At 51.1% G+C, this 114,845-nt stretch overlaps 7 protein-coding genes, 1 long non-coding RNA gene and 1 pseudogene across 17 annotated transcripts in view; 6 read left to right on the top strand and 3 right to left on the bottom strand.

Moving 5' to 3' along the window:
* BUD23 (BUD23 rRNA methyltransferase and ribosome maturation factor) overlaps positions 1–1,213 on the bottom strand; it is a 10,887-nt gene extending 9,674 nt beyond the window's left edge. For both annotated transcript variants that reach the window (XM_034988648.1, XM_034988649.1), the window contains exons 1-2: positions 1,121–1,213; positions 997–1,034 (exon numbers count right to left, since the gene is read on the bottom strand). In XM_034988648.1, coding sequence (XP_034844539.1) covers positions 997–1,034; positions 1,121–1,168 — 86 coding nt within the window. In that variant the 5' untranslated portion in view covers positions 1,169–1,213. The remainder of the gene's footprint in view (positions 1–996; positions 1,035–1,120) is intronic.
* A 160-nt stretch (positions 1,214–1,373) lies between these two features.
* On the top strand, positions 1,374–3,990 carry DNAJC30 (DnaJ heat shock protein family (Hsp40) member C30). Its single transcript, XM_034988647.1, has one exon. It carries the CDS (start codon positions 1,376–1,378, stop codon positions 2,051–2,053), a length of 678 nt encoding a protein of 225 aa, XP_034844538.1. The 5' UTR covers positions 1,374–1,375; the 3' UTR covers positions 2,054–3,990.
* Positions 3,991–8,607: 4,617 nt separating this feature from the next.
* VPS37D (VPS37D subunit of ESCRT-I) lies at positions 8,608–12,492 on the bottom strand. Its single transcript, XM_034988154.1, has 4 exons — positions 12,330–12,492; positions 10,804–10,975; positions 10,260–10,342; positions 8,608–9,699 (listed from the first exon to the last, which is right to left on the bottom strand). Exons 1-4 carry the CDS (start codon positions 12,465–12,467, stop codon positions 9,337–9,339), a joined length of 756 nt encoding a protein of 251 aa, XP_034844045.1. The 5' UTR covers positions 12,468–12,492; the 3' UTR covers positions 8,608–9,336.
* Positions 12,493–35,305: 22,813 nt separating this feature from the next.
* MLXIPL (MLX interacting protein like) lies at positions 35,306–56,575 on the top strand. 8 transcript variants are annotated; one of them, XM_034988644.1, is made up of 19 exons: positions 36,163–36,512; positions 40,627–40,733; positions 44,910–44,992; positions 45,161–45,250; positions 45,548–45,592; positions 46,113–46,314; positions 46,441–46,521; positions 49,784–49,953; positions 51,324–51,870; positions 52,134–52,201; positions 52,276–52,426; positions 52,581–52,696; positions 52,788–52,907; positions 53,103–53,230; positions 53,310–53,433; positions 53,996–54,125; positions 54,421–54,525; positions 54,793–54,951; positions 56,405–56,488. In XM_034988644.1, exons 1-18 carry the CDS (start codon positions 36,220–36,222, stop codon positions 54,906–54,908), a joined length of 2,676 nt encoding a protein of 891 aa, XP_034844535.1. In that variant the 5' UTR covers positions 36,163–36,219; the 3' UTR covers positions 54,909–54,951; positions 56,405–56,488. The 8 variants fall into 8 exon arrangements, 7 of the variants coding, with proteins under 7 accessions (XP_034844537.1, XP_034844535.1, XP_034844533.1 ...); XM_034988646.1 differs by lacking the exons at positions 36,163–36,512; positions 54,793–54,951 and adding an exon at positions 35,306–35,744 and having other exon boundaries at positions 56,405–56,575; XM_034988642.1 differs by lacking the exon at positions 54,793–54,951 and having other exon boundaries at positions 52,279–52,426; positions 56,405–56,575.
* A 4,134-nt stretch (positions 56,576–60,709) lies between these two features.
* On the top strand, positions 60,710–68,517 carry TBL2 (transducin beta like 2). Its single transcript, XM_034988639.1, has 7 exons — positions 60,710–60,900; positions 62,335–62,465; positions 62,719–62,903; positions 63,380–63,531; positions 63,871–63,997; positions 64,349–64,501; positions 64,731–68,517. The coding sequence occupies exons 1-7, from the start codon at positions 60,771–60,773 to the stop codon at positions 65,191–65,193; spliced, it is 1,341 nt and encodes a 446-aa protein (XP_034844530.1). The 5' UTR covers positions 60,710–60,770; the 3' UTR covers positions 65,194–68,517.
* Positions 68,518–76,053: 7,536 nt separating this feature from the next.
* Positions 76,054–84,164, bottom strand: LOC117999243 (annotated as a pseudogene).
* On the top strand, positions 84,047–103,372 carry BCL7B (BAF chromatin remodeling complex subunit BCL7B). Its single transcript, XM_034988638.1, has 6 exons — positions 84,047–84,254; positions 87,276–87,351; positions 98,732–98,828; positions 101,028–101,198; positions 101,941–102,020; positions 102,282–103,372. The coding sequence occupies exons 1-6, from the start codon at positions 84,163–84,165 to the stop codon at positions 102,372–102,374; spliced, it is 609 nt and encodes a 202-aa protein (XP_034844529.1). The 5' UTR covers positions 84,047–84,162; the 3' UTR covers positions 102,375–103,372.
* A 7,323-nt stretch (positions 103,373–110,695) lies between these two features.
* Positions 110,696–114,845, top strand: part of BAZ1B (bromodomain adjacent to zinc finger domain 1B) — a 70,883-nt gene continuing 66,733 nt past the window's right edge. For both annotated transcript variants that reach the window (XM_034988637.1, XM_034988636.1), the window contains exon 1: positions 110,696–111,142. In XM_034988637.1, coding sequence (XP_034844528.1) covers positions 111,036–111,142 — 107 coding nt within the window. In that variant the 5' untranslated portion in view covers positions 110,696–111,035. The remainder of the gene's footprint in view (positions 111,143–114,845) is intronic.
* Positions 111,184–114,255, top strand: LOC117999487. Its single transcript, XR_004676276.1, has 2 exons — positions 111,184–112,151; positions 112,589–114,255. It is a non-coding gene; the product is annotated as an uncharacterized LOC117999487 (long non-coding RNA).

Below are 114,845 nucleotides of genomic sequence, written 5' to 3'. Positions count from 1 at the left end.
CCTGCTTCTCCCTCTGACCCTCCCCCCTTCTCATGTGCTCTCTCTCAAATAAATAAATAAAATCTTAAAAAAAAAAAAAAAGAAAGAAATATAACGCAAGCCACGAAAGACTTTCTGAGTACCACGATTAAAATGAAACACATTAACTGTAACAATAGTTTACCCAACCCAATGTACCTGAGAACATATCTTACTTAACCCAATATGCTCTAAATATTTCAACACATCACCAACATAAAAAAAGCTTAATAAAATGTTAACATTTTCTTCATATCAAGTAATTCAAACTATTATTTCAATCGATGACTACAACTAATAAAAACAGGTCTATAGTTATAGTAGGTCTATCCATCCCAGGACCAAGAGAAAGAATCCCACAGAGCTCTGCAGCCGGCGAGAAGTTTATGTTGCTACATAATGACAACTGGACCAGAGATTTCTGCTGACTTTCTGGGTCTTGGACTCTAATTTGAATGGGAAGAAAGAGAACCGTTACCTCTAGACTAGTGTATCAGAAAGGGAAGGCTTGGAAGTCCCTGTTCTGGCCTTCAGCTGTTAAGTGACTTTATAGTTACACAACCACCCTCCGAAACGCAGATCGTACACCAGCAGTTCTCATGAGAACTTAAAAGACCTACAACCTTCTGTGAATACGCTTTCCTTCCCCTCAACAGCACCGACCCCTTACACGGATCAACGGCCCCCTGCCGATTTCACCACATGCTTCAAACAAGTTGTCACCGAAAACTTCGAAAACCACCTGGAGAGTATGATCCACCCCCATTTTAATGCTGGTTTACGGAGGCCCGGAGGGTTCCGAGGTGTACTCACCGCTGACTTTCCCACTGTAAGAACCGGAATCAGTCCTTGTCCCTGCCTTCCCCACCCCCAACCCCCCCCTCCCAAATTCTGCGTGCTTTCCCAGCAATGCCCGCTGTTGGGTCAACCTGCCGGTTCCCGACCCCCGACGCCGGGCAACATGCAGGTTCCCCTTACTTGCGCACGTATTTCCGGGCTTCATTCTTGTCGTAAAACTGCGGGAAAGAAACAAGAAAAGAGCAGTAGAGGAGGTATCAAGATGAGGCAGGGAGAGGGGTGCGCGCGGGGCAAAGCCTCTCACCAGCTCGGGGGGCCCGCCGTGCTCCGGTCTCTTGCCGCGGAGCGCCATCTCCACGCCTCAGCCTCGAGACTGGCACTGGCGTTCCGGAAACCCGGCTTTTATGTCATCGGCCCCACGCCCGCCTCTTAGTACGCATGCTCCGCCCCTCTCCCCGCCTCCTGTTTTACTCGATTGGCTACAGTGCCGACGCGCTGCGAACAACGCACGCCTCCCATTGGCCAGCTCATCTTGCACCGCCCGCATGGTCCATCCAAGATGGCAGCCAAGCGCGATCTGAGGTGGTCGCGGCGGTTGCTGTGGAGGTTGTGGCTGGTCCCGAACGCTCCACAGAACCCGGGATCCGGCCTGGGCCTAGAAGCGAGGACTTATTCCCAGGGCGACGGCCCATACTCGCGCACCGCGCTCTATGAGCTGCTCGGCGTCCCCTGCACGGCCACGCAGGCGCAAATCAAGGCGGCCTACTACCGGCAGAGCTTCCTCTACCACCCAGACCGCAACTCGGGGAGCGCGGAGGCTGCCGAACGCTTCACGCGCATCTCCCAGGCCTACTTGGTGCTGGGCAGTGCCACCTTGCGTCGCAAGTATGACCGCGGCCTGCTCAGCGACGAGGACCTGCGCGGGCCTGGTGTCCGGTCCTCCAAGGAGCCCGCCGGCAATGCGGGCTCGCCCCGCGCCCCGCCACCTGCCTCTCGGGCGCACAGTCGTGGTCAGGCCGCGGCGGGCGCCGACCGCACCATGTTCGACTTCGACGCCTTCTACCGAGCGCACTACGGAGAACAGCTGGAGCGCGAACGGCGCCAGAGGGCCCGGCGAGAGGCCCTGCGCAAGCAGCAGGAGGCCCGGGCCAAGAAGGGCTTCCGCTGGGACGAGACCCGAGACACGTTTGTGTTCCTTCTCTTAACAGTCTTCGTCATCGTGGGCTTTCGTTCTTAATCGGAGAGAGGAGGAAAGGGGACCAGCCCCCAGCCGGCCTTTCCTGTCTTCCTGAACCCTCGCCTTCCATAGTCTACCTCTGCTGGGGTCCGAGGGAACTGCTCTCCCCCTCCTCTTCCCCGCCCGCCCAGCTTAGCCATTCACCTGCACGGCCCTCCCCTACGGTCCAGAAAAGGCTTTTCGATGCCCAAGAAGAAGAGTCCCGAAAGCCCGAGAGTGAAGGGTTTTCTGGAGTCCCTTGGGTGCCAATTCCAGAGGTTGCCTTCCTGATGTTGTCAACTTCTGGAACACTTGCTCTGGCTTGATTGTAAAGCTCTGAGCAAGCGTTGTCTGCTCCTGCCCCACGTTTGTACCGTGGGGCTCCTGTGTAACCTTGAACCGTGCAATGTGACCCGTTGTTGGCTGCCAAAAGAAAAATTCTGGGGTTGTCCGAACCTTGTGTTTCTGTGAGTTCCCCAGCCACAGGTGAGACCCGATGTAGGGTAAGAATGGGATCTTTGGAAACCTTGCCGTTTTGGTATGATCAGCCCTAGGCCCCACTCCCCCTTCTGTCCGTGGCATGTGGGAGTAGGAAAGCAAGGTCATGGAGCATTAGGAATCGAGTGCTCCTGTACCCATACTTATCTAATGTGTGACCTCAGAGAAATTACTCTGTGGCGTGACAGCAGAGGAACAAATCATTTGCTCTCTTGAGGTCTGTCACACTTGATTATCCAGTTCTAATGGGCTCAGTGATTAAAACATGATGTTAGCAGAGTCAGATTTATCCTTGGGACAATGTGCCTGTCTCCTGGTCATTCCTTGGCCAGCCACCCCGTCACTGACTGTGCAGCCCCATCCCCTCCCTGAAATAGAGCAACAAACGGGGGGTTTGAGTCCAGCAAACTGGGAATGTGGCCTGTCCTCTTGTTTAACCCCACAAGTCAAGTCCTTGAAACTTGGCTGCTTGAGTGTGGAGTAGACGGTACTTCTAAGGGAGAGGAGGCATGTGGTGGAAACTTGGGTCTTTATTCAGAGCTGGCTGAGGCTTTTTTCCCTCCGGGTTTCTAAGTCGAGCTAAGCGGTTGGTCATCGCTTGGCTGGAGCTGTGGTAGTCAGGCTCTCGATTATGTGTCCCTGCACACGGAGTCTGTGTGTGGGCCGTGAGATTTCAGCTGCTCACGTATTTATGCACTGGGGCTAAGTGTAAAGCTGTGGGATAGGAAAACCTTTGCCAAGAGTGAGGACAGAAGTGTAGGTTCTAAACCAAGCCAGAGGCACATTGGTAAATTAGTAAGAACTGCTCTTGTGAAATCCTTGTAATTAGGATAAGGCCACAGCTCGTTCAAATTGGTGTCTCGGAAAGGATTTTGATTCTAGCCTTGGAAGTCAGGGGCAAGCTCTTAGGACTTTGCAGTGAGCACACGATTCAGTGGTAAAGATTTGAGCCTGCTTTGGATTCAAACTCGGTAGGCTCAGCTAGCCTTGGTTTGGGGGGAGGGGCACATGTACTTTTAGAAAGAACATTTAATGTTATTATGTTTCGTATTTGGAAAACAAGTCCTTTTTGAAGTACAAACAACACGAAGTGTTGGGCTTAGTAAAATGTGCCAGAAACTAGTGGTTCTCAACCAAGCAGCTGGATGCATAACAGCGTGTCCTTGGGGCGAGGTTCTATCAGAGTTTCTGTCAAAAAGGATTGGTGTTCTTTTGGGGGGTAAAAGCACTAGTGGTCTGTGATAGCTGGGACCTTTCTCATGGGCTCCTTGATATAGACCTCCCCCAAGTTTGTTTTCTGTCAGTAAATATCAAAGCCAAGAACATTCCCTGGGGCCTCCGAACACAGAGGTATATAGAAGGTTCCAGAAGGTTGGGGGAGGGGGCAGACCCTGTGAAACTTCTGGAACATTCCATTCAACTCCAAGCAGGATAGTCAATAAAGTTCATTAATCATCCAACTGTAAACCTCTCCTTAGGCCTTAGAACCAGGCTCACGCTATTACAGTGCCATCCTACCTGCCTCAGGTTTGTTGTTTTTTTTTTTTTAGCCCAGAGCTGAACTCGAAGTTCCCACTCAATACTCTCCCTAAAACGGAGTCTGGGTCCTTTATGGAAGGGGAGATGTGTGGGAGGCTTTTTGAAGGATCCCCAAACTGGTTCCCATCATATTTCCCCCTTCCCACCTATCCCCTATGATTGCCCTAAGTCGTTCCTTTCTCAGTTTCTTATCTGCCCTAAGGAGGAGAGGCTGAACCAGGCCATGAACGTTACCCCTGCCTTCTAGGGGCTGCTTCCCAATTCCTGATAGTGGAGGAAGGCTCAGACATGTTCAATTTTAGTCCCTTTTCTCCTTTTGATCACAAACTAAAACAAAACTCTCTGGAAAGTTGGACCTAGGACAGGAGAAGATAACAGCAGCCCAGCCTGCCTCAGACTGTGTTCATTGGGGTGGGAATGGGATTGCAAGTACAGCATGAGGGTGAATGAGCAGCACACACAAGTCCTGAACGGGGAGACACGGACAAGACAGTAGTCAAAGGTGTACTTGTATAGACAATCCTGATACTGTTTTTGGACTTGATCAGGACTTTATTTCTCCTGAGCCAAACTTTGCCCTTTGTTGCTTTTTGTTTATTGCTGGGTGAAGGGATCCTTTGCAGATCCCAGCGCTGAGGGAGTAGGATTTCTTGCTTCCCTTCTGAGGTTCTGGCATTTTGTTCACTCGGTGCACCTTGCCTTCCATAATGATCCTAGCATGAGCCAAGATGAATATGAATAGCCTACCTTAGACCAATGAGTTGTCCATTTGGTCTTTATATATATAGCGTGCGCGCACGCGCGCACACACACACACACACACACACAGTCCTTAAGGTCACAAGCCTAAGCACCAAGGATGGAGCCCAAGTAAGTTGCCACCATACTCCTTTTTGGAGAAATGGTAGCAGGGTGGGGGTGGCATACCTCAGACCTTCCTAGCAAGGTCACCAGATCCCAGGAAGAGAGGCTAGTAAGTGGTAGTGTTCCTTCAATCCTCTGTCTTGAATTCAGTGCACTAGAAATGTGGGCTCTATCCTGGTCTTTGCCTCCTCTCAATTCCTCAGCCTTGTGACATCACACACTGCCCCCTGCCTATGATCAGGATCATAGGAGGAAGCCTGCCTTGCCTACCTTCAGTACCTTGGTTCTCAGGCCCAGCTTGTGGGCCTGGTGGCCGTAGGGTTTGTGCAAAGCAGTTGACGGTCCCTCTGTTACTTTGTGAGGATGACCCTGAGACCTGAATCTAGGTCCTCGTGGCGAACTTGCATATACTGAGAACGCTCAGTGCCATCATCCCCAAGAAGCAGGTGCAGAGAGCTCCTCTTCACTTGCTGTGAGGTCATGGTGTCACTCCCAATCTCTCTCTTAAGGCTGGGGCCCTCTAACTAGACTTCAAGTGCGTTCGTCATCCCATCCTGCTTTGTGCCCCTTCAGCGTTCACACCCTCAGTTCTGGGAGGGGGCTGCTGGTAGACAAGAGAAGGCCTGTTTCAGGAGGACCAAGAATGGGCTGAGATCTGGTCCCACAGGCCACACAGCCAACTTGCGCACCGTGTCTGGCTGTGGCTAGCCCAGCAGCTTCAAAAGCTTTAGCCAATGTTCAGAACTTGGGAGACTGTATAAAAATCGAGATTTCTGACTTCTCTCAAAAAATGAGAAAACACGGGCACCTGGGTGGCTCAGTCGTTAAGCTATCTCTCTCTGTCAAATAAATAAGATCTTTAAAAAAGAGAGAAAACGTGCTGCCGTTGCGCTCACTCACACACTCGTACTGGCACTTGGGAAAAGCTGTAACATCTACCTTTTAGAGAGGACATGGCTCCCCCGTTTGCTGCGTTCCCACCAACAGCAGGGAAGTGTAAAAGGCCTTGATCTACACACTTGGCCGTTTTGCTCATAATAGAGAAATGTCTCTCTATGCACCGTGTCTACCAAAAAGGGAAAAAAAGGGACCATGCATTTTCCAAAAATGGGAGAGGGTGTATTTCTTTGTGGAAATGGACTGCTTTGCACCTCTGTGACCTTCCTAGCCCCAGCAGGCATTTGAGTTTGCAGACCCCCTAGGCTACATGATACGTTGTTGGAAGAGCTCACACTTTAAGCAGGGAGGCAGAGTGTAAACCTTATTTTCGTTGTGGGACAAGAAAGATCTTTTGAGAAGTCTACAGCAGTGGCAAGGTCCTGGACAAAGCAAGAGGTCCTTTGGTACATACAGTAACCTCAATTCCTGCACTCAATCTTTTGTGGAAAATCCTTGTATATATTGGGAGAAACCAACAGCTAGTCCAACTTGGTCTCTCAAACCATTTGATTCTCTCTAGTCTTGGAAGTCAGGGGCAAAGTTGTTAGCCCTAGCTTTGCAGTGACCACACCACAATTCAGTAGTAAAGATTTGAGCCCACTCTGGTTCAGGCCTGCTTGGTTCAAAAAGCCTTAATTGACCCCCCCCCCCAAAATTATGTTTTATATTTGAGAAATAAGGGAAATAAGCTTAGGAAAATACTCAAGATAGTGATTCCTGAACAAGGATGTGTACATAACAGACTTTCTTAAAGGGCAGGAACTCTTTGTTTTTATCAAGAAGGGATAGAAGTTTTGTTATTTGGACAACTTTTTGGTTTGGTCTGTAAAAGCCCTGGTGGTCTATAATAGGTGGTACCCTTCTCAGGGGCCCCTTGATGTAGACTCCCAAGTTTGTTCTCTCTCACAGAGGATTGCAGTCAGGGACATTCCCTGGGGTTCTGGAACCTGGAAACAGAAAGTTCCAGAAGTTGTCAGGCGGCAGAGAGCCCAGACTGCCTGGAACCTTCCAGAGCCTTTCAGAACTTTCCATGTACCTTCAAGCATGAGGGTTAATGAAGTTTATTAACCATCCAACTCAAAGGCTTTCCCATGGCCCTGAACTGAGCCCATCCTCTCTCAGTATCTGTACCTACCTGCCTCGAGTCTTTTTTACGCCAGAGCTGAACAATAAAGGGCCTTGTTCCCTACCCCTTCTAAAACTGAGTTTGAGCTCTTAAAGGAAGGTGAGTGGTGTGTAAGACCCGTGTAAGGATATCATCTGGTTCCCTTGATAACACTTTTCTCCCCTCCCAGCCCCCACCCTTGGGGTCTGTCATTCCTTTTTCTTCTTCCCTGCCCTGCGGAGGGGATGCTGAACTACTAGGCTATGGCCATTAGCCTCTGCCTTCCAGAGGCTGCTCCCCAACTCACGATAGTGGAGGAGGGTTCAGACATGCCCAATCTCAACTCCTTTTCTCCTTTTGGTTACAAACCCACAACCCTGGAAGCAGGGAGCAGGAATGGAAAGCCAGGACAAGAGGGGCCCAGCCTGCCCTAGGCTGTGCTGAGAATGTGGGAGGTCTTCCAAAGCTGTTCAGTCTTCTCTCATCTTAGGCAGGTACCCTGTGGTTCTGGTGTCCATCAGCCTCTAGCAGCTCAAGCGCTAGCAGCGAGGACAGTGGGAGAACCAAGGCCAGTGTGGGGTAGAGCTGCTCAAGTGGGCACTACCCACACATGCTTTGATTGCACCCCTAGCAGGGTGCAATCTGACTGTCTGGACTTGAAGGGCTCTGGAAAGCTCACATGGGCCAATCCCTCCAACCGCTGCTGAAATCTCTACAGCTCCCATCAAGCAGTCACTCGGGCCCTGCGCACACCTCTTTATGGAGAGACCCCCATCCTTCCTATGGTTTCCATCCAGTGGTCTTGACTCTGACCTCTGGCTCTACATCTCTAGCCCTTGCAGGTTCAGAGGCTAACCATCTCAGGTATCTCTAGACAGATCCCTCAACTATTCATTGTGGGATTTAGTCCCAGTCCCCTTTCTCATCGTGCACATTAGGGACATGCTAAGGAGACCAAAGGTGGTGGTTTGGGGGGGGGGGGTCACCCTTACAGTTTAAAACTTTAGTGAAGAATAGAGCCAACCCAATACTTTTCCTCTTTCTAGATGGTTCTGTTCCTATTAACATGGACCAAGATCACATTCGCGTCTACAGCACTCTGCCTGCCCCCTCCTGTTTGCAGGACCTTCCAGGCCTCCTGGCCAAACTGCACCTCATTAGACTTGACCTAAGCTGACCCAAGGGCCTGTTCCTGCTCTCCCAACTTCTTGTCCCACCCTCATCGGCCAAGCTGGCTACCTAGTATTCACCGTAGTTGAAAACACGACCTTCAGCCTCACAGAAGCCCCTCCATCCCTCGGGGGAGGTGGTCATTTGGCAGGCCAGAGTAGGAGCAGGTACCATCCCGACTGGGCTTACAGGCAACCCAGGAGGAGAAGAAAGTGCATACAGGTGAGGCAGTTGGAGAACAGTGATGGAGCAGAGTGTGCTTCTGGCCACAAGTTAAGAGTTAGGAAAGACTCCCACGGGTTGGTAATCAGAGAAGGCTTCATGGAAGAGGCAGCGGCAGTGTAGGACCTGAAGGACAGCTGGGCTTTTGGATGGGCGGAGAGGAAGGGAGGGCATCTCAAGAGGAGGACGCGCAGGAGCTCAGGTGTGGCGGCTGTAACAGCAGAGTGGCTGGCGGAGGGAGCAGAGACGAGTCGGGGAGCATCATCATCCTCATCATCACATTTATTGACGGCCCCTGGGAGGTGGGGCTGGGGACAGAACATACAAAGACAAGGACCTGCCCTCAAAAAGCTTCCATCCTAAGGAGACGGGGACAGAAAAATACAGAATGGTCTTTCCTGGGGATGGCCCACTTGCATCTGCGCAGGTCAGGAGCCCCTGGCCTACCTTGCCCCAGGGTCCGGAGCGTGAGTGGGGCACAGAGTAGCCCCAGGGCCATGGTGTCCCTGGCCCCGCGGCTGGGGCCTGACCAGCTGGCTCCTAGGCGGTAGGCCCCAGAACTGGGGAAAGGTAGGAGCAGGACCTGATGGAAAGCGCTCCTGTCGGCCTTGGCATTGTACTAGCCCAGTGGCGTGGTAGGGTGCCGTCAGGCCCCCTGGAGCGAGCAGGCCCCTTCCCGGGCCCCCAGGAGGAAAGTTCTTTCATTGGGGAGGCCCCAGCCGGGGAGGAAAAAAAAAAGGCAGAGTTTCCTCAGCGCCAGAGGCACCCTGCCCACCCCACCTCCGGCCCTCTCTCTGGGCATCTTCCAGGTGGCCCTCCTCCCCAGCTCCGCCTCCAGGGCCAGGGCGTGCCTGAGGCCAGGGGGAGGGGCCTGCCCCTCCCCCCACCCGGACAGCGAGGGGGGAGAAGGAGGAGCCACAGATCAAGTTTGTCTGGGCCCCCCCACTGGGGGGCCATACTCTGGATCCTACCGGTGGGGAGGCTCTGGCTGCGAGGGCCGAGGGCTCAGCAGCGGGGCCGGGCCAAGGGGGCACCCGGGGGAGCCCTTCAGAGGGGGCACTGGGCGGGAGTCCAAGGGAGGCAGGCTCCGGGGCACTGCCGGCGGCCCCCGGGTGGCCCCGGTGGGCAGGACGGCTGCGGCGGGGAAGGGTTTGGGGGGCTCTGCCGCAGCAGTGGGGGCCGGCTGGGTAGCCCGCTCCCGGCGCCGCAGCAGCTCCTGCAGCTTCTCCGCCTGGGTCCGCCTCAGGTGGGCCAGGGCGCGGCCGCGCTGGAAGGCCGGCAGGAAGGCCTCCAGGCTCTGCTCCCCCAGCAGCAGCTGCTCCATCTGCTCCTGGGGTGGGGGGGCGGGGACGGTTTGAGAAGAGCCCCTCCCCGCCAAGACCTCTCCCCCTCCCACCCCTGAATCTCTTCCAGGGGTGACCACCCCACGGCTGGGAGATGGGGCCCCGAGTTCTAGCCTGGGCCCCGCCTGGGACTTGCCGAGTGACTGGGGACACATGTCCTCTGCTGGGTGGAAGATGAGGCAGAATCAGAGATGGGGACACGTTTGGAGTAAACTTAGGTGTCTCTCATCAAGGCCCCTCCTCCGCTGCCTCCTTGGACTCACCAAGCACTGAGCTCCCAACCCAGCCCTGAGAAGTTCGTCCCCGCTCCTCTGCCCACCCAGTCTCCACTGTCCTATGCTGAGACATTCACAGGTGGGGAGGAAGAGCCTTGCTGTCCAATGCGGACAGCTGGACACCAGCGTAGCGGGCTCTCCTGGGGCCAGGCACTCAGGGTGGGCTTCCTGGAGGAGGGGCTCTCAACCCTGCAGTGTAAGAATGGGGGGGGACGATGATAGGATGGGTCTCCTTCCCTGCTGTCCCCAGGCCCCGCTGCCCCTCCCCTCACCTCAGCCTCCTGCTCAGCCTCTTCCAGCTCAGCCTGCAGCCAGCCCAGCGCACAGTGGGGGCTCCAGCGATGCATGCTCTCCTCTGAAGGCCACAGAGGGACAGAATAAATAGCTCCTGCCTTCCGGGCCCATCGCCCGGGACAGACAGGCCAGAGCCCCAGGGCCCAATCCTGCATGGACCCCTTGTGTGATTCTCTGCTTCTCTCTGGAGCCTCAGGGTCCCGCCCATGGGGTCAGTTTGTGAACCTCCCCCTGGGGTTCTGCCCCAGTCCTAGCGCAAAAGAGGAAACAGGCTTTGCCCCCTAGAGCACCCAGGGCCACTTTTCTTCCCCTGCTCAGAGCCCCCTTCTGGCCTTTCCAACCCAGTTCTACTCAGGGACTGCTCACTTCCCCAACTCAGTTTTCCAGGAGCAGCACCCCGAAGACTTGCCCAGGGAAGAGGTCTGCCCAAGTCCTGCCCTTCAGAGCCTCGCCCTTCCCAAGGCCAGCCGGCCAGAAGGCCGACTGCGCCCACCGCAGGCAGTTCTCCCAGGTGTCCCTCACCCAGTCGCTGTAGCTTATCCGCACAGCTCTCGGCCACCTCTCGAAGCTCCTGGTACTTGATGGCCAGGGCAGCCCGGCCCATCTCCAGGCGGGGCCGCAGTGCCAGGTTCTCCTTGGCTAGCGCGTAGTTGGAGGCCAGGCATGCCTCGCGCTCCAGCTGCAGACCCTGGAACTGCCAGAACAGACAGAAGAGCCGAGAGGCCCACTCAGGGAATCTGCCCAGGTCCCCCTACTGCCCCACCCCACCCCCAGGGCAACAGGGCCCAAGGGCCAAGCCCTAGGCACCCCCGCCTTCAGGATGGCGGGCTAACAGGTGGAGGGACTGCAAGAGGCCTGGACGGGGCTTTGCCCTGAGCTCCCTCTCTGGGCCTCAGTTTCCTTTTATACAAAGTGAGCGGAAAACATCTACCTTATGGGGTTGTTGTGAGCCCAAGTGAGGAAAACGATGACTGCCTCCACAAATGTTAGTTAATTTTTAATTTTTCAATTAATATGTCTGCTCAGGTCCCTAAGGAGTCCCCCGCCCTCCTCTGTCCCATTTTCCATGCATGGGCAGCTTCCCTCTCATTCCAGGCCTTTGTCTGCTTCCTCTTCAGGTGTGTGTGCCGAAAACACTCCCCCCTGCTCTTACTCTCCAGAGTGATGTCTTCACCCTGTCCCCGCGTGGTACCCCCCTCAAGCCACCCTCTCTTCCTTTCGCACCCCTCCTCCTGCCCTCCAGTGGAATCCCCACACCCCAGGGAATACACACCCCCTTCTCCTCCCTGATCCCCAGCACCTGCTCCCAGCTTTTCCTTCTCTTGCAGAAGGCAGACCCCCTTTCTCTCCCGGCTCCGGAGAATGCTTCTTCCTTCTGTTTGTCGGAGGGCCAAGCCCCCCTCCCTGCCCCTGGAGAACGCACTACCCTCCATCTGTCCCCTATAGGATGCACATGCCCCTCCTGTCTGCCTCCCTCCAACAGACACTTTCCCTTTCTGCCCCCCACAGACAAGCAGCCCGGGCCTATCTCCGGTGAAATATACAACTTTCTCTTATGGTGGCCTACGGAAAACCCGCCTCCAGCTTCCAGTACCCCTCCCCAACGGAAGCCCCAAAGCCCCCTCCGGCACCCCTAGAATGCGGTCGCCCCCCCAGAGGTCCCCCCCAGGTGTCAAACAGGCCCCTAGGTCTCCCCTATGGAAGGCGCCTCCCCTTTCTGGCCCTACAGAACGTGGGTGTGCGAGACAGGGCCCCCCACAACACAGCCACCCCCTCTCTCCGGAACACACCTCCCCGGAGCATCCGCTGGGGACACGCCTCGCGGCCATCCCGGGGGTGCACGGGCGCCTCCCTGGGTCTCCGGCGCCCCACCCGCCCCAGGCCGGCTCCGGGCGCCCCCTCCCCCGGGGGCGGCTCCGCGGGGCCCACTCGGACGTGCCAGGTTCCCGCGGCCCCGCGGCCCGGCCCGCGCGGCCCTTCGGTCGGTCGGCAGGTCCGGCAGGCCGCGGCCCGTCCCCCGCGCCCCCCGCCCGCGCCCCCCGCGCTACCTTCCTGCTGAGCCGCACGATCCGGTCCAGCTTGGGCTCATCCTGAAGCAGGTCCCGGAGCTGCCCGGTGCTGAGGATCCCAAAGCGCCCCGGGCTGCCGGGCTCCGGCCCCGCCCGCGCCGCCCGGGCCCGGTACATGCCGCCCGCCCGCGCCCCCAGCTCGGCTGCTGGCTCGGCCCGCTCGGCCCGCTCCGCCCCGGCTCCGCTCCGCTCAGCTCCGGCTCCGGGATCCGGCTCTGGCTCCCGCCGCGCGCGCGGCGCTCCGCCGCCAGAGGGCGCCCCGCCCGCTCTTAAAGGGGCCGCGGCTCTGGGGCTGGGGGTGGGGCGAGAGGGGGCGGGCCGCACCCCTGGCCGCCCCGGCGGAGCCGCGCCTCCCGCACCCGCGAGCTCGCGGCAAAGCCATCCTCCTGCTGCTGGGCGCGTTCCTGAGGCGGTCTCTCTCCGCACCCCTTCTCCGGCCGTCATTCACCACGCCCCCCCCAGGCGCGGACGCTCCCACCCCAGGCGTTTACAGTTTGCAGGGCTATTTCACCTTCCTCCCTTGGATTTGCACAACAATTTCCCGAGTTTGGCTGGGCGCCAGGAGCTTCTGCCCTGTTGCTAACTCGGGCAAGTCATTTACCTCCCCAAGACTCAGTGTTCTCTTCTGTAAAATGGGGCGATGACGCACCAGCTGAGGTTTCGGGCTGGTGAATGCTGAGTGTTTTACCTGTAGCAAGTGAATACCTAATGTGAGTGATTGTCATATTAGAGATGGGGAAACAGATGCACACAGATGATGTCATCTCCCCAAAGTCACATTACAGGTGAATGAGAGACAGTCTCAGCTCTTCCTGTCCGTGCAGTGTGCACAGAGCACGTGGTGCCTCTCTGTGCCGGGCCCTGGGCTAGGCTCTGTGATGGCATGGTCTCTGCCCTCAGAGAGCTCGGGGATTGAGGCAGAGTCACATCCTCAGCTTCCTTTAGTACGAGAGAGAATGGCGGGTGTCACCACATTGTGTCTTCCTTTGTGATTCCCACGTGTTGCCAGAGGATGTCCTGTACCTTATCTTCAAGAATAGGCTTGGCCAGTGCCTTAGTCAGGAAACAGACACTCAGAGGTTAAGCCACTTGTCTAAAATCAAGCAGTGATGACAGCTTGCTCCACCTCACTGCACTGAGAAAGCACTGAGGTGGGACCAGGACAATCAGAAAGGCTGGCTCATGGGGGTGGGGGTGGGGGTGGGGGGAGACCACAGAAGAGGTGATATTTGAGCTGGGTTTTGAGGGATGAATAGGAGTTCTGAAGCTGTAGAGAAAAATAATGAACCCAGAGAGAAGTTCATCACCAAGGACTCTCCCAATCCAGCCAGAGCACACTGGGCATGGTAGAGATATGTGAGAAGGAGAGACGAAACGGGCTGTCCGTTGGAGAGGTGCCCGATGGAGTCGAGCAGGACAGGCTTATTGACAGACAGTGATGACAATTTTCCTTCCACATTTTTATGATAACTGAAATTTGGTTTTCCCCTTCAAGACTCAGCTGGAAGACCGCCACCTCCAGGAAGCCCTCTCTCCATCCCCAGGCTGGCTTGTGTGCCCCTCTCTTCTGGGCTCCTACAGTCCCTGCTGACCCTCCACCCTGGTCCTGACCATTAACAAGAGCACCTCTGCACTTCCCAATTTCCTGGCTACGATCTCCCTGGTTCTGCTCTGCCTCCTCAGGACCCACCATTTCCACTAAGCTTCCAGAGTTTTCCTCGACACTCCCCGCTACCTGGCCCTCCTTTGGCCCCTTCCTACTCTGGGCTTCAGGACTTCTTCACTCTGGGAAGGCACCGGTTAGATCTGATGGGAGACGCCTGTCTCAGCTTGTCCCCTCTGTCTTGCCACTCCCCCCTTGTTCAGTGGATTGTCTGTTGAATGCCCCACAAAGAACGCATCCTGTAAGCCTTCCCCACACCAGACCCTCACACCCACTCCTGCCCCTCTCAAGAGAGAACTCTGCTGCCCATCCCATGGAGAAGCTTCTGCCAACTTTCTGCCTCACATCTTTGGGTTTTTTCTGAATCTGCCCTGGTGCCCTTCCTTCCCCCCTGTACCCCTCATTCCAGAGCCAACCCAGGTACCTTTGCTATGGGTCTCACCTTCACCTGCCTCCCCCGAGACGCCTTGACCCAATCTAGTAGTTACGTCTCTCTTCCTCTCTCTGGCTCTTTCGCCTTTAATCTCTGCCTTTAGACTGGCACCTTCCTTTCATCACCACCCCCAATATTTTCAAGTAACTTGTGATGGACTGAATACTTGTGCCCCCCCCCCCCATTCATATGTCAAAGCCCTAACCCCCAGTGTGATCGTTATTTAGAGGTGGGCCTTTGGGAGGTGAGTGGTTTTCGATAAGGTCATGAGACTGGGGCCCCATGATGGGATTAGTGTCCTTACAAGAAGGGGAGGAGAGACTGGAGTTCTTTCTCTCTTCATGGTGTGAGGACACAACGAGAGGGTGGCTCTCCACAAGCCAGGAAGAGGGCTCTCACCAGAAGCCCCATCTGCTGGGACTTTGCTCTTGGACTTCCCAGCCTCCAGAATTATGAGAAAGAAGAGTCTCTTGTTTAAGCCACTTGGTCTGTGGTATTTTGTTTCGGCAGCCCGGGCAGACTAAGACATCCCCTGTACCCTGCCCTGCCCATTTCCTCACCCTCCTTATTCCTTGACTCAGTCTGACTTCACCCCCTCTCTCACCACTTCGAGGGCACTGCTCAAAGCCAAGGTCATTGGCCGCTTCCTTACTGCCAGGGCTGCTCTTTTTCATATTCCCCGCCATTGACCACCATCTCTTTCTTGACCACACTGCGGTCAGAGCCCAGACATTTCATTGCCATCAGGTTGGTGAAAATTAAAAAGTCAGATAACATCAAGTATTGGTGAGGATGGGAAGCAACAGGAATGCTTATGCCCTGAAGGCGGGAGAGAGAAGCGATTCTTCGCTCCAGAGAGCGATTTGACAAGCTCGCCATTCAGAGACCCCCCCCCATCACATCACCCAGCTCTTCTCCGCTGTCCACAGCCTAAACCCTAGAAAACTGTGAATATGTTACCTTACAAGGCAAAAGGGACTTTGCAGACGTGATTAAATTAAGGGTCTTGAGATGGGGGTGGGGGGTTGTCCTGGATCATCCGGGTGAGCCAATGTAATCACAAAGGTCCTGATTAAAGGGAGGCAGCAGTGTCAGAATCAAAAGAGTTGTGGCAGTGGAAGTAGAGGGCTAGAGTCAGAGAGAAGCTTGAAGACACTGTTGCTGGTTTTGAAGATGAAGGAAGGAGCCTCAAGATAAAGAACAGAGGCAGCCTCTAGAAGCCAGAAAGGGAAAGGAAATGCATCCTCCCCTTGAGACTCTGGAGGGAGTGTGACCCTGCCAACACCTTGTCTTCAGCCCAGGGAAACCCATCTTGAACTTGTGACATCCAGACCTGCAAGATAACAAATTTGCAGGGTTTTAAGGCACGGATTTGGTCATTTGTTATAGCAGCGATAGGAAACTAATACAAACTCGCAGGAATTTTTGGTCTCTTGGACTAGGAGACAAGAACGGGAGCGTTCATAGTGGCTCTATTGTAATAATAGAAAACTGGAAACAACCCAAATGTCCAACCCCCGGAGAGTGGCAAAGGAACCGAGGAACCTTCATACATACAGTTAGTCCTTTGTACTAAACACCAACGGACATGAGCAAATTATAGCTACACATGGCAATTTGGATGAATCTCACAAACAACACTGAGTGAGAAGAGGCAGCCTCAGCGTAGTGCTGTTTATACAAAGTTTAGAAACATGCAAAACTATACTTCCTATTGCTTGGAGATACGTACAAAGTAAAAGTGGGAACAAGAAATACCAAATTCAGGAGCATGGCTGTCTGGCAAAAGGAGGATGGAGGGGAGGAGCCTGGGTTGCTCAGCCGGTTGAACATCTGCCTTCGGCTCAGGTCATGATCCCAGGGTCCTGGGATCGAGCCCCACCATTGGGCTCCCTGCTCACTGGGGAGTCTGCTTCTCCCTCTGCCCTTCCCCCCACTCATGCCCGTTCATGCCCGCTCACACTCTCTCTCTCTTAAATAAATAAAAAATCTTAAAGAAAAATAAAAAACGAAGGAGGATGGAATCCGGGAGGAGACCAAGGGAAGTTCAATAGCATTGAGTGACAGTTCGATTTCTTAAGCCAGTGGGGGTACATGGTATTATTCTTTATATTTTTAGTAAAGTCTGAAAACTTTCATATAAAATTAGTAATTTTTAGGGTCTATTTTTAGACTTGGAGTCAGACAGACCTGGATCCCTTTCTGAGCTCCGCCACGTCTTGTGTGACCAAGAGTAAATTCCTTAATTCCTTGAGCCTCAATTACATTATCTGTAAATTGGGTAGTTGAAGGATGTGACCTGATATGTGTCTTGCATGATGCCTGACATCTACTCAGTGCTCCAAAAACAACAGCCGTGATGTGTTTCTCTCTCTGGAAATGCTCCCTCGGTTTTAATTTATGGAGTACCTACTATCTGTCAGGGAATTCCAGGGGCTGACCATACTAAGGGGACCCTTCATCTTCATGGTTGTGCTCCCTGGCTCAGTGTTTAAATTCATTATTCTCCAAAAGCCCAATCGCTACCTTCTTTAAAAAAAACAAAACAAAACAGGGGCGCCTGGGTGGCTCAGTCGTTGAGCGTCTGCCTTCGGCTCAGGTCATGATCCCAGGGTCCTGGGATCGAGTCCCACATCGGGCTCCCTGCTCGGCGGGAAGCCTGCTTCTCCCTCTCCCATTCCCCCTGCTTGTGTTCCTGCTCTTGCTCTCTTTCTCTGTCAAATAAACAAATAAAATCTTAAAAAAAAAAACAACAGAACAAAACAAAAAACAGCTCTATTGAGATATAATTCACATGCCATACAATTCAACGATTTAAATTGTATGATTCAGTGATTTGGGGTACATCAGCACAGTCAATTTTAGTACATTTCCATCACCCCAGAAAGAAACTCTGTACCCATTAGCAATCACTCCCCATTCCTGCCCCAGTTGAGATCACAACCCAAGCCAAAATCAAGAGTCAGTCGCTCAACCAACTGGGCCACCCAGGCGCCCCTGGCTTCTTTCATTTAACATAATGTTTTCAAGATTCATTCACATTGAGGGCTCCTGGGTGGCTCAGACAGTTAAGTGTCTGCCTTCGGCTCAGGTCATGATCTCGGGGTACTGGGATCGAGCCCCACTTCTGGCTCCCGGCTCATCACTGGGGGTCTGCTTCTCTCTCTCTAACCCTCGCTTGTGCTCTCTCTCACACTCACTCTCTCTCTCTCTTAAATGAATAAATAAAACCTTTTTTAAAAAATTCATTCACAGTGTAGCATTTATTACTACACGAGTCCTTCTGATTTTTGGGGGGGGTAAAATATACATAACATAAATTTTACCATTTTAATCATGTTTAAGTATACACCTTGTGACACTAAGCATATTCACGTTGCTCAGTGACCATCACAACCATCCATCTCCAGAATTTGTTGATCTTCCCAAACTGAAACTCTATATCCATTAAATACTAACTCCCCATTTCCCCCTCCATCTAGCCCTTGACATCCACCATTCTACCCTCTGTCTCCGTGAATCTGACTCCTCTAGGGACCTTGTATAAGTGGAATCATACAGTATTTGTCCTTTTGTGACTAGTTCATTTCACTGAGCATAATATCTTCAAGATTCATCCATGTTGTAGCATGTGACAGGATTTTCATCCTTCTTAAGACTAAATAATTTTCCGTTGTCTGTGTATACCACGATTTATTTATCCACCCATCGTTGATGAACACTGGGGCTGTTTGCACTTTTTGGCTATTATGAATAATTATGAATAATGCTGCTACGAACATTCACACACAAATTTTTAGGTGACATGTGTTTTTTCTCTTGGTTATATACCAATGAGTGAGTATATGATAACTTCATGTTTAACCTTTTTTTGAGGAAAGGCCAGACCATTTGCCAAAGCAGCCTCACCATCCTACACTTACACCAACAGTGGATGAGGATTCCAATTTCCTCACCAACACTGTATTGTCTATCTTTCTTATTATAGCTATTCTAGTGGATATGAAGTGGGATCTCATGATTTTGATTTGCATTTCTCTGATGACTAATGATGTTGAACATCTTTTCATGTACTGTTGGTCATTTTTTTAAAGTTTATTTAAGTAATCTCTACACCCATCATGGGGCTCGAACTTAAGACCCCGAGATCAAAAGTCACATTTTCCACTGACTAAGCCAGGCTGGTGCCCCACTATTGGTCATTTTTATATCTTCTTTGGAGAAATATCTATTCAAATCCTTTGCCCATTTTTTAATTGGGTATTTGCCTTTTTATTGTTGAGTTGCAAGAGTTCTTTATATATTCTGGAAACTAGTCTTTTATCAGATATACAGTTTGTACTTTTCTCCCATTCTGTACGTTGTCTTTTCCCACTTTTGATGATGTCCTTTAGAGCACAAAAGTTGTTATTTTGATGACATCCAGTGTATCTATTTTTTATTTTGTTGTGTGTGCTTTGGCATCGTATTTAAGAAACCATTTTCTAATTCAAGATCATGAAGATTTACCCTTCTTTAAAAAAAGATTTTATTTATTTATTTGAGTGAGAGAGCACAAGCAGGGCGGAGGGGCATAGGGAGAGGGAGCAGATTCCCAACTGAACAGGGAGCTGGACATGGGGCTTGATCCCAGGACCTTGAGATCATGACCTGAGCTGGAGGCAGATGCTTAACCGAGTGAGCCACCCAGGTGCCCCATGAAGATTTACCTATGTTTTCTTCTAAGAGTTTTATAATTTTAGATCTTCCATTTAGGTAACAATCCATTTTGAGTTAATTTTTGTACATGGTGTGAGGTAGGGATCCAACTCCATGCTTTTGCATGAGGATATCCAGTTGTCCCAGCACACACATACACCCCACTTTCAAAATCCAGATCTCAGGGACACAGAAATAGACTGACCCTAATTCTTTACACATATACACACTCTCATCTTTGATCCATATGTGGCCTGCTTTTATTTCATTTGTGGATTTATTAATGCGAACACCAGTGAATCTACCACCCAACCCCAGAACTAGGACCTCACCGTACCCAAAGGAACCTCACTCCTGAGTTTGGGATTTTTCACTCCCTTGCTTTTTTAAAAAATAACTTTATTGAGGTGTAACATCTGCACAATAAGCTGTATGTATTTTTTTTTTTTTTTTAGATTTTATTTATTTATTTGACAGAGAGAGACACAGCGAGAGAGGGAACACAAGCAGGGGGAGTGGGAGAGGGAGAAGCAGGCTTCCCGTGGAGTAGGAAGCCCGATGCAGGGCTCGATCCCAGGACCCCAGGACCATGACCTGAGCCGAAGACAGACGCCCAATGACTGAGCCACCCTGGCGCCCCAGTAAGCTGTACATATTTAAAGTGTACAATTTGGGGGCACCTGGGTGGTGCAGTTGGTTAAGCGTCCAACTCTTGGTTTCGGCTCAGGTCATGATCTCAGGGTCATGAGACTGAACCCTGAGTCAGGCTCCACGCTCAGCGGGGTGTCTGCTTCGGATTCTCTCTCCCACTCCCTCTGCCCCTCCGGCTTGTGCTCTCTCTCTCAAATAAATATATAAATTTAGAAAAATTTAAAGTGTACCATTTGATGAGTTTGGGTTTGCAAAAACATCATCAAAATCAAGGCAATGAACATATCCAACACCCCCAAAAGTTCATTTATGCTCTTTTGTGATTTCTCCCTCTAGTCTCTCCCCCTTCCCTCAGCCCCATTCCCAGATAACCCCTAATCTACTCTCTGACACTACAGATTAGTCTGTGTTTTCCAGAATCTTATATAAATGGAAGCGTACAGAGTACACAATTTTGTGTGTGTGTGGCTTCTTCCACTCATAATAGTTATTTTTATACTAATAGATTCTGTTGCCTTTATCAACAGTTTTGTTTCTTTTAATTGCAGTTCGGGGTTTCACTGTGTGGACATACCACAATTTGTTTATCTATTCTTCTGCTGATGGACATTTGGGTTGTTTCCAGTTTGAGGCTTTTACAAGTAAAGCTGCTGTGAACATTTGTGTACAAGCCTCTGTATGGACATATTCCTTTATTTCTCTTGGCTGAATACCTAGGAGTGAAATGATGAGGTCAGATGGTAGGTGCATGTGTTTAACATTTTAAGAAAACTCCAGTTTTCCAAACTGTGTTAACGTTCCTTCCCCCCCCCCCCCCCCCCCCACCAGCGCAGGGAATGAGTTCCAGTCACTCCACATCCTTACCAATGCTTTATATGGTCAGTCTTTTTTCTTTTTCTTTCTTTTTTTTTTTTATTTGAGAGAGAGAGAGAATGAGAGAGAGCACATGAGAGAGGGGAGGGTCAGAGGGAGAAGCAGACTCCCTGCTGAGCAGGGAGTCCGATGCGGGACTCAATCCAGGGACTCCAGGATCTTGACCTGAGCCGAAGGCAGTCGCTTAACCAACTGAGCCACCCAGGCGCCCCTGGTCAGTCTTTTTTCATTTTAGCCATTCTAACAAGTATGTGGTTCTTTTGTCTTGCCAAAAAAGGATACTTATGGTGTAGACTCGTGCATCTAAACAATATGCTTTTGGTAGGTGTTTTGAAAGTGAAGGCTCTGACTTCAGCCATCTCGTCTTACTGTGGAGAGGGACACCGTCCTGCATTAGGATCGTGTTCCCACCTGCATGGGGTGAGGCACGCAGGAGGAAGCAGGGCAGGAGGAAGCAGGGCAGGAGGAAGAAACGAGCAGCTGCCTCCGAGCTCCCCACCTGCCTTGTCCTTGGAGGAACAGATTATTACCTGCCATCCTGAAGACAACAGCCTGCTGGTCATCACCCCGTGGGGTATCTCCAGCTCTGCCCAGTCGGTCTCTAGGGCACCCCCTTATTTGGTTTAGGGGGTGGGGTCAGCATCCTGCGGGGAGTTAGGCTCAAACCAGGAAAGACTTTCTGAGCCCCGAATCTTCCATCTATCCCCAAATCTTCTTGGCGCAGTTCTGATGACATTTACAAGCATGCTATTCTGCTTCGGGTCCTGCTCTGTGGCTGCATCCAGAGTTGAAGGAGACCCAAGCCCTTTGGAGAAGCACCCGCAGAAATCACGGTGACAAACTGTCCCTTCAGCTCTGCAAGTCCTCCGTTCACCACCACACCCCCAGTCAGTCACATGTTCAGGCCCAGCTCAGGCAGCCCTGCCACTCCCGGGCTGAGGCACCCACCCCCATGTAGCCCCTGCTTCCCACTTGCTGCAACCTCAGCAAAGCCACGGGGTCTGCCTTTGCTCAACATTCTTCCATGGCTCCCTGTCCTCTCTCAGCTGGTCATTTCTTTGTCTGCATCTATGTTCCTCCATGATTCTCTCCCTCTTTCTTTTCCCTGGTCTCGTACTCGACCCAGAGACCCTTTCCCAGTCAAGCCAGATGCCTGACTATCCCCCAACCTTATGCTGCATTTCCACACCTCCCCTGCTTTTGCCCAAGATGTCCCACCACCTCAAATGCCCTTCCTCCCCATGCCTTGTCCTAAAGCTTTTGAAAAACTGACCCATCCTTCTTGGCCGGGCACATACCTCCTCCTCCAAAGGCAGAATCAGTCCTTCCTTTCCAGCACTCTCTGTCACAGCCCTGATGGCAACCGGATCTGTATCAGAATCATTAAAGTATATCATCCATTCCTCCTTGTTAAACTAGCGGTCCCCTGAGAGCAGGGACAGCGTTTATGTCATCTTTCCAGTCCCTAGTCCCCAGCAAAGGATCTATTACACAGCAGGTGCAAACCCGGTCTCAAACTCCAGCTCGGCCACCTACCACCTATATGAACCTCCCTGTGCCTCTGTTTCCTCATCTGTAAAATGGGGAGAAAACACCCACCCCATCTGGTCCCTGAAGGGAGTCAATGAATTAACCCACATAAAGGGCTTAAGAGGTGTAGGCAGGACCCTGGCAAGTAGTCAATGCTTGGCAAACATTAGCTAGAAGTGGTAATGATTTATCGAGTTGAAATGAGACCCTGCCCTCGCTTTAGAGAATCTTCATATGAAGGGGGAGATACGTTCTGTCGATCTTCAGGAGACTTTCTTAAATGAGGAGACCCCCTCCCCATGCCTCCCCAGCTTCCATCAAGGGAGGGGAGCCAGTCACCAGAAGCCATCAAAGCCGTCTCCTTTCTTTCTTAGCATCAAAGGAACCATGAGTATCTTCCTCCTCCAGGAAGCCTTCCCAGATTGGATTCCTTTGAGGAACTTCTTTCTTCTGCCTTTCTCTGATGTGAAGGCCCGAGACCACCGCCATCCCCTCCACCCTGCTTTCCATCTTACACTTGAGGAAACAGGCACAGGGAGGAGGCTTAAGAGGAAGGAGGTCAGGAGGGAATGGGAACTCTGGAAGGGCAGAGGGTTGTGGAGGGGGAGGGCTCCTAAGGGTGGAGAAGGGCGTGTGTGTGCCTGCATGGGAGAGGGTGGCGGGCTGCTCAGGGAGGGGTAGAGAGCCCAGGGAAGGGAAGGGGTGCTCGTGAGGGCCCTGTGAAATCGCGGAGAGGGAGGGGGCTTGGAGGCCAAATGGGCTCAGGATGGGGCCCGGGATGGAGCTGGCCCCAGGGGAATGAATGGGGTTCAGTGAGTCGGATGGGAGCTCAAACGGAGAGGGAACCCGGGCACCAGACGTTCCCAGAGAGGCTGGGGCTCAGGGAGCTAGCTGGCCGCAGCGCCCCAGCCTCTGCCCCTGCGCACCTGGGCCCGGGCCCCATACCTGTGGCTCTTCCCTTCTCAAACCCAGCCCGCGGTTTGGGAGCCGGGCACCGAGCCCCCGGGGAGAGGGGGGTTAAAGGTGAGCGGGCACGAGCCGGCCCCGACGGGATTGGCAGGCGCCGGGGCCCGCGGCCCGGGCCATGGCTGGCCCACAGGGCGCCAGACGGGTGAGCGGCTGCCACCCACGTGCTAAGGAGAGAAAGAGGCACCGGATCAAGGGGCAAAGGACATCTCGAGCGGGCGGGGGCCGGGCAGTGCCCGCGTCCACACCCGCTGCTAAAAGCCGGGCCCAGGGCGCAGCGCACAGAGCCCTCTGCCGCCGGCGCGGTGAAGACACGGGCGCAGTGAAGACGCGGCCGCTCCCGGGAGCATCCCGCGTGCGCCCCGCGGCCCGGGACCCCCCTCCGTCCCCCCCACCGGGGACCCTGTGGCGCTGCCTGGGACCCTCCCCGCCCGCGGATCGCGCGGAATCCAGGTGAGGGGCGTGGAGGGCAGCAGGTGGGTGCAAGTGCCCGGCCCAAGGGGAGTCAGATCCTCCCCTAGGCTGGACCTCTGTCTCTGCACTTGTCAAACGCAGAGGGACACTTGGCGGGCTCTGCGGGGCTGACAGGGTTAATGCTCTCGTGGGTACCTGTCCTGGCTCAGCTGCGAGGAGAAGGAGGCTAGCTCATTCCCCAGAGAGGGCTCAGGATTGAGAATCCAGGAGTTCATCTCTTCCAGGAGCAGAGGGTGAGGTGCACACAGGTTCCCACCGCCTCGTGGGGTCCCGTGGGCTGGGCAAGGATTGAATGGTGGCTGGGGACTCTCCATGGAGCTGAGAGTGGGCTGAGGGAGGCAGGAGGGAGGGCCTTCCTCCCGGTTGCACCCTCTGCCCTGGACAGGTGTGGCTGCCAGCAGAGAAGGTGGCTCCATGTGGGCCCTGGGATCAGGAGTAAGCACTCAGAGCTCCCCCCGGCTGGGCAGGGAGAAGCCAGATGTTACCGTCTGGCAGGGAAGCTGTGTGGATTCATGGCCACCAGACGTCTGGCCAGCAGGTAGGGGCTAGAGAAGAGGCAAAGGGCGCTCCCACTGGTCTGGCCCAGGAAGGCCAGGCCTTCCTTCTACCTCCCAGCCCCCCTACCCCCACCTCAGTGTCTCCTGAGGTCACCCTGGTGGGCAAAGAAGCTGTGGTCAGGCCTGCCCTGGGTTTAGGAGCTTTGAGTTCTTGTCTGTGTCTGGCTGTGTGATCTCGGGCACATTATTTCCTTTCTCTGGGCCCGGCTCTCCCTCTGTGACATGGGGAAACTCGTTTCTGGGCCACTTGGAGTGGAGATGGGGACAGGATTCATTGGGACACCAGGATGCTTTGCAGCACAGGGCAGCCCACTCCAAGCAAGGTCCCTGTGGTCCGTCGTCGAAAGGGGGATGATACCCCAGGGTCAGCTGAATCAGGCATTGGGTGGGGCCAAGAATCTGGCCCAGGCCTCCATCTTGTCCAGGTGTGTCTCCTTCTGTTCTCTGCATCTGGCCTGCCCATCTCCTGCCCAGACACTCCCCCCCACCCAAGATCCAGGGGGAGGAGATCTGGGGCCTGGGGATCTCAGGCCCAGGAACCTGAGCAGTGGGCTCATGCTCGCCCCAGGGAGGCTCAGCGCCTCAGCCTCAGGGCAGGGGCAGCTCCTGGAGGAGGGGGGAGATTCCCACTAAGGAGCTCTGTACTGTGGCAACCAGTATTTCCTCTCTCTTGAGAGGGAGGATCCTTCTGGCTGCACCACTATTCCCCACTAAGGACATGATCTACCCCAGGCCAAGGCTCAGTTTGGAATCACGCTCAGGGCTCAGACTGGGGGATCAGGACTCGACCTGGGCCCCGGTGAGGGGGCCAGGGTCGGGGACCCACCTGGGGTCTTGGAATGCTGTAAACGAAATCCCCGGGCCTGTGTGTACATGGCACCAGGGGAGACAACCCTGGTAAACTGAGATGGAGGGCACAACGAACTGTGACAAACCGCAGAGTAGAATGGAGGCGGGAGAGGCCGTGCTTTCGAGGCTCCCACTGACCATACCTGCCCAAAAGCCCACTTCTTCCCTTTGGGCAGAAGCCCTGCCTGGGGCCTCCCCCTGAGGCTGCCCTTGGCCCTGCTGCTGGCTCTGTGGGGGGCAAAGGCAGGTGGGAGAGGCCCTCATCAGCCCAATTCTCACTCCCTGATCGGTGCTGACGAAGGGGTTGGGGCTCCGATGTGAGGCAGGGGAGGAAGGAAAGAGAGGCTCCCTGAGGCCCAGGGTAGCTGGCAAGGGGGGAGGAGGGACTGGAATTCGCTGGGCACCTACTGTGTGCCGGCCACTGTGATTTTCTGTCACTGTTTCCTTCTTCCTGATAACCTGAGAGAGGAGGGATATTGTCTCCACTTTATAGATGAGGAAACAGAGGAAACAGAGACTCAGAGAAGTCAAGGCACTGGCTCAAGGTCACACAGCCTGGAAATGACAGGGCTGCGATTCAGAACAAGGCACCCTGATTCCAAAGCTCCGATTTCTGCTCTCACTGCTGCCTCTGAGGTGTCCCCTGTCGCCTTCCGGGCCTCACTCTGCTCATCTGTCACTGGGGGCTAAATGGGCTTGTCGGGGCTGTGGGCAGCAGCTGTGGGCAAGCGTGCGCCCTGCATCCGGGAGCACCACACAGAGGGGGTGCACTCATGGACGCCCGCGGGTGTCCACAGGGTCCGTGCCCGCCTCCCCCTCATCCACCTCCCCGCTGGACTTTCCTGCTCCTGAGCTTTGAGCTTCGGGAGCAAGACTGCTCACACTTGCCTCTCCTCTTTGAGGGGGGCTGAGCTGACCTTGTGTAGGGGGCCCCCGACGGGGCAGGGCCCAGCAGTGGTAGCTCTGTAGGTGACGCGTCCCTCTGACAGGCCCTGAGACATGGGGCAGGCTGGCCCGCATGGGAGTGGGTCTGTGATAGTCAGCTAGGTCTTGCCCAGAATCCCCAGGCCCCCCTAATGCTGGGTAGCCCCGGGAGTCATACCAGCCCTTGGCCCACACAGCCCCATCAGCCATGTGACTCTGGATGAGAGATCTGCCTCCCTGGGACCCCTTTCTGTGTCAGCCCAGGGACCTGAAGCCCTGATGGGCCTGGCGTGATTCCCACAGCTACCCACAGCTGGTTTGAGAGGCCTTTTTCCATCCCCAAGTCCCCTGGGGGAGGTGGTCCCCACATCCCCTGTCCCACAGCCCCTGGTTCCTTCTCTAACACCGTGCTTGGAAGTGTTGACTAGGCAGGAAGGAAAAAAAAGAAAGGGCAGGGGTGGCAGAGGAAGGAGGGAAGGAGAAAGGAAATCCACACTCACGTGCCTACCACTGGCTCTCACACATTTCAGCTGATTCTGCCAACAACCCCGTAAGGTAAATTCAACACCATATCCCCACACCCATGTTTAAAGGTGAGAAAGCAGTGCTCAAAGCCCACCGTACCGATCTTCCCGTGCATAGGAGTCACACTCAGAGAGGAGCCCAAGGTCACACACAGGGGCAGGTCTGAGCAGCACGGTCCACACCCTGTCCCCACGCCTCGGTGCCACGGAGCTCTGGATGGCAGGGGCATCGTCTGACTCAGATGCTCCCCAAGCAGGCAGTGGTCTGGGGGGGCCGGGGGGCCTTGACGATCATTCCACACCCTCCAAGGCACTCCCCAGTCTACTGTCCCAGGGCCGACTCTGAACAACCAGGCACAGACCCACCTTGGCACATTGAGGTGGCCAGAAATGCCACCAGGTACAAAGGAGACTGTACCGGAAGGCACGCCTGCTCTCCAGCCCTCTGTAGTCTCATCTGTAGAATGGGTAGACTAACACAGTGATACCTGTTCTACTTCAGGGTTTCTCTTGTGAGGCTCCAACAGTGCAGTGTGGAGGGGCCGGAGCTGGGAGGCAGGACACCTGGCTTGGTCACTGATGTGACATGCCAGGCAGCCTGATGTGAGCCACTGCTCTAAACCGAGCCCCTCCAAATAACATGAGCCTGTCGCCCTTGCTGACTTCCACAGCTTAGTCCAGTTCTGACGCCAAACTTCCAAGTAGCGGGTGTGAATCCCGAGCAGTGTATGTTCCGTCCTTCTTAGCTTCCGGCACCCAGCTCCGAAAACCCTCGGAAATTCCAGAGCCCTGAGTTTCTTTTGTATGCTAATGAGATGATTGGTGGCTGACAGCCCCTGATAGTCGGGGTGGAAGTTGGTCACCAGGGAGATCAGGGTGGGATTTAGAAGGTCAGAACCTTCTGCCCCACCCTCCATCTCTCTCCCGAGGGGAATGGGGCTGGAGATTGAATTTGATCACCAATAACCAATGACTTAATCATGCCTACCTAATGAAACCTCCAGAAAAACTCCTAAGTGAAGGAGTTCGGACAGCTTCTGAAGCTCCATGCACCCCCACCCCACCCTCCATACCTTGCCCTGTGCCTCCCTTCCATTTGGCTTTCCCGGGTTCTATCCTTTAGGATAAAATGGCAAACGTAACAAAGTGCTTTCTTTTTCTTTTTCTTTTTTTTTTAAAGACTTTATTTATTTGACAGAGAGAAACATAGCGAGAGAGGGAACACAAGCAGGGGGAGTGGGAGAGGGAGAAGCAGGCTTCCCGTTGAGCAGGGAGCCCGATGCGGGGCTCGATCCCAGGACCCTGGGATCATGACCTGAGCCGAAGGCAGACGCTCAACGACTGAGCCACCCAGGCGCCCCAACAAAGTGCTTTCTTGAGTTCTGTGAGCCTCTCTAGCAAATTGGAGTGCCTGAAAAAGGGGTGCTGGGATCCCCTAATTTATAGGCGGTCGGTCAGAAGTACACGTAATAACCTGGACTTGTGGTTGGTGTCTGAAATGGAGCCAGTTTTGTGGGACTGAGCCCTTAACTTGTGAGATTGGATGCTAACTGCCAGTAGATAGTGTCAGAATGGAATTGAATCATAGTATTCTATGGGGGTAAAAATGGTGGCCAGTGACTTTTTTTTTTAAAAGATTTTATTTATTTATTTGACACAGAAATCGAGAGCACAAGCAGGGGAAGCTGCAGGCAGAGGGAGAAGCAGACTCCCCGCTGAGCAGGGAGCCCGATGCAGGGCTCGATCCCAGGACCCTGAGATCATGACCTGAGCCGAAGGCAGTCGCTTAACCAACTGAGCCACCCAGGCGCCCTGGCCAGTGACATTTTTGTAGGTTGACAAGACTCTTGGCATGACAGCCCTTCTTGGCAAAACCTCATCTCCTGGCTGCCCCCCATCCCTCCACTGCTGTGTACCAGATTCTCCACCCTGGCTGTTCACAACATACCTAGGGGGCTAGACTGCTTCTGCCCGTGTTACGGGGGTGGGGGGCAGCTGAAGCCCAGAGAGGGTGAATGGTTTGCCTGAGATGACCCACAGGTACCTGATGAGCCCGCCTCGTGCCCTAAAGAGAAAATGTCCCCCATGTCGTCTTTGGGCTCCATAGATGAGAAAGAGGGTTCAGAGTTGCTGGGGCGGGAGGCTGTACCTTCCCCTTTTCCCTAGTGCTTAGTCAGCCAGTCAGGAACCCTTTTTCTTTTGTTTAGACAGCTTTGATCTGTGGACTTTGGGGTCTTCAAGAAGAAAGGAGAGGGTTCCCATGCCATCATCTACTATGCTCTCTCTTATTTTCTTTACTTTTTCGGAGAATTCTTTTTTCTCGTTTCCAAAAGTAATACACAGGGCTTATGCAACTTTAACATTTATGGAAATTTACAAGCAATGTCTGTTTCCCGCCTCCCATAAAGACCACCAATGTCATAGTTTGGTGCTTATATGCCCCGACTTTTCTTCTCTTTCCATATGTGAGTGCTCACTATTACTAGTTGTCAGCATTGCTTCCTAGCTACCTTTTACTATTTCTACAATTACCATGATAACAATAGCTAGCATTTACCATCTGTCCATCTGTCCATCCTTCCTTCCACCCATACATCTACCTAACCTTCCATCTCTTCATCTGTTTCCCACCCAAGGGCCCCCTCAGCTGCCCATCCAGCACCCATATTAACTGCCTGCTGGTATCACGCCCTCAGTTAAACCAGGGGTGCAGGAGTGGGGGGATGCTCAGACACTTGTACCCTGATTCCTGCCTCCAAGCAACTCAGCATGGGAGACCGAGGCATGCCCACCAGAGACTCAGAGAAGGGCAGAAATAGTGCCCGGCGCTGTGGAAGTTCAGTGGAGGGAGGGCTGACTTGCAGCATGACTTCGTGGTCATTTTCTCATTTCCCTGAGAGCAGGGCAGGGCAAGAACTTTCGTCTCCCTTTTATGGCATGACCGGCTAAGGTTCTCACAGATGGCCGGCTGGGAGGGAGGAGGGGGTGGGCAAGGCAGAGATTTGAACCCAGGGCTGACATCATGTCGGGCAGCCTCCCATGAGCTCCTGCCCCAGGCTGGACTGAGTTGGGGAGTGGGGCAGGGAGGGCCCAGGAGAGGAAGAGAGAAGCAACTAGAAAAAGACCAGCAGACAGGGTGGGAGCTAGGATCCAGAGCCTGTCCCAGAGTGTCTGTGACTGAGGAAGGACAGGAAGAGGAGGGGACCAGCTGGAAGGTCAGCCTGGGCTTCCCCAGATGGTTCTAGAAGAACCAGGCCAGGTCCCTGGGATCTGGGGGAACGTACAGTGAGGCTAGTTTTAGTTTCAGCGCCAGCCCACTTTAGTCCCTCTCAGTCTTCTTCCCTCTTCTTCTGCACCCCCTCTTCCCCCATCATCCAGCTTTCCAAGGCCAGGGCCTTGGCCCATCCATCTGGGCTTCCAAAGCCTGCCCAAAGTTTAGCCACAAAACCACCAGTCTCTGCGTGGCCCAACACACTTAGATGCTTCTCTCCTCTTGTCCCTTGAGGAGACTAAGAACAGGGATTATGATTACTTGTTATTTATTTATTTATTTATTTAAATGTTTTATTTATTTATTCATGAGAGTCAGAGAGAGAGAGAGAGAGAGAGGCAGAGGCAGAGGGAAGCAGGCTCCCCACCTAGCAGGGAGCCCGATGCGGGACTCGATCTAGGACCCTGGGATCATGACCTGAGCCGAAGGCAGACTCTTAACGACTGAGCCACCCAGGCGCCCCTGATTATTTGTTATTTATGAGGGAACAGGCTCAGAGACATTAAGTCACTTCCTTGAGGTCACAGAGCAAGTAATTTAAGGCTCTAATTCCTGACCCTATCCTTTTTGACTAGTACAGTTGAGTAGTGGACTGGAAAGGGAAGGTATTTCCATAGGGCCCTGGGGTGCAGCCAGTGGAGGGGCTGGGGGGTGGCGTGGGTGATGTGCAGGGAGAGCTGGGAAGGAAGAAATCAGTGATGTGACCAGTGCGGGTGTCTGTCTGGAAACTTCCCCTTCTCCAGCACTTTGGCTATTTCCAGGCAGTCTTAAAACCCCATCCCAGGGGCACCTGGGTGGCTCAGTCGTTAGGCGTCTGCCTTCGGCTCAGGTCATGGTGCCAGGGTCCTGGGATTGAGCCCTGTATCGGGCTCCCTGCTCAGCAGGAGGCCTGCTTTGCTTCTCCCTCTCCCACTCCCCCTGCTCGTGTTCCCTCTCTCGCTGTGTCTCTCTTTCAAATAAATAAATAAATAAAATCTTAAAAAAAAAGCAAAAACAAAAACCCATCCCAGGCCAGGAAAAGGCCAAAATGATGTGGGTGGGGCAACCCATCTTTTCCCTACTCTGTTGGTAAACAGTTAAGGTGGGGATTATATTTTTGGATGACCATTTGGTAAAATCTGTTACACCAAAAACGTTTCTACTCCTCTTTCTCATTCTTGTCCATCCCTCCATCCCCTACTTCTTCAACTCACTCAGTGATCCCCCGCCACCCCCGCCATCCTCTTCTAGACCTGATGCACCACCTCTCTCCTCCCCTCACCTAGATGCCCAATTCACCCCCGGCTGGGGCAGGCTTCAGGTAACAGCATCGGAGGTGACTCAGGAGGCGAAGTGGCTGATAGTGTGTGTGTGTGTGTGTGTGTATGCATGCAAACTTGGTTTCTCTTTTCAAAACCTTTTAAATCTAACATACCTAAAAAAAAGTGCACACATCAAGGGCGCCTGGGTCGCTCAGTTGGTTAAGTGTCTGCTTTTGGTTCAGGTCATGATCCTGGGGTCCTGGGATTGAGTCCCGCGTTGGGCTCCCAGCTCAGCGGGAAGTCGGCTTCTCCCTCTCCCTCTGCCCCTCCCCTGCTCATGCTCTCTCTTTCTCCCTCACTCTCTCTCTCAAATAAGTAAATAAAATCTTTTTAAAAAATAAAAATAACAAGTGCACACAGCATAAGTATCCAGATTGATGAATATTCACCAAAAATGCACCCATGTATCCGGGACACAGATACAGAAAGACAATGTTAGCAGCACCCCAGGAAGCCCCTTCTTGATCCCTCCTGTCACCTCTAAGCTAAACACTCCCCTGACTGATAAACCACAGATTAGCTTGTTTTGGAGCTTTATATAAATGAAGCTTTACAGGGATACCTGGGTGGTTCAGTCGGTTAAGAGTCTGCCTTCGGCTCGGGTCATGATCCCAGGGTCCTGGGATCGAGTTCTGCATCAGGCTCCTTGGTCAGCAGGGAGTCTGCTTCTCCCTCTGCCTGCTGCTCCCCCTGTTTGTGTGCTCTCTCTCTCTGACAAATAAATAAAATACAAATCTTTTAAAAATAAAAAAAAAAAAATGAAGCCTTACAGTGCATACACTTCCATGTCAGGTTTCTTTGGTCAACTTATGATCAGTGAGATGCATCCATATGCTTGCATTCGGTTGTAGGGGGTTCATTCCCACTGCTGCGTTAATATTCCGTAGCGTGGCTGTCCCACCATGCATGTCACCATTCGCCGGTGACAGACATTGGGGTTGTTTCCAGTACTGAGCTGATAAGAATAATGCTGTATGAATAGTTGTGTGCATGTCCTTTGGTACACATATACACCTGCTGGGTTATAAGGAATGCAGATGTTCGGCTCTAGCAGGTACTGACAAATAGTTTTCCAAAGTGATTGTGCCAAGTTACTCTGGCGACGGCCTGGATGAGATTCTGTTGACACCACGTTCTCCCGCATGATCGCTAGTCCTTCTAATTTGAGAACGTAGGTTCTTGTGGGCAGGCTGGCATCGGATTGACTGTGTGTGAATCTCAGCTCTCTTACCTTGTGACCTTTGGCAAAGCCTGTTCCTTGTCTACAAGATGAGTTGAAATGAGTTGAAACAGCTCACGGAGCTGTTATGAAGATTCCATGGACGGGTTGGGTTAGGCCCCACCAACATTAGCCATTTAGAGTCAGTTCTCAAAACAGCACTCTGAATCACCCACAGAGCCTCAGTCTCCCCTTCTGTAAAATGGCCATGACCATCCTAACACATCCACATCCACACACAATTGACAGCTCAACCAGGAATTGGAATGATGTCTAAAAGTGCCTAATTTTACTGAGATATAATACAGTTATTACACAGCTCACCCTTTTTCGGTGGCTTTTAGTATAGTCACAGAATTATGCAAATATCACCACTATCTCATTCGAGAACATTTTCAACACCCCAAAAAGAAACTCCATATCCATTGGCAATCATTCCCCCATTCTCAGCCCCTGGCAGCTGCTAAGCTACTTTCCATCTCTTTGGGTATTACAAGTGCCAAATCTTTGCTTTTCTGTATTTTTGAACTCTTGCAAAAATGAAATACCTAGCACTGCAACAGGCACATAATATACACTTAGTAAATGTCATCTGTGTGTGTGTGTGTGTGTGCGGATGGATGGACGGATGGATGGACGGATAGACAGAGCACACATAGTAGACAGATATAATATAAATTCATCCATTCGACAAAAACCCATTTGCACATTTGCACTTGGAGGAAAATGGTCTATAGAGAGAAATAAACTATGATTCTCCCGTTCAGGCCATTCGCCATCTAGTGGGACAGGGAGGAATGTGCACCCCTCCCTGAGAAGGCAGAGCCAGATGCAATTAAAAGTTGTGTTGGAATAGGGTTGTGGGAACTCCAGGAAGATGCTGGATGTGGAGGCGGCACTTCTAGTTTGGGCGAATTTTCCCGATGAGGAGGGGCAGCCCAGGGGAGGGATCCCGAGAACTAAGGCTGGGACACAGGGCAGGTGTGATGTCAAGCAGGATTGCTGGCCAGCCAGGGCTTCCCACACCAATCCGGACCTGGTCCTGGGGTCTCTGTGGGTTGTGAACAAGACTTGGCTGTAGAGAGAGGCTGTGAACGCTGGATAGCAGGTGACGGAGGCCAGAGAGGAAAGGGAGCACGAGGGTGAGCGAGGGCAGCTCACATAAGCCTGCACTGTCATCTGGGCAAGGGCACCCTGAACAGGCTGTGCCCATGTCCGGGCATGCCAGGCAGGGCCCCCATGCCGCCAGCTGGTTTGACTTCTCCAGCTGGCTGTGGCTAGAATCGTATTTAAGAGGGAGAGTGGCAGCCTCATAAGTGAAGGAGCCTGGACTTCAGAGTCAGGCCTGGCTCTGCCCTTTCCCACCGTGGGAACTTGAGCAAGTGCCTCACCTCCCTGAGCCTGTTTCTTCAACTGTAAAATGGAGGTAATATTACTTACTTCAGTATGGTTAAGGAACGATGACTGGGGGAGGCTGGACAAGGCGGATGAAGCATGCATTCAAGGTGCCAGCAAGCTTGGAGTATTTATTTATTTATAAAAGATTTTATTTATTTATTTGAGAGAGAGCGAGCACGCACACATGTGTGAGCTGGGGGGGGGGGAGGATGGGGGGAGAAGGAGAGGGAGAAGCAGACTCCCTGCTGAACAGGAAGCCTGATGATGACCCTGATCCTGGGGCTCGATTCCAGGACCCTGAGATCATGACCTGAGCCAAAGGTAGATGCTTAACCCACTGAGCCACCCAGGTGCCCCAAGCTTGGAGCATTTAAACTTTTCTTTTTTTTTGAAAAAAAATTTAGTAATGGATATTCTAATTGAAGGTGTCGTCATGGAAGAATCAGAATTTGTGAACTTCCTTGCATTTATTATACAGTGTCGCAGTGTTTTCTTTCGAATTACACACAGAGGGATCGTCTTTTCAGGACTAGTCCTCCAAGGGTATTATCAGGCCCTGAGGAGAGCAAGAATAGGGTGCAGATGCTTGTTGAGAGAGAGCCAACTGATGTCTGGGGAAAGGAAGGGAAATGGGGTGACACATATAATCCACCCTACTGAGACCCAACTCTCAGGAAAGTCTCTTGAACCACAGGAGACAATTCTGAGATTTTTATCCTGGGGACAGGAGGCCAAGGGGAGCATGGTGGGGTGAGGTGGGATGCTGATCACATAGACTCAGAACCAAGGGTGTTAACAGTTACAGATTCCTAAGAAATCACTGAATTCAACTGCCTCATTTTACACGTAGAGAGACAGAACCCCAATAAGACAGAGATTTGTTGGGGTGCGTGGGTCCCTAAAGCTAGAAGTCTCCAAGGGAGAGGAGGCCCTGCTTCCCACCCCTCTCCCCCACAGTGGCCACCAGCTCTGTTTAGTGTCATGGGTTCCCCCAAGTCCCTGCATGCTCAGCTTGGGGGTTCAGACACTAGAGGAGCAGTCCTGCCTCAGGGCCCACAGGACAGGGGCAAAGCCAGTCAGGCACATCAGGGATAAGTAACGACTGTGTTGGTCGGTCTCTGTGCCAAGGATCCCAAAAGAGCCACTTAGGAATGGCTCTCTCTCCAGAGGAGGCAGGCTGAGGTGGGACCCTGAGGCCCCCCCAGTTTGGCTGAGATGAGCGGAAAGAATGCACCTCCTGCAGAGAATAGCAGGGGACAACGGAGGAGAGCACCCGAGGCTCCGAGGCTCCGGGGACTGAGAGGTGACTGTTTGCCAGGGACAGAGGGTACCTGGGCCAAGGGACGTGGGTGGATGGGTGGGTGGAAAAGGAGGGCCTGTGAGCTGCCTGGGGTCATCATTACAGCTTCTCAGATGGTCACAGGGACCCTGGAAGCACTGCCATTTGATTTCGGGATCCTAGGCAAGAGGAAAGCACTCTGAGGGAAACTTTTCCCAGCTTCCTGCCCCCAGCTGACTACCCCCATCTTTCCCTCCTGTGACCACACCTAGGCCACACCCTCTACCATTGGCCTCTAGCCCTCCCCTCCCTCACCAGGGATAGCCCTGCATGGTAAGTCTGGAATTCCAGACCAGGTCTGCAGCTGGCCCTCTGTAGATACTCAAGTGTCTCTCCACTCGTGTGGACTCTGGTGACGCCGCCGGCCGTGGGGCAAGAATCCCACCTTGGAGGATTGTTATAGGTGCCAGTGAGGTGACCCTGTGAGGGCCTCAGACCAAACACCCTGGTTCATGTTCTCAGGGTGCGAGGAGGGGAATCAGGAACAGGAGCTGGACCTCAGGGCGGGGGAGAGGGGGTGCCCAGAGCTCCTGAGCAGATGGCCTGCCTGGGGGATGTCCAGGGGAGGGTGACCAAGGCTCCACCTTGCCAGCTGTCAGCCATCAGCACTGGATTCATACTCATTAACCCTCTGGGGCCTCTGTGCAGGTGTAGTGATGATCATTATGGCAACTGGGGGTGCTGAGACTTACCTGTGGGCCAGGACACACAAGACTTCTGAGAGGTGGGTGCTTCCAGCTGTGTGCAGGACTGAGAGGGGGTGAATGTGAGCCGAGAGATCAAAGAGAGCAGGGAGGGAGGGGTGTAGTTAGGTGAGGGGCTTCACAGCGGGGCGTCCCTGGAAGCAAGGAACCCCAGGCACTGAGGCGCCTTCAGGCTCAGGTGTGAACGACTGATAGTCAACTCTTCTTGAGACCCCTTTCGGGCGAAGTAGGGGGCACCACAAGAGGAAAGGCGGGAGGGGAGATGAGAAACCCTTCCTCTTCCAAACTCCAGACCCGCAAGGAGCTCGCGGACGCCGACGCTCATATTTAACACCCTGATTATGCTAATTTAAGCCCGCCCCGCCCCGGAGGCCCCGCCCCTCGAACGACCTCTTGGCGGCGGAGGGGCGGGACCATGCTAATGAGGCCAGTCGAGCCCAGCGAACCGCGCGGGTGGCTCCACGGAGCCGGGGCGAGGCGGCGGCGACTAAAGCCATGGCCGGGGCGTTGGAGGGTCTGGCCGCGGGCTTGCACGGCCCGCGGGTCGTCCCCAGCCAAGACTCGGACTCAGACACAGACTCGGAGGACCCGAGTACCCGGCGCAGCGCGGGCGGGCTGCTCCGCTCGCAGGTCATCCACAGCGGTCACTTCATGGTGTCGTCGCCGCACAGCGACTCGCTGACCCGGCGGCGCGACCAGGAGGGGCCCATGGGGCCCGCAGACTTCGGGCCGCGCAGCATCGACCCCACCCTCACCCGCCTCTTCGAGTGCATGAGCCTGGCCTACAGGTGAGGGCGGCTCCGGGGCCCGACAGCCTAGACCCTCCGTGGCGGGACCACGCGCTGGGGCCCCGGACACCCGACCCGGCCCCAAACTTTGGTCCCCGGCTGCTCTCGGAGACTCCGACCACATCCTGGACACCCCTCTGCCCCGGCCCCGAGCGTCCTCCGGCCCGGGGCCAGCCCACCGGCCTCCGCCTGGAGCGCGCACCTCCAGGTTCCCGCTGCTCGCCACCTTCACTCCCTCCTTAGGGCGCGGACCCTGCCCTCCACCTTGACCGCCATAGGCCCACCGCGGGCCCCTCTCCCCGTCCCGACTCCTCTGCCCCCAAAGAAATGCCAGGGCATCCTTCGCGCTCCCAGGACCCTAAGCTATCCCCACCCTCCACTCTGGGGGCCAATCCACCAAACCACCTCAGCCCTCCGCTCCCTCCCCAGCAGACCCGGCCCAGACCCACGCCAGTCCCGCGCCCTGGCGACACTCCTCACGCCCATGATTGTCCGGACTCATAGCCAACGCCGTTCGAAACCCAGTCTCTCCTCCACCCTGCACTCCCCAATTGCCGGGACACCTGTTCTTGACCTGCTAGATCCAGGGTGGCGAGAGAAGGGCGCCGCGGGCGGACGGGGGAGGAGGGGGAGCTGGCAGAGTTTCCCAGCGGTCGCCCGGCAGGGGGTGCAGAACGCCGCGTGGGGGTTGGTGCCCTGGAGGCCTGGGTTCGCCTACCCCGGTCGCCACCCACCCGAGGCTGAGCGCCTAACGCTGCCTGGGACCCTTGCTCGGCGCGTCGCAGAGCGCGAGGACCGCGCCCGGCCCTAGCCCCACGCCTGTGTCCTAGGGGAGGGCGCGAACCCGGGTTCTGGCCCAGTGCCCTGGAGCAAAGTTCCCAGGAGCGGAGGGGCCGGGATAAATTATCAACTGAAAACCATAGAGGTGAAAGGGGGATGGGCCGGCCTTGATCTTTTCTCTGTGCAAATATTCCTCTTCCTCTGCGGCGCCTCCTCCCCTTCTGAGAACCACTGGATACAGAACGGCCCTCGAGGACCAGGAGCCGGAGCTGGGGTGGGGATTGCGGGGGTGTTGCCCACCCCCAACCGCGGCAGCCTAGCCGAGACCCCATTGGCTGGAGGCGATGTAACCTTGGCCCACATGCTCTGGCCCCGGGCCCAGGTCATGTTGCAACCTGATCGTCCAGGGCGCCGGACCGATGTGGAAAGTTCAAATTCCCGTCCCTTTCTTCCCTCCCCCCCCCCCCCGCCCGCCTCCTGGGACATCATGGGACAGACTGGGAGAGGGCATTTAAGGTCTTGGTACACCGGATGTGGGCACCCCTCCTCCCCAGACTCTCCCAGGGCACCCCATTTCTCACCTGCTCCCAACTTTAGCTTCCTGCTCTATACCACATCCCATCCAACCTCAAACCATGGGTGGCCAAAGGGAGGGGTTTGGGGGTAGGGGCAAGATTGGGGCTAGGGCACACTCCAAGAACTGCCCCCACTAAGAGGCTGACTAGAATCTGATGTGACCCAGGCGAGCTGGGGAGGAGAGGGCTGTGCTTTCTCCCTAAACACCCAGAATATTCTGTCTCTGTGGGGGCCCAAGTGCCAGGAATGGAGGTGGCTCAGTACTAGAGGAGGCTTTGGCTTCCCCCTCTTCGATGGAGGAAAAATCTGAGGTTCAGACTGGGACAGTGTTTTAGCCCTTGAATACCCCTGATTATAGGGGTCCCCTGGAAGGGAGAGTATTGGGGAAGCCAGGGTGACCTGAGAGAGTGACTGGATGGGAAAGGACAGCAAGGCAAGGGGTCCAGAGGTGCTTGACCGGAAGGACAGCCTGTGGCTGCCTGGCTGGCTTTCATCCTCAGCAGGGCAGTGTGGAAAGAGGGAGGACTTCCCTTCTAGGAGGAGGCCCACAGTTCACGATTCTGTAGGTGGAAGCCCCAGGGAGACAGGTGCTGGAAGTTCCAAGAAAACACTCGTTCAAGGTCAGAGCTGGCTAGCTATGGAAAGCATGGCCTCTGGGAGACAGCAAGGAGGACTCTGTCAGAGAGACTCTTGGGGAATTCCTATAAGGTAGATTGGGGATGGGAGAGGGGATGGGGGGTCGGTCGCGCTGAACTAAGAGTCCTAGGTTTTCTCCAACCCATCCCCAAGATTCCCAGACTTTCTATTGGTCATAAGAAGCCCTTGAACCCTAGTACCAGGCTTTTTGCTCCCGGCTGGGCCCCTCGCCTCCCCTCCCAGCCAACAAGCCCGACACAGACAAAATGCTTTCCTCCTAGGCTTGGATGTTGTCACGGTCTCATCTCCCTGAGCACCGCCTTGGCCACACACATCATAGCCTCAGCTGGGAAACGGAGGGAGGGCAGGCAGGCTGGGCGTGGGGAACTGGGTGACCAGAGCGGGCTGGGAGGTTGCTGGGATACCGGCAGGGGCAACGAACTCAGGAGTCCCCCCCAGGTGCCACAGAAGAAGCTGGCCCGGGACGTATCAGTGTACCCCATCCCTGTCTCCCTACTGGACAGATGGTGTTTATCTAACTTAGGAGGGAGGGGGCCAGCCAGCAAGCATGGGCTATGTACTCTATTTGGGTAATGAGGCCGATGGTACCCTGGGGTGGCAGTCCTCCCCACTCCCTATCCCAAAACAAACAGAGGAGCTTGGAGACCAGAGAAGAGAGGGGACCCAGTGACCCATGCACCTAAGGGGCTGTAGTAGTCAGATTGCCACCCACCCACCTCTTACCCCCAAGATGAGGGAGAAGCCTTGGAAGAAAGCGGGCCTGGGGTTCTGAAAAACTAAGCCTTGGGGCCTCAGCTTCCCATGTGAGCAAGGGTTGGAGAAGGTGGGCCAGAAGGGACTGGTATACAGCCCTGGCTTGTGGACCATGAGGATGGAGGGAGAAGGGGGGAACCAGTGGGGGTCTGGACCCTGAGCATCTTGACTTCCTGGGTCAGCTCCTTAGGGGTGGTTGACTTGGCCTGTAAGAGTTGCTAGATGCTGTCCGGGCCAGTGGCGTCACATCGCAAAGGGGAGAAAATAAGGATCTTGCCTGGGTCTCCCCCAGCCTTTCTTTTTTTTTTTAAAGATTTTATTTATTTATTTAAGAGAGAGAAAGAGCACACAAGGGGGGGAGGGTCAGAGGGAGAAGCAGACTCCCTGCCGAGCAGGGAGCCCGATGCGGGACTCGATCCAGGGACTCGATCCAGGGACTCCAGGATCATGACCTGAGCCGAAGGCAGTCGCTTAACCAACTGAGCCACCCAGGCGCCCTCCCCCAGCCTTTCTGAAGTCCTTACTGACTTGGCACATCTTGACCTTGAGAGTCAAGCCCCTCACCTGTGTAAGGCCCTTCCATCTCGTGGATTTGATTGACGGCTAGGATTAGGGTCAGGGTTAGGGGTCGGGATCAGAGCGCTGCTTCCCCACGGCACGTGCCCACCACTCCACCATCCCAGCTTCCTTCTTTGGAGCCTGATGGCTATTGTCTTGCACACACCCCTGAGAAGGGGCACACCTTTCCAGCTCAGCCCAGATCACCATCCTGGGATTCCGGAGTGGGCAGGCGCCAGAAGGGCAGTGAAAAGACAGAGGCTGGTTGCTTGGAGGCCACTTCTCCCCACCCAGGAACACCTTCCCCATCCCCTAGGGGCCAAAGGGGGCCAGTGAGACTGGTGGAGAGAAAGCCATAGGGCCTGAATGAATCTCCACCATGTGGCCTTGGGAATGTCCCTTCACCTTCCTGACGCTCAGTTGCCTTCTGTTAGAAATGGGTCTGAGAACCCGCCCTAGCGGGCCTACAGACAGATGTCTGTGGGACCACCGGCATTATTGTCTTTAGGACGTTGCTGACAAACAGGTTTCAGCCCTGGCTTTAGTTCTGGTGGTGGGTGAATGAGCAGCTCCGGCCAGAGAACACAGGGGCCCCTAGCAAGGACCTATTCTGAAGGTCTGACTCTCAGGGTAGGAATTTCAGGCAGGTTAGAGCGAGGAGCAGGATTTTCGGGGTTGGGGAGGAGACCCTCAGATGGCCCAGCATGGATGAATAGCCAGTGCATGGCAAGAGTGGGGAGCCAGCCCTGCAGGAGCAACCCCCCCTGACCCAGCCCTCTCCCTCTGACAGTGGCAAGCTGGTGTCTCCCAAGTGGAAGAATTTCAAAGGCCTCAAGCTGCTTTGCAGAGACAAGATCCGCCTCAACAACGCCATCTGGAGGGCCTGGTACATCCAGTGTGAGTGGGCACCACGGGCCTCACCAGCAGGGGGGCTGTAAGTGGGGGGCACCCAGGAAAGCCCCATGGCCCTTAGGGGCCAGCACCAGCATCTGACCCCCAGAGGGTCTAGGGGAACGCGTTCCAAAGGGTGCTCTCCACAGGGACCGCTAGGCACAGCAGCGGTCACCCCTTGGAAGTCCTAAGGTGGGCAGAGATTTGAGGGCAGTTCAAGACCCTTTCTGCATTCCATCAGCCTAGTCAGTGCCTCACATGGCAGGGTGGAAAGAGGTGCTAGATGCTGTCCGGGCCAGTGGCATCGCATGGCAAAGGGGAGAAAATAAGGATCTTGCCTGGGTCTCCCCCAGCCTTTCTGAAGTCCTTACTGAACCGCCAGCAGGTGCCCGCATGGAGTCTGGGGGGGCGGTGCGGCACCCAGAGAGGCCATGTGGTAGAGTGGAGGGGGCTGCAGACTTGGGAGTTGCCCAGAGCTGCTTACCTCCCCAGTCTCTGCCCTTGCTGGCTGTGGAACCGCAGGCTGTGTGACTAACGTCTCTGAATCTGTTTCCTAATAAGGCCAACAGTCCTACTTTTCCTGGTTGGCCTGGGGATAACAAGTATGAATGGGCCTGGTGCAAAGCTGGTGCTGAATAAATGATGGGTGAATCTTTTTTTTTTTTTTTAAGATTTATTCATTTGAGACACAGAGATACAGAGAGAGAGAGAGAGAGCATGAGCAGGGGGAGAGGCAGAGGGAGAGGGAGAAGCAGGCTCCCCGCCGAGCCAGGAGCCCGATGTGGGGTTCGTTCCCAGGACCTGAGCCAAAGGCAGACGCTTAACCATCTGAGCCACCCAGGAGCCCCCATGATGGGTGAATCTGATATGCCCTTGAGAAGGTCACGGTCATTCATTTTGGGATTCGAGACCCACCCACCCTCCATGGCAAAACAGCCGAGGCTGAGCAGCCTCAGACCAGTCCACCCTGGGTTGGGACCTCGTCCGGTGCAGCCAAGTCCTGCTACAGGATCAAAAGCTACCCTGAGCTGGGAACACACAGCCCAGGAGGGAACATATTCAGTGTTCTCTGTCCTGGTCCCCTGGATTCCATCCAAGCAGAGAGAGGGAGGGTTTTCTGGTTTCCATTTATCTCTGGTGCCCAGTACTTCATAAACCATCTTATTCGAGGCTTCCTGGCAACCCTGGCAGATAGGTATTATTACTCCCATTTTATGGATGAGCAAGTAAGGCCCAGAAGGCCAGTAACTTGTTCAGGGTCATGGAGCATAAAAGGAACAGAGCTGTGACTGGCTGGAAGTCCAGGGCTCTCCTACTCTGAGCCCAGAGCTCCTTTCGCTGCTCCCAGCTGGCTGGCTTCCAGTCCTCACCTGAGAACAGGTAGGATGGCTCACCTGAGAACACGTAGGACCAGGACCTACCCTAACCAGGAGGCTGATAGGCCAGAGGGAGTCACTGCCACTTTCCCCACCGCCCCACTCTCTCTGCCCTTCCCCCACACAGCTGGATGGGATGCAAACCCTTCTCTGCAGAAGAAATTGCTGATGCTACCCAGGGTCCTCACCCAGACAGGCAGACCCTGGTCTCTGGCTATTGCCCGAGTTGCTGGAAGCACCTGGGTTCTGTGTCAGACAGAGAGGGGGGCTGGGTCAAGTTCTAGGATGCCCCTTCCCACCAAGCTGTGTGACCTTGGGAAAGTCCCTAGTCTCCCTAGATAAGGATCGCTCATCTGTACAGAGAGAATAACGGTAGGTCCTGCTCTGAGGCTTGCTGTGAGTTTTTAGTGAGATCATTCATGTCTCAGCACAGGGCCTGACACACACAAGGGCTCCCCGAAGGTGATAATGTTATCGTGATAATAGCAACAGCACATGGCACACCCCTTCTCCCCGGGCACTGAGGGTTTGAAGGTGGGCTTCAGGAAAGGGAGGGGGGAACAGCTGGAGGGCTGCCTGGCTCATCCCCTTTGTACCTGCCACCCCTCTGCAGGCTCCTGGCCTCCAAGTTCCCCTCCTTTCTAACACCCCCAAATCATCTTGGTGTCCTCTGAGCTCCCAGAGCACTGTGCACCTCTCATGGGCGGGCTCCCCCCCTTGCATTAGCTCATGTTACGTGTGTGCTTTCCTTATCTCTCCAACTAAGCCGTGAGTGCTCTGATTCGCCTGCGGATTCCCTGTCCCAGCATCTGTCCCAGCTCAGGTGTAAGGGGCTAGGTGGCTTCCTGAACGGATGAACTCAACAGTGTTAAATAAAGCCCGCCCCAGCCCCAGGAGCCACATGGTCACTGCCCTTCTGTCTAGAGCACAGGGTCCCCGGGGTGGGGGAGGGAAGGTCCAGCCAGGCCTGCTCAGACCTGACCCTCTGGGGACCCTAGTGCTCATGTCCTCATCTGGGAACCCAGGGCAGCTACTCTTTGAGACCCTCCTTACTCTCACCCCGGGGAGTTCACACACCCAGGGGCCCATCCCTTTGTTTTCCAAGCCACGCTCAGCTAGCAGGACAAACCTCTTCCCTAATCCCATGGGGATCGTTTTGGAGACTGTCCTTTAGGACAGAACTTTGTAAATGAGGCTGAAGGTCCCGATAATTTCATGTTTGGGTGGTCCCCCTTGTCTGTTAATTGTCCCAGAGGAAGTTTGCGGAGGACTGAGGCGGGAAAAGTCACTGCATGGGGGTCCCAGGGTCCGGAAGCCCTACTGTGTGCCAAGTTCTCTGCCAGATTCAGGGATTTGAGGCTAAAGGGCAACAGCTCCTACTTTTACTCCTAGCAGGGAGGCCAGCATGCAGAGAAATGGCCAAGGCCAAGTGGAGAGCCAGGCAGATAAGACTGCAGGGTTTCAGAGGAGGGAGGGCTTCCTGGAAGAGGGACTGCCCTGGGCTCTCCTGACGGGTGGGCAGATGTGGGTGAGGCAGAGGAGGGACGGGAAAGGCATTCCGTGAAGAATAAAACCAGAGGGTGGGCTGTGGTGGGGGGAAGCTGTTTGGCTTCAAGGTAGGGCCTGTGAAGGAGGTCACCAGACCCCCGGTGGGGGGGGTGTGTGACTAAGAATATGGAGGGGAGGGGACAGGGGCAGAAATGCCACATATCCTCGGGAGTGAGACAGGAGTGAGATGATTAGTTCACCGTTAGAGAGGAATGCTGGGGGTAGATGGGCAGTTTCTGTGGGGGGCAGTGTTGGCTGTCCAGAGGATGCACAGGCTTGGGAAGGACGTTTCCAAACATCGGAGAGGGTCAAGTTTTGGGACATCCTTTTTTTTTTTTTTTAATTCCCTACCCCCCAAGTTTTGGGACATCCTGACAGAGATTCTATGGGCGGGTGAAAAATATCTGCAGCTGGAAAGGGGCAAGATGAGAGGGGTTTGGGGGTATGCCTCGCAGAAGGGCCAGTGAAAATAGTCAAGGAGGCAGGAGAACAAAGGGTAGGTTCCCTGGCCGAGGGAGGAGGGGGTGCTCTGCATTGAGGTCCAAGAGGTTGGGTCCAGGGAGGGTAAGGGCCTTGGCCGGGCAGTGGGGGCAGGTGCTGGGTCACAGGAAGTGAAGAGGAGACCAGGAGGCACAGAGTGGAGGTGCTGATGACAACTATTCTAGAACTGGGGGCAAAGCAGAGGGGTGAAAGGGAAGAAGATTAGCTTGTTGGGGTAGCAAAGGAAGGGAAAGTTTAGGAGGTAAAGGGGAGCCTGAAATGTGTTTATGGGCCCCGAAGAAGGAGCCTGGGGAGGGAGAGATTGGACTGGAGATAGGGAAGGGAGTGGAGGAGGTGGGGAAAGGGCTCAGCTAGGTGGCCTGAGAGGACAAGGGGTGGTTCTCTGGCATCAGATTGGGCAGTGCCGAGGAGCCTGAGGCAGGAGACCAAGGGCTCCAGGCCCTGGCCTGCCAGTCTGACCTTCTTGGGGCAGCTCACTTCCTGTGGTCCCACAATCCCATTCAGCGAGTGTTGCCTGAACACCTACTGGGCTCCCGAGGGAGGCAGAGGAGGTGTGGGAGGTTCCTTTCACAGGGTCCTGTAAAAGAGGGGGCTCTGGGGGTGCTGGAGCAGGCAGGAAGGCTTCCTGGAGGAGGTGGCACTTCTCTAAGCATCAGAAGCCAAGCAGGATTTCATAGTGTGGCACTTGAGTCCCAGTCCCCTTGGGGTGGGAGGTGAAGGCGCCGGGTACCTCCCTGACCTGGCCCCCTTCTCTCAGATGTGGAGCAGAGGAAGAGCCCCGTGTGTGGCTTCGTGACCCCCCTGCAGGGGCCTGAGGCTGATGAGCACCGGAAACCAGAGGTAGCTGAGCGGCGGGCCCTCCCGGCCTGCCTGCCTCCCTGCCGAGCCCGGCCCCTCCCTCGGGTCTCTCCCGGCGCGGGGCAGGAGGGGCTGGCCCAGGGGCGGACTGGGTGAGGGCTGGGGGTCAGTGCCCGCGGTCTCACTGAGCCCCCTCCTGGTCCTCCCCAGGCCGTGGTCCTGGAGGGCAATTACTGGAAGCGGCGCATCGAGGTGGTGATGCGCGAGTACCACAAGTGGCGCATCTACTACAAGAAACGGGTCAGTGGTGGGAGGGAGGGGGGTCCGGGGGGCTGCGGACCCCGGCCTCTCTTGGAAGAGCCCGGGCGGGACTCCCCTCGACCGCCCGACCCCGCCTGCCATTAAGATCCAGGCTGACAGCGCCACCGTGTGGCCCAGAGTCTCCTCGCCGCCTCCTTACCTCCCAGCGCCTTGGAGCTCCTGAGGGGGAATGGGGAGCCCCTTCGTCCGGGGGAGCTTCTGAGTAGGGGAGGCCTTGGCGGGCACTGGTGGAAGAGGGACAGGCGATCCAGTGTCCACCACTCTGTGTTCCTGCAGCTCCGTAAATCCAGCAGGGAAGGGGACCTCCTGACCCCAAAGCAGGTGGGTGCTCCCGGGACCCAGAGAACTGACAGCTTCCCTCTAGGTGGGTAAGGCGGTGGCCCGGCGACGGTGGGTCACGAAGGCAGTGGGTGTGGCCGCTGTCCTCTATTGATCGAGCCCTTCTCCCCGGAGGAGGGGGAGCCTTTGAGCGCCGCGGTGGGAAGACCCCAAGCCTTCCGGTTAGCCCAGCAAGTGGTGGGAGGCATGGGGAGAACAGAAGTCCCCAAGAACTGGGTTCCGGGCAGGAAAAAAGTATAGGGGGCAGGAAGGGGACCCTTATCTGTTCAGCAGACCACCCAGCTCTGTCTGCTGGGGGCAGTTGTCCGAGGCCAATGGGGTGACCACAGGCCTTCCAGGCAGCAAACTGGGTCCTCCAGAGAGAGGTGAGGAGGGCCGTGCACACCCAGGCTCCCGACCTGCTGACCACCTCATCCCCCAGGCGGGGGCCATACGGAAGGGCGAGGGGCAGAGGGGGACCCCTGTGTCCCTCTCGTGGCTGCTGAAGGCTCTGTCTCCCTAGGCGGAAGGGGGTTGGCAGCCACCAGAGCGATGGTGCGAGCAGCTCTTCTCGAGCGTGGTGCCCGTGCTGCTGGGGGGCCCGGAGGAGGAGCCCAGCGGGCGGCAGCTGCTGGACCTCGATTGCTTTTTGTCCGACATCTCCGACACGCTCTTCACCATGACGCAGCCCAGCTCCGCGCCCCTGCAGCTGCCCCCTGAGGACGGTAAGGGCCTGCACCTGGAAAGCGAGGCCTGCGAGAATCCGGGCGGCCAAGGGAGGGTGGCCAGAGGATGGGCGGCCCCCACTCCACCCCGCCGGCCGCTCCTGATGGCACCCCTGCTCCCTCCAGCCTACGTGGGCAATGCTGACATGATCCAGCCGGACCTGACGCCCCTGCAGCCCAGCCTGGACGACTTCATGGAGATCTCAGGTGAGGCAGCGCCCCCTGTTGGGTGGGGTTGTAGGCCGGGCCAGCGTGAGGAAAGTCCCCGGATGACCACCGGCCCTCAGGTGCGTCCCAGGCCCCTCCGGGAGGACGGATGGTCTAAGTGATTTCTGAGGGCCCTTCCTGGTCTCCCTTTGTCCGGACTTGGGATGCAATTGACGTGGCCTCAGGTGAGAGCAGGGCCAGACTGGGCACCTGAGCAGGCGCCAGGGCCCAGGAAAGTAGGGATGTTGGGAATCTCAGGAGAGAAAGGGACTTTGATTTGTTTGGGCCCGTTTATTATTTACATAATTCCCTTTAAAAACTATTAAAGAACATTCCAGGGGCGCCTGGGTGGCTCAGTCGGTTAAGCGTCTGCCTTGGGCTCAGGTCATGATCCTGGGGTCCTGGGATCGAGCCCCACCTCGGGCCCCCTGCTCAGCTCAGAGAGTCTGCTTCTCCTTCTCCCTCTGCCCCTCCCCGCAGTCGTGCTCTCTCTCTCTCTCTCTCAAATAAATATAAACAAATAAAATCTTTAAATAAATAAAAAAGAACATTCCAAACATACACAGAGAGAGAGAGAGAGTGGTTCACTGAAGCCTCCTGTAACCATCACTGACTTCAATATGTATCAACCCTTGACCGATCTGGTTTCATGGAGGCCTCACCCACTTCTCCTTCCTTAGTGGTTTTTAAGAAAATCCCAGGAATTATATCTTGTAAAGCATTTTTATTATTTTATTTCTTTTATTTTTTATTTTTTTAGTAATGTGTTTCTGTGCCTCCCTCTCCCTGACCCTAGGGCTGCTAGGTCACTGGTTTCTTGTGTCCTCCCAGAGATACCCGTGTCTGCATGAGCACCTGTGGACAAATGTCTCTTTTTGTTTTCACAATAGACTGCCTGACATTGCTTCTTTTACTTAGCTTAGATCCTGGAGACTGTCCCCGACAATCATACGAACAGGGGACTCTGGACCCTGTTAGGGGTCGGGTAGCCATAGAGGCTTGGCCTGTCTCAGCCCAGGCCCAGGGGGTAGGAAGGGGGTTTCTGGGATAAAGGCTTAGTTCCCATGACCCCTCCGCTTCTTCTGCATAGGGTCCTGGGCCTGTCAGTCAAGAGGTGGGGCGGGCACTAGGGAATGAGGAACCACCCCCACCCCTGCCTCAGCCCTGGGCAGGGTGGGGGCCGTGGGGGCAGAAGTGTTGATGGCAGAGCCCAGGGAGCAGACCAGTCTGGGAGGGCAGTGGTCCTGTCTGGGCACACGTACCCCCACCACAGGTAGGAAACCGCCTCTTGCCTGGACTCCGCCAAATTGGGAGCTAGGAAGCCACTTCTCTCAATCCAGGGTGGCTGCTGGGGGGCGGTGAGCATGGGCAACCAAAGGTAGGGGATGTGGGTGATGCAGAGGAGGTGGCTAGTGTGGCCCCCTGGCGCTGCACACACAGGGAGGGCCGGGAGCACCAGGGCCACCAGGGCTACTGCCTCGATTGTCCCCCAGGGCTCCTCACTAGAGAGGAAACCCAGGGACGGGCCGGAACTCTACCGAGGGAGGGGGCTTGGGGAGGAGTGTTCAAGGAAGGGGAGGGGGATTGGAGTAGGAGAGGGTCTCAGGGAGGGGATATAGATCAATGGGGGGACAGAAGCTGGGGGGAACTAGGGCTCCGTGGGTGGCCGGCTAGGGCTACAAAGCAAATTCTCTCAAGGGGGAAGGGACAGTTGAGGGCAAACTATGGCAGGGGGGGTGGTGGTGACTGGGCTCGGTACCCCATGAGCCCTGCAGAGCACTGGGGAGGAGGCAGCAGCAGTGAGGGGGGAACAGGCCCCCCTACGTGGCTCGTTCTAGAGCCTAGGCCTCAAGGGGCCTAGTGATGAGGCCCACAGTCTCTGGGGGCTGGGGGGATAGAGGATCAGTGACCACTCACCCTCTGCCACCCAGTCCCTCGGTTAAAGGGAGGCAGTAGGACAAGAAGATCCTTTCTGATCAGGTGGTCAAGAAAGACCCACATGAGCGCGTGCAAGCTCACACACACACACACACACACAAACACACACACCCGGGCACAGAGCCGACGTGCGCCTGCAGAGGGCCTCACATCAAGGTAGGCACACACGGACTCAGACAGAGCTACAGACACGGGGACACATAGCAGAGATGGATCCTGCATGAGACCACACGCTGACACCCACAGAGTGACAACCTTCCAGTGACACGGGCACCAGACTCACATAAGATGCACATACAAAGTTTAACTCCATCAGGCTCCGGGTTGGGTGTGGGCTTATCTGTCCCATTCCTGGGTCTCCTTCAAGGTGGCCTTTGGGAGAGAGGCCTGACCAGCTTCCCTGGCTGGGGAGCCAGGGCCTTGGATGGGCCTTGTGTGGCTGGGTCAGGCCAGACCAAGAGGCCTTGGGACCTGGTTCAGACCAAAGGCTGGTCAGGGTCAGAGAAAGGTGCCCGGAAGGGAGCGGGTGGGCGGGTGGCGCCCAGGCCCGGGATGTGGTTAGGCCACAGGCAGCTGCTTCCCAAAACCAGAATAGCCTGGGGCTTACACAACCCGCACCTCAGACAATCTGGCTGCCCCCCCGGCCAGCTCTTTGAGGCTTTCCAGCGCCCCCCACCCCTGCCCCCACTCTGAGCCCACCCTCTGACCCCTGCTGTGACCCCCTTAGTCCTTCACCCCACTCCCGGGCTCTACTTTTGAGGCCCCACTTGACCTTCCAACAAACCAACTTGTCCCAGACCCACTGACCTCCTGACCCATCTCACCTCTAGCTCACCCCTTGAACTCCCATCACCCTGGGGCTCTTCCCTATCCCAGACCTCCGCCCTGTGCACCTCACCCCTTTCCCTCACTGGCGGGCTCTATTACCCTGCCCCTTTCTATGGCCCCAGCAGAGTTGGTAACAGGAGGGGGAGAGGGGAGGGCCTGGGCCTGGGATGGGGAAGAGGACCCCATGAGCCAAGTGTAAGGCTCGGTGGGAGGACTATTCCCCGGGGTTCTACTCACACCCCGACCCGGCCTCTGCTGTCCAGGGTGCAGGCCCATCCCACCGAACCTCTGTTGCTGCTTCCCCTGAGTGAGACAGAAACTCTCCCAATTTCACAATCTCCTGTAGAAGCCCCCCCCGCCCGCCTCCCCCTGATCTCATTGCCAGCCAGGCCAGCCCAGCCTGGGGACAGGGCACGAGGCCCACTCTCCTCCCACTGCTTCCAGCCACGCCTGGCCTTATCCCTAACTGCCACCGCCTTGTATGTCTGAATTACAGATTTCTTCACCAGCTACCGCCCCCCACCGACGCCCACGCCCTCACACTTCCCAGAGCCCCCCAGCTTTGGCCCCATGGCTGACCCTTTCTTCAGCAGTGGGATCTTGGGCTCGGAGGTGCCCCCTGCCTCGTCGGGTGTGACCCACCTCTCAGGGCATAACCGCCTGCAGGTGAGCTCCCGCCCCCACCCCACTCAGCCCTGCCTAGCTCACCTGCCCCTGTCTGGGAGATAGGGTAATTCCCGAGTACCCAGTCCTGTGCCTGGTCGACTGAGAGGGACTGGAGGGGGAGAGAGACCCCATCTCTGCCCTCTGAGAGGCAGCAATTCAGCTCAGGAGGAAGGAGCCTCGTGAAGCAGAACTGGACCAGGTGGTTATAGAGGGGAGGCTGAGGGCAGTGGCCGGGGGGGGGGGGGCAGTGGAGAGGGGAGGGCATGGAGGAGGACACCACCCAGGACCGGGTTGCTTATGGAAGGCTTCCTGGAGGAGGGGAGGTTCTGGGCTTAGTGAATGGGTTGGGTTTGGACAGAAGAAGAGACTGGTAGAGGGCAAGCCAGATGGGAGGAGAAGCGCAAAGGAGCACACGGAGACAGGAAGCTCAGTGTGAGTGTTTAGGACACGGTGAAGCTGCCATTTTGGATGAGGAGCCCGCAGCCACAGGCTCAATTTGGAGGTCGCCTCCCTGCTGCTCTGTCAGACGCCTTTTCCTTCTGTCATCAGACTGTTCAGGCACTCTTGTAGTTCATTGTTGAGAGGTCTCTTCAACTAGACAGCGAGCTCCTCGCTGAAAGAGCTAACTAAGCCTTGCTCAGGCTTACCTGGCACAGTTCAAGCACCTGAGCAGTACTGGCTAAATCGTTGCCCAATGACTGAGCTAATGAGCCAGTGAGTGAGTGTGTAGATGGAGGGGTGTGTTGGTGAGTGGATAGATGGGTTGTAGTTGAGGGTGGATGCTTACATGGGTTGGTGTCCATATGGGTAGGTGAGTGGTCGGTTGGATGGATGGGCTGTAGATGGATTTGTAGATGGATAGTTTGGTGGGTCAGTGAATAGGCTGGTGGCTGAAGAAGTGGCTGGTCAGTGAACAGATGGTGGATAGGCAGAGGATTATGGATGGGTTGATGGATGAATGAAGTAGAGACGGTCAGATAGATTGGTGAATGGGCTAATAACTGGTGGGCTGGTGGAGAGATGGGTGGATGAGTTAGCTCGCAGGTGAGAGGACAAATAGGTGAATGGAGGACGGATGGGTTAGTGGATGGATTGGTGGCTGGATGGAATAATTAATCTGGCAAATGAAAAGATGGGCAGGAAGATTGATACTCTTTCTCAGGCCTAATTTGTGCATACGTGTGTTCCAATCCCTCCCCTCATTAGACTGCAGTTTCCCTTGGTGTGTGGGTGTGGGTCGGGGGAGGGACAGCAGGGATCCTTTCTCCTATCTCTCCCAGTGCCCAGTCCAGAGCTCAGCCAGGTCAAGAGGCTGCCGGGGTGGCTGCCAAGACCAGCTCTCTCCCCTGCTCTGTCTGTCCCCCAACCAGGCCCGGAGCAGCTGCCCTGGCCCCCTGGACTCCAGTGCCTTCCTGAACTCTGATTTCCTCCTTCCTGAAGACCCCAAGCCCAAGCTCCCACCTCCGCCAGTCCCCCCACCCCTCCTCCAATACCGGGCCCTTGCCAAGGGGCCTGGCCTGGAGCCCTGTCCCCCACCCACCTTCCCTCCCATGGCCCCTCCCCCTGCTTTGCTGCCGGAAGAGCCTCTCTTCTCTCCCAGATTCCCCTTCTCCACTGTCCCCCAGGGCCCAGGAGTGTCCCCACTGCCTGCTCCCACTGCCTTCCCACCCACCCCACAGCCGGGTCCAGGCCCGGCCCCTGGCCCCTTCCCCATAGACCTTCTGCCCTCAGGGTATCTGGAGCCCACATTTGGGCCCCACTTCACAGTGCCCCAAGGCATGCGGCCCAGAGGCAGGCCCCCCACCCCATCCCCTAGAGGGCGGAAGCCCAGCCCCCCGACTTTGGCCCCTGCCATTGCCAACCCCACCGTCACTGCCGGGGGCAGCAACCCCTGCCTCACGCAGCTGCTCACAGCAGGTGAGATGGGGAGAACCGGGTCCACAGGGGGGAAGGTGGGGACCTCAGATGTGGAAGTGGGGAGCCTATGGGAGCAGAGGGTGAAGGTTTAAGGGGCAGGCTCAGGCTCTGCTGGGGGGGTGTGGAGAAGTGGGGAGGAATTAGGGACATGGGCCCTGAACCCAAGAGGGGAATGGGCTTTTTTGGAGGGGAGGGAGGGGGTCTTTGGAAATGACGGGGTTGAGGCTGGCCCCAGTGGCCCTCACACTTCTGCCCATGCACAGCGAAGCCCGAGCAGACCCTGGAACCAGCACTTGTGTCCAGCACCCTCCTCCGGCCCTCAGGGTCCCCGGTAAGATGGCGGGCACTGGGAGGTGAGGGGGGACCCAGGGCTTCACCCCAACTCTCCACCCTTCTCCACTCCAGCAGGAGACGGCCCCTGAATTCCCCTGCACCTTTCTACCCCCGACCCCGGCTCCCACACCGCCCCAGCCACCTCCAGGCCCGGCCACACTGGCCCCTCCCAGGCCCCTGATTGTCCCCAAAGCGGAGCGGCTCTCGCCCCCAGCGCACAGCGGTAAAGAGGCTTGCAGGGCTTGGGGGACTCCAGGGGGTGGAGGGGAAGGAAGAAGGGGGGGACTACATCTGAGGCCAGGATGAGCGGGACAGGGCAATGGGACCCTCTCCCCTGTGTCGGTCTCTCTGTGGGTCTCTGTCTGTCCCTGCCACAGGTGGTGAGCGACGGCTGTCTGGGGAGCTCAGCTCCATGCGGGGCCCGGGGACTCTGAGTGTCTGCGTCTCTCCCCCTCAACCCATCCTAAGCCGGGGCCGTCCAGACAACAACAAGGTGGCACCTTTCCCTCACCCCGAGATCTGTTTGCTACCCCTAGGCCCTTCCATGCTCCTTCCTAGGCTCACCCCACTGTCTGCCCCCCAAGACTGAGAACCGGCGCATCACCCACATCTCTGCAGAGCAGAAGCGGCGCTTCAACATCAAGCTGGGGTTTGACACCCTGCACGGGCTAGTGAGCACACTCAGCGCCCAGCCCAGCCTCAAGGTGAGCCCCCAGCCCAGGCCGGCACCCCAGAACCGCAGGGCTCCTTCGTTGACCCCACCCCCGACCCCCTGCCCCGCCCAAGACCAAATCTCAGGACCCTCTGGACACCCAGTTTCCTCCTCCCACCCAGTGCCTCAGTGGGCCCCAGAGTGGGGCCACCTCCAGCACCTGAGCCCACCCTGGTGATGCCTGCAGGTGAGCAAAGCAACCACGCTGCAGAAGACAGCCGAGTACATCGCCATGCTGCAGCAGGAGCGCGCGGCCTTGCAGGAGGAGGCCCAGCAGCTACGGGACCAGATCGAGGAGCTCAACGCTGCCATTAAGTAGGCGGGGGGCCTGTGGGCGCTGGGGCCCGGGGCATGCCGCGCGGCTCCCCAGCCCTGACCGGCCCCCTGCCCCCAGCCTGTGCCAGCAACAGCTGCCTGCTACTGGGGTGCCCATCACACACCAGCGTTTCGACCAGATGCGAGACATGTTTGACGACTACGTCCGTACCCGGACGCTGCACAACTGGAAGTTCTGGGTGGTATCCTCCCTCGGCCGGTGGGGGGTGGGGGTGGGGGGAGCGCGGCAGTCAGACAGGCCAGGCAGGGGCTCTGAGCTGAGCCCAGGGGAAGGGACACAGGTTCTGCCCCCTCCTTCCAGGCCCGTGGCGTCTTGGCCGGCAGGAGTGCCCAGTGATTCGCTGGGAGCAGAGGGAAACCGAGGGAGGAGCCCCTGGGTGAGGGGACCACAGCCCTGCTCACAGAATGTCCCAAGGGGAGTTTGGGAGAACCTCAAGTCTGAGTCGCGTGAGCGGGGTGGCTCCTGAAGAAGACGTGGAATCTCTCACTCCCTTACCTGGTCAAGCTCTTGGCTGAGCTGGGACAGGAAGCTCAGGGACAAGGGATAGCGTAGCCCAGAAGATGGCATAGAGGGGCCGGGCAGGCCGTGGCAGGATGGGAGGGTGGCTGCAGTGGGAGGCCTCCAAGTTCAAGGTGCCACCGTGGCCAGGACCTTCCCGGGGTTTGGGCCAGATGTCAGGGCTACACATGAGCTGGGTGAGGGTCCTGGCTGATCAACAGGCCTGCTCCTTGACCTGAACCCAGTTCAGCGTCCTCATTCGGCCTCTGTTCGAGTCCTTCAATGGGATGGTGTCCACTGCAAGCTTGCAGAGCCTCCGCCAGACCTCCCTGGCTTGGCTGGACCAGTACTGCTCCCTGCCCGCTCTCCGGCCAAGTACGTGAGCCACCCCCCTGCCCACCAGAATGTCCAGGAACGTCCAGGAAGGTCCACTCTGCTCAGACCACAGGTCCAGCCTGCTTTCAGAATAGCCTAAAGTTTTGGCCATCCCACCACGTACCTTGGATGGTCTTCCGGCCTCCAGGACACCTGCAGACAGAGTCCTGAGAAGGGCTGACGGTCCTGCCAGCTAGTATCTCTCCCTCATCCCTTCGTCTTCAGCATCCGGAGGAAGGGCCTAGACCCCAGGAGGTATCTCTCCCTCTCTCTCTCTCTCATTCTCTTTCCCCAGCTGTCTTGAACTCTCTCCGCCAGCTGAGCACATCTACGAGCATCCTGACAGATCCAGGCTGTATACCTGAGCAGGCCACACGGGCGGTCACAGAGGGCACCCTTGGTAAACCTTTATAGTGCTGGCCAGACACTGCCACTCACTCAGCGGCCCCGGGGCTGCTTTCCCTGGGCGTGGGCTCCAGGGACAACTTCTGGGCACTCCCTTCCTGCCCCAGGCCCTGGCTGTCCCCTTGCCTGAGGGTCTGGCAGGGCCCAAATCTCTTCCACCTCCTGAAAGCCAGGAAGAGCTACGTTCTAGTCGCTGCCCCACCAGCAACGAACACTGTGACCTGGGGGACTCGTGCTCACTCTTGGGACCTCCATTTTCCAGTCTGCAAAATGGGGCTGGAGAAGCTTCAACCAGATGATGATCCCAAGGCCTTAGCAGCTGTGACACTTGGAGCTCAAGCTGGCAACTCAGGGAGCTTGGAGGAGGAAGGGGGATGATCCTCTTTCCTTGCCTCCCCCACCTGCTTCCCGCCTCCCCCGGGTAGGACACAGGCAGAAAAGGAGGTTCCCACTCTCTGCTCCTTCGCTGGTTGCCCAGTGTGGGGTGGGGTGCTGTAGGATGGCATCCCTGGGTGAGGCCAGGAAGGTCTGATCCCAGGAGAGAGCAGGGCAGAGGGGTAGCCAAACCAGGGGCAGGCATCTTGTGTGCGTGTGGATGCGTGTGTGTGGATTTTGTAAAGAATTCTTGCCAATAAAACCAAAAACTGTTGGGGACTGTCAGTGTGTCTCACTCTGGGATGGAAAGAGAGCCAGCTGGCAGTGGGAGGTGGCCTTGAAAGGACCTTAGCTTTTCCTCTGAGCTAGAAGCCACTGGAAGGTTTTGAGTAGAGGTGGGACAAGGTCAGATGTAAGTTCTTAACAGAATCCCTCCGGGTGCAAAGCCAAGAATAGGCCACAGTGGGGCAAGGACAGAAGCAGGGAAACCAGTTTTAAGCTGTTGCTATCATCCTGCTCAGAGAGGACAGACACTCGTCCTGGAATTCCTCTCTCCATGACTAGGAAAAGGTTCAGAAAGGCTTACCACCTTCCAAGCTGGAAGAGGGCAGAGCCAAGCCAAGGAGTAGAAGGGACAGGGCCCTCCGCTGGAACCATCCAGAAGGAGAACAGACTGCCACCGGGGGTGGTGACCTCCCCATTAGGCGAGATGTGCAAGCGGGAGGGGGGGCGGCCACTTGGTTGGGATGTCTTAGAAGGAACTGATACTTCGGATGGGGAATTGGGGTGAGTGGCCCCAGTATTTCACTGATTCTTTTATTGAGCTTTGAACAAATCTTTTCTGAGGGCCCGCCGGGAACCAGACGATGGTCTTGGTGCTGGGGATTCTGTTCGCTGCCGGATCCCTCTCCTCATGGGGCTGATTCAAGCCTCTTACATCTCAGGACTTCCACAGATGCTTCCGTGGCCATTGACTTCCCCTCATTTGTGTGGAATCACAACACAGATAACAATACTAACTACACACTCATCTAATGTTTACTCTGTGCCAAGCACTATTTGAAGTACTTTATATACGTATATGAACTCACTTATTGTATATTAACATCTACCTCTAAGGGCCAGTTGTGAGGATTTCAGGGTAAATATATATAAAGTACTTACAACAGTGACTGGCATAACACACTCTATAAGAGTCATCACGGGCGCCTGGGTGGCTCAGTCGTTAAGCGTCTGCCTTCGGCTCAGGTCATGATCCCGGGATCCTGGGATCAAGTCCCACATCGGGCTCCCTGCTCAGTGGAGAGCCTGCCTCTCCGTTTCCCTCTGCCTGCTTCTCTGCCTGCTTGTGCTATCCATCAAATAAATAAAATATTAAAAAAAAGTTAGCGTAATTATTTATAATCCCCATTTCACAGATGAAAAGTTGAGGCACAGAGAGGTTAACTAGCCCAGGGCTGCTTGGTTACTGTCTGACTCTAGTCTCTGCTTTTACCCAGCTCTCTCTACGGTGCAGGGAACAGGTGCACCCAGGCCTGGAGGGCTATCTGTTGCTGCAGACAAAGGTTTGAAGTGGCTGAGAGGTAAAATCCTAACGGTGGGGGCACCCGGGTGGCTCAGTCGTTAAGCGTCTGCCTTCGGCTCGGGTCACGATCCCAGGGTCCTGGGATCGAGCCCCACATCGGGCTCCCTGCTCAGCGGGGAGCCTGCTTCTCCCTCTCCCACTCCCCCCTGCTTGTGTTCCCTCTCTCGCTGTGTCTCTGTCAAATAAATAAAATCTTTAAAAAAAAAAAATCCTAACGGTGTGCTTTGCTGTTTTTCCCCCACGCACACCCTCCCAGGAAGGTCCCCATAAGACATCCCCTTGACCCCCCTTGACCCTGTGTCCCCCCACTAGATGCCACTTTTCCTTGAGAGAGCTATCTATACTTGCTCTCCCTCTCTCCTCCCCTCCCACTCACCCCATCTTTGGTCTCCTCCTCCCCACTTCCACCCCAGCCTCACCCCAAACTGAGTCGCTGTTACTAAGGTCACTTGACTCCCTCATTGCCAAATCCAAATTTGCAGTGCTCTTCCTGCCCTCCCCTGGGCCCTTGGATCTCATTTTTTTTAAAAGATTTTATCTGAGAGAGAGAGCACGAGCAGAGGGACAGAAGGAGAGGGAGCAGCAGATGACCCCCCCACCCCACACTGAGCAGGGAGCCTGGCGAGGGGCTCAGTTCCAGGACTCTGGGATCATGACCTGAGCTGAAGACAGACGCCTAACCAACTGAGCCACCCAGGCGCCCCAGCTTGGACCTCATTCTAGAACCACCCTTTCCTCATGAATCCAGAATTCTCTCCAGGCTCTCCCTCCTCCTTGACAGTGCCTTCCCAGGGCCTGCTGTGGGAGCCTCTTCTTCCGCCTGACCCTTCCTGGCCCACTTCCTTCTTACTTTGTGGCAAGCCCCAGGTAACAGCATTCCCTTTGGCCTCTCTGCCGAGGATCCACTCTTCTGGATCTGCCCTGCTTTGCCCCTGGAGCTACAAAAGCACATATCCAACTGCCACCCTAACCCCTCCCTTCTTGATGTTTCACAGCTCCCTTTACCTCGAAGGAACCAAAACAGAACTCATCATTTCTTTTTTTTTTTTTTTAAGATTTTATTTATTTGACAGTGAGAGAGAGAGAGAGCATAAGCAGGGGGAACAGCAGATGGAGAAACAGGCTTCCCGCAGAGCAGGGAGCCCGATGCGGGGCTCGATCCCAGGACCCCGGGATCATGACCTGAGCCGAAGGCAGATGCTTAACGACTGAGCCACTCAGGTGTCCCAGAACTCATCATTTCTGAGACCATAGCCCACAGTCTTCCTCCTCAAAGCTGGTCCTCTTCGTGTTCCCCATCCCCAGGAAGGGTGCCACCATCCAGACACTTATACAAGCTGGAAACAGTCATCTTCAGCTCCTGTCAACATCCCACTGCCCTGTGGTACCTGTTATCAAGGCCTGGCCAGGTGACCTCGTAGGCATCCATCCCCACAGCCACCACCCTGGTCCAACAGAACATCCCCTTCTACGTATAGTCTTGTATTAGTTGGCTGTATCCCTGACAGCTGCTTTTCAAACTTAAATGTGCACTTGAATAACGTGCTTTAAAAAATCTTCACGACCAGACCCAGTCTAGACCAATTAAATCAGAAGCCTTCCGTGTGGAAGGTTCGACCACCAGCATTTCTTAAGTGATTCCAATATGCAACCAAGGTTAAGAACCACTGTAAGAAGATGCTTTGAGCTGCAAATAACAAGTGTCTGGAGCTCAAGTTAGTTAAATTGGTGGATCTTTTTTTTTTTTAAGATTTTATTTATTTATTTGACAGAGACACAGCGAGAGAGGGAATACAAGCAGGGGGAGTGGGAGAGAGAGAAGCAGGCTTTCCACGGAGCAGGGAGCCCGATGTGGGGCTCGATCCCAGAACCCTGGGATTATGACCTGAACTGAAGGCAGACGCTTAACGACTGAGCCACCCAGGCACCCCTAAATTGGTGGATCTTAAACCGTACTATGCATCAGAATCACTTAGCCAGTGGGGCTTTTTAAAATACAGATTGCCGGGGGACCCCACCTCCAGAATTTCTGAGTCAACAGGTCTGGGATGGAGTCTAAGAATTTACATTTACAATGATGCTGGGCCACGGCCATACAGCCAAGTCTCACTGCCCCTGAAAACCCATTGGTAGAGCTCCCAGTAGAGCTCCTTCCCTGGTCTGCCCAGCCTTCCCAAGTCCTGCTTTGTGTCATTGGTTGTCCTTCCACAAGCTAACCTTGGCTTCCAACTGTGACACTTGAGGGTAAGAGCCAGGCTGAGTGGCGAGGTAGGAGGAGGATGGGTCTTGGAGTGTAGTGGACCCCGGTTTACCACCCACCCCAATGAGTTGTATCTCTTGCTTCCTTGTTGACCTTGGGTAAGTCACTTGACCTGAGCCTAATTTTTTTTTCATTTGTTTAATTTCATAGCATCACTGGCCTTAGAGGCTGCTAGAAAAATCAACTAAACTGATGTGGAAGAATTCTGTAGCCTTGACTGAGCTGTCCACAGAGCCCTATTTTTTTCTTCTCCTTGTCCCCCACATCAAAAGATTGGAGTCACAGACAGACCTGCATGTGTTGCCACGTTCACTCTTCTCCTGTGTGATCTGGAAAGTCAATTAATGAGCACCTCCTAGAGCATCAGTTTCCTAATCTGTGGGATGGGAATGGGAGATTAAATTAAATACAAAGCTCCCGGATCAATAAATGTCACATGCAAAATGCTCGGTGAATGAAGTTCTTAAAAGTACAGCTTTGTCGGGACACCTGGCTGGCTCAGTCAGAGGAGCATTTGACTCTTGATCTTAGGGTCGTTGAGTTTGAGCCCCACGTTGGGTGTAGAGATTGCTTAAATAAATAAACTAAAAAAAAAAAAAAGTATAGCTTTGTCTCTAGGTGATATAGTGGTTCATGGCTGGTCTACAGTTCTAAATAGCAAATTAAGGAGGAAAAGCCCCAGGATGTTCTGGACACCCCCTCCCAGCTGTCCCCACCCCACTGCCCACAGCTGAGTCAATGACAACCTCCCCCCCGCCTCCCCCCGCCCCGGACCAAGGACAAAAGGGAAGGAAATGAGGCCACACTCCATCTGCTCTCTGACTGGATCTATGTCCTCAACCGAGCTTATGGATGTATCTGTCTGTCACCTGGTCTCTGCACCAGCCCTTCTCTTTAGAGGGTCCTTCTAAAGGCCCGAGAACCTGCACTCTCAGGAGAGGTTCCCTGGTGGGCACGGAAACCTTTGAATCTGGAATCCCTGACCCTGGTATTTCAACTCACTCTGCGCTGCAGGGCTGGGAGGCCCACGGGGCACTGCTCCTTGTTCTGAGAACACTCTCTTTCCAGCCAAGCAGGTCTAATTCAAACCCTATCAATTAGCTCTGTAGACCGTATCAATGCCAATTTCCCGGTTTTGGTATCGCACTATTGCTACGTGAGACGTTACCACTGGAGGAAACCGGGTGAAGGTACGGGGAACCTTCCTGTTGGCTTTCCCAAACTCCTTGTGAATCTATAATTTCAAAATAAAAATATCTCGTTAAAAATCTTTTCAAGTTGGGGGGCGCCTGGGTGGCTCAGTCGTTAAGCGTCTGCCTTCGGCTCGGGTCATGATCCCAGGGTCCTGGGATCGAGCCCCGCATCGGGCTCCCTGCTCAGTGGGAAGCCTGCTTCTCCCTCTCCCACTCCGCCTGCTTGTGTTCCCTCTCTCGCTGTGTCTCTCTCTGTCAAAATAAATAAATAAAATCTTTAAAAAAAAAAAAAATCTTTTCAAGTTCCTCTCCACTCTCCAGGCCACCCCTAAGTCTAGGTCCTTATCACTTTCCTCTTGGATCCTAGCAACCGCCTCCTGATTTTCCTTCTGTCTTTGGTCTTGGCACACACTGGTCCATCCAGACGGTCTCATCCCCGCCTTGCCTCCTCGAAAGGATCCACCGTGGAGATGGCTGGAACAGCGCCTTTAATAAACGATTATCAGTAAATTACTCAAGAGGATGACTCGGCAGAGCCTTCAGATCTTGCCCTCGAGCGAGCTTCGCAGCCAAACACCAGAAGAGCCGAGCCCCGCCCCTCGGAACGCTCCAACGATCAGGCCCCGCCCCGCGAGACGAGCCAACGGCCAAGCCCCGCCCCTAGGGACGCCCCAACGGTCAGGCCCCGCCCCCACGGTGCCCAACGGCCAGACCCCGCCCCTCGGGACGGGCCAACGGCCAGACCCCGCCCCGCGTGCGTGCGCGGCCCCGCGGAGGCGTGCCGGCGCCAGCGTAGTCGGAGGCTGAGGTGGCAGCGCCCTGCCAACATGGAGCTGCCGCAGATGCCGGAGCTGATGGGCCTGTCGCTGTTTCTCGGGCTGCTGGCCCTGGTGGCGACGGCGGCGGTAGCGCGGGGTTGGCTGCGCGCGGAGGAGGAGACGTGCAGCCGGTCCGCCGGTTAGTGGAGCGGGCACGGGGCTGGTGGGGACGACCCGCGGGGACCTCGCTCCCGGCCTCCCGGTGGTCGGACGTGCGGTTTGGGCCCGCAGGGGTGCCGCGGATCCCCGGGGCCTCAGTTTCTCCTGTGAAGTGAACTTCGCTTCCGGAGACGAGGTTCCGGCTCGCCGTGCTGGTCGCGCCCGTAATTACAAGCTGGGTCCCGCGCTGCCGCTTTCGCGGTGGCCGAGGCCAGGGAGCTGTCCGGCTCAGCCTCCGCGTCTCCCCGGAGTTGCTACGAGAGCGCTTGCAAACTCTCGAGCGCGCTACTTGCTCGTTATTTTAGGGAAGCGAGGAGGGCTGAGGGGAGACGGACACGCATTTGTAAGCACTCCGACTAGTTCTCAATAGGTGGGGGGTGGGGTGGATTTTTCCTTTAGGGAGCACGCTGTCGGGTAAGGGAGAAGAACCTCCGAAAATGTAAGTGAAAAATAGAGTGTAATGGGTTTCAGGGAGGAGGTCCGTACTAGCAACGGGAAACCCAAGGCCGGGAGTGGTCAGCCTTGCTTTTTTTGGGGGGGGGGGGGGGTCAAGGAAATCTTCACTGAGTAGGAAACACGTGGCGTGCGGTCTTGAAGGATGGATGTGTCAGTTTGGCCAAGGAGGGAGGAAGAACATCGCTGGCAAAGGCAACGTGCCTGAAGGCAGGCAGTTCTCAAAGGGCGTTTGATGGGACTCTGACCTGAGGGGGAGGAGAGCGCTGGCGGGACAAGGCTGGAGAGGGCAGATGGTGGTGGTCTCTGTACCTGGGCCTCAGGAGTTTATTTCCTGTAGGAATTGAGGGGCATCTGCAGTAATCTAACACATGCCAGCTTTGCACCTGGCCTGATTCTCAATGAAAATAGCTATTTTATGCAAAAGTGGCTGGCACCATTCCCGGCTCAGGGTTGGTGCTCAACAGGTGTTGACTACCCACCTCTCATCCCTGAGTTCTCTCTGGGAGTCCTCTGAGCCTTTAATTCTTATGTTGGGTAATCATAGCTTCTCTTTAAGGAAACCAGGGCCCAGAGCAATTAAGTAACTTGCCCAAGGCCAGGGCCACCAGAGTTGGTTGTGCACGTTCTTCCCTACCTAGGGATGTCTGCCCAACACTCTGCACTTGGCTGGCCATGCTGTGTACCCACTGAGCTGCGCCGACGCCTTTTCTAGTTTGCATTGAGGTGCTGTATGGACTAACAGCAAGCAGTCTCCTCAAGATCACTCAGTGGTAGAGACGCAATCCAAACCCAGTCTGATTCCAAAGCCCCTGTTTTTGTCCACATCACTGTGTCTTCTCGAGCTTGGGACCCTCTCTGGTCCTGTCTTGCTGCTCCGCTCAATGCCTGGCCAATCATAGATGGTCAGAAATGCTTAGTGAGTGAGTGAATGGGTAGATGACACGGCCCCTCCTCATAGGCCAAAAAGCAAATGGATTGCCACTTGACAAGTCCTTGAGATCCAAGAAGCAGAAACAGCATCAACGAATTCGCAAGGAGAAGCCTCAACAGCACAACTTCACTCACCGCCTCCTGGCTGGGGCACTGAAGGTACATGGGTACCCATACTCAGCACACATATACAGAGACACTCCCCCGCCCCGCCCCCCCACGCCCCCGCAGACTATTCCTCATTAGTATTCTGTGCACATGACAGACTCTTCTGCCTCTGACCAAAATCACTGGGGATGCCTCATCCTGCCCCTCCTCATCACACCCCATCAGCAGCTTGCCGTTAATCCAGGCAGCAGACCCCATCTGCCCAAGGGGTCCCTGTTCATACTTCCTGCAACCCTTCCCTTAGAGCCACAGTGGGAACATATCTTGCATGGACTTTAGCAGCAATGGCAAGTACCTGGCCACCTGTGCAGATGATCGCACCGTCCGCATCTGGAGTACCAAGGACTTCCTGCAGCGGGAACATCGCAGCATGAGAGCCAATGTGGAGCTGGACCATGCCACCCTGGTGCGCTTCAGCCCTGACTGCAGGTGGGACTCAGCTTTGCCTGCAGAAGCCCAGCTCCAGGCTTATGTCCTTCCCATACCTGACTTGGAATAGCGAGGGGGGACCCTGGATCTCCCTGGGGGTGGCAGAAAGACTATCTGGACAGCTTGAGCAGTGCCTGGGGCTCCCTGGAGGTCTCTGCATTTTGCACAGCAGGGAAGCAGAGAGAGGAAGATGTGTTCCTACTTGGGAAGTACCAAACAAAGTCTGGCTCCAGATTCATCTTGGAAGCTGTTATAATGGTTTTCTAAACTCTAGAGAGACACAGGAGGAGCCAAAGCTATGAGAGTCCTATCTTCTGAAGTGTATTAAGAGGTTTTGAACCAAGGGGTTAAGTTGCAGGGCTGGACTGGGGCATGAAGGAAGACCCATGATTTTCCTCAGAGCCTAGCATGGGAACTGGCACACATAGGCTTCCATGTCCAAACGAACGAGTGCCTTGTCTGGTACCTGTCTCTAGAGCCTTCATTGTCTGGCTGGCCAATGGAGACACCCTTCGTGTCTTCAAGATGACCAAGCGAGAGGATGGGGGCTATACCTTCACAGCCAACCCAGAGGACTTTCCTAAAAAGCACAAGGCACCCATCATCAACATTGGCATTGCGGACACAGGTAAGAGGCATTCAGAGAGTGGAGCTTACCTAAGACTAGAAGAAGTAGCACCAGTTATTTGCTGAATGAGTTAACGCTGCCTGAGAGTTATGCTAGACCTAGTATGACAAAGGGGCTCTGGCTCTGGGCTCCCCTGGAGTCCCAGAGCCACAGCAGGTCCCCAGGGGAGGCAGGTAAGACCCGCAGTCTTGAGCAAAATCCTTATCTGTGGGGACCCTTGGCTTAGGAGAGGAGCATGGATATTTGAGGCAGCAGAGGCCATTGTAAGTGTCTCCTTAGAGAATGAGACTTGGTCAGGTTATTGACCTCAGTTCATGTCACCCTCCCCTCCCCTCTCAGGGAAGTTCATCATGACTGCTTCCGGTGACACGACTATCCTCATCTGGAATCTGAAAGGTCGTGTGCTGTCTACCATCAACACCAACCAGATGAACAATACCCATGCTGCTATCTCCCCCTGTAGCAGGTGAGGAAGGAGGGACTTGGCATCTGGGATGGGCAGAAGTTGTGGCCAGGGACAGAGCAGAGAGCCAATTTCAAATAGTGGAAAGAGCATACGATGTGGAATCTGGATGCCTAGATCCAAGTCCTTAGTCTCTCTTCATCTATAGTTTTTAAAAGGCTGGGGTGGGCGTATTATGTATCTTATAGCGTGGTCATGAGGATGAACTGAGGTCCTGTGTATAAAAGTGGTTTTAAAAGGCACAGCGTTATTTACACATATGATTATTAACTTACTCAGGAATGAGGTTTAGTGGGTTGGCAGAAATGAGATGCTCTTAAAATTAAGTTGTAAAGGAACCTGGTTGTGTGGCAGGTTTGTGGCCTCGTGTGGCTTCACCCCAGATGTAAAAGTTTGGGAAGTCTGCTTTGGGAAAAAAAGCGACTTCCAGGAGGTTGTGCGAGCCTTTGAACTGAAGGGGCACTCTGCAGCCGTCCACTTCTTCGCTTTCTCCAATGACTCCCGCAGGTGAGTGCATCCTCTCTGACGGCTTACCGGTGGCTCTCAGCCCCTCTTGGCAACCGGGGCCCTTTTGCCTATCTGTGTAGCAGCTCTGCAGTAGGTAGAGTGCCTGGCCTTCAGCAGGAAGTAGGCCCAGTGGTGCAGTTGGCTTCCTAGCTGGAACCCCTCATGCCGTCCCAGTGCCCTCCCTGCCCAGGGTGTGTTGGGGCTAGAGCCGTGATTTTCCATGCTGCAGGATGGCCTCGGTCTCCAAGGACGGTACGTGGAAACTGTGGGACACAGATGTGGAATACAAGAAGCAGCAGGATCCCTACTTGCTGAGGACAGGCTGCTTTGGAGAGGCGAGCACCATGCCATGCCGCCTGGCACTCTCCCCTGACGCCCAGGTCTTGGCCTTGGCCAGTGGCAGCAGTATTCATCTCTACAACACCCGGCGGGGTGAGAAGGAAGAGTGCTTTGAGCAGGTCCATGGGGAGTGTATCGCTGACTTGTCCTTTGACATCACCGGCCGGCTTCTGGCCTCCTGTGGGGACCGCGCAGTGCGGCTTTTCCACAACACCCCTGGCCACCGGGCAGTGGTGGAGGAAATGCAGGGCCTCCTGAAGCGGGCCTCCAACGAGAGCACCCGGCAGAGGCTGCAGCAGCAGCTGACCCAGGCCCAGGAGGCGCTGAGAGGCCTGGGTGCCTTGAAGAAATGACTCTGGGAGGGTCTGGCAGGAAGGGTCTGGCATGCTGCCGCCAGCACGGCTGCCACTTTTCTTCCCAGCTACTCCCCAGCTGGAAACCTTTTGAAAGGCGTATTCTGATTTTCTCGGTGGTGGCTCCTCTCTCCCTTTTCCCCATTGAAACTATTCTTGCTTACTTTGATCTCTCTCTCTCTTCTTGCCTGTTGTGACTCCTGGCCTTACTTGACCTCCCAGTCTAATAACCAAGGTGCTTCTCTTTCTCCTGGGCCCAAGGGATGGAATCTGTCTTCACCAGGCACGGAGGGAAAGAGTAAATTGAAGAGAGAGAGGACATGGCCTTGACCTTGTGGCAACACACCCTCGTACCCAAAGGAGTTTGTAATTGTGGAGGCAAAACCTAGGGGACACCTGAGTACTAACCAGCAGTCTTGGCAGGGTTGGGAGCCTGGGATACCATTCAGTGACAGAACTGTCGTGTGGTGTCAGGGAAGGGCTAGTCTTAATCCAGGCGAAGCTCCTAACTCTATCGAAAAGGAATTAAGGGATTCCATTCTGTGCCTCAGTTTTTTGTTTTATTTTTTTAATTTATTTGAGACAGAATGAGAGAGAGAGAGCACACGAGAGGGGGGAGGGTCAGAGGCAGAAGCAGGCTCCCTGCTGAGCAGGGAGCCCGATGCGGGACTCGATCCAGGGACTCCAGGATCATGACCTGAGCCGAAGGCAGTCGCTTAACCAACTGAGCCACCCAGGCGCCCCTGTGCCTCAGTTTTTTTAATTTGAAAATAGAGAATGATTTTTTTCTTGACCTGCTTATTAGAAAGGTATTGTGAAGGTATGCACGTATAAAGTCCCTAGATTTGGAAGAAAAGTGGAAAAGAGTAGTAATATATGTTGTCTGTCGGCCAATCTCACTAACTAACTACCGGGTAAAAGTGGGACTCGGTGTAGTTTCAAACTAAATTAAAGGGGAAGAAATACATCTCTTGGGAAGGCGAAGTTTCTGGAACTTGTTCATACATGTTGTATCTGGTTCTGCTTTAAGTTGGGTAGAGGAATCATAGGAATCCAAGATTGGACTCCTGTCTTCAAGGTGATATCCTCTTTAAGGGGATCTCTTTTCAGTTTGTCAGGTATTTCGGTGCCTGCTCTGTGCTCAGCACTGCACGAGGCACTGGAGATAAATACGAACAAGACATGATCGCTGCCATCAGAGATGGCTGGTGGGAGAGAGGGACATGTGGCTGTTAAGTGCTTTTTGCTAGTTAATTCATAGCTATAGACGCTGCTGTAAAAGTCAAGGCAAGAGAGAGGATTGAATCAGGATGTAGGCGATGGATTTGAAATTGAAGGGATAGAGTTGGTAAGAGATGAGGCATTTCAAAGTTCAAACGTTTTGGATTTGAGACTGCTTGAATGTGGGAGAAGGAAAATGAGGATCCAGGGAGACTTGAATCTTGGCAAAATGTATTCCTCTGAAATCACATTCTTGCTGTCTCTCTCCCTAAAATCAGGGCCACCCCTAGACATCCCCAACTCATAAATGTTTGAACAAGGCACAACCTTGAAGTTACCCCTAATGACTCCCTTTTTCATTAATCCCTCCGGTATGCTCCCACTCCTACCATCCACTCCATCAGAAAATTCTTTTGGTTAGACTCAGGATATACCTGAATCTGCTTCTCTCCATCTTTTCTGTTACCATCCTGGTCCGAGCCACTGTCACCTACTGGACTGTGATAAGGTAGCTTCCTCACTGATCCCCCTGCTTCCTCTCTCGCCTCGTTAAGTCGCTCTCTACGTAGCAGAGTGATTTTTGAAAATGTAAACCAGATCACATTGTTCCCAAGCAAAAACCTTCCAGAGGCTTCCCATTGCACTTGGAATAAAATCCAAAATTCTCATCATGGCCTACAAGGTCCTATGTAATCTGGCTTCCTTCCTCTGTGATCTCGTGACCGCTCTCCTAGCCACCCCAACCTTGCTGTTACGGATTTGACCAAGCCAAGTTCTGTCCTGCCTCAGGCGGAAGCTGTGCTTGTGCGTTTCCCTCTGCTTGGAAGCCTTTTTCTTTTCTGTTGGCAGACTTGTCGTGCTTGTCATTATTCAGGTCTCCCTTTCAATTACACTTCAGAGAGAGCCTCCCTGACCACCCAGTCTGAAGTAGCCTTTTCCACCAATCATACCACACCTGTCACATTAGCTTACTTTATTTATTTTGTAGTGACCTAATGCTATCTGAAATCATCTTGTTTGGATATATGTTTGCTCCAGGGGTTTCAGCTGAAATGCTTATGGATGTCAAGGGGAAAATGCAAATGCATGCGTGGGGCCACAATGGCCTGGGTGTAAGATGGTGGAAAATGGGGGGAAACTGAAGTGATCTCTAGAGGGCAGGTGTCCGGGGTGAGGGGTAGGGGTGGCTGCTACTTATTATTTAGGAATCCAGCAGAAGTTGCTTGTTTGAGAGAAGCTAGAAGTTGGCGATTTATTATAAAAACAAAAATTAAACACTGTGGACCAAACAGAACACTAACGTGGGCCAGATGCCGCCCACCAATCTCTCACTGGCAGCTTCTGGATTGTTCATTAAGCTACAGAAATGTGAGCTCCACAGGGGCAGAATCTTTGTCTTATTTGCTCTGTATCCCCAAGCACAATACCAGGGACAGAGTAAGCACTCAATAAATATTGAAGTCAAATTGGGGGGGCAGTTAGCAGACATTTGATACCCTCTGTGTGCATCATCCCACTCAATTTCCATTGTGGTTTTATGCTTTTGATAACAGACTTCTGGTTAATAATGCTATGCACATGGGTCCCGGTGAACAGTTGCTTTCAGGTTGTCAGAAAAATGAGGCTAAAACACTGCTTTGCATATCTGTTTGGCTCTGGCTTTACTCTTCACTGGGTATCCGGGAGGCAAGTGACCGTAGTATGTTGAGTTACTGAAGTCAGATGTCTTTGGCTTCAGGTTTGGCCGGGTCACTTAACTTGAGACCTTGAGCAGATAGATCACTGGGCGTCTGAGTTTGTTTCCTCCTCTGTAAAATGGGAATAAATCCTGTTCTGAGGGCCTTGCAGGGCCGTGAGTATCTAATGAGATGAGTGAAGCCCTACAAAAAAGTCGTCACAGACTTCCTGAGGACACCGCTCCTCTCACTAATGTTGAGGCTGCTTCGCATGGAGAAGGTATCTGGATATTAACCTAGAGCAGAGGCCGCCGCGTGTTTTTGATTAAAACTCTGTGTGAAGGCAGCATTAACATTTTAGTATTACTATCTCAACTTCTGTGGGTTTGCAATTTTTCAAAATAAAAGGCCGGGAATATATTTTCAATGGTGGTATATAGCCTATTTTTATCAGTCATCAAAAATAGAACACAATACTTAAACCACAAAGGTGCACATTTAAAGCCCTATTGATAGTCTTGGTCAATTTCCATCAAAGTAAGAAGGCTCCTCCTATTCAAGATTGTCCTGTAATTGGAGATTACAGGTGGTGAGTAGGAAACACATACTGTCGTGATGAGTCATCAGTGATAGTAGATTATCTCAGGTTAGATAGACTGAACATTGCCCCAAATTGGCCACAGATCTAGTAACATAATAATTTGGGGGTTCATGTACTTCTCTACACAATTGCAGAGGCGTCTTCTTGGCGAGCATGGCTTGGTTTCACACCCAGCTCTTCAGGCAGAGGTGTGCTGATGGGCACGGGTTGGCACTGCAGGATCGACCACAGCAACCAAAGGCATGATTCCTACACGCAAGTCCAGTGTGTCTTCTAAGCTTGTCAGGGCATTTCCAAATCTCCATTTTGGGGCGCTTGGAAAATGAGTGTTTCCATTTTCCACACGCACACCCGATTTGAGTCCATCCGCGTTTTCTCGATCGTGTTAGTAGCGGCTAACTTGAGTGCTAAGCATTTAATCCCCACCAACCCACTATGGTTTTTGCCTCAGTTGTTCTCCCAGCAACCGCATCTTAATTTTTGTTTGGTGAACTACACTTCCCTGACTCTTAATCCACAATCCACATGACTTAAGAGGAGAGAGACTGAGACCCTTCATGGTAGGCTTATAACCAATCATCAGGTCCCTGGACTTTGCCAGATCTTTAGAAAAGTGATAGCTTTAATTTTCTGTGGGGATTGCTTGGTAAGTAGGATGTAGGCTTATTACAATGGGTAGTCCTGCCCAAGAAGGAAGCTAACACAGGGAAGCAGAGACCACGTGCTGAGGATGCTGGTGAGGCTGCCGGATCCAGACACGCCTGAGGTGTTTGCCACTGGACTTGTCAGTTATAAGAACCAATAAATTCCTATTTATGATGAAGTCTGTTTGAATTGGGACATTCTTTCTTGCAATTGAAAGGCCTTAACATCAATATTATTAGAGAGTTCAAGTAAATTGCCCAAGGCATGTAATAATTGGCACACTCCAATATTTCAATTGAGGCCTATCTGGTACATACCTTTAGCCATCAGGCACATCCCCAACATTTGTAAAAGCCAGAGGCAGGAATACAAATGGAGACCCATGCGCCATGTCTTAATATTTCAAGGTTAAAAAAAATCAAGCTGAGCCCACATACGTTCCATCCTCCTAACCGCGACATACCATTCTGGAAGGCCAAGTTTAAATTGAGAATTCTGAGTCAGGTCTGTGCCACAGTGTGGTGTCATAGCTGGCCATCCTGTGGTCTAGGCCTCTTCTCTTGCCACCTGGTTCTTTCCCACATTACAAGGGAAACCCCAGCACACACCTCCCAAGTGTCACCATATTGCAAACCACCACTTCTTGGCCACTCAGCACTTGGGCCTTAGGGTGTGCACCATGGGGCAGCACCGTCTTTGTGAAAATGGCCCCAGGGGAAAGGCTCCTTCCGTAGGCCTTGGAGGCAGGCTTGGGTCATTTTGGACAGGGATTCCAAGGTCTAAGATGGGTACCTGAGCTTGTCTGGTAGGTGAGAGGGGGGACACAAGCGCTGGGTGTCCCCATTTCCCTGGTCCTGCAAATCCTGTGCCTCATGGAGAGGGACATAGCCGGAGGAGGCCAGGACAGGTCCCCCAGAAGGAGTCCTCTTGGCCCACATCTAACATTTACCTTGTCAACCACACTTGATTTTTTGCCTGCAGTTTCAAGTTCACTAACCTAAGCCAAGCTCTCCTTAACCCATCAGAAATGAAATACAGTGAGTATTGTGAGTTCGCAGGGTTCAGCCAAGTATGTCTGAGAGTTCTAGAAGTTCTGGATTTGCGGAAACAGCCCTGCATATTAACCGGTATCTGGATCCTGATTACTGCCTCTCCAGTCTCACCTTCAAGTTCTTCCAAGTATCCCACAGAATAGCTGCAGCCAGGGCACCCATATGGAAGCCATTCACACCTTGATCATTCCTCTGTCACGCCCCAGGATCAAGCTGACAGGTTAGGAAGGAAGCCCAGGGGAGGTGGGGGTGCTGAGCACCCCAGCTTTCTCTAATAAACTGATGGAGCTTTCCCTCCTCTTGTGGATGCTCTCTTTACAACATGGGTACTCAGCTTCTGGCTTAAACGTCTCAAACTGCTCACTGGCTGGTAGCATAGGCTAGCTAATCGAGTAGGATTTTCTGTTTGCTTTTGTAAAAATCTCGGTTAAATGTATCAAATAATCCTGTTTTACCCTCAAATCCCTTCCTTTAAATTTTTTGTCTTCCTCTAGAGGCACCTTTCTGCTACAGCTGAAACAGGTCAGAATAATGGGTATCATTCCCAGAGTGCAACTTCCAGTGCAGACACCGTTCTCCGTGCTGTTCTGGTAACAGCTCAGTCCACCCTCCCAGCAGCTCTGAGATATGTACACTTAGAACGTCCATATCACAAGCATTGCCAGAGTCGCCAAGGAGGCGTGTGGCTGAGCTGGGATTCAAATCCATGGAGTCTGTGTCCAGAGCTCATGTTCTTGGTTCCCAGCCTCTGGCAGGTGTCAGAATCACCCAGGACCTGGGTACAAATACCAAGTCCCAGGTCCTATCCTGCTTTGGCAGGCCTGGGCCTCTGTGTTCTTTATTAGCTCTCAGGGATTCAGATACCAAAGCATGGGAGGCCCTGCACTGTGCTCTTCTGCCTTGATTTGGAATATTCTTCATACGCTACTGCCCTGCCTGAGGGCGTGTGCTGTTCCTACAGGGGAGTGTTTCCTTGCTTGTGCTCCGTGGAGGAAAAGCTGCAGTTCATCAGCCAGGGGCCCTCTTGGGCTATCCCATTCCCTGCTTGGCCCCAGAAATCCTCCGGCTCATGTCCCTGGCCACACGAGCGTGACCTCAACTCCCTCAGGAGTTCCTCTTTGGAGACTGCTTTCCTCCCATTACCTCAGACTAACTTAATGGCCCCTCATTGTTTTCACAAGCCTTAACGTTCCTCTGTCTCTGCCCCACATTGTGTTGCCATGTGCTCGGATTATCTGGAGGACAGGAGGACCTGTCTGCTTGATTTCGGCATTTTAACAGCCTAACAGAGAGCCAGTCAGCTGAATAAAAGAACTTCCACCTCCCTGGAACCTTCCCCCATTGTCCCCAGGGCCTCAGGATCCCTGAGCACGTTCTGGACACCTCCCTTCAGAAGGGGCCTTTCCCACACCTGACCCAGGGATAGGGGAGCCTTTAACCAGCCTGTGGTTTGGGGCACCACATCCTTCAAACTCCCAGAACCTGAGGCTGCTTTAAGAGGAGGGTCGGGAATAGAGCTTGGCTTGTAGGTTTTTAAACCACACAGTACACGGAGAGATTCAGACGGAGTTCTCATCCTAATGGCTTGCTGGTACCTCCCAGGGACTTCTCTCTTCCTTCTCTTCACCTCAGCCCCACACTCATTTTGACCACTTTGCCAGGGGCAGTGGGGTCTTCCCACTGCCTGCACCCAGCCCCTCGGGAGCATCCAGGAAACCAGCTCCTTCGTCTGCCATCTTTCTGTGATACTTGAAGCCCGGGATAGTGTCTTGTGCATGGATGTGTTTTCCTAATTATAGCTACTCCAGTAAAGGCATGTTTCAGAGGCTAATATCTTGGGAAAAGCTGCATAAAGTTTTAGTCCTGTGTTGTCTGTTTTCCACAATGAATGTGCACTTTTAAGGATTCACAATAACCTCTCATCACAATTTTCGCATTCATTTCACAGCAGCTCTTGTGAGGTAGCAATGATTCCATATTGCAGATGGATAAACAAGTTTGTTGAGGTTAAGCAAGTAAGAATTCGGCCCTGGGACAGAGTCCAGAGTTCAAGCTTGTTCTTTTTTTTTTTTTTTTTTTTAATTTTATTCTTATGTTAATCCCCATACATTACATCATTAGTTTTAGATGAAGTGTTCCATGATTCATTGTTTGTGCATAACACCAGTGCTCCATGCAGAATGTGCCCTCCTCAATACCCACCACCAGGCTAACCCATCCTCCCACCCCCTCCCCTCTAGAACCCTCAGTTTGTTTTTCAGAGTCCATCGTCTCTCATGGTTCGTCTACCCCTCCGATTTCCCCCGCTTCATTCTTCCCCTCCCGCTACCTTCTTCTTCTTCTTCTTTTTTTTTTTTCTTAACATATATTTCAAGCTTGTTCTTGGTGTCACCCCCGACTGCCTCCGACCTTGCCCTCCAGAGGCAAGTTCCTTGAGGGCAGGGACTTTGTAGTCTTAGGAGCCTAATTTGCACCTCCTATTCTTAGTGCACCCATGCAAATGAGCACACAGTTGGCATTTCATATTTGTTGCCTAACGTGATGATGAACACACACACTTAGTGCTCAACAGTTAATGAGCCCACTATGGCGTCCACTTACCCCCTCCACCATGCAACCATGCTGCCAATAGAAATCATTCCATTACTTTCTGGGATGACAACATCTTGTGAGTTCACACCCGAGGGTGATTCTCCCAGGGGCTAATTGCTACTGAGCAAGGAGATCGTAAAGCTCCAGCACCAGAAGGCCAAACCCTGGGGTTCAGAGGCTGTAGCCACCCTGAGCACTTTCCAGGATTTTAGTTCACCTCCATCACATCCAGACAATTTGAATTCAAAGCAGTAGCTACCCAAAAGACTTCATGTCCATGTAGTAAGGGTGGGGTGGGGGTAGCTGCAGTCCACCAGACCCCTCAGACATGCTTGCTCTGCTGGTCTCTCTAAGACTTTGAGGATCCCTGGAACCCACAACCATTGTCTCCTCCTGTATTGATTCTGAATCAGCTGATGGGAGCAAGGGTGGGGCCCATTAGTCACCGGCGACAAAACAGCCAGAGGCCAGGGTGATGTGGCAAGATTCAGCAACTCACCCCCTGGTGCTTGCTGGACAGCATCATCACTTTTCCCTTGCCCACTAAAAGGTCCCCCTTCCCATTTGCTATCGTGTCTTTCAGATCCAGTGATTGATCATATCTTAAATGAGTGCTAAGTCCTCTGGTGCCTTGGCATTTACAGGTTGTAAAATGATGGTCAGGCTGGGACAGGGACGTGTACACAAACCATCCCCATACAGCCAGTGGGTTTGACGGCCCGGACAAGTTTCAGTGGTTTGGGGAGCCCAGAGGCAGGAGAAATAGCAACCATCACAACAAACCCAAAGTGAAAGAGAAATTGATGATGTTGCTGGTGATGATGACTGGTCTCTGGTCCCCGGGTGGGTATGTCACCCTAACAAGGTGGCCTCTGCCCTCCCTACCTCTAAGCCTTTTGTGATCTGGAGCCCAGGGCAAACTTGAATTTCTTGGTGTGCCACACCCCAAATTTGTCCACTGTGGCAGAGGTCACTGTTGCTCACCAACATCCATGCTTCTCCTCTTTCTCCTACAAGGTTAGACAATTACCAGACTCTCTTGCAACTAGGTGACATCATGTGATGAGTCCTGGAATGTGTGCAGAAGCCATCTGTTGAGTCTGGGACTACCTCTAGAAACCGTCCTGTGGTTCTCTGTGTTCTCTCTTCTCTTTCCTGCTAGCTGTGAGCAGAGGATTCACTGGAGACCACTAGGCTGTAGATGGATGAGTCAGTAGATGAAGGGAACCTGAGCCCCTGAACGACTCTGTGGAGTGGGTCCTCCCTGACCCCAGCATTGTATTGTGACCATGAACAAGAAATAAATTCATGTTGTGTTAAAAGGCATGGAATGAGTGGGGTTGTTTGTTACAGCAGCTAGCCTATCCTGATTAATACACTTAGGACAGAATGAAAAGGGCTGGAGGAAAGAAAGAAGTTGGGAGGGGCTGTTGACAAGGGTTTAGGGTGGAGACAGGTTTTCAGTGGCTAGTACATTCGCTGCTGGGCTGGGCAAGACTTCCTGCTGGGCTCTGTGAAGCAAGCTTCCTGCTGTTTGGGGGCTGAGTGGCTGCGCACTGAAGGCTTCCCGACTCCATTTTTAATGATGTTTCCTTTATTTATTTTCACACTGCTTTATTATAAAAACAGCGCCAGCATCTCTCTTCAGTTACTCCTGTGTTGTGATTTATAATAAGACATAATATAGTTTGGTCTTCAATCATGGCCCTGGCTCACAGCTCCCATAACCCTTGTCATTTTCTTTTTTTCTTTTTTAAAGATTTTATTTATTTGACAGAGAGAGAGAGGGAACACAAGCAGGGGGAGTGGGAGAGGGAGAAGCAGGCTTCCCGCCAAGCAGGGAGCCCGATGCGGGGCTCCATCCCAGGACCCTGGGATCATGACCTGAGCCAAAGGCAGACGCCTAATGACTGAGCCACCCAGGTGCCCCAACCCTTGTCATTTTCTAAGTGTTTAGAGCACAAGGGACAACTTTTGCTATAATATTTGGGGTTTGTTTGCGGGCTCCAGAAATAGCTCCATTATTCCTTATGCCACCACCCTGCCTGAGGGAGTGTCCTATTTCTACAGGTGAGTGGAAGTAGCCACAGAAGCTGGAGAAGAAGAGAGAACAGGCTCACTAGGGGAGGCAGATGGAAAACTGGGCAGACCCAGTGTCAGGAAGATGGTAAGGAGAGCTCCCTCCCTCCCTTCTTCTTCTTCTCTCATTTCTTCCGTACATAGTTGCTGAGCCCTCTGTGGACTGTGTGTGGAGTATAGGAGATGTTTCCTTCCTGTGGCTGTGGGGAGAAGGCAGGCCTGGCTGAACATGCTTAGGTTACTAATCTCAAAAGATATTTTTGTTTGCTGGGTTTTTTTTATGTAAGGAGAATATTTAAATAAATAATGAAACCAGGTCAGAGCCCCCTACTCAAACTTGGATATTCTTTCTGAGCCGGGGCCCAATCTGACTTCCAAACTGGGCTACACATAAGATCATCTTTTAAAAAATACATCCCCCACCCCCCAGCAAAAAACAAAGGGGTGCCTGGGTGGTTCAGTCGGTTAAGCGTCTTGATCTCAGGGTCCTGAGATAGAGACCCGCGTTGGGCTCCTGGCTCAGTGGGAGGGCATGCTTCTCCCTCACCCTCTGCCACTCCCCCTGCTTGTGTTCTCTGTCAGCTCTCTCTCTCTCAAATAAATAAATAAAATCTTAAAAAAAAAAAAAAAAGCACAAATACCATTCAGGAGGGCTCCACCCTCATGACCTAAGCAACCTCCCAAAGACCCTGCCTTCCAACCCCATGGTGGGGGTGGTGAAGAGGTGAAGGATTTCAACATAAGAATTTTGCAGGGACACATGCCAAAGGAGAATTAAAGTAGCAGATGGCATTAAACTGGCTTTAAAATAGGGAGATTATCCTGGATTATCTGGGTGGGCTCAATGTAATCACAGGGATATAACCTCCTTAAAAGTGGAAGAATGAGGCAGAAGAAGGAATCAGAGAGATGCCAGCGTGAAGAGGACTCAACCTGATGTTGCTGGGTTTGAAGATGGAGGAAGGAGCCATGAACCAAGGAAAGTGGGCAGCCTCTAGTAGCTGGAAAAAGAAAGGAAACAGATCTCCTTTAGAGCCTCTAGGAAGGAATGTACTTTGATCTGAGCCCAGTGTCAGACTCCTGATCTACAAGACAGTACTCTTGTGGGACTTTAACACCCCACTTACCTCAATGGACAGATCATTCAAACAGAAAATCAACAAGGAAACAGTGGCTTTGAATGACACATTGGACCAGTTGGATTTAACAGATATATTCAGAACATTCCACCTTAAAACAGCAGAATATACCTTCTTTTCTAGTGCACATGAAATTCTCCAGAAGAGATCACATATGAGGCCACAAAACAAGTCTCAACAAATTCTAAAATATCAACAAAGTCGTTCCATGAATCTTTTCTGACCACAATGCTAGGAAACCAGACATCAATCACAAAAAAAAAATCTGGGAAGAGCATAAATACATGGAGTTTAAATAATATGCTACAAAACAGTGAATGGGTCAACCAAGAAATCGAAGAGGAAATAAAAAAATACATGGAGGGGCGCCTGGGTGGCTCAGTCGTTAAGCGTCTGCCTTCGGCTCAGGTCATGGTCCCAGGGTCCTGGGATCGAGTCCCACATCGGGCTCCCTGCTCAGCGGAAAGCCTGCTTCTCCCTCCCCCACTCCCCCTGCTTGTGTTCCCTCTCTCACTGTGTCTCTGTCAAATAAATAGATAAAATCTTAAAAAAAAAAAAAAATACATGGAGACAAATGAAAATGAAAACACAACAGTCCAAAATCTTTGGGATGCAGCAAAAATGGTTCCAAGGGGGATGTTTATAGCAATACAGGCCTACCTCAAGAAGCAAGAAAAATCTCAAACAACCTAACATTACATTTAACTCTGGAAGGTGAGGCAATGAGGCACAGGGTGACTGAGGGACTGGGGAGGGAAAAAGGGAAGGGCTTGTTTTATTGTTTTAACCTTTGAACTTCACTGCACACCTTAATTTTTTTTTTTAAGATTTTATTTATTTGACAGAGAGAGACACAGCAAAAGAGGGAACACAAGCAGGGGGAGTGGGAGAGGGAGAAGCAGACTCTCCACCGAGCAGGGAGCCTGACGCAGGGAGCCTGACGTGGGGCTCAATCCCAGGACCGTGGGATCATGACCTGAGCTGAAGGCAGACGCTTAATGACTGAGCCACCCAGGTGCCCCCACTGCATACTTTAAAAAAAATGTTTTATTATAGAAAGTTTCAGAGTATAATGAAAGTAGGGAGAACAGTATCATGAGCCCCTGCGTACCCATTACCCAGCTTCAGAAATAGTAACATCATCGTATCCTTTTAATTTTCCAGCACGTAGAAATATTATATATTAAGATAAATATAATGAAAATAAAATACGTGTGCCCAAGCTGGACCACCGAACTATGGAGATAAAACCTTAGGGACATAAAAACAAAACAAAACAAGAAAAAAAACCCTTAGGGACATGGCCCAGGAATCTGCATTTTAACAAGCTTCTTGGTTGGGGGGGTTGTTCCTCATAGTTGGGGGCCGCACTGGGCTCTCTCCGCCTCTGACTAGCCCTCCCAGACCATATTCTTCTTCTTCTTCTTTTTTTTTTTTAAATAAGCTCTGGCCGGTTTTATTAAAGAGAAATATTTTGTGACTTGCTTTTCACCAGTCTGTTCTGGCAGGAGTCTAATGATATCAGAATCGCCTGGGTCAGTGGTGGCCAGTGTGCATGCTCTGCAGTATTTCCCACGAGCTGTGCCCAATTCAGTGTTACTGCCACTGTCGTGACGGACAGCAGTTTTGGCCAACGTGGCATAGTAGTCAATTTCAGATTTCCTCAAGGCTGGGCAGTTGTTGGCGAGGATGACTAGTTCTGTTTTGCCATGTAAGATCATTTTCAGAATCGGCTCTTACCCCAGCGTGTACGTTCCACTTTCCATAGCGAGTTGGAGCCTAGAGTTGATCGACTGCGGCGACTTTTTCTTTTCTTTTTTTTTAAAGATTTTATTTATTTATTTGAGAGAGAGAGAGAGTGAGCACGAGAGGGGGGAGCGGGAGAGGGAGAAGCAGACTCCCCGCTGAGCAGGGAGCCCGATGCGGGACTCGATCCTGTGACTCCAGGATCATGACCTGAGCTGAAGGCAGTCGCCCAACCAACTGAGCCACCCAGGCGCCCTGCAGCGACTTTTTCATCTTCTTTTTGGTTGCCACCTTCGTGCCTTAGGCCGAGGGAGGGCCACCGCCAAGAGCAGTGGAGAGATGGCCAGGAGAGATGTTTTGTTTTGTTCTTTTTTTTTTTTTAAAGATTTTATTTATTTATTTGAGACAGAGAGAATGAGAGACAGAGAGCATGAGAGGGAGGAGGGTCAGAGGGAGAAGCAGACTCCCCGCTGAGCAGGGAGCCTGATGCGGGACTCGATCCCGGGACTCCAGGATCATGACCTGAGCCGAAGGCAGTCGCTTAACCAACTGAGCCACCCAGGCGCCCCAGGAGAGATGTTTTGAAGCCCTCATTGCACCTTCCATTTTTGGAGCTCTCAAAGAATTCCAGAAGGTTCACTGTCCCTGCTTGCAAAGGCACAGAGAGTCCTTCACAACCCCCTATAGGTTTCCCTTACTCCTTAGGACTGGTTCTTGGGCCTCTATGGCCTTACAGAGGAACACAGCTCCAAAGTGCCTTTGACGGAAAGATGACCCTGATCCTGGTCCTCTGTCTTCTTTCTCAACAGGGCTTGTGACACAACCCAAGAAGGAGGGAAAAGAGAGGAACTCCAGCATAGTTCAGGCACTTCCTCCTCGAGGCTTGTCTTCAAGCAGGTTTTCGCAGATACCAGTGTGGGAGATGAACACCCAGGGTTCTAGGCTGGAACCAGTGCGCATTGCCAGGTTCCTTGGGCCTGGTCATCCACTGAAGCAGCCCAGTGAGGATCTCAGCTTTTCAGGAGGTAAAATAAAAGGAGAGGGCTGACAGGGGTGAACTCAGTGCTCTGGGGGTCTGATTAAGGGTCTGATTACATGCTTTGGGAACAACCGTGGAGGAGGCTGAGTCTTTAAAGATGGGTATTTGGGGGCATCTGGGTGGCTCAATCGGTGAGGTGTCTGCCTTCGGCTCAGGTCATGATCCCAGGGTCCTGGGATCGAGTCCCACATCCGGCTCCCTGCTCAGCAGGGAGTCTGCTTCTCCCTCTCCCTCTGCTGCTCCCCCTGCTTGTGTTCTGTCTCTCTCTGTCAAATAAATAAATAAAATCTTAAAAAAAATAAAAAGAAAGATGGGTATTTCAAAAGGAGGATGGCGAGAGGGGAACAGGGAGCAGGTCTTGTTTAGCTGGAACTGAATACAGGCGGGAGCAGTGGCACTGGAAACCAAAAAGTATTTCTGCCTGGAAGGCACTTTGTAGTTTACAAAATTCACCCACTCCCCACCTCATCAGGTCCTAAGTGCAGCCCTGTGAGGTATGAGGCCATTGTTGGTGAACTCGTTTCCCAGAAAAATAAAACAAAAAGCAAAACAAGGGGCGCCTGGGTGGCTCAGTTGGTTAAGCGACTGCCTTTGGCTCAGGTCATGATCCTGGAGTCTCAGGATTGAGTCCCGCATCGGGCTCCCTGCTCAACCGGGAGTCTGCTTCTCCCTCTGACCCACCCCCTTCTCATGTGCTCTCTCTCATTCTCTCTCTCAGATAAATAAATAAAATCTTAAAAAAAACAACAACCCCAAAACCAAAAAACAAAAAGCAAAATGAAACTGGGATTCAGAGTGGTCAGGTGACCTATGCAAAGCCATGGCACAAGTATGTGGCCAAGCTGGGACTCCGACCCCGGCTTCAGTCTCCTGGCATTCTTTTCCCTGTGACCAGGATCATACTGGGGGACCTGAGTAATGCTCCAGTGTGAGTTTGAACTGAAGTGATGGGGAGCCACAGCAAGGATTTTAGAAGAGCTGTAGTTGGGGCGCCTGGGTGGTGGTTGAACGTCTGACTCTTGGTTTCACTTGGGTCATGGTCTCAGGGTTGTGGGATTGAGCCCCGAGTCAGGCTCCATGCTCAGTGGAGAGTCTGCTTGGGATTCTCTCTCTCCCTCTGCCCTCCCCTGCCACCATGCTCTCTCTCTAAAATAAATAAATCTTTAAAGAAAAAAAAGAGCTGTGATTATCATAGGCGTGCTGGGCCTTGGGCACGTGTGCTGGTTAAGGGGGACTGAGCACTGCAGTGGGGCTACGTCGCTCTGACAGAGAAAGTGGGGTGCTCTATGGGTCACATGGACAGGGCAGCAAGGGAGAGCACAGCTGATGTGGGCCCTGTGGGGAAGAATGGCGTTCATTCATTCATTCACTCATTCTTCCAATCTCTCTTTAGTAAGTGCCTTCCCTGTGCTAAGTGTCATGCTAGACATTGGGGATGTAATGGTGAACTTGACCACAGGGTTCCGACCCTCACAGAACTAACACTTCAGGGGACAGCGGATCATAAGGAGCAAATGAACAAGTACAAGAACTTCCAATTGTGGCTAAACAGGATCTTCAGGAACATGAGGACGTACACCCAGTGTCATGTGGTCTTCAGAGTGGTTTCTCTTGCTTGCCCTGGAAATCCCTGCCCCTGAGTGTAATGCAGACTGTGTTCAGGGTTCTGTGGGGGTTCAGGGAAGGGAGGCATCCTTCCTCCTGCTCAGACTGACCTGGGGAAGGCTTCATAGAAGAGGATGCATTGAGGTTGGGCATTCATTCAACAAATATGTAATGAGCACCTACTGAATACCAGGCTCTGTTTTATTTTATTTTATTATTATTTTTTTAAGATTTTATTTTTAAGTAATCTCTATACCCAACATAGGGCTTGAACTCACAAGCCTGAGATCAAGAGTCGCATGCTCTACCAACTGAGCCAGCCAGGCACCCCCAGGCTCTGTTTTAGATGCTACTAGGGATAATCATTGAACAAAATGAAACAGATCATGTTGTACCATCTCAGAACTACTGAAAAGAGGATTGGTAATAAGCAAGGGAGACAAGAAAAATAGTATTTCAGGGGGTGATGAATGCTCTGGAGAAAAATAAATTGTGGAAGGGGGATAGTGAGTGGAGGGATGGATACTACATTCTTTGATAGGTGGCTAGGAAAGGCTGCATTGAGAAGATCACATTTGGGGGCGCCTGGGTGGCTCAGTCGTTAAGCGTCTGCCTTCAGCTCAGGTCATGGTCCCAGGGTCCTGGGATCGAGCCCCGCATCGGGCTCCCTGCTCCGCGGGAAGCCTGCTTCTCCCTCACCCTCTGCCTGCCGCTCTGCCTACTTGTGCTCTCTCTCTGTCAAATAAATAGATAAAATCTTTAAAAAAAAAAAAAAGAAGAGAAGGTCACATTTGACTAAAGATCTGAAAGATGTGAGAGAGTGAGCCATGAAATATATATGGGATGGGTGTTTCAGGGGCCTGCTGTGCAAAGGCCCTGAAGCAGGAACTTTACTGGATGTTTTCAGATGAGCAAAGAAGGCCAGTATGGTTGGAGCAGAGACAACAAAGGGTAGAGTTATAGGAGGCGAGGAGGTGTGGGGACAGGTGGGGCACTGTAGACCCCTGTAGCTTTTACTCTGAGAGGGGAAGTCACTGCCTTGAGGGCAAGTTGCCCAAGGCAAGGTCTGGGCTGGCTCATCTCTGTATCCCCCTCAGCATCTAGCACAGGGCTTTCACCTAAAAAATATCAAGATGCAATTTTTAAAAATTTTTAAAAGATTTATTTATTTTAGAGAGAGAGAGAGAAAGGGGGGGTGCAGAGGGAGAGGGAAAGAATCCTTAAGCAGACTCCCCGCTGAGCATGGAGCCCAACACGGGGCTTGATCCTAGAACCCCAAGACCATGACCTGAGCCGAAATCAAGAGTCAGACACCTAACCAAATGAGCCACCCAGGCACCCCAAGGTGCAATGTTTTTTAAAGAAAAGGATATCAACAGAGGGCATTTGTGTGGCCCGTGGGGAGTAGTCGGTAGGTACCCACTTTGACCATTCTCTTATGCAGAGAGCTCCAGTAGAGATGAGGTGGGGAATACGACTTGGTGGACAAAGGTGGGCAGAAAACAGGGAGCTCATTGGGTGTTCAGGGCAGGGGATGGCCTGAGAACAGTGGCTGACTAGCAGGGTGGGCTGGAGGCGAGATGGATGTAGGATGCTAGTGTACTGCTGGAAGGAGCAGTGGGCCTTGGAGTAGAGAGAAGCTATAGGCAAGAACCCTCAGCGAGGAGGCTGGCCAGCACTTGGACAAGGGAGAGAGAGAAGTTAGATATAACTGCAGAGGTTGTTGAGCTGTGTGCCTACAGGAGGGGATCTGTGAACAGTATTGGGAGAATCCTAGAGAGCTGGCTTCTTTCAGGACACTTACCATGTTCTGCCTTGTGTTTTCTTTTCCTCCTGCTTTCCTTACCCTCACCTCAAGGGCAGGGAGTGTGTCTTACTCATCTTGGCATCACACGGTATCCTGTATGCTGTAGGGCATTTAACAGGTGCTCAGGCAGTACTTACATTGAGTTATTTTGGATCAGTTGGGCTTGAGAAACACATGTGCCACCTTTATCCCATTAGTTCTAGAATCATCCCTTCCCTCCACATGCTGGTTCAGCTCTTCCAGTCCTCAATCAGGTAGATGCTATTCCCGGGCCTCTCATTAGCAAGGCAGCATATGCTTATCAAATCATGTTAGTCATGAAAGCCTGAACATGGTCAGAGGCTGTCTCAAGTTCAGAGTTAGCTAGGCATTTCTCTGGGGCACACAGAAGGAAGTTTCTCTAGAGGCGAGAGAAGTAGCCACTACCAACTAATCAAAGCAAACTGTCACCTGCCTCCTTTATGTCTCCTGAGGCAGTTACTATATAGCCCTCCCTAAATACTGCAGGCATCAATAAATGCCTGTGGTGGTGTTGGGGGTGGGGGAAGCAAGGGAGCTGCACTCAAAATTAAACATTCACCCAAACATCTATTGAGCATGTTCTACAATGTGTGGACACAGGCCCTGCATGTACCCTATTTTCAGAGGTCAGCTTCAAGGTTTTATTTTCCCAGAAGCCTCTGGACACCCCTCATTTGGATTAGGGCTGTCATAGCACCTTGAACTTACTTCAGCCTATCATTTATAAAATGGCATTTTATTTTTAATTTAAAGATTGTATTTATTTATTTGAGAGAGAGAGAAGCGAGAGAGGGAACAGAAGCAGGGGGAGCAGGAGAGGGAGAAGCAGGCTTCCTGCTGAGCAGGGGGCCCGATACGGGGCTCGATCCCAGGACTCTGGGGACTCCGGGATCATGACCTGAGCTGTAGGCAGACACTTAACGACTGAGCCACCCAAGTGCCCCATAAAATGGCATTTTAAACACCCGTTTTCTGGTCTGCATGTTCTTCTAAACTGGAAGCTCTTTGAAGGCAAAAACCCAGATTTTGTCCTCAGCATTGACCACATAGCCTTGTACAATGCAGGCACCACTCGGTTAACGACTGCCGAATTAAATCAGACAGTGCTGTAGAGTGCTAAGTGTGTAACCCGAGAATATCAGGGGAAGGCTCCTCTGAGCTGGATCTGGATGTTAGAAGAGTAAGTGGTCAGTTCACCAGGTAAAGCGATGAGAGAATTCCAGCTAGGGAATAGGTGTCTGCGAAGTTCGGAAGAAAGGTGTGAAATTCTGTGGTTAGAGCACAGCAGTATTATCTGGAAAGCAAGGGCGCTGGAGATGAGAGGCAACAGAACCAAGCACCTGTTAGGGTCAAGTGCCTAAAACATAGGTAAAGGCAGCACCCATGGCCAGAAGACAAAGGTCCCAACCTCCAAACCCCCTGAGAGCCAGGGACCCCACTGTGAGCGCCTCGCACCTCGCCTGTCCCGCAGCACGTGCCGCCCGCCCGCCGCGTACCCCGGCCTGCTTGGGGGCCGAGGGGACTCCCGGGGCGCCCAGGGAGGGCCGCCCGGGGCGGGGCGCGCAGGCGCGCTGAGGCTTCGAGCCCCAAGAGGCGGGCGGGTGCGCGCGCTTCCTCGCGCACGCGCGCACGGAGGGGGCGACGGCCGCGGTGACGCTGCTGCGGCGGGCTGGCGGCGGCGCGTGAGGCGCGCGATTCCCCGTGTCTTGGGAGCAGTGTCCCGGCCCCCGCCGCTCCGCTGCCGCCATGTCGGGCCGGTCGGTTCGGGCCGAGACCCGCAGTCGGGCCAAGGACGACATCAAGAAGGTGATGGCGGCCATCGAGAAAGTGCGGAAATGGTGAGGGGTCGGGCCCGAGGGAGCCGGCGGAGTCGCCGGCCCAGGCCCAGAGGAGGGCGGACTGGCTGGCGGGGTGGGAGCCGACCCGCAGACGCTTGGGGGGAGGGGGGGAGCGGGGGAAGGCGGGAGGAGGGTGCAGCTCGCGTCGGCGTGAGGTCAGAGGGCGCGCCGACTGCCACCAATCAGGGGGTCGCCCGGCTCGCGGGCCCGCCCACCTGCCGGAGGGCCGCGCGTCTCCCGGAGGGGCTGCCGGCTTCCGGCAGCGCTGGGGCTTCGGGGCTTTGGTCGCGCGCAGGACCCCGCGGCTTCCTCCCCGCGGCTTCCTCCCCGCGGCTTCCTCCCTCCCCGCGGCCGCGGGTCTCAGGAGCCTTTCGCGTTCTCAGCTGCTGCGTATAACAGCTAACAATCTCTGGGGGGTTCCCGCGGGCCAGACCGAGCGCTCTATGTATTAACTCGTTTTAAGTTTGGTGAGAGCTCTTGTGACGAGAGCAGGCGTGGTCATCGGAATGTAAACCCCTCTCTTTCCCCCAATACTGGCCCACACGGAACCAACTGTGTGGCTTTCTTTTTCTTGGGGCTGCGAGTTGTTGGTGAAGGAGTCGAGACCTACCCTCATTTGGAAACGGCGGGCCGGTTGACCGCCTATTTTGTATCAGGAACTCCGATGCATTATGAACAGCCAGCTGTTTGCTCCAACTTCTTGAGTCCTTTTCTCTGGCTGACTACTAGTAATCGTTTTAAAACCCAGGTAGGGGTTAGCTCCCTCCAGGAAGCCTTCCTTCCCAAGACCTCCACCCCCTATAGGGGCATCACTACCTTGGATTTTTTTTTTTTTTTTTTTTTGCGTGTTTATTTGTTCATTTCCCCGCAAGTTCTTTCTCTTTGTATATAAGGGTTTTATATGTAGTTGGGACTCCTACATATTAGTTAAATAATTAATGATTTTTTCCCCCTCCAAATTTAATCCTCCTAGGGTTTTTAGGTGAAACCTAAGAATCACCACACCTTTCTTTTCTGGCCATCTCTGCCCACCGAGCCTAGACCAGATGACCATCCTCTCTCACCTGGAACTCTTAGCTTGCTTCATTACCCAGTCTATTTGTCACATTGCACTCAGTGATTTCACTTTTCTCAAGTGTAAATATTATCGAAGTACTCCCCTGTTATAGAAACAATGCTTCGGTGACCTCTTCTTGCTCTTAGGTTAGAGACCAAAATGGTGCTTGCTGCCTCACCAGACTGGCTCAAATTGCCCTCTTTCCGGGGGTTGCTGGCTGACATGCTGCCTGACATCCTCTGCCCTCTCCTCCTCCTCGCCTAGTTAACTCCTAGCTCTGTATAAAAATGCTTTCTCGAGGGACACCTTTCAAGATCCCTAATCTAAATCAGGTCCCCTTCATAGAACTTCCCGCAATTGTATTAGATTGAATCATAAGACATTTCCTATATTTGACTTTTTAACTTAACAGAAGTGGCAATTTGATGTGGTTAAACCTAATGATTAAGTGACTATGAAATGAGTTGTTTGATGTCAGTTTCCAACTGGAATGAGGCTCTGTGAAGCTAGGAACTGTACATCTTGCTGCCTGCGTGCCCAGGGTCTAGCACAGGGTCATGTATAGTATTTGTTGAATCAGTGAGGAAGTGGAGTGGTCTGTCCAGGAATTAATTTCAATTTCCTAAGTCTGTGTTCATTCTTCTTTCTGTTTGCTGAACAGCATCATCAATATCAGCAGTCACAACAGTTTTTTTTTTTTTTGCTTTTTTGTAACCTCACATTTGGAATTGACAAGTTCAGAAGTCATACTTCAGACTCCCCAACTCTGCTTGTCCGTAATCTAGTCCTTATTCAAGAATGTCACTTGCATTTCCCCAAATAGGGCAAATTTTTTTTAGGCTTATTTTTTTTAAGGCTTATCTCAAAAGTAATTTTCTCTGTAAGATAAAACCTTAAAGCACTCTTTTCGTGGCCCAGTCTTCACCTCTTTCAGAAACCAGTGTAAGACTTAGAAACATCTTATCCTGGAAGGGAAAAATGGCAGGAGTGGGGGGGAATTGGAGGGAGAGATGAACCATGAGAGACTATGGACTCTGAGAAACAAACAGGGTTTTAGAGGGGAGGAGGGAGGGGGGATTGGTTAGCCCTGTGATGGGTATTAAGGAGGGCACGTACTGCATGGAGCACTGGGTATTATATGAAAACAATGGATCGTGGATCACCACATCAAAAACCAATGATGTATGGTGACTAACATAACATAATAAAATTAAAAAAAAAAAAAGCATCTTATCCTGCACCTGTGATTATTTCTAAATGGAATCATGTTTCAACATAGAGTTACACAGGAGTCCTAAGAATTCTCCTTCTATGCCATAGCCCAGTTTTACCGTCTTTCAGCCTACTTTTCAACTTCCTTATCACCTTCATGTATCACAATGATGTCCTTACTTAGTTTTTTATTCCTATGTGCTCCTATGTGGGACCGTATCTTACACATTCTTTATCTCCTGTAGGGCCTTGTATAACAGGGCTTTATAAATATCAGTGGAATTGAATAAATTTTTGAAAAATAAAGAAGTAATGCCAGGTAGATACCTGAGTGTGAAAATGTGCTAGTACTCAATATGGGTGTAGTCTGGGAGGTAAAAAGAGCTTTGGTACACTGAGAAAAGGCAAGTTTCAGAGCCAAAGGAATTTGATAGAGAAGTCTTTCTGGAAGGGATGATTTTGCAAGGTAAGGTATAGGTATAATTGGATGGGAAGTAAGTTTAGAAGGCATTTAAGATTGAAGGAGCTTGGGGCATGTGGCTGGCTCAGTTGGAAGAGCATGTGACTCTTGATGTCGGGGTTGTGTGTTTGAGCCCCATGTTGGGTGTAGAGATGACTGAAATTAAATAAACTTAAATTAAAAATTTTTTTAAGAGATTGAAGGAATGATCGAACTGCTGAGAAGTAGAAAATCACATTATGAACAAAAAATGTTTCATTATTTTCGGTTTTAAGAAATGTCTTTCTTTCAGGGAGAAAAAGTGGGTGACCGTGGGTGACACGTCCCTTAGGATATTTAAATGGGTTCCTGTGACAGATAGCAAGGAGGTAAGTGTGGAAGAAAATCAAAACAACAAAAAGGTACTGTTTACTTCCTTTTGTTCTTTCCTTGATTGTCTTTTAATTATAAAGGAATTTATTTCCCAAAATGGAGTTGAAAGTACTTAAAGGCACCCTGTGTGGTTGATCCAGGCAAAGCCTCTCTTACTTTATTATTTCTCCCCTTTATTCCCTTTTCTTAACCCATTCCTTTTTTCTAAGGCTTCGTGAACCACAGCCTAGGGCTGCTCCTTGTGATTGTCAATGTGGTTTTATCGGAACACAGCTATGCCCGTTGGTTTCCTTATTGTCTGTGTCTACTTCTGAGTTATAATGGCAGAGTTGAGTAGTTGCCATAAGACCTACACGCCTGCAAAGCCTAAAATATTTCTTAGCTGGCCCTGTAAGAAGAAGCTTGCTAACTCCTGCTCTTATCTGATTAGCTAGCCACTATAGTGTATTCTCTGTGTTTTATATGTATGTATACTTTCCTAATTCCTCTTCCATGCGTTCATGTGGATAGCTGTGTGTTCTTGAAAAATACATAGCATTGGAGCACACGGGGGGTGCAGTCAGTTGAGCGTCCAACTCTTGGTTTCGGCTTGGGTCGTGGTCTCAGGGTTGTGAGATCGAGCCCTACATCAGGCTCTGCACTCTCTGTACAGTCTGCTTCAGATTCTTCCTCCCTTTCCCTCTGCCCCTCGAGCTCGTGCTTGCACGCTCTCGCTCGCTCTCTCTAAAGTAAATAAAGAAATCTTTAAAGAAGAGAAGGAAAGAAAAATACATGGCATTGTATCATGTTTGTATTTTAAAATTTATAGAGCATTGTGCTAAAAACTTGTTTCTTTTCTTTTGTTCAACGTTGTTTTTGAGAACTGTCCACACTTCTGTAATTGTAAGTAGAGTTACTACCTTTGAATCTTGCATTTCATTCTCTTATATGCAGTGGCCACATTTATCTACACCTTCCCTGAGCGATAAGCACCCAGATTGTCTCCAACTTTTTTTCCCTAATTGTTTTCAAAAAGCTCAAATATAAAACACATACAGAAAAGTATAAAAAACATAAATGTATGGTATAATGAAGAAACATAAAACTAGCACCCTTGTAAAAACCACCCAGGTCAAAAAACAGCATTGCCAACTTCCTGAGACCTGTTTGACTTCTCCCAGCTTCCCCTCCCTCGCCAGAGGAAATCTCTCTCCTACTTTTGCTTCTCTTATCACTTCTCTACTCATTTGTAAACACTTTTAACTTTATATAAACAGCATCATCTGTCTATTTTTGTGTGTCTTCCTTTTTTTGCTCAGTGTTATGTTTGTAAAATTCATCCATGTTTTCTTTGGAGCCATTTGTCCCTTTTCATCGCTGTATGGAATTTTATTATAGGCCTGTACCATGATTTACCTCTCTAATTCTCCTGTAGATGGATATTTGGATTATTCCCAGTTTAGGGTAGTAGGAACAATGTTCCTGTGAACGTTCTTATTCAGTATATGGGCCAGCAAATGCGTGGGTTTTCCTAGGATATATTCTTAGGAGTGGGATTGCTGGGTCTTAGAGTATGCGTCTGTTGACCTATAGTAGCTAATGCTAAACTGTTTCTCAAAGTGATTGTACCAATCTGTATTCCCACCAGAAATAGGAGAGTTCTCATAGCTTCGAATCCTCATCAACATTGGTATTGTAACTTATATGTAAAAATATCTTGTGATTTTAATTTGCTGACTAAGTATGTAGTTACCAACAAGTTTGAGCACCTTTTCAATGTTTAGGATTGAACCCTTGGGATTTCCTGTTTCAGGAAATGCCTCTTTAATCCATTTGATTATTTTTTCCTTATGACTTAGTAGGAATTCTCTGTGTTCTAGATACAAACCCTTTACTGATTATATACTATCCCAATCTTTTTCCATTCCACGGCTTGCCTTTGCACTTTCTGTAGGCTGCCTTGAGTCACAGTTGTTAATTTTATTATTATTATTTTTTTAAAGATTGTATTTATTCATTCGAGACACAGAGATACAGAGAGAGAGAGAGCATGAGCAGGGGGAGAGGCAGAGGGAGAAGCAGGCTCCCCGCTGAGCCAGGAGCGGGACGTGGGGCTCGATCCCAGGACTCTGGGATCACAACCAGAGCCAAAGGCAGATGCTCAACCATCTGAGCCACCCAGGTGCCCCACAGTTGTTAATTTTAATGTAGACAAAATAATCTTTTCCTTTATAGTTAGTACTTTTAAATATCTTAAAATCTTTTCCTTCTTCAAGGCCACAAAGATAATCTTCCATGTAGTCTTCTACAAGTTCATTATTCAGTCCCCATTTGTAACATACCTGGCATTGATTTTTGTGTATTTTGAAGTAGGGGCCCGATTTCATTTTTTTCCACCTGGATGTGCATTTGTCCCGGCGCCATTTATTGAAAAGACTGTTTTTTTTCCTCCCGCTCTGTAGAGCCACCTTTGTCATATTTCAAGTGTCTGAATATGGGTCTGTTTCTGTGTGTTGCCTCCAGGTTTTTGGGAGCACAGATGACTGCAGTGGACATCCCTTACACCATTGTTCTGGATGACTTGTGGGGCAAATACCCAGGAGTGGGATTGCTATTAAGAGTGTACATACCAGTTGTTTTTTGTTTTGTTTTGTTTTAATTTTTATTTATTTATTTTTAAAAGATTTTATTTATTTATTTGACAGAGAGACACAGCGAGAGAGGGAACACAAGCAGGGGGAGTGGGAGAGGGAGAAGCAGGCTTCCCGCTGAGTAGGGAGCCCAATGTGGGGCTCGATCCCAGGACCCTGGGCCCATGACCCGAGCCGAAGGCAGACGCTTAATGACTGAGCCTTCCAGGCGCCCCACCAATTGTTTTTAATAACTGCTGCCCGAGAGACGCCTGGGTGGCTCAGTCATTAAGCGTCTGCCTTCCGTGTGGGTCATGATCCTGGAGTCCTGGGATCGAGCCCCATGTCGGGCTCCCTGCTCAGTGGGGAGCCTGCTTCTCCCTCACCCGCTGCTGCTCCCCTACTTGTGCGCTTGCTCTGTCAAATAAATAAATAAAATCTTAAAAAAAAAAAAAAAAGAAAAAGCAACTGCTGCCCACTCTCTCCCCAGAAGGGCTGCACCAGTGTAGTTAGTACTTCCCTGGGAGTGCCAGGGGCTTCCCGTTTCTACAACTTCACCAGCATTTGATATTATCAGTCCTGCCAGGCTGCTAGATCTCTTTGTTTATTCTACATTTCCCTGATTACCTATGAGGTGGATGATTTCATCTCTTCAGGTTTCCATTCAGATTTCCTTTTTGAATTCATTTGGATATCCTCTTCTCTGATTTCTTTTGCGTATTTTTGTTTTGGGTTTCCTGTCTTTACCTTTCTGATTTGCATGGATTCGTTGATATCCTAGACACAGAAAACTCCGGTCAGATTTGTACCTTGCAGATATCTCTGTCTGACATGTTGCCTGTCTGATAACTTTGTCAGTAACAGGCCTTTAATTTTTTTGTGTCAAATTAATCAACTTTTTCTTAAGGTTTTTGCTTTTTGAGTCTTGTTTCAGAATTATTCTCCACTGCATGGTCATAAAGAATGTCTCCCTCTCCTGCTACGTTTTGTATATATTTTTTAATGATGGAGATATGAATCTAATTTTAATTTTCCATCATACAGAGAGCTATTTGCCCTAATACTATTACTAAGTAACCTATCCTTTCTCTCTTGATTTGTGATGTCATCTCTGTTGTGTGCCATATTCATATCTAGATGTTTTTGAATTCTCCATTCTGTTTTGTTGTTGTTTATTTCTTCCTGGAAAGTGTATTAACTCCTGGGCTAGTGTGACTTTTATTTATAATATTATATTAAATTATACTTAATTATATTAATTTATATATAATTTATCTAAATTATAAATTTAGTATTTATTAAGTAGGACGAATTTTCTGCCTTGCTGTAGGTTTTTGGGAAGATAGCCTTTATAAAATAAAAATTTTCTTCTCTTTTTAGTTTTCTAAGATTCGTTAAAAATTATGAATAGATGGGTGCCTGGGTGGCTCAGTTGTTAAGTGTTTGCCTTTGGCTCAGGTCATGATCCCAGGGTCGTGGGATTGAGCCCTGCATGGAGCCCTGCGTGGAGCCCCGCATCGGGCTCCCTGCTCCACGGGAAGCCTGCTTTTCCCTCTCCCACTCCCCCTGCTTGTGTTCCCTCTCTCTCTGTGTCTCTCTCTGTCAAATAAATAAATAAAATCTTAAAAAAAATTATGAATAGATGTTGGGCTTTATCCAGCATGCAATTTTCCTCCTCTAATCTGTAATGTATTAGTATGGTGAATTATATTAATAAAGCATCTGATGTTGAAACTTTTACATTCTTGTATGCCTAAGAGAAATTCTACTTGGATATGCTTTCTTTTCCCCCCATAGAATGTGGTGTTTAATTCACAGATACTTCATTTAAGATACTTGCATCTGATTCATAAGTGAAATTGGTCTACAGTTTTCTTTTATTATGCTGTCTTTACCTTGTTATGGTATTAAGATTACATTCGCCTCCTAAAACAAATTAGGCAATTTCCCCTCTTTTGATTTCTAGAACAATTGGTATAAAATGAGAAAGTTTGGTAGAAGTCACCTTTAGTACTTTCTGGGCCTTTGGTGGAGGGATGTTAACTATCATCATGGTAGCTTTAATGGTGATTGATGCATTTAGGTTTTCTCTTTTTTTTGGTACTTATTTTGCATTTTATGTATTTCCTAGAAATTTATCCAATGCAAATAGGCCATTGGTTCTTTAATAGGGTTCAGTGCTAGGTCCTCCCCTTTCTTCATTTCCCCAGTTGTGTCTAGAAATGAGGCAGGGCACTTTTCGGTTGGCCAGTAATGCTAACTCGGGCAGTGCATGACTCAGTCTTGTATAATGAGGAATTAATTGGCCTGTTCAGATGCCAGCAATACCCTGAACACTGATCAGAGTTGTCACATGTGTTGGTATGTAGTTATTTGTGCTTTTCTTACGTACTTTAAAGTCTTTGTTATATTGGTAATTATTTTACCTCTTTCACATGTTGTGTTTTTTCCATAATGTGATCTGGTTTACTGTCTCTCGTAAAGTCTATTTAAAAAATGTTTTGGGCGCCTGGGTGGCTCAGTCGGTTAAGTGTCTGCCTTGGGCTCAGGTCATGATCCCAGGGTGCTGGGATCGAGTCCCACATTGGGCTCCCTGCTTCTCCCTCTCCCTCTGCCTGCTTCTCCCTCTGCTTGTGTGTGTGCATGCCATCTCTCTCTCTCTCTCTCTGTGTCAGATACATAAATAAAATCTTTAAAATAAAAATAAAAAATGTAATTTTTGTTGATCTTTTTTTTGTTTGCTTTGTTCTCTATTTCATTAGTTTTTGCCATTGTAATTTCCTGTTTTGTTTTATTGGGTTTACTCTGTTGTTCTTTTTCTAGCTCCTTGTTTTGAACTTAGCTCTTTTTTTCTAAGTTTTTTGTTTTTGTTTGTTTTTTTTACTTTCCTTCCTTCCTTCCTTTCTAAGATTTTCCTTATTTGACAGAGAGAAAGAACACAAGCAGGGGGAGTGGTAGGCAGAGGAAGAGGGAGAAGCAGGCTCCCCGCTGAGCAAGGAGCCCAATGTGGGACTCGATCCCAGGATCCTGGGATCATGACCTGAGCTGAAGGCAGACACTTAACCCACTGAGCCACCCAGGCACCCCTTTTTATACTTTTTAAAAGTTTTATTTATTTAAGTAATCTCTGTGCCCAACGTGGGCCTTGAACTCCCAACCCCAAGGTCAAGACTCACTCGCTCCTCCGACTGAGCCAGGTGGGCACCCCTTCTTTTTTAAAAAATATATTTCGCTTTTGGGGTGCCCAGCTGGCTCACTCCTTAGAGCATGCGACTCTTGATCTCAGGGTCGTGAGTTGAGGCCCACATTGGGCATAGAGATTAGTTAAAAATAAAATACATTTCACTTTAGTCTTCTCCCAAATTTTGACATATATGAATGTCAAAATGTCATTGATAGTGTAATTAAGTTTTTCATAAGTTCCTCTTTGGTTTCCTCTTTAATCCAAAGTTTATTTAATAGAATGTTTCTTTTTTTTTTTTTTTTTAAGTATAAGTGCTGCGGAAGCAAGCACTAATAGCATGAATATTAATTTCTAGATATGTGAGATTGTTCTTTAACTATCTTTTTAAAATTGGTGTACTGGGGAACCTGGGTGGCTCAGTCGTTAAGCGTCTGCCTTCGGCTCAGGTCATGATCCCAGGGTCCTGGGATCGAGTCCCACATCGGGCTCCTTGCTCGGCGGGGAGCCTGCTTCTCCCTCTACTGCTCTGCCTGCCGCTCCCCCTCCTTGTGCTCTCTCTCTCCGACAAATAAATAAATAAAAAATCTTTAAAAAAAAAAACTGGTGTACTGATTTTATTGAATTGGTAGGATATTAGTTCTTTGGGATTATTGGGACTTTTTTTGTGATCTTGTCTGGTACATGATTGATTTTCGGACCATTCACTTGTGATTAAAACAAATACACTCTCTAGGTATGAAATTAAACAATTGAAGCATTTATTATGTTAACCCAAATCTTCTGTATCTTTGCTTATTTTTTGTATGTTTGTCCTATTATGTTTCTGAGAAGGGTGTGTGAAATTGTTGATATGTTTGCTTCTTCATGGCTGATGAGTCACTTGTCATGTTATGTTTGAAGCTCTGTTTTTGATATATTTATATGATTATGCCATTATTATGATGTCATCTTGTCTTGTCATTCATTTTACTAGTATATAATGTTCTTTGTCCCTTATATCCAAAACTTTCTCCTCAAATTCGATTTTATTTGATATTACAATTCCTACCCTGTCTTCTTTTGATTTATGTTGGATTAGTGTGTTGTGAAATTCTTTTTTGTCACCTGTTTCATGTTTTTTGTTTACTGGGTGTATTAGCATTAAGTTTCGCTGTGGGTGACAGAAAACTCAAAATAGCAGTAGTTTAAGAAGTTTATTTTACTCTTTTTCTTAATCCTCTAAGGCTAGTGCTTAGAAGCATGTAGTCCAGGGCTGGTGTGGTTCTGCTCCAGAAGTCCCCAGGGCCCAGGTTTCTTCCAACCTTTCTGATCCTTTTTTTTTTTTAAAACTGTTTTAGAGAGTAATGACTCTTAATTTTAGTTTAACATACCATAAAATTTACCATCTTAGCCATTTTTAGGTGTACAGTGTATTTTTTTATTTTTGTGTTTTAAGTCTACAGTTTAGTGGTATTAAGTACATTCACCTTGTGCAGTCAATCTCTAGGCTTCTTCATCTTGCAAAACTAAACTCTATACCCGTTAAGTAACTCCCCATTCCTCTGCTCTAGTTTTGACCTTGTATTCCAAGGTCAAGATCCAGCCATTCATTCTACACATTTAGGCTCTTCTAAGTAGCAGAGGAGTGGAAGGATGGGCCGATAGAATTTTCATGAATGTTAGTAGGAGTCTCCTAGAAATTGCCTCGGGACATATATATTTACTATGTGTGTTTGTAATAGCTTGTATGACATCTAGTGGCCAGGAAGGCTGGGGAAGTGTGACCAGATAAAAATTCTATTAATATGGACAAGGATTTTTACCATAATACACTTTTTTTCTCTCTTTGCTTCATGATGGCTAGACAAATTTTTCTTTGCTGATTTGAAAGTTCTGCATTCTGTTTTCGTTTTTCTATTGCCTACCTCTAACTTAATAAGACTTATACTTACTGGGCGCCTGGGTGGCTCAGATGGTTAAGCGTCTGCCTTCGGCTCAGGTCATGATCTCAGGGTCCTGGGATCGAGTCCCGCATCGGGCTTCCTGCTCCTTGGGAGCCTGCTTCTCCCTCTGCCTCTCTCTCTCTGTCTCTCATGAATAAATAAATAAAATCTTTAAAAAAAAAAAAAAATAAGACTTATACTTACTATTCTTCCATGTCAATGTATGAAGCTTATATCAAAATCTGCGTTTAGGGGTGCCTGGGTGGCTCAGTTGGTTAAGCATCTGACTTTGGCTCAGGTCATGATCCCAGGGTCCTGGGATGGAGCCCCACGTCGGGCTCCCTGCTCAGCGGAGAGCCTGCTTCTCCCTCTCCCACTCCCACTGCTTGTATTCCCTCTCTTGCTGTCTCTCTCTGTGTCAAATAAATAAATAAAATCTTAAAAAAAAAATCTGCTTTTACCCTTGGAACCTGGTAACACCCATAACACATTTTTAACCACTTCTCTTTCACCCCTCCCCCACTTCCATCCCTAACCTGTCCTTAGTTTTGACTGGAATTTCAGATCAGATATTCAGATATTTCAGTTTTTTTTTTTTTTTAAGATTTTATTTATTTATTTGACAGAGAGAGACACAGTGAGAGAGGGAACACAAGCAGGGGGAGTGGGAGAGGGAGAAGCAGGCTTCCCGCCGAGCAGGGAGCCCGATGCGGGGCTCGATCCCAGGACCCTGGGACCATGACCTGAGCCGAAGGCAGACGCTTAACGACTGAGCCACCCAGGCGCCCCCAGATATTTCAGTTTTTACAGATGTCTCTTATTTTATGCTTAGTTAGACAAAGTAAATGTTACAGATTATATACTCTTTGCACCTATTTATTATTGCTTTCTCCTAGATTCATTTCTTTTCTTCTTGTAACGTATCTTTCAAGAGTTTTGTCGAAGAGAGCTTTTGTGGAGAAAACTCTCTGAAAATGTCTTTTTACTCTTGAAAATATTCTTGTTTCATTTTTTATGTTTAACTGATTATTTTACCTACGTCTGAAATTCTGGGTTTTCTTTCAGCATTTTGAAACTATTACTCAGTTGTTGTGCTTCTGGTGTTGCTATTGACCAATCTAGTGTTGGTCTAATTCTTGATTCTTCCTAGGTGGTCCTCTTGTATTCCTGGAAACTTAGAATTTCTTCCCTGTCTTTGCTCTCCTAGGACTTCTGTAAGAATATCCTGTGATGTTCATATCTAGCTTCGTTTTTCCCTTTCTTCTCATTTGTTTCATCTCTTCATTCTTTTCTCATGTATTCTGATTTCTCAACCCAGTGTTTGCTCATTTTCAGCTGTATCTGTTTCTCCTACTAGACTCATTCACTTAATTTTTATTTTCAACAATTACATTATTCATACCAAATTTCCTCAGTTGGTGGTTCTTCAAAACAACTTTCCAGTACCCTTATCTTTCTGAGGAGACGTACTATTTAAAAATTTTTTTTTCTTTTCTTCTTTTTTTTGGAAGAGAGAGTGCCACACACCAGTTGAGGGGGAGGGGAGAAGGAGAGAGGGAGAGAAAGTATCCTAAACAGGCTCCATGCTCAGCCCCAAGCCCAGTGAGGGGGCTCAGTCTCATCACCCAGAGGTCATGACCTGAGCCGAAATCAAGAGTCGGACACTCAACCAACTGAGCCACCCAGGTACCCCGAGACTTACTGTTTTATTTAAATTCTTGTGTCCTCTTAGTCTCCTTCTTCTGGTACAGCTTGTTCTATTTATTGTCTTTAATGGTGCTTGTTTCTTCCAGTGTCTGGCTAGTTTTTTCTGTGCACTCATTTTTTGTTCCCTGGGGACTCTGAGCTGCCTCGACTAGCAGTATGTAACTGAGGGAGGATATAAGCCCAGGCTGTGGTTTTCCTTCCTCTTAGTGAATGTAGGTCATTGGGTGAGCTTCAGGATTCAGCCTTTCCCTCGCCCCCAGTCCTTCTTAGCCTCCCTCCCAGGGAACTCCCTAGTACCAGTCTTGAGGTGCTACCTTTATCTGGGAGCCACCATCCTTCCTTGTCATTGCCAGCCCCAGGGAGCTGGTGGGTGAAAGTTGGGGCAGCTCTGGAGCCACCCTTGATTTTTCATCTAGCCCTGGCTCTAGTGGTGCCAGTATCCACAAGGGCCAAAGGTCAGGCAGTTAAATCTCTTGGGCATGTGAATGGGGAGTGGGAGGCACTGGTAGAAAGCCTTTCTCCACTCCAACCCATTTCTCACATGTAAGTTCCTGGCCCTTTCCTAATTGAAATTCTCCCTGCCCGGGACCCAGCTCCCTTTGTGTCTCCCAAGGGCTTCTCATAGTGTTTGCTGAGGCCCCTCAGTTTATCTGCCCTCCAGTGGTCCATGGTAGAGTGCCATCTTCTAAGGTACTAGTATAGACCTGCTAGATTAGGAAAATGGGAAATTATGATCAAATCGGTGAAGAAGTGGGAAGGATCCAAGGGAGTGGGACATCACTGACGAGAGAGTAGATTGACACAAACTCTGTGCAGTGTACATTTAAAAGTTTTTGGTTGGGGGCCCCTGGGTGGCTCGGTTGGGTATCCAACTCTTGATTTCAGCTCGGGTCATGATCGCAGTGTTGTAGGATCGAGCCCCACATTGGGCTCTGCTGCTCAGCATGGAGTCTGTTTGGGATTCTCTCTCTCTCTCCCACTGCCCCCCTGCCGCCGCTCAAGCGTGTGCTCTCTCTAAATAAATAAACAAATTTTTAAAAACTGTGTTTATGTAGCTTCTTTGGTTAAATGTGAAGTGTAATTGCATTAAAATCATGTCTGCATATGAAACAAATGAAGAGAAAGCGGTACATGAATGTGTGCAGTTGATTCGTTGCAGAGAGGATTGAGAGTTATTAACAAGTTAAATGCATGTATAATAAATAGATGTGTTTAAAAAGTATAAATTAGTAAATTTGAGATTACCCAGATTTAAACTTTTGGCTGTTGGGATGCTCTCATTTGGAAATGTTTGGATGGATTTATTTCTTTTCCTTTGGGCTTGTTTCTTACAAGCTTGTGCTTACCTTCACACTGTTTCTCCACATGTGTAACCTACATCCTGCTTGAAGGAAATGATGTTATAGGCAGAGGTAGACATGGGATGGTCATTCTGAATGGATGGCTTGATTGGTCAGTAATCAGGCTAGCAGGGCCCCTTTGTCCTGTCACTGCTTGCGTTACATATAAAGCGACTCCTTCCTGGGTCCAATCAGAGGCCCGTGTTTTCCCTTTTTCCTGCTGTACTACCAAAACAGGAATCCTTCTCAAATGAGTACTCTGTATTTCTCTTCCATCCACATAGGGAAGGGTGGGATAGAGCATTCTGCTCAGGGCAGAAAGCAGAAGAGAACCACAGGGAGCTCTAGTGGAAGCCTGTGTATCTGCCTCTCACTTCTGAGTCATGAGATTAGTGCCGGCAGGATCCATTTTACAAGATAGAGAAGAGACACTGAGGCTTGGGGACACCTTGTCCAGGATTCTGTTATTCCTTGGGTCCTGGATTCTCACACTGTTGTCGTTGTTCCTGTTCAGTCCTAATCCAGACTTCTGTGGTGTCTCACATAGCACCCTTCTCCCTCTCTGTGGGTCTCCTGCTTGGCTCTGTCATATTCCTCTTTTTTTCCTTTTCTAGAAAGAAAAGTCAAAATCGAACAGTTCAGCAGCCCGGGAACCTAATGGCTTTCCCTCTGATGCCTCAGCCAATTCCTCTCTTCTTCTTGAATTCCAGGGTGAGTTGCATCCATGTGTCTTCCTTGCAGGAAAAGCAGCACTTAGATGAACCCATTAATAACGAAAAGAATAGTTCCATGTGTCACTTCAGTGCTTGCTGTTCTGCTGGTATCTTGCTGGCACTTTACATCACGGCTTTTCATCTAAACCTCACGGCAACCCTGCAAGGTAGATGATTGGAGCTTCATTTGCCATTTAGGGAAACCGAGGCTTAGAGAGCTGAAGTTCTGTATCTCAAGGTACATAACCAGTAAGTGACAGACCCCATGTTAGGTCCTGGCTTTCTGGATCAGAAGCTCTTTTCTTTAGATGGTATGTTTTACGATGATAGTGCCTTAGAGTGGGCTGCCCAAAGCCAGGGCCTCTCCTGTCCACTTTTAGCCAAGTTCCACCTCCTGAAACAACTGGTCTTCGGTAAATGTCCCGCCTGTGTTGGCACTGCAGTCCCAGAGAACCCTTCACACCTGCGTGGCAGCTGCTGTTCAGAAGGGCTTGCACTTGAGCTTCTTGTTTTGCCTGTGACATAAAGCAGGCAGTTATCATCAACCCTATCGAAGGAAGCCGATGCTCAGAGAAGAAGTGTTTGCCTAAGCTCAATAGTGACAGAGCTTTATTCTTTTTATAGTAAAATGCTGCTTCCGTTTTAGCGTAGAAGATCCTGGTCTTTGTAGGAGTAAAAACTAGAAAAGGCTTATGATTTTCCCTTGGGAACAAGACTTGGGAGCGTGCAGGTATCCCCCCCCGACCTCTCCCCCAGCGCCCCCCCCCAAGGTCAGCGAGTATGATAGAAGAAGGGGAATACAAGGGAACAGTTTTCTAGCTGTGTGTGGGGTGTCCAATAATCACAAAGCTCTGGGAGACATATGAGGCCCCATTTCCTCAATCTGGCCACCATCCCATCCTTTTTGTTCAGTGAACATGTCATGAACTCCTGTGTGCCAGGTACCGTGTACCGCACTGGAAATCCTGGGGCAGGTAAGCCACAAAGCCTGCCTGCAGAGCGTAATGGAAGGAAATTGGTGTGTAAAATAATGAGTGTAGGTGTGCGTAGGATACAACAGGAGCATAATAGAGAAGCTGGTCATTTCCACCCAAGGGAGCCTGGGACCCGGGGCTCACAGAGGAGGTGATGCTTGAGCTGAGTAGTGGTCTGTATCGGAGCTTTCCAGGAAGACTGGAAAGAGCAGTCCTACCGGACACCTGTGTGTGAAGCGGGGCCTCAGTGAGTCCGCGTGGCTGGAGTCGAGGCTTGAGTGTGGGAGGTCAGTGGCAGTGAGCCTGGAGATCAGGAAAGATTTTGTAGGTTCTGATAGGGCCATCTGTGCCTGCCCCGGGGAAGCCCTGGAGTTTGAATTATATCCTTTGGGCAGCAGAGAGCCCCGGAAGGATTTAGAATAACTCCGGCGATGGTGTGAAGTACAGGTGGGAGGACAGGAGATTGAAGGAAGTGCAGTCGGGGGGCTGTTGCAGGAGGCCAGGCCAGAGAGGAGGCGGCCTGCCCTCAGGTGGCAGGAGAGGAAGAGATGTCAGAGTAGTCAGGCTGATGATCAGACTGGGTGACCGGCTGCCGCAGGTCAGGGGGAGGAAGGAGGTTTTGCCTCCTTCCTGAGTGTTTAACTCAGGTGGTGACTTGCAGCCTTCAGACAGACCTTCCCCGTTGGGAATTTCTTGGTCCTTGAGGTGGTCAGGTGGAGCCTGGGCCGCTGAAGGGCCTATGTGGCCACCTCCAGATACCACCACCCTCCTTGAGATAGCCAGGAAGGCCGGGCAGAGTTGAGCATTTTCTCCACAGCCTGTGTTGTGGGAGAGGCTGAGAGGCACTGCTGCGTCACCGCGTTCCCCTGGGTAGTGAGAAGATACCAGGTCCGGTTATAACTGGTGGGTGTACAGAAGGGGTTACCAGGCCTGTCCTGACCTTCCTGAAATATCAATGTGGCATAAACTGAAAGATTTTGGCTGCATCTGATGCTTAGAATATATGTTGTGAAATAGAAAATGTTTAATCAACTTAGACTGTTGATCATTTGCTCTACCTTTGTTTGTTTGCCTTTGGCTCAGGGGGCATCTGAGCAGCGATCATTGCATTTGTTTGTGCCCATGGCTGCCTGAGGAGATACCAGGCCCTTGGCTCTGTACCGAGTTACTCTCAAGAAACATTACTACTCTCAGCTGTTGCCTTTGTCATGTTTGGTTTTCAGATGAAAATAGCAACCAGAGTTCTGTATCCGATGTCTATCAACTCAAGGTGGACAGCAGCACCAACTCAAGCCCCAGCCCCCAGCAGAGTGAGTCCCTGAGCCCAGCACACACCTCTGACTTCCGCACAGATGACTCCCAGCCCCCTACTCTGGGCCAGGAGATCCTCGAGGGTGAGTCACCGTCGACCCAGGACGAGTAGCTTGGAGGGGCCTGTACTCTTGAAGTTTCTTTTCTTTAGAGGAAGAGGCTAGAGAAGGTGCCCCGGCCTCACAGGCTTGAACCATCTGTTAACAGTTTGGGCTTTTTTGGGGAAGGGTTGATTTTCCCTTCTCACAGAATGAAAGAAGAAAACAACATAATCGAGCGCCAGGCTCTGTGTAAAGCACTTGTCATATTCGATGCCTGGTATAATTCTCTCAAAAACCCTGTGAAATAGGTGTTATTCCATTGTACAGACGAGGAAGTGGAGTCTTACAAAGGTTAAATTGCTTCTCTAAGATCGCACAGCTAGTAACTGGTGGAACCAGATGTCTCCAGTTTCATGCCTTCTGACTTCAGAAATTATGCTCTTTGCATTGTGTCTTGCACATTTTTTCTGATAACATATATTGCCTCTCCAGCCAGTGTTGCCCTCCACCAACGAGCCACCACATAACTCTTAGGGAAGCTCCCCCAGCTTGAGGCAGGAGGCTATGCAGTTGTACTGATCTTGCTGTTTTTTGTTTTTTTTGGGTTTTTTTTAGAGGGGCGAGGAGAGGGAGAGGGACACAGAGAATCTTAAGCAGGCTCCACGTGGAGCTTGACGTGGGGCTCAGTCTCACGACCCTGAGGTCATAACCTGAGCCAAAATCAAGAGTCGGACGCTTAACCGACTGAGCCACCCAGGCGCCCCTGACCTTGCTGCTTTTTCAGAGCCCTCCTTGCCTGCCTCAGAAGTTGCTGATGAACCTCCCACCCTCACAAAGGAAGAACCAGTTCCACTAGAGACACAGGTAAGGAACCACTCTGGGTTTTCCAGTTTCTAAAAAAAAAAAGGACTCTGTTGATATGAATTGGACCTTATAGCATCGAATATAGGTTGGGGAGGCAGCAAGGGACGCTGGTGTCTCCAGGTTATAAGGTAGGGGAAGAAGTTTGTTTATCTGCAAGAAGATTGCAGATGTAAGCTTCTTCTGGGCTGTAATCAGGGTGGGTGGGAGGTTCTAGTAGAGAGGGGTGGCCCTATTATAATTCCATGCTCTGACTGCTCCTAGGTTATTGAGGAAGAGGAAGACTCCAGTGCCCCACCCCTGAAACGCTTCTGTGTGGACCAGCCCCCGGTGCCGCAGACAGCATCAGAAAGCTAGCACCGTCCTGGCACCCTTCGCCTCCTGGCCCCTTGCCTCTATTTATTGCATTCTGGTTCTGGCCGTGCTTTGTTGCTGGGGTAAGGGCAAGCACTGGGGTCCAGAGCCCGCACATAGGAGCCTCCTGGGCTGGAAGGTTGGACATAGGACTTGGGGTTGTAGCATCATCTTCCCGTCCCTGGCACCTGTGTCTGCTTGCTCCTGAGAAGAGGAGCACTCATGTCTTTTTTGCACCCTAAATAGGCTGGAGCATCAGCCATCCCAAGGTTCATCTGTCACCTCCAGGTAGCAAGCAGTCTCTGCTCCAGAACCTCTGGACTGAGCTGCTGGCGCTTCTACAGGAGGAAAGAGATGTGGAAGGCACCCTCTAGAGAAGAGAGTGCCTAGGTTACTTGAACTTGAATGGAGACTGTAGATTCATGAATTTTCCCATCCGGCTAGGGACCTGTGAGCTGCTGTTGAAGGCCTGGTAGAGACTTTGGAGGGAAGGGAAGGGCTCTTCTCTACACGGGGGCAGAAAAGTCTGGATAGGTTTCCTGCTGTCCTGGCACTTCTGCCCATTCCTGAGGTTATCGTGCCTCTCATGGGCTCTCCAGCTGCTGACAGTCCTTTGTCCCCTGCTATAACCATCCTCTTCCCCCAACATACACACACACCCACACACCCACACACACACACCCACACCCCTTTCCCTGTTCTCACCTGTACATTTCATTCCAGCATCCCCTGCTCCTGCTACGGTCCCCTGCCTCCTGCCACAGACTCTGCCCCAGCAAGGATTTGAGGTTCTGACAGCAGTACCCACCCCCCCACAGTACTCCTTCAGCTCAGACTTTCTAGAAAATTCCCTCTTCTTTGAAATCTGCATGTTTAATTGAACTTTGTGATTTTATTTTTTGTTCAAAAAAGTTTAAGAAAATGGAAATGGGCAACAGTGAGTGAAGACATATTTTAGCACTGAATAGCATATTTTTAAAATTAAACTATTTGAAATACGTCTTGTTGGTATTTGAGTGCTTCTTTCTTGAAGGTCATGGGGGCAAGGACTGAGTGCCTGCCAATTGTCTTACTCCCACAAAGGGATTTTCTGATAGAAATGATTTGGAGACCCCCTTTGAAATTGTCATGTAGTCTGATTTATATTTCTGTCCCTGTGTACAGTGAATTCAGCCAATGTGTGTTTGCCATGCATCCAGGTCCTTGGGAGGCATTCCTGAATGTTTTTACTTTTTTATATTGTGGTAAAATGCACATAACATAAAATTTACCATTTTATAATTTTTTTTTGTTTTATTTATTTGTCAGAGAGTGCACAAGCAGGGGGAGCTGTAGGCAGGGGAGAAGCAGGCTCCCCACTGAGCAAGGAGCCCGATGTGGGTCTCGATCCCAGGACCCTGAGATCATGACCTGAGTTGAAGGCAGAGGCTTAACCGACTGAGCCACCCAGGTGCCCCCAAATCTACCATTTTAACCACTTAAAAGTATACAGCTCAGTGGCACTAAGTACATTCGTGATATTGTGCAGTCGTTACACAGAGGCCAGGAATCCTGTCCGTCAAGAGACAGGCTGGCAAGGGAGTAGACCTCTACATAGAACCTCCTAGAGTGTAGTGTAGTGTAGGGAAGTGCTGGAGTGGAGCCCACGAAGGAGCATGTGGGATGATGAAAAAGATATAGTAGAAACCATCCTCTTCTCTTGTTGACTGCCACTTCAGCACCACTTCTCATTGATATTCTAAGAATCCAGGCTAACCATCTCCAGCAGCATCCCAGAATCTTGATGGGGTAAGGGTTAGAGAAGAAAAAGACAAGAGGAAGCATCAAGCCATGCAAGTTACAAATAATTCAGAAAACTGCCTCTGGGTATCAGTAGGCCCAATGCATATGCACATTTGAATTATTAAGAAAAATAGATATGAGCCCGCTAACTAAATTCATTGAATATGAATAAGCACAAAGGAAGATCAACAGAGCTCAATGGCTTTTGCACAGAACCTTGGAGAATGGAAAAGTTGAGGGCACGGAAGCAGATTTCCATGCCTTAGTTATTGGTCGTCTTGGAAAATGGCATTTATTTTACAAATATTTGTTGCAAGTGTATTCTGGGTTCTCTGTATATAAAGTACAACTGGTAGACAGGTGTCTGCCTTTCAGGAGCTTACAGTCTGGCGAGGTAGAGAAGGAGCATGTGCCACGGGGGGCAGAGAAGGTAGAGGACTGTGAGGGTCCAGAGAGAAACTTGGAGGCTTTGAGATCACAGAAGGCTTACAGAAGAGGTGGCAATCGAGGCTGGGCCTTGAAAATGTTCTGTGGTTATGAGGAAAGACCACTCCGGGCAGGTTAGCATGGGCAAACAAATAGAGGCAGCGAAGCACTGGGTTATGTGTAGGGAGTAACCAGGGAATTGGGTTTCTATTTTCTCCAACTTTTTGAGACTTTTCAAAACTAGAGAGAGCTGAAAAAGATAGTTCAATAAACTATGTCTACCCTTCATCTAGATTCACCAGTTACTAATTTTTGGCACATTTGCATCTCAATACACGTTTCTTTCTTTCTTTTTTGGGGGTGGGTGGGTGAATTACTTGAAAATAGGTGGCTGTCATTCTGACACTTTAGCCCTGAATACTTGAGCCTGTATGTCCTAAGAACAAGGACATTCCTCAACATGACCAGAGTATCACCATCATACCCAAGAAATTTAACAATGATACAATAATAGTATTTAATATGAACATATTTAAATTGCCCCAACTGTCCCAATAATAGTAGTAGTTCCTTTTAGCCCCCGTCCCCAGATCCAGGATCCAATCCATTCATTGCATCTAGTTCTCATGTCTCTTTAGTCTTTATGTATATATGTATGTATGTATGTATGTATGTATTTTAAAGATTTTATTTATTTATTTGATAGAGTGAGTGCACAAGCAGAGGGAGCAGCAGAGTGAGAGGGAGAAGCAGACTCCCCGATGAGCAGGGAGCCCTATGCAGGGCTTGATCCCAGGACCCTGAGATCATGACCTGAGCCGAAGGCAGATGCTTAACCAACTGAGCCACCCAGGCACCCCTATTTATTTATTTTTAAAGATTTTATTTATTTTAGAGGGCAAGAGGAGGGGGAGGGACAGAGGGAGAGGGACAAGCAGATTCCATGCTGAGTGGGGAGCCAGATGCTGGTCTCGATCCCAGGACCCTGAGATTATGACCTGAGCCAAAACCAAGAGTTGGACGCTTAACTGACTGAGCCACTCAGGCGCCCCTAGTCTCCTTTTAGAACCTTTTTTTTGGAGGTGGGTAGCTTGGTGTCTCTCGTGTCATTGATATTTTTGAAGGGTCTAGGCAATTATTTGTAGAATGTCCCACAAACTGGATTTATCTATTTTCTAAGGATTTCAGGTGAAATGTTTTTTGGTTAGAATACTACAGAGGTGATACGTATTTTTCATTGCCTGTATCAAGAGAAACGTTGTTGTCTTGTCTCATTTTTGGTAATGCCGAGATCATTTGGCTAAGGTGTCTGCCAGACCTTCCCACCTTCAGGGCGCTTTTACATAAATAATCTGTTGGGGGCTGATAATCTTAGACCATTCACTTAGACCAGTGATTTTTAGTATCCATTGATGATCTATTTCTGAATCAGTTACTTCACTGGAGTTTGCAAAAATGATGAGTTTTCTAAATCTTTGTACATTCATTCATTGGCAGCCTTCTGTAGATAACAGATTTCCCTTCTCTCCACTTCTCTTTCTCCCTCCCTCCCTCCCTCCCTCCCTCCCTTCCTTTCTCTCTGAATATTACTACAGGCTCATGGTTTCCCTTTACATTCAATGTGTTAACAATCTGTTGCTGTCATTTTTTTAAATGTTCAAATTGTCCTAGATTCAGCCAGTTAGAATCCCTTCCTGCTGGCTCCTGTGTCCTTTTGACATGTCCCCATCACTATTTGAGCACCTCCTTACTTTCAGGCACAATATTCCTGACTCACTTTGAACTTTGCCAGCCCCAGTCCTTTTTCCCAGGAACCCTGGATCTTTTTAGTGGAGAATGTATTTAGAAACCTAGATAAACCTGGGCGCCTGGGTGGCTCAGTTGGTTAGAAACCTGGATAAACCTAGTTTACTGGAGTAGGGGGTTCAAGGGAAGTTAAGACTGAGGACAGATCCCGGAGGGCCTTGAAGTCTAGGCCAAAGAGTTTGGTTTTACTCTGTTGGCTTTAGAGAGCCAACCATTGAAAGCCGAGAGCAGGGGGGTGATTGTAGTGTGCAAAATGCCATGGAGAGGAAAGAGCAGGTGGGGGACATACTGGAACACGAAAAGTTTGCACGTATTGAGAGGAGACTATAGTTCTGTCAGTTTAGGGATAGTGGTGATAGGTACATAGAAAATGAACTGAAAGCCTGAAGCAAACCAGCAAAGACAAAAGAAGAAAGGAAATGTGATCAGACCACCACGTGGATCATCTGAATAATACATAATCATAAGTTATACACTGAATAGTGATTTAACGAATTGCAATATTTATTTTGGGAATATGATTGTGTGTGTGGTGTTTGTGGGGGATGTAAGAGGGGTTAAGTCCTCAACTTCCATTCAAGAAAAGTCAACAGCTAATACTAAAACTGAGAAGCTAAAAAATAGCAACATTCATGTTTAGAAATATGGAAGTAAATTTTAAGAGGGCACGTTCTGCATGGAGCACTGGGTGTTATACGCAAACAATGAAATATGGAACACTACATCAAAAATTAATGATGTAATGTATGGGGATTAACAACATAATAAAAAAAGAAACAAAAAATATGGAAGTAAATATTAGCGGAAATAGCTGTTAACCTTAAAAATAAAACTGTTCTTTATTTTACCAGCAAAAATGGGTTTATTCAGGAATAGAAAATTGCGATTCAGAATACACAGGTTACAGCAACACCATAGGCAGGTCTACAGAACAAAGCAGAGGAAACCTTTATAGAGAAAAGAGAGAAGTTGGGAAGGCTGTTATAAACAACAAGTCCATTGGTGGAAACTGGGAGTTGGAAGTGTAGAGGCTTCTCATTGGCTGAGTGCTGACTCTCTCATTGGCTGGGCTGTTACTGGGGGAGGAGGAAAGCTTTCTTCCTGTTGCTGGGGTAGTAAAGTAGGGGCTTCTTCCTGTTGGGTGTGCAGTTTACCAGTCATAAGTTGTGAGAGCTCCCCTTCTGGCCTCCTGATTCCATTTTAAGTGAATTTTACTAATTTTAACACAGTTTAACAATTTGAAAATGGATGCTTAGGGGAGCCGGAAGTGCATGGGGGAGAGTGCCCCACAGCTGCTTTTTGTAGAACTATTTGTTGTTGTTGTTTAAAGTACACTTATATGTTTCCTTTTGGGAACTACGTTCATTTTACCACCATAAAGATATAATTTTGATGTAGTTTAAAACATTTTAAAGGAAGAAAGTCATTATAGTAGTAGTTTTGGCCAGAAAAAATAAAGGCCTGAAGTAGGATGTCATGGGGATGGCAGGAAAGTGATAGATTTCAGGCAGGTAGAATTGCCATTATCTGGTTGACCCCGTGGCTGTGGAGCTCAAGAGAGGTCAAGCCTGAGCCTGTGACGTTGTGAGTGGGGCACTAATAGAAATGAAAACCATCCAGATAAAGCAGATGATGGAGGGAAGGAAGATGGTGAGACTGTGGGTTTGGGATATTTTGAGTTTGAAGATCCAACAGGACAGGGAGGAAAAGACTAGCTGGAACTGTCTGAGCAAGGGTTTGTGTCTGCATCAACGAAGGAGGGGTATGTGGCAGGGCACAGCTCCACATGACACAGACCACAGAAACAGATCTTGCTGACTGAGCTCATGTCCTAAAACTACCCAGTGGAGATCCGCATAGGGAAATGTGCTATGCTCCTCCAGACAGTCTTATTACTGCAGCTAAGCACCCATAGCTGACTTGGAGCAATAGAAGCTTTGGTGCAGATACCTGGAAACTACACATTTTAATCTCGGCCCTTTTTTATTAACTTGTTTATTCAAATGTTGGGAAAGAAAACACACTGAACAACAAATTTTGCTACAGTTATGATTAAAAAAAACCTCGAGAGTTTAGTGAAAGCGGATGTGGGTTGGAACAATCCGGAAAAGGCATTAGGAAGGAAGTGTGGGATTTAGATGCCCAGAGGAGAAAAAAGTACATTTCCGACAGTGGGTAGGAATAAAGCTAAGGAATTCTGGGAATTAGAAGGAAGTAGTCCACTTGGGGCTTGCTGGGTCAAGAGCTTGAAGACCGAACAGGAAGAGTAAACTTGGAAGAGTTTTGTCTGCAACTGGAGTCAACAAAAATATTAGAGCAGGAAACTGATAGTTATGTAAACTTAGTCTGTTACACTTTTTTCTTTCTTTTTAAATTTATTATTATTATTTTTAAATAAGCTCTAGGCCCAATGTGGGGCTTGAACTTATGACCCCGAGATCAAGAGTCGCATGCTCTACCAACTGAGCCAGTTGGTACCCCCAGTTCTCCAATTTTAGATCTCTGCTTTAGCAATACTGGGGCTGGGTTCTAACCTGCAGCGGCCCCAAGCGCTGAAATGATTATGGTCCCTATTCTCATGTACAATTAGCTTTCTTTGAAATATCAAATATTTCCAAAATGTGTTTCTTAATGTTTTTGGAGTCCTTACTCTGTGTGTAGTCTGCTGTTAGGTACCTGGTCCTGCAAATGTCCATCCCATTAGTCACCTAATCTGTGCCTCTCAAATCTGTCTCCCTTGATCTTATTACATTTGGGTCCCTTGGTATCCCTGCCACAAACTACTACAGTTCCTTCTAAGTGGTCACTCCAAGCATCACATGCTGTGACCAGGATGATCTCTTCCTTTGCCACTCATCTCTTCATACTTTCCACCTCAACACCCCCGAAGTTTTAGGTATGTTGTCTTGAATTTACCAAGTCGGCCCTGCTGTTCCTTCTTACTAGAACGTTCGTCTGTCATTTCTCTGCCTAGTGAAGTGCTACTTACCTTTTCACAATCAACTCAAATGCCCTGTCCTGAGGTTGCTCTTAACCCTCCTAGAAGAAATGGCTACTGAAGGAGGATGCCCTCCCATCTCTGCTAGGGGATCAGGGGAGGCTCCGTAGCAAAAGAACTTACGTCTTACTCAGGGGGGATACTTCTCACCTCAAGATAAGAAGAAAAGAAGAAAAGGGCCTGGCATTGGCATGCGCCATGGCTTTCAGGGGCACCTCGCAGTCTAACCCCTAAGAACAGGCTGGGAAGCTATGTTCTGAGGTCAGTGAAGATCTTTGGACCGAGGGAGACGATTTAATAGGGAGAGAATTATGAATGAGTGTGTTTCGGGTTGTACTCGGTAGCCAAACACATTGCGGACTATGTGGGTGTAGTCTGCTTGGAGAAGTAGCTGGAATGTCCTCACTCTCCAGGCCGTTAGTGGTGTCTTCCTACTGTGCACTTGGTACAGCACTCATCACAGGACTGTCCTTACTTGGGCCTTATTTTTTTCAGGGCAGGCTCTTGTATTTTTTCCCTCCTTAGCTCCCAGTACGGGCCCTGAACACTGGAGGTGCTAGTAAGGCTACCTGAATTAATGGATGTATCTTTAATAGGTACGCCATTTAATATATTTTTCCAAAGAAGCTTCTCTATATCTTTTCCATCAAGCGCCTAAAAACAAGCATCATACTAACATCCAGGTCTCAACCACACTCTCTTCCAGAAGAAGTTAACTTTGGGGTGAGCAATGCTGAGGCTCCAGCTGTCCTTCAGTAGAACCTCCGCGTGGATAAGGTCTTGGGTTTCTTCCCGCCAACCCCTCCCCCCTTCTGCCCCACCCGCGCATCCCCGGGCGTGGCCGAGCGCGGCGCCTTTAAGGAGGGGGCGGAGCACAAGTGGAAAGACAAAGCCCCTGGCCGCGCGCTCCCCCTCCCCCTCCGGCGCACCACACGGACAGTGGTGCCCGGATGTCGGTGTCGCCGTCGGTGACAGATGGCGCAGTGTCTGTATATGTTAAGGGGCTTCTCTGGCCTGACCTCTTTGAATTCCAGGCCTTTCGGTCCCCCGCTGTCCCCCATTTTCAACTCCGCTGCTGGAGGCCCGCAGGCCTGTCACCAGCGCTTACATAACGTGACCTTTCACCTCTTCATACTGCCCTCTAGTGCGCTGCAACCCAACTACGCGGCCGGGAAAGGGGGTGGGACCCAAGCGCAGAGCGGCAGCTCCCCTGAGCCAATAGACTGTGAGCGCTGATGAGCTCTCCGCCTATTGGCGCATTCGCCACCGGCGCCACAGGGGAGCAAGTTAGTGTGTGCGCTGGCCGGGCGGGGGGGAGGAGGGGAATCTCCCGCCATTTTTCAATAATTTCCTCCGGTGCAGCTAAGGAGGAGTCGTGACTGCCGAACGCGGGGACCCGTAGCGAAGGTTGGGCCGGAGGCTGCCGGGCGGCGCGGCGGTGTGCGTGGGAGTTCCGTGTCCTTGCGTCCCGTTGCATGGCCCTCGCGCGGCCGCGCCAGCACTGAGGGAGCCGACTTCGCGCCGCCCTCTCACCCCTCCCCTCCCCCACCCCACCCCCGGGAGCCAGGCGCTCGCTCCGGGCCGCGGGGCCTAGTGTTGCGCCGCGGGCTCTCCGAGGAGCCGCCACCTTCCGGGCCGCTGCCACCTCCGCGATGGCGCCGCTGCTGGGCCGCAAGCCCTTCCCGCTGGTAAAGCCGCTTCCCGGCGAGGAGCCGCTCTTCACCATCGCGCACACTCAGGAGGCCTTCCGCACCCGGGAGTATCCTTTCCAGCCTGGCCGCCAGGCCGCCCGCGGGGTGGGGCGGGGTGGGCCGGGGGGCTCGTCGGGGCCCGGAGGGCCGCGCAGCCGGCGCCTGTGGCAGCTGTCAGCGCGCCGGCCGCCGGCGGGCCTGCATCTCGAGCCGGAGCTCGAGCCCGCCGTTCCGCGGGGTGGGGGCGCGGGCCGGCCCGGAGCCCCGCGCTCTCCATCCTTTCCCCGGCTCCGCACTTTGTCCCCGGGCCTCGCTTTCGAGGAGCGGCCCCCCCTGCCCCGCGGTGGCTTTAGGCCTGGAGTACGGACGGGAGAGGGCTTTCTCTTTGCTGCTTTTTCTTTCTTCTTAAATTAAGCCTTCAACTTAAGTTTTTGAAATTGTACCCACGCGGCCTCGTGATCCGGCTTGTGCAAGATTTTTTGTGCGTTTTCCCCGGATCTCCGCGGGGGCTCTTGTGTTTTTCTCCTCCGGAGTGGAGACTTGAGGCCGGTGATGAACTGACAAGATTGTGAGGCACGTAACCAAGAACGAATTTCCAGACGTAGGGGAAGGGGAAGAAAAAGTTACCTTGGAGGAGCTGATGCCTGCCTTCCCCGGCACGCACAGGTTTGAAATGCTGACGATTTAGAAGGAGATCGGTATTTGTTTTTAAATAAACATTTAAAAAATACGAAGGTATACTTAAAGTTTTTATGTTGTATCTTAGGAACAGGAGACTGATGTTTTAAAGAAGACGCGTTCTCTTTTCTAATCGTTGAAGGTTCCTTGCACAAGCTCAGAGTCTTTTAGTTGTATGACTTATTTACTTTTCTCTTTTATGGATGCCAGATGAGTCCTTTTTGAAGCTTCATTGTAAAAAAGAAGTAGATTTCTGAATCACGCTTTCTTTAGTGTATGGAAAGCTTCAAGACTGAAGGCCACTATATTACTGAGTTTCATCAGCCCTTTTCCTTTGGAAGGACTGGATTTCTTAGTTTCTCTTTGCTTGCTTGCTTCCGTATGGGAGGAAGTGCCCAGGTGAGCGATGTCATTTGATTTCATTTCTCTTTGATCCTCTCTTTAATACAATCTTTTGCAAGATAACCTAATGCTTGTTCTGATGCCGTTTGTGGAGTTGGGTGTTTACATACAAAAGGACCTGGAAAATGAGCCCGTGCCATAGGAAGGCTCTTGGAGAATTATAGCTGTAGCATCTTGTAGCTGAAATGGATCTTGGGGATGGTCAGGTTCTGCTGCCTCCTTTATCAAGTGGGCCGAGAGGGTTGAGGTTGACTTGTTAAAGGTCAAACACTGAAATGGTGAAAGTCAGGGGTAGAATGCAGTACTTTTCTAACTTATCCCTGTAAGTAAATCCAGAAAAGAAGGCAACTTCGATGTCAGTTTGTGGTGTGAGGTAAGGTGCATTTCAGGGAGGGGTTCAGGTGGTAATCTGGTTCTTTTTCTTGTCCTGTTAGGACTTCTGGAAAGCTTTGGAGAAGTACTCCAGCTACACTGAATACAGCATTATTCGAACGGAGTCCTACTTTTTTATTTTTATTTTTTGAGATATTTAAAAACATCGGTGGGGTAAAAAATTTACTGTGGGGATCTGCCATATCCTTTTCATATATTATTTAAATACCATTTTTTGAGCACTTGATGGGTACTCACTAATATTATCAGATGTTTATTTTTCACGTCTGGTTCTAATGTGGTATAAGAAACACCCAATAGAGACAAGCGCAAAGTCTGTGATAGGTATTGAGCCATGTAAAAAATGGCTGTATATAGTTAATTTAGAACTGGCAGCCCAGGCCTTTTTGTATCGTTTACTGAAATCATTGAAATGTAATGATCTATATGAAGAGATTCTGTTAATGATGACAGTTGAAAATTGAAACCTGAAACTTTTTAAGTGTTAGGTATTTTTAAAAAATTCATTTAAAAAATTTCCTATACTGGTATTTAGAACGCTTTTTAACAAAGGAGTTCTTAAATTGCGTTGCACATTGAGGGGGAAATTGCTTCCTTGGGAATTTCTACAAGTGGAAGCACTTCGAGGATGGTTTTAAACAATTGTACTGTGTGGTTGGCAGGTTGGCGTATTTATTAGGCTCTTAGTGTTTTCGTAGAGAACAAGTATGTGGTTGGTTAACAGCTGCATTTGAAGTATGTTGTTTCCGCTTCTTAATTTACATTTACAATTCTGTTTTTAATAGAATTTGATACTTGAATTTTCTAACATCTGCCTTTTGATTGCATGTATATGCAATAGCACATCAGTGAGATATTTTATTAACTTAAAGCTGTGAGTGTTGGTATGTTCTTGAAGGCATTATCGTACCTCCTCATTAAACTTATAGTGGTAGTTGGGAATGATGCACACCTTTAATGACCGTGTTCTATATATTGATGATTATGGTTATTGTATTATAGCTTTGAATCTATGGTACATTACTTCCTAGGTTAGTACTAATGCAGTACATTAGATCTTCCTTGGAAAGATTAACTTGATCAGAATCAATTCTTGATGTGATTATCTGGCAATAGGATAATCACAGTGGCCAAGTCAAGATGGGTTTTGAGGAGGAACTGAAGCTACAAGCAACCTGCTGTGGGCTAATGTTTTTGTTGTATTGCTTTAACTGTCCTTCTCTGTAAAGCTTAGAAACAAGTATTTCATAACCTTTGTAGCCTCGATATATGAGAGCTTTTAAATAGTGTGATGAGGAGGGGCTGTTAGAACTCAGTTAATCTGGCACTAGGCAAGAGTGACTAGAGCATGTTTTAAGAGTTGGACTTAAATTGTAGTTGCAAGCCAGGATTTTATTGGACATTGGAATAGTGAGTTCTTATGTTGATTTTTATAATGTAATTTCTTTAAAGAAGTTACACTAAATGAGAATTGCTTTTAACTTAATGACAGACTGTTCCAAAGACAGAAAAGAGAATAAAAAGCAAATCTTGAGTTGGTGCTTTGTCATTTCACATAGAACTCTTAGGGTTATAGTTATTCTTATTTAACCTCCATACTTTTCTGGGCCACTTCCTTTCAGGCTATCAAGTACTTTATTGAAAGAAACAATCCTTACAAGGCTAAAGAGAACAAAGAAACAGCATATTGTGGTAAGGAGGTAGCTCTTGAAATCACAAAAAAGTAGATGGTAGTGAGATATATAGGATTTGAGAATATCTTGTCATTTATAACTTACACAGTCTTTGGAGAATTGCTTTGACATTTTGTCTGCAATTATATGTGCAACAGTGGCTGGAACATAAAAACCTCAGTTGGCATTTGCTCTGAGTAGTTATTTGAGTGTAAGTGACTTATTTTGGTAACCTAAAATCTGAAATAGGATTTGGAGGCAGCTGACCGAATATCCTTGTAATAGGCTTTTTTTTTTCTTGATTTTGACTCTTTTCGCTCTTTCTCTTAACGTAAGTCAAAGTAATAACAAGAACAGAGTTACATAAATTTAAAAATACCCAATGTTGGGGTTGTAGGAATTTTAGTTTTGAATTTTTGAGATTAATCTTAGGTGACTAGTCAGTTTTTTTTTCTTTTTAAGATTTCATTTATTTATTTGAGAGCGAGAGACACAGCGAGAGAGGGAACACAAGCAGGGGGAGTGGGAGAGGGAGAAGCAAAGCAGGCCTCCTGCTGAGCAGGGAGCCCGATGCGGGGCTCGATCCCAGGACCCTGGGATCATGACCTGAGCCAAAGGCAGACTC

The sequence above is a fragment of the Mirounga leonina genome, unplaced genomic scaffold, assembly GCF_011800145.1.
Source record: "Mirounga leonina isolate KUSES-001 unplaced genomic scaffold, KU_Mleo_1.0 Mir_454, whole genome shotgun sequence".
Classification (NCBI taxonomy): domain Eukaryota; kingdom Metazoa; phylum Chordata; class Mammalia; order Carnivora; family Phocidae; genus Mirounga; species Mirounga leonina.
This window is presented reverse-complemented; position numbering and strand designations above follow the sequence as displayed.

Bases quoted from the DNA above. Each gene is read 5' to 3' on its own strand.
- DNAJC30 (XM_034988647.1), top strand. From the start codon at position 1,376: ATGGCAGCCAAGCGCGATCTGAGGTGGTCGCGGCGGTTGCTGTGGAGG.
- VPS37D (XM_034988154.1), bottom strand. From the start codon at position 12,467: ATGTACCGGGCCCGGGCGGCGCGGGCGGGGCCGGAGCCCGGCAGCCCG. The intron at 10,343-10,803 runs GTGAGGGACACC...TGTGGCCTTCAG, and splicing joins GGATAAGCTACAGCGACTGG to AGGAGAGCATGCATCGCTGG. The intron at 9,700-10,259 runs GTGAGGGGAGGG...CCCCCACCCCAG, and splicing joins AGGCTGAGCAGGAGGCTGAG to GAGCAGATGGAGCAGCTGCT.
- MLXIPL (XM_034988640.1), top strand. From the start codon at position 36,220: ATGGCCGGGGCGTTGGAGGGTCTGGCCGCGGGCTTGCACGGCCCGCGG. The intron at 45,593-46,112 runs GTGGGTGCTCCC...CTGTCTCCCTAG, and splicing joins ACCTCCTGACCCCAAAGCAG to GCGGAAGGGGGTTGGCAGCC. The intron at 46,522-49,783 runs GTGAGGCAGCGC...TCTGAATTACAG, and splicing joins CGACTTCATGGAGATCTCAG to ATTTCTTCACCAGCTACCGC.
- TBL2 (XM_034988639.1), top strand. From the start codon at position 60,771: ATGGAGCTGCCGCAGATGCCGGAGCTGATGGGCCTGTCGCTGTTTCTC. The intron at 63,998-64,348 runs GTGAGGAAGGAG...GTTGTGTGGCAG, and splicing joins GCTATCTCCCCCTGTAGCAG to GTTTGTGGCCTCGTGTGGCT. The intron at 64,502-64,730 runs GTGAGTGCATCC...TCCATGCTGCAG, and splicing joins TTCTCCAATGACTCCCGCAG to GATGGCCTCGGTCTCCAAGG.
- BCL7B (XM_034988638.1), top strand. From the start codon at position 84,163: ATGTCGGGCCGGTCGGTTCGGGCCGAGACCCGCAGTCGGGCCAAGGAC. The intron at 84,255-87,275 runs GTGAGGGGTCGG...TCTTTCTTTCAG, and splicing joins ATCGAGAAAGTGCGGAAATG to GGAGAAAAAGTGGGTGACCG. The intron at 87,352-98,731 runs GTAAGTGTGGAA...TTCCTTTTCTAG, and splicing joins CTGTGACAGATAGCAAGGAG to AAAGAAAAGTCAAAATCGAA.